This window comes from Myotis nattereri, assembly GCF_964212035.1.
Source record: "Myotis nattereri genome assembly, chromosome: 6".
NCBI lineage: Eukaryota > Metazoa > Chordata > Mammalia > Chiroptera > Vespertilionidae > Myotis > Myotis nattereri.
The window spans coordinates 79,572,993-79,694,888 of record NC_138081.1 but is presented as its reverse complement, the minus strand read 5'-3'; the positions used below and the strand labels follow the sequence as shown (position 1 = coordinate 79,694,888).

Sequence of the window (121,896 nt, the reverse complement as noted above, 5' to 3'; positions counted from 1 at the left end):
ACAAGCTGTGCCATAGAGCTTCATCCACAAGTGTGATAATAATCCAAGTTCACCACATGCCCAATGACAATGGCTACATGTGACACTCTCTGCTGTATTATTACTTATTTAATTTCCAGCTTTTCTTGTTGCTGTTATTTGCTGCAGCCTTAAGATATTGTCTATCTTTAAAACAAAGAAATCAAACTTCAGAAAATTTCTCTCCCACCTTCAGTCACAACCCTTTTTTATTTATTTATATTTTGTTTGTTTAATTTTATATCAAATCCCTTTCTCTAATCCTCAGACTCTTCAGGATTTGGAGTATAACCATTGTATCTGAGCACCTCACTAATATTTCTCCACCCTTTTCTCCATTGAGTCCTTGTCTTTTACTATTTGCCATTCATGTCTCCAACCTACAGATCTAGACTGTTTACTTCCCACTGCACAAATTGACATGATCTCAAGTCCATTTAAATTGTTTAACTCTGTTGCCAGTGGTCTGTCAGTTGACAAGGCACCACACTTGACCCTTTGCACTAGAGAAAGTATTCTTTGATGTCAATAGGACTTTTTAGCATATCAAGTTTGTTGACCAACTGGTAAACATTCAAAGGAAGAGATCCGAACATGAGAAGTCATTTTGTCATTATTTCTGTTTCATTTCCTTTATAATCTTACAGAAAAGTCTATAATCCTGTATTTGTTATGAGACTATAACCATGTAAATTACCGTACTTTGAAGTTATGACTTCAAAAAGGTTTTCAACATCATGAGGTCTAACAGGGCAGAGAAGACTTACTTTATTATAAGTCCTATTTAATCAGCAAAGAACTTTGATAATTTACAAAGTTTCTAAACAAAGTTATCTACACATCTGGAAGCTATTAAAGTACTGAGGAAGTTATGCCACAGTTACACTTAGAAAGGTATTTTTATTATAAATTCTTTAAAAGTAAGTCTGTGAAAAACAAAACTAAATTACCAAACCATTTTCATTCAGATTTCTCAATTTTTTAAATGTTGTGATTGAAATATAAGATTACTCTTTGGGAGAACAATGACTTAGTACTTACCATATGATAGATATACAAAGGCAGATTTTAATAATAATGTAAGATACTATTTATATATATTTTGTTATGTGTTAAACATATTAAAATATTACAGACAAGAAGTCAGAGTTAGCTTTAAATACCAGTTCCACCACTTACGAATTGCATGAACTTAGGCAAGATTCATCAACTCAGAGCCATGATGTTCTCTGTCTACAACAGAGATGCCCTTACAACAGACGATTAACTGGTGTTATACTTAGAAGTACCTGGCACAGCTCCTGGCATTGAGTATGTGCTCAATAAATGTTTCCTTCCTGCCTGGAAGGTGTGGGTCAGTGGTTGAGCATCGACCTATGAATGAGGAGGTCACGATTCAATTCCCAGTCAGGACTCAGGTTGTGGACTCGATCCCCAGTGGGAAATGTGCAAGAGGCAGCGGGTCAATGAGTCTCTCTTATCATTGATGTTTCTATCTCTCTCTCCCTCTCCCTTCTTCTCTGAAATAAATAAAAATATATTTTTAAAAAATAAATAAGTTTTTTAAAAAACAAATGTTTCCTTCCTTCTTTTTCTTCTCTTTCATTTCGCCTCCTCTTCCCTTTCACCACTGGTGTCAGTATGTTACACTGGCTTTCCACTTCAGGGTCTAAGAGGATGGTGAATAAAATTTTTTAAAAACGTCCCACATACTTTCTGTTTTTCCATTGATGCCAACTGTTTAAAACTAGAAATCCTCAAGAGGGCTATGTGTTTATTTCATGGTCGGGACTGTAGGGGGAAAGCTGTGAGAGTATATTTCCTTTGGCAGTAGGCCATAGATAAACAAAACTCATCTATTGAGCCTTATTCTGAGCCATACAATACCTTAAGATTTATAACATTTGCTCATTTTTATCCTAAAACTAGTCAGGTCTGCTTGACTCTACAGTTCATGTTGTTGCTCAAAATGTTGTAGTATGCCTTTATAGACGTGCTTGAGAAACAAATGATTTTGTATAGTGTTTGGAGGAAAATGCATGTTGAGTGTTAAACCACTGACTTACAAATAGAGGCAGAGGGCTAGAACAGATCTGGGTGGGGGGCTATTTAAAGACAAAAACTAAAAGGGGGGGAGCCAAGGCATGACAATTGTCTGCTTGCTTAACAATTATCTGTCCGTAGTTTTCCATGTCACTTGGAGAAGAACCAAAGTTTTGCAGTGTTCTACAAAGAATCACAGGATTTGGCCCACCTGTACTTCTCTGTCCTCATCCCCTGATGCTCTGTCATTTTCTTATTCCACTTCAGCCTCACTGGTCCTCTTACTCTTCCTGGAACATACATTCACAACTACTTCAGGTAGATCCTTCCACACTTGCTGAACCCTCAGATATATACAAGACTTGCTCTTTCTCTTCCTTCAGATCTTTATTCAGATGCTACCTCCTCAGACAGGTTTTCTCTCACTATTTTAATATTACTGGTATACCATCTCTCTCTTTCTCTCACCCATCTATTCCTTCTCTCCTTTATTTTTTCTCTCTTGGCTCTTATCACCATTATAAATTTTACTTGTTTATCTTTTTTTTTTAATTGTCCTGACTAGAATATGAGTTCCATAAACAGCAACTGTTACTGGTTTTATACCCCAGCCTGTTAGATGGTGCTTGCATATAGCAGTCACCTGATGAATAAATAAATATACGTTGAACCAACAAATGGATAATTGGGAAGCCATGGTGTGGCTCAGCCATACACCTATACTCATTATGACTATCAGACACACCTCTTTGGATGGCACTGCTTCTAGGTTGAAAACTCATTCTGATGTTTAACTCTAGCCAGTGGGAAAACACCTCCTCATATATTTGGGTGAAGATTCTTCAAGGCCCAAACCAAGTAGGGAAAGAAAGGGAAGCTTCTAGAAGTCCTCAGTCAAGTCAGAAGATAAGGATGAAATACAGGGTGCAAATTAAAAATGCAGGGTGCAGGCCCCACCCCCATACACAAACAGTGGTGCCACGCTTGGTAGGCAAAGGGTCAAAAATTAGGGAAAAGAGGCCCCTGATTTGGACAAAGCAAGCATTTTAGGATCAGGAAATTTCTTTCTGAATAGATAGACTGTCGCCATGGCCAGTTTGGCTCAGTGGATAGAGTGTCAGCCTGCAGACTGAAGGGTCCCAGGTTCGATTCTGGTCAAGGGCATGTACCTTGGTTGCGGGCACATCCCCAGGATGGGGTGTGCAGGAGGCAGCCGATCGATGTTTCTCTCTCATCGATGTTTCAAATTCTCTATCACTCTCCCTTCCTCTCTGTAAAAAATCGATAAAATATTTTTTTTTAAAAAAAGACTGTCAATCACACAAACCACTTAACTGAGACAAACTACCTTGATGTGGGAGAGAAATGTGGAAGGAAATTCCATCACCGGAGGACAGCAGGACTCCAAGATATTCTGTAAAAGTCATTATAAACCTGAATGTTTTAGACCATTTCTGTCTCTTCTCTTTATTCATTCATTTAACTCTAAAATTTTTACATAGCATAAAATCTGGTCTTCAGGGAGAGTTTAGTAAACAGCCTGGGGAAGAATGTTCCAATGTCCCAATTGTTTACATATACTCCACTGCCTTATACCACTGATCTGTAACTGAAGAGCTGTCTGCAAAGAAAACGTTGAAATCATGAGCTATTTTTTTTTCTCATGTACATTCAAAATAATTTTTGAGAAAGTGTTATCATGGAAAAAGATTTTTTGAGAGAGTGGCAGAAAGGTAGAGAGGGGGTGGGGAAAGAGAGAGATGGAGGCATAAGCAAGTGATTAATGAGGTTAATAGCAAGCACAGAAAGAGAGGCATTATCCAAATTTGAAAGGAGTAAGATTTTGGATAAGTTGACAGGAGGAAAAAGGAAGCTGATGACAGTTAATCTACAGGAAATTCTTTTGCCCTAGAATTATCTTACTACATGTACCGCTTACTGCTACTAAAAGAACTAATTATGTGATTTTCTTCAGTTTGAACAAATCCTTTTTTATACTCCTTATGGCAGAGGATAGCCTGAGTCAGAAATCCCCAGAGCATAATGATCTCCATCCTTTAAAGCACATACTCCAACATTATGCTAGCCATAGGTGGATAATCTTTAAAGCTGAGAACTACTTTTTACATCTAAAAAAATCTATAGTTATGATACCAAAGTAAGTTTATGATATCATCATCATTTTATTGTCAAGAATAAATTTTTATTCCAAATTTTCCAGAGAAATAAATTTTAAACAGAGAAAGCCTTAGTTTTCCTTTAAAAGGCTTGAACATGCTTACTGACATTGAAAAAAACTTAAAAATGTCCATTATAGACATCACCTTATAGTGACTTCAGGCTGCTGATACATTCTAAAAACCTTTGTTAAATGGGAGTTTTCTTTCACCAGTGCCAATCTACCTATCTACTACTGGTGGTATGGTTACCCTCACAACTACAGAGCAGCTTAAATCTTCATTCAGAAGCATCACACCGATAAAGAGGGGATTTTGTTTTGTTTTATTGTGGTAATTATACATCACATAAAGTTGACCATTGTCACCATTTTTAAGGGCACAATTCAGTGGCTTTACATATATTCTCAATGTTGTGCAACCATCACCACCATCCATTTCCAGAATTTTTCCATCATCCCTAACATAAACATTGTACCCATTAAGTACCAACTCCCCACTCCACCCTCCCACCCAGTACCTGGTAATCTCTAATCTGCTTTCTGTCTTTCTGAATTTGTCTATCCTAGGTACTTCGTAAAAGTGGAACCATACAATATATGATCTTTTGTAACTGGTGCCTTTCACTTAGCATGTTTTTGTGGTTCATCTATATTGTGGATGTATCAGTATTTTATTCGTTGGTAAGGCTGAATAATATTCTATTGTGTGTATATAGATACCAGAATCTGTTTAGCTATTCATCTGCTGATAGACTTGTGTCTACCTTTTGGCTATTGTGAAAAATGCTCTGAACACTGGTGTACATGTTTTGTTTTAAAATATGATGGTGTTTGTTACCTCCTGAGTAAGCTTTTCAAATTAACTCCTGCTTGGCCTGTTGGGAAATACAGCCCCACATTAAACCTTTAGTTAAGATTATTTAGTAAGTCCCTTTTGTAAGTCTCTGTTTATCAAGATAAAAAACTCACAGTGAACTGCAGGCAATTTTGCAGAGGCTCATGTAGGGCCGTAAGCGGTACCTCTGAGGCTGCATATTAGAATTTAAAAAATACTGAAGCTTCAATGCCTGCCCCAGAACCACCAAATGAAGCTCTGGAAGTAGGTTAAGGCATTGGTATTTTTCAATCACCCCCACCACCCCTCTTTTACCACCTCCGCTGTTTCTGTGATTCTGTTGTGCATCCAAGGTTGAGAATCTCTGATCTAGGGCAATCTGGTATCAATTGTCAGGGCTACAAGTCTAAATTAGTTCCCATTGGAGACCTCAGAGAACTAAGAGGGAATCTTGCTTTTTAAATTAAGAAATATATATATTTTTATTGATTTTAGAGAGGAAGGGAGTGAGAGGTAGAAATACCAATAATGAGAGAGAATCACTGATTGGCTGCCTCCTGCACGGCCCACACTGGGGATAGAGCTGCAACCTGGGCACGTGCCCTGACTAGGAATTGAAACCTGACCAGGAATCAAACCCTGACCTCCTGGGTCCATAGGTCGACGCTCAACCACCAAGCCACACCAGCCGGACGGGAATCTTATTTTATAGCCCATGTCCTCTACAACAGTATCACTCAGATCCTAAAAAATTGTCAATAAAGGGGATTTTTTCACTAATTATGACTGCCAATCCCAGGCTTGGACCAGAGCACTAGAGGATGAGTGTGGCCTCTGAGGCCAGGATAGTTGTGCCAACAAAAATGAGGCAGTGATTCCCAAGGGGAATGTGAATGTCTTGTCCTGTGTTATAAACTGAATATTTGTGTCCTCCTTAAATTCATATATTGAAGCCCTAACCTCCAGAGTACTGGTATCTGCTGATGGGGCCTTTGGGAGATAATTAGGGTTACATGAGGTTATGAGGATGGGACCCTAGTGGGAAAGGATCAATGCCCTTGTAAAAAAAAAAAACCCCGAGTAATCTCCAATCCCACTCTGCACACACATTTGGGAAAGGCCATGTGAGGACACAGCAAGAAGGTGACCATCTTAAGCCAGGAAGAGAGCTCACACCAGGAATTGATCCTACTAGACTTTGATCTGGGACTTCAGAACTATAAGAAAATAAATTATGCTGTTTAAATCACTCAGCCTATTATATTTTCTTATGGTAGCCCAAGCCAAATAAGACACTCTGAGTATCCTACCCATGCTCAAAGCAGACCCTGAATAAAAGAATAAAGGAGAGAAAGCCAATAAAAGCATACTACCTTGCCAAGACCTTACAAGGAGCCTCAGAGTTGCCCATTAAAGGAAGGAAGAGGGGAGCATTTTAACTCATTGGCTCCTGTCCCACATTAGCTAAAGCTGTCCCATGGGGCATTAATTTCTTCACACTTCCAGTATGTAGTTCCTTGAATGCCAGGTAGGTCCAGACAGAAGTCCCACCCCTATCTTGGAAGCCTCAGGGTAAAAATGGAAGTTAATGCAAGTGAAGCAAGATCCTGTCAGGCAATAACCGGGGAAACTATTTGCTACAGCAGATGGGAGTAAAAAATGAGCAAAAGAATGTGAGGCAGAAAACAAGAGATGTTCAGTGCAGGGAATTTCTGGAAACTCTAGCCAGGCCTGTGAGTTACAGCTCCCACCCCAAGGACCAGTCATAGCTTGAACTTGAAGATCTTCCCTCCATTCCAAGCCCTGGATGGCTAGAATTTGACTTTACTAAGAAACCTGATAGCTTTTCTTACAATACATCATTTATTTATTTCCTATCATACTATCCACAAATGACACATACTTTTGGAAATACTGATGTGATGGTTAATTTGATGTGTCAACTTGACAGGGCCACAAGATGCCCAGATATTTGATCAAACATTTCTGGGCATGCCCATGGTGGTGTTTCTGGATGAGATGAGCATTTGAATCAGGAGATTGAATAAAGCAGATTACCCTCCCCAATGCAGGTGGGTATCGTATCAGTCTGATGAAGGGCCTTATAAAGCAAAGGAAAGAATTTGCTTGTCTTGCCTGACTGTTGAGCCAGGACATCAGTCTTCTCTTACTCTCAGACTAAGACTTCTATCACTGGCACTCAGGTCTTCAAACATGGACTAAAACTGCACCATGAGCTTTCTCCAGCTTGACAACTTTAGATCAAGGGACTTCTCTGCTTCCATAATTGCATCAGCCAATTCCTTATTAAAAAATAGCATACACACATTATATATGTTTATATACATATAAATCTCATATACTTATCCTATATAATAAGAGGGTAATATGCAAATCAACCAAACGGTGGAATGGCCGGTCGCTATGACACGCACTGACCACCAGGGGGCAGATGCTCAATGTAGGATCTGTCCCCTGGTGGTCAGTGCACTCCCACAGGGGCAGTGCCGCTCAGCCACAAGCCGGCAGCGCTAAGGGTGTCTGACTGACAACTTAGGCCCGGCAGGGAGTGGGCCTAAGCCATCAGTTGGACATCCCCTGAGGCTCCTGGACTGTGCAGGCCGGGCTGAGGGGAACACCCCCACCCAGTGCATGAATGTCATGCACTGGGCCTCTAGTTTTATATATAAATCCATCCTATTTGTTCTGGTTTTCCAAAAACCCTGACTAATACACAAGGCCAATTATTTAAGACACAGAAAACAAAAATAGGAGCCAAGTACACAGAGTTGTATGGGAAGCAATTCAACCTCTAGACAACATAAGGCAAAGAACTGTGACAATACAAAGGTATTTAATCTTTGTTTTAACTCTTTTAGTATGCAGTCATTCACATTCCTTTTCTACCAATTGCTGAAATTACCCATCCAAGAAGAGCTAGTTCTGATCCATCCATATAACACTGTATCATCTTCCCAACTCTTGGTATGAAAATATTTTAAGTATTTATCATTTTGTTTTATATTTATTTTAATATTTTAATATCTTGCCTGAATCCGTCATGGCCATCTATAATATATTTTCTTTCATAGATGATAATTTCATTAATCAAGGATTGACAAGTTATAGTCTCCCACCTATTTTTGTATGGCCTATAAGCTAAGAGTGGTTTTTGCATTTTAAATGCCTTTTAGCAAATCAATAATATTTTGTGACACATTTATGTATTATCTATGGCTGTTTTTGCCAAATGATACAAAGTTAAGTAGCTGCAACAAAGAGCACATGACCCTACAAAGCCTAAAATATTCACAACAAAAACCATGTGGCCCTGCAAAGCCTAAAATATTTACAACCTGGCTGTTTACAGAAAATGTTTGCTGACCTCTGTCGTAGACGGCAAAAAGACGCTTGCTTAGTTTCCTATGTATATTATCTAGCCTTGCTGATGAAAATAATAATTCATTGGTTTTTAACCGGGCCACTCAAAATCTATTAGATAGATCCCTGGCCAGTGTTGCTTAGTTGGTTGAGCATCATCCCATGTACCAAGAGGTCACCAGTTTGATTCCTGGTCAGGGCACATGCCTGGGGCCTGCAAGAGGCAGCCTGACCTGCAGGAAGCAGCAGATCTATGTTTCTCTCTCTCACCTGATACGTCTCTATCTCTCTCCCCCTCCCTTCCTCTCTCTCTAAAAAAATCAATTAAAAAACATATTTTAAAAAATCTATTAGATAGCAAAAGGTTTTACTAATTTTTTATATTCTTCACAAATATCATACATGAGGTGTATATAATAAATATTTATCAGATAAATTATTAAGTGAATAACACTGGTGAATCCGATAGCATGTAGCCTTAGTAAGAAGCAAAAACATATCTATTACTGCTTCTTATTTGCAGAGAGCTTGATCACACATACTTCAGGAAGCATATCCATATCTGATATTATCAACTCTTTCCCTTCAGATTTATAGGATGTTAAAGTGTGTTGGTGTAGAAGACCCTGTAACTAGAGATAGTATCATAGAAAAATAGAACTAGAAGGGAAACATTTCCTATAGCTACTGACTTTAAGCAGTACTGTATTTGAATCATTCCCAAAAGATAAGTTTGCTCTTTAATAATAATTATCCATAGATACTTTATAAATTCCTGTGGTTAGATATTTCAGAATGTCACAACTAAATTCTTAAAAAGTACTTCCTGTTCATCTTAATTCTTTAAGCAGTAATATAAGCATATCTTAATGCCATTCATTCAATAACTATAAACAGCATTGACATTAAAGTTTTATAGTTGTGTTTCCTATCTCCTCCTGTCATCTTATTCTCAGTTTGGGGTCAGTGCTTGTTATATTTTTATGTGTTTAAGAGTTACCAATACCAGTACCAACCCCAGTACTCTCTATGAAGGGGATTAATAAATTGTGATAGTAAGAATATTGGACTTGGAGTCTACAAGGTGTGAGTTCTGGTTCTGGCTTATGATGGTGCCTACAGTATAGTGGATGCTTGGTGAATGTTCTCTTTGGTCCTTATCTCTGTGAAGCTGTATGTTTACTGATTTCTTCTGTGCCTCAGTCTCCTTATCTATGAAATGTGGGAAGAAAATATTTTCTGGATTGATATGGTGATCAAATGAGTTGTTTTTGAAAACACTCACTAATCCCATGAAGCATTATATAATTGCAAATTATTACGGGGTAATGAGAATTCAAAAATACAAGAAAAACTTCTGCAAGTGGCAGTATAAATTAAAAGGTCAGAGAATCAATATTGGCCATTGTGTTCTCCCCACTCACCATGAGATTTTGGAGCAAGAGAGAGAGAGTATATACTTAATAAACACAGACCTCTGGGTCTATACCAGTGATGGCGAACCTTTTGAGCTCGGCGTGTCAGCATTTTGAAAACCCTAACTTTGGTGCCGTGTCACATATAGAAATTTTTTGATATTTGCAACCATAGTAAAACCAAGACTTATATTTTTGATATTTATTTTATATATTTAAATGCCATTTAACAAAGAAAAATCAACCAAAAAAAATGAGTTCGCGTGTCACCTCTGACACGCATGTCATAGGTTCGCCATCACTGGTCTATACTATATGCCAATCTCTTCATTCAATGGCACTTGAGCAAGTGACTCCTAATGAATTCCAAATGACTTGGGCTAGATTTCTTTTTTTGGAACAGGCAAACCAAGAGTTTATTTTTTTAATGTGCTTCATTAGATGTAATAATGGATTGTCAATCAAATATTGTAAATTACTTTGCTCGATAGTATAGAGTACACATAGATTTTTCTAAACAGGCTTTTTTTTTTTTAAATCAGAAGTTGAGCGACATAAATAGCTCTGGTTATTTTATACTAGAATAAGAAGGTTGAAAGGGAAAATTTCACTTAAATAGGTATTGATTCAGTTTTCAAAGAAAAATATTTTTTTTAACTGGTATAAATGCATTTTAGTGTTTACTTTCATAAAGGGGCTATAGTTTTATTTTAGAAATAAGTGTAAAACTTTTAATTTCTATTTATCTTTAGTTTGAGAGCAATATTTTGGCTGGTCAGTAAGGTCTTTGTTCCAAATACTCAATTTGTGGTTATCATGTGAAAGCAGCCATAGACAATAAGTAAATGAATGGCCATGGCTGTGATTCCAAAAAAAACACTATATTTCCAAAACAAATGGCCATCCTACAAGCTCTAGTTTTCTGACTCTTGTTCTATAGTAATAAGTAAAGACCACCAGAAACAGCTTACTTTTACCCAGAAAAGTACGTAGTTCACAGGAGTCCTGTCCCATGGCTATATCCAACCCCCAGTTCTCTGTCATAATTTAGTCCACGTGAATTTTATAGTCTTGCCATCCCACAGGACTTCACATTGGTCCGTTAGGTCACACATTCTTGACATAATGACTGGACCAAGTGCAAAGAATTCACAAGTATGTTTCTTAAGACATGTGCCAGAGGGTGGAAGATACACTTCTAACAAACTTCAGGGCTTGCCAACTTGGTAAAGTGCCTAGGAGTCCAATATTCAAGACATGTCAAGTTATATTAGGGAAAGATTCAATTTCTGGGACTTGCATCCCATCATTAAGAAACAATCCCTAACTCATACTATATAAGTCTCAGAAATTACTTTACTAACCTTGAGAGTAATGAGTCATATATTATTTGTTGGTACTTAGCACTATTTCCATTACCTTTCATATTCTTCCTTTCATTGCAGGGGTTGTATGAATGAGAACTACATTTTCCATAGTCTCTTGCCAGAGGGTTCCAAATACAGTTTAGAGGCTGTCAATGAGATGTACATTGCGTGAAGTAGAAGGCAGAAGAGAGAAGTCATTTGGCTTTCTCCAGCAGTGGTGGTGGACACGTGAACTTAAGATACAACTTTGTGCAGCAATTTCTATTTCCTCTGCCAGCCTTTCACCCCAGGGATGCAGAACAACGTGATTATTGATTTCATATGTTACAGCTTCCTGACTTCTGCATGACAGCAAGAAGTTTCATATTCAGTTTTAGTGAATCTGAAAGCTGTTGGCAGCTCCCCTGACTTCTACTTCTCAAGCTCTTTTAAAAGTTTTTAAGTACCTACTTCTGTGTATTAAATGCCTTTAGCTTTAAATACTTAAATTGGTTGCTATTTTATATATATATATTGATTTCAGAGAGGAAAGGAGAGGGAGAGAGAGATAGAAACATCAATGATGAGAGAGAATCATTGACTGGCTGCAACACAGGCATGTGCCCTCCACCAGAATTGAATGGGGACCTTTCAGTCCACAGGCCAATGCTCTATCCACTGAGCCAAGTTGGATAGGGCGGTTTCTATTTTCTTGATTGAGTCTTGACTGCAGGCAGAAACAGGATATAATTCTTTTCTTTTTTTATATATATTTCAAATTCCAAGTTTTTATGTTGTTTCCCCTCTAATTTTCTTTTTTTTTTAAAAAAAGATGTTTTTACAGGATCTAATTCATTTTTGCATTTTCTATAATATTCAACAAATGTTTATTGATGGGATGTAGCAGAATGCTGTCTAGATCTTTGTATACCGTATTCTAATCATTTTATTTGTCATGAAGCTCTTTTGGCGTTGTTATATTTCTTATAATGGGGCAGATCATTATTGTCTATGTCTAAACCGCAAGCAAACTGGTCCTCCTAAGGGATTAGTACAGAGTATTATCACTCACTGCCATCTGGCTAACTGATGTAAAGAAATAAACAAGGTATAACCTGAGATAAAGAGTCCTTGCTGTTTTAACATTGTCCACAATTTGATCCTATGTTTTGGGGCCACTTGGGTACCATCTCTCAGTAAATAACCTCCAGAGATAGAATGTAGTAGAAGGCTGTAAAAGAATGAGAGTGATGTGTTTTGAATATTTCTCTTATATTTTATTAACAGGTTATGAGATAGAATTCACATGCCATACAATTTACCTACTTAAACTGTACAATTCAATGGTGTTCAGTTTATTTGTAGATCTGTGCAACCATAAACCACAATCTAATTTTAGAACATTTTCATAATTCAAAAAAGAAACCCTGTAACAGCGGTCAATCCACCCTCATGACTTCCACCCCTCCCACCAACCCCAGGTTGCCCAGCTGTAGGCCACCACTCATCAACTTTCTCTTTCTGTGTATATGCCTATTCTGGACATTTCTAATTTCTTCATAGCTTCACCAACATTTTTTTTATAGTCTGGTTTTTTTTATTACAGCCATCCTAGTAGGTGTGAAGTGGTATCTCATTGTGGTTTTGATTTGCATTTCTTTAATGTTAATGGTGTTGAGGATATTTTCATGAGGTATTCTTTGGTGAAATATCTATTCAAATCATTTATCTTTTAATTGGGTTATTTTTATTATTGAGTTATGGGAGTTTTTTTTTAATGTATTCTGGATATAAGCTCCTAGTCAAATATATGGCCTGCAAATATTTTGTCCTAATGTATGGGTTATATTTTCACTTTCTTTGTAATATCATTTGAAGCCTAAAACTTTGAAATTTTGATGCAGTTTATTTACCTTTTTCTTTTGTTACTTGTGCTTTTGGTATCATATTTAAGAAACCCTTAAAAGAAAGAAAGGAAGAAAGAAAGAAAGAAAGAAAGAAAGAAAGAAAGAAAGAAAGAGAAAGAAAGGAACCATTGCTGCTGCCCTGGGAGAATGGGGGAAAATATCCCCTGAGGCTTCATAGCCTCGAGCAAGTGCTTATGTGGGTTTGAAGCCCAATTTAAGCTACATGTAGGGTTGCCAGATTTAGCAAGTAAAAATAAGGATGCTCTGTTAAACTTGAATAATTTTTTAGTATATGCCCTAAATATTGCACTAAAATCATTCATTTTTTTAATCTAAAATTTAACTAGGTGTCCTGTATTTTATTTTGAAAACCCTACCTATGACATATAAAAAATTAAGTAGGGAATTTAAGTTGTTCCATGTTAATAGTGCCCCCTAGTGACATAGCAACAAGCCTACATCTTTTTTTTTTTGGAGTAATGTAACCAAATCAGTCTTCAAAGAATTTCCAATACAAGCTTACAATAAAAAACCATTTTTTTAAATCACAAAATATGTAAGAAATAAAGGAAATGTAAACATGAACCTGGAACAAAATCCAGAAAGTATAATCAAATCTACAAGGACTTTTGCTATTAGGATTATCAGATATGCAATATATAGTAATATGGTTAATATGTTTAAAAAAATAAAAAAGAGAGACTTAAAAACATGAGCAATAGACTAGAAGAAAATATAAGCAGATTTAAAAAAGAACCAAATAGAGGCTCATGAATTAATACAAAATATACCTGAAATTCAAAACTCAATGGCTGGGTAAACAGCATATTAGACAAAGCTGAAGGAAGGATTAGTGAACTGGATGAAACATTTGAAGAACTTATCCAAAATGAAACTCAGAGAGACCAAGAAATGAAGACTATAGAGTGGTTGAAAGAAACTGAGGACAAAGTAAGGATGTATATAGGCAATAACAAACAGACAAACAATGGTTGAGTATTTTCCTGAATTCTTGAGAGATACCAATTCTCAAATTCAGGAAGCCAAATGTTTCTTAGCAGGTAAGTAATATAAATTCATGCCTAGATTCATAAAAGTAAAACTATAGTGCTCCAAAGTATTCCTGTCGACTCTCCAGGAGAACCCCTTAAACAATCAACACAGAGAATGTCACTTCCATACCACTAGAGGGAGGTGGGGAGGAATGGAGTGGTTACAGGTTGTGGTGGTGGTGGTGGTGATGGGGTTCTCAGTAAATCCAATGTAAGGCTGTGCCACACCAGCAAGTCCAAGGGTAAACCTGAGGGAGGGTGGTGAAGGATTTAGAAAAGACAGACAAAGAGAATACAGCTGGGGCTGGGAGGATCTTCCATGCCTGGATGAGGACACAGAAAGAACCAGCCAGCAAGCTGAAGCTTTATTTTATAGGCAGAGAAAAACAAGGTAGTGGCCACCATAGTTACAACGTTCTGGTGAGTTTCACTTGTTTTGGCAGCACTTGCAGCACCTCCCTCAGCCCATTAGCTACCCAGATAAGATCTAGGGAGCTTCATAAGGTCAAGGTTAATTATGCTAAGCGGGCTGTGCCCTCTAAGCTGGGACTTGTTTGTGGCTTTGCCAACAGGCCAGTCCGAGGCTTAACCCTATAGCTGCACGCTACATAAGGCAAGTAAATTGGAGAGGGTTAACAAACAACTGAGGAGCCCAGTCATTGTAGAGGGTATGTGAGAGATGAGGACTGAAGAATATGAAACTCTAAGCGGTTCTCAACTTGTGGGTCGCGAACAATGAAAATACACCCTGCATATCAGATATTTACATTACGATTCATAACAGTAGCAAAATTACAGTTGTGAAGTAGCAACGAAAATAAATTTATGGTTGGGGGTCACCACAACATGAGGAACTGTATTAAAGGGTTGTAGGATTAAGAAGGTTGAGAACCACTGCATGAAGCTGCTGATAAATTTCTTCTGTCAGGATTAGCTCCAGGTCTTTGGGTCAAATAAATTGAGATACAACCTTGGAAATTATGGAAGTCAAATGTGTACCAAAAAATAAAACAAACACAAAGATTGATTTTTTAAAAAAGTATAGTAGCCCTAGCAGGTTTTGCTCAGTGGATAGGGTGTCATCCTGCAGACTGAAGGGTCCCAGGTTTGATTCCGGTCAAAGACATGCACCTTGGTTGCAGGCTTCTCCCTGGCCTGGACCCTGGTCAGGGCGCATGCAGGAGTCAACCAATCGATGTGGCAACCAATAGATGTGTTTCTCTCACCTTGATATTTCTCTCTGTCTTTCCCTCTGTCTTCCACTCTCTCTAAAAAATCAATGAAAAAATATTCTTGGATGAGGATTAAAAAAAAAAAGTTTAGCGACTCAGAGGCTATGATAAGGAAATTGCTATATCATCAATTTAAAAATATTATTTATAATTATTTGAAAGTTCCCTAGATTTTCCACCTTACTTACATAGCCTAGATGAGATGAGACCTTGGTTTGTCAGTCATTTCATCATTTATTTCAGAAAAAAAAATCAAGTCTGTCCTAAGTACTAAGCAGGATGCTAGGTTCCCTTAATACACCAACTAGCCAACAAAAGGATTACCTATAATAAAAGATAGAATATTTTAAATGCCCCAACAGAGGTAAAAGTAAAGCACAGGAGAATTTCAGAATAGAGAAGACTCCCATTTGGTTGGGGAAATCAGATAAAAAAGACATGTGAGATGAATAAAAAAAAAAAAGAACTGGATTTTTTTTCTACTGCTAATTAAGAAGACTTTAGGTAAAGTAAAACATCATACCTTAGAATATATCGGTTGGAAGTCTTCCAGGATGTTTAGGGAATAGCAAATTATTAGTTTGCTTCATGTATTTGAAAAGTGTTAGGAAATAATAACAATCCACTCCCTCTCACAAAAGAGTGTGTAGAATTGAATTTTGGGGGGCCTTAAATTCATAGCTGAAGAACTCATACTTAACTTGGTAAGCAATTTTAATTATCTGGGAGGCCTGTCTCTAAAGCTCATTACAGATGGCATTCTGGTTTTCAGAGTCCATGTTCTTAAGCACCCCACTATGCTGCCTATGGACAATGATGCCTATTTGTAAGACCAGTGAATTTTTGGCAATATTTTATGCACTTGATGGATATTTGACCAATAGAAAAATTTCAGCATTGCTGAGGATTTGAGAAGGACAACCATAGAGCTCTCAGTCAGACAGGCCTGGAGTAACATCACAATGGCTGCTCAAGGAGAGCCTCAAGTTCAGTTCAAACCTGTATTGCTTGGTGACAGTGGGACAGGAAAAACTACATTCATGAAACATCTGACTGGTGAATTTGAGAAGTATGTATCTACCTTGGCTGTTGAGGTCCATCCCCTGTGTTCCACACCAACAGAGGACCTATTAAGTTCAATACACGGGATACAGCTGGTCAGGAGAAATTTGGTGGACTGAGAGATGGCTATGACAGGCAAGCTATATGCTTTATAATGAACTAGAGGCCCGGTGCACAAAAATTTGTGCACTCGGGGCGAAAGGGGCGTCCCTCAGCCCGGCCTGTGCCCTCTCACAGTCTGGGACCCCTCAGGAGATAACGACCTGCTGGCTTAGGCCTGCTCCCGGGTGGCAGAGGGCAGGCCCAATCCCTAGGTGCAGCCCCTGGTCAGGCTCAGAGCAGGGCCGATTGGGGAGTTGGGGCACTGCCCCTGTCATGCACAGAGCAGGGCGGATCGGGAGGTTGCGATGCCACCCTCAGTCACGCTCAGGGTAGGGCCGATTGGGGGGTTGGGGCACCACCCCCTGTCACACTCAAGGCAGGGTCGATGGGCAGGTTGTGGCGCCACCCCTGTCACGCAGGGCCAATCGGGGTTGGGGCGCTGCCCCCTGTCACGCACAGAGCAGGGTCGATCTGGGGGTTGGGGAGCTCCCCCCTGTCACTCACAGAGTAGGGCCCATCGGGGAGTTGGGGCAACGCCCCCTGTCACACACAGAGCAGGGCGGATCAGGGGGTTGGGGTGCCGCACCCTGTCACACTCAGGGCAGGGCCGATGGAGAGGTTATGGCTCTACCCCATCACATACAGAGCAGGGCCCGTGGGGGGGTTGGGAGGGTTGGGGCGCCACACCCTGTCACACACAGAGCTGCAGGACAATCAGGAGGTTGGGGAGCTCCCCGCTATCAGGCACAGAGCAGGGCTGATCAGGGGGTTGGGGCGCCTTCCCCTGTCACGAACAGAACAGGGCAGATAGGGAGGTTGTGGCCCTGCCCCCTGTCACACACAGAGCCGAAGGGCGATCAGGGGCTTGGGCGCTGCCCCCTGTCACGCTGATCCCGGTGCTGGGAGGCATATTACCCTTTTACTATATAGAGGCCTGGTGCACGGGTGGTGGCCGGCTGGTTTGACCTGAAGGGTGTCCTGGATCAGGGTGGGAGTCCCCACTGGGGTGCCTGGCCTGTCTGGGTGAGGGGATGATGGCTGTTTGCATCTGGTCACACACCCTTCAGGGTGGGGGTCCCCACTGGGGTGCCTGGCCAGTCTGGGTGAGGGGCTGAGGGCTGTTTTCAGGCTGGCGGGTGACGGAAGCTTCCAACCGCTCCTTTTTTTTTTTTTTTTTTTTTTTTTTATTCTGGGCCAGCTTTAGCTCTGAGGCTCCAGCTCTTAGGCCTCTGCTGCTGAAAGCAGGTTTCTGGCCTTTGTTTACCTTCTGTATTTGAAACAATGTTGCAATCCTGCTGGCTGAAGCCCGGCGACTAAAGCAGGTTTCTGGGGTTTTGTTTAGCTTCTATATTTGTAACATAGTTGCTTAGAGTTGCAGCTCAGAGGCCGGCAGCAGGAGGCGGGGAAAGTTGGAGTCCTCCGTCACTGAAGCAAGCAAGCCTCATGTTAGTTTCAAGCTGCCTGGCTGCCGGCCGCCATCTTGGCTGGCAGTTAATTTGCGTATCGCCCTGATTAGCCAATGGGAAGGGTAGCGGTCATATGCTAATTACCATGTTTCTCTTTTATTAGATAGGATGATGTAACTTCTAGAGTTACTTACGAGAATGTGCCTAACTGGCATAGAGATCTGGTACGAGTGTGTGAAAACATCCCCATCATGTTGTGTGGCAACAAAGTGGATATTAAGAACAACAGGAAAGTTAAGGCAAAATCATTGTTTTCCATTGAAAGAAGAATCTTCAGCACTACAGCATCTCTGCCAAAATTAACTACACCTTTGGAAAGCCCTTCCTCTGGCTTGCTAGAAAACTAACTGGAGACCCTAACTGGGAGTTTGTTGCCATGCCTGCTCTTGCCCCATCTGAGGTTGCCATGGACCCAGCTTTGGCGGCAGAATATGAGCATGACTTGGAGGTTGCTTAGACCACTACTCTCTGGATGAGGATGATGACCTGTGAGAAAGGAAAGCTGGAGCCCAGCGTCAGAAGTCTAGTTTTATAGGTAATTGTCATATGATGTCAATGGTGCAGCTTTTTGGGTACTTTATTATATAGCTAAGCAGTACCTGTGCTTGATCTTTGGGATGTTGAAGGAGATGAATGGGTTTTGGAGTAAATATAGCAGTTAAAAAATATCTTCATTTTTTGGACCTCCATATTTAGCTGTTTTGGAATGCAGTTGTTTCCTTATTGAGGTTCAAATATAAAAATTCTGCAGTCACGTCACAATATTCAGTGCTGGAACCTTGTTTGTTACAGTCATGCCTATTCCTTTTCAATTAGAGTGAGAATAAAGTTTATTTCAAATATCTAAATTAAATAAATAAATAAGTGCAGCCATAAACAATTAGGAAGTACCAGGTGAATAATAAATCCAGTGTAGTGAGGGCTTTTTGGGAGCAGGTGCCTTTTACACTGTACATTTATTTTTCCTGTAGATCAATCTGGTATACTACTAAAAAAAGCCGTATTATAAAACAAGTTTCTCTTACCCTGGTAAATTTACTTTTGATGTTTGTGTCAAGAAAATAGTATAAAAGAAAGAATGAAAATCCAAAGATATTTGTAAGTATATTCAACTAAAAAGCCAAACATAACCAAAATTATCAGGATTTAGGAACTGCTTAAATAATGGTGGTATGATAAAACAAAACATATTAACATAGTGTAAATGATATCATATAGATAAATACCTATTTTCAATAGCTACTTGAAAAATATTAAATAAGAAGTAGCATAAACTATTATATATTGTTTATTTCTTGTAAAAATTATGTCTATAAAATGTGCTTGCTTTCTGTAGTGATAAAGATTGAAAGAATCAGAGGATCTTGGATAGTTGATACCTTATGGTGATGGAACTTTTGCAGTTTTTTAAAATTATAATTATTTTTTTATTTTTTTCATTGTATAACTAGACCAATAGACAATGAAAGATATTTTTTGAATGGATACTACACACTGTTAGGCAGTGAATGTATTCATAGATGACTATCTGTAAAGAAATCCTTTACTGTGTAAGGGAGAATAGACTCAGGTTTCCTTCAATTCTGATTCTATTTCTTTCCAGAAGTTTTAAAATTGTTCTATTTTTTTCATGCCTTATATTGTCAAATAAAACCTCATAATGTAGTAATATAGTAATATAAACTCTCAATTATACTCTGATTGGCATGCTAAATAAGGTTAGTCTTGCCTGTGAAGTCTCATGTGATATTGTTTGAAATAGAAATAAAAACAAGGAACCCTTAAGCCAAATACATAATAAAATTACTAAATTTGAAAAGATGTGAAATCTACTAACGCAGATATTAATACTTTATTAATATAAACTATGTGAATATCTCCCTGAAAGAATTATCACACACATTTAAAATGTACAATGAGAAATTTAAAGATAACCTGCACCAATACTTTCTAGCACATCAAAAGGACAATGAAACTGCCTGGCTGGCATGGCTCAGTGGTTGAGAGTGGACCTATGAACCAGGAGGTCACGGTTCTATTCCCGTTCAGGGCACATGCCCAGGTTGCAGGCTCCATCCCCAGTGTGAGGTGTGCAGGAGGCAGCCAATCAAATGATTCTCTCTCATCATTGATGTTTTTATGTCTCTCTCCATTCCTCTCTGAAATCAATAAAAATATATTTTTTTAAAAAGGACAATGAAACCAACAAATAACAATATACAGTCCTGATGACATAGTAAGTGGAATTTGACATAGCTCTTAAAACTTTCTTTTCAGTATTCAGAAAATCTTACTAGAGAGTAACAACAACACAACAAATCATTAATGTATAATTGTCTATTTGAAAATATAATCATGGTTTACATAATGTATAGGATACAGAAAATAACCAAGAAAACATATGGTTTTGAGCTTACAAATCTTGTCAGATAAACTCTCAAATGCAAAATTAATCCCCAGTACTAATCAAATTCAGAAAGCCTAATTAGAGCTGTGAAGCCTAATCTTCCAATTTGGCATTCGCCCAAAATGTGGTCAGGAACACTAACTACATTAGTGCATAAAAACAGAGATTATCCAAAAACAATATAAGAACATCATGATCTTCTGAGTAATGATACAAACTAGCATATACCTCATAAAAAGTTAATGGTCCCTTTTTCTTTGAAGAAAAAGAATCACATTTCTGATGAAAATGTTGTTATAGTAATTATTTTTCAGTCTTACCCAGAAGGGAAGAAATATAGTAAGTATGTATTAGTTCAGGCAGCTATGAAATGTATAAAAATAAAATTCAGATTGCTATCACAAAGAAGGTAAAAGTGTTCCATTCACAGTTGTCCTATTTTCTATCTCATTACACACTCCATAGGCGACCTCATCCAAATGCTTAATTTCAATGACTGCTTGTTCATCTATTAAACTTCAAAATTACCAAGTCTATGACTTCACTACCTATTTTCATCAAGAAAACTGCCACCTTTAGAAAGTAGCTCCCTTAATGAAGACCCCATGCAAATGCTTATCAGGCTCCACCTATTCTAACATGCTTCCTTCCTGTCTCTCCTAAGATTAATGCCTTCTTCTTGTCCTGACCCCCAATATTATTCAATCCGTTTTTCTCTTTCACTGTGCCTCTCTCTTTACTAATTCCTTTCCCTGGGCATTCAAATGGAATCCAATTAAATGCTGCTCCTGCCCCTCAATATCTAGCAAAACTGGCTCAAATTCTAATGGCATGTGAAAGTATAGCCCTCTCCCTAAGATTTCTGTGAATCCTTAGGTGCTTACAATCATAGGCCCCTCCTAGTCCTTTCTGTTCTACAGCCCTGTCTTTGGTTTCCACAACAAAATCACTCACACTTAAGATTGTTGAATTTAATTATTGACTTGTCTGAGAGACCAGGGAAAGGTCCTATTACCCAGCACACAATTTCTGCTGTCTTCCTCTTTCAACCTGTGTCTGTTTATCCTCTCACTTCGCATTCTCTTCATTCTGAATGGCTCTAGGAACAGCCAATTCACTTCACTTCTGATGTCTTGGTGCAGCCAACCCATTTTCTTTTCCTACACATTATCAATTGCTACGTTCCACCAACAGCTGTCTTGAAACCTCTTAAATCTATCACTTTTATTTATTTCTAGGCCAACACATTAGTTCAGCTTTCTGCCCCTCACACTTGGATCACTACAGTACAGTGAACTAACTAAACTCGGGCCTTCGACTCTGCCCTCTCCAATGAATCCGGTACAGACCTGAAAGATGTGTCTTTCTAAAGCCGTCCTTCCCCATGTCAGTTCTAAGGTCAGAATTCTTTAACAAACCCCAATTCTCATGTGATAAAGTCCAATTGCTCTGCCTGGCATTTAAGACCTTCCATAACCTGGTCCCAACCTAATTTTCCAGTCTTATCTTCCAGGCCTCTGCCACCTGAACCAGTCAGACAGTTTTTTGCATCTACTTGCATGGTTCTGCCTCCCCAAACCTGGAATGTGTTACCCCTATGCTCCTGCTCTCTTAATCCACTCATTTTCACATCTAGTCTCAAATATTATCTAATCTATCAAGGCTTTCCACAGAAATCTTTACCCTTTGGATACAATCTCATTTCTCTCGATCCCTATTAGGATAATAATCATCTCAGCTTGCCAGGGACTGAGGGGATTTCCCGGGTCATGGGACTTTCAGTGCTAAAACTTAACGGTTCCAGGCAAACTAGGCCAGTTGGTCACCTTATCTATAATATATGTGGTGACAGTCCTAGGGAAGGAAAAGAACGCAATATATTTTGTGGATGCCTACTGTGGAAATTCAGATGGCCACAAAAACTCTATGGAGGGGAAAGAAAGGTGAGGGAGTACACATGTTGGTCCCAAGGATAAGCCTGGGGCTGAGACCTTCAGATGAATGTGAACACACAGCTAAAGGCAGCCCACTTCTGCAGTTCCCTGCATTTTCCTCCCACTGCCGGCACCAAGGAATTAAGAAAAGCAAGGGCAATAAAAAAAAAAAATACATTTCAGGTAAGGGACTTTTCTTTTCTTTATTGATTAAGGTATTACATATGTGTCCTTATCCCCCCACTTCCCCCCTCCAGCCCCCCCCACCCCCCCGCTCGTGCCCTCCCCCCCCCCCAATGTCTGTGTCCATTGGTTATGCTTATCTGCATGCATACAAGTCCTTTGGTTGATCTCTCCCCCTTCCCTCACACCCTCCTCTGCCTTCCTTCTGAGGTTTGACGGTCTGATCAATGCTTCTCTGTCTCTGGGTCTGTTTTTGTTAATCAGTTTATGTTGTTCATTATATTCCCCAAATGAGTGAGCTCATGTGATATTTATCTTTCTCTGACTTATTTCGCTTAGCATAATGCTCTCCAGGTCCATCCATGCTATTGCAAATCAAGTAAAGGACTTTTAATAAGGAGCTAAGTGGGTGGCTAAAGTACAAATCTTAGAACCAAGAGGAAAATCTAGACAGGTAAACAACCGTTTCCTTTTATTGTTACATTGGAAACAATCAGAATCAAAGTTATTTGCCACTGGGAGAATTAAATGAAACCCACAAGTTTATGTCAAACTCTCTGGAGGTTTTCTAATGCCAAGTTGAAATCCAAGGTGAATTATAAAGGTTTGGTAAAATGGAAGCAGACAAACCAGTCAGAGATTGTGTTAGAAATTTATAACATCCTGAGTCACCAAGGGTCCCACTTGGCTTTCTACTGATATTTGACCATGTCATATAGAACTGTATGACTGCATCTTCCTTAATAACCATTTACATCTGTAGTTCATTTGGAGGACCAAAGAACCTCTGATAAAGTTAATTCGCATATCAAAGTGGAGGCCACTCCAGTGGCCCAACCCAAGTCACAAATCTAAAGCTAAGACAGCTTGCATGTATGGGAAATGCCTCAAGGAAACCTAACACCAATCACAATCCACCAACTCAGTTTTAGAGAATTTACCTTACCCTAGAAAATAGGTCCTTATAAGGAAATACTTGACCTCCAGCAAATCATGCCCTGTTATTGTTGTCTCTTCTAAAGTTCTATAAAACTCCCTCTTGCCCCAAACTCCTCAGGAAGCATTCTCCACTGCTTCTGAAACTCTGTACTTCCTCAATCTATGGACTGTTTTTCCTTGAACAAAGGACATAAACTGTGGAGAGCGGCTACAGCGTTTGGACAGTTTCAAGCCTCAGACTAATGAGAGGGCACAGTCCTCTTGTGGCAACGCCACGTGCAGGTCCCAGCTTGGAGGGCAAAGCCCTCCCAATACAATTATAGCCAAAGGCTATGGTTGTAAGGTTGACCTTATGGTCCGAATCTGTGGTCCCAGGTGGCTGAGTGATGTAGGCTGAGGGAGGTGCAGCAAGTGCTGCCAAAACAAAGCTTGATAGAGTTCTCAGGTGCATGTAATTAAGTAGATTGAAATTCATGAGAACATTGTAAACATCTTGACCATGTCCTTGCTTTGCCACGTGGGCTCTGACTATAAAATAAAGACTTGGCTTACAGGCTGTGGCACTGTCTCTCCATCTGACAACAGTGTCCCACCTAGCCCCAGCTATAGTCTCTTGTCTATTTTCTTTAATCCTTCACCACCTCCTCAGGTTAGCCAGTGACCATGCTGGACGTGGTTCAATAAACTCGTTGCTAAATTGTTTTAGCTTTGTCATTGACACTTTCTAGAACAAGCATCAGCTGTTTGGTAGGAATGCATGGGGACAGAACCCATCACAAGCGAGAAATGAGGGACTTGAGAGAACTCACCATAGAAAATGAAGTATGGCAGAATGAATGAGCCAATTTAGCAACAGGCCCTGAAGGTCAAGTACGGGGTATTGGATTTGAAGCAATGTGGTAGTTTGAACTTGAGCCCTTCTGCTAAAAACAAGACAACAGGTCCACAATGAAGTTTCTTCCAGACATGGAATCTTAAACCAATCAATCTACCTGGTAGACCCCTACCATCTCTTAGAGAAAAATGACCTTGCCATACCAATCTGCTTTTTTGCCTAGCATAACTTCTTCTTCTTTTTTTAATACTTTTTAAAAAATATATTTTATTGATTTTTTACAGAGAGGAAGGAAGAGGGAAAGAGAGTTAGAAACATAGATGAGAGAGAAACATCGATCAGCTGTCTCCTGCACATCTCTCACTGGGGATGTGCCTGCAACCAAGGTACATGCCCTTGACCGGAATCGAACCTGGGACCTTTCAGTCTGCAGGCTGACGCTCTATCCACTGAGCCAAACCGGTTAGGGCCTAGCATAACTTCTTTATTCCTGCTTCCTTCTACCTATGAAACTCTTTCATTTTGTTCAGTTCCTTGGAGCTCCTTTCAATAAGATCTTTAAAATGTCCTCAGTTGAATTTCGTTTTTTAAAACTTTCAATCCAGTTACCTTGGCAGTGTACATTGTCTTTTTTGGGAGAAAAAGTGCTGTTGTGTGTAAAGGAACATGCTATCCCAATGAATTCTATTGCTCTCCGAAGTCCGAATAATCTGTGACATCACCTACCCTGCCCTATCCCTTAAGCACAGTATAATTTATAGGGGAGCAAGAGACTGTCACTGCGGACTAAGAGGATGCACCATGGCTGGGTAAACCACCAGCCAGCTGATGTCTGAAGGGGACAGAGGGCTTCCTGGAGAGGAGACGGGACCAGGAGAGCCCAGTGAGGCAAGGACTGGGGCTAAGGGCAGCCTGGAATGATTAAGTAGTGATGTCAGGCATCGTTTGGAACCCCAGAAGCAGCATATTTTGGGGTGGCATATTCTGATCCCCTTCGATATTAGCATGGATTACTTTTCACTTTATTACTTATTGCAGTTACTTGTGTTTCTTTCTCTAGTAGGTAGGTGACCAACGTAAGAAAAAGACCTGTCTTATTCACCTGCTCAGCCTCAGGAGGGAGCTCAGCCATTAAGTATCGGGGGAACCTGTTGTATGTACCTTTCTAATCAGCCCACAATTTCTTTAGGTGTGCAAACCAAATACTCAACTTGCTAGAATTATCTTAATATGAGAGTAACAAGCTTTATGACTTAATTTGTATGATCTGTTGTTGTACTGAGGTCTTTGCTTCCATCCCCATTTTAGGATACATTCAAAATAAGCCAAGTGTTACTCGAAAAAGGCTAGATTAATTTGTTGAGAGATGTACTTAATTTTCTCAGTGCATGGTTTCATTATACTTAAAAGAAAAACTCATAATTCTGTACCAAGGCCAAAATAATTTTTAAATAATATTAAATTGCTCTTTCTTCCATTTTACTCACACCAGTGCTTTAACCTGCAATAACCCATAGCCAGTTCCCATTTAATTTGTAGGCATAAACCATTGTTAAAAAATCTGATACTTTGCCACAATTTGGCTTTTTAAAAAGCAAAATAAAATATCCGACACTACAGATGGTCAAGGCATCGTTCCTATACAGCTTGCTCTTTCCAAATATTTTGTAATCAGAGATCTGTTTTGAAAGCTCTTTGCAAAACTAAACACAGGGATCCTCAGGAGACCCTACGCCAGGAAATGCTTTCAGCCGGGTCCCAATGTCACCCCTCAAAGCGTGGGACGGGAAAGGCCGGGCCACGGGAAATGGCTGAGGGCAGCCCAAGGCTGCAGGGGCCCTCCCGCTCCGGGGGCGAAGGCGGGGACCGAGCCTCGTGGGGCCGAGAGGAGGCCCCGCTCCCCAGCCCCTCCCAACCCGCGCAGCCCGAATCCGGATACCACGGGCGCGTCGGGGCGGCCCCTTCCGCTCCTTCCGGGCGCCCGGCCTGGCCATGCATCTCCTTCGGGGCCTGCGGCTCGCGGGGCTCGGTGCCCACGCAGGCCAGCTCGCCGCGGCCCGAGCTCAGGCCGCCCACGGCGGCCCCCGCCCCGGCGCACCGCCCCCTGGGTCCCCGCCCCGCCCCGGCCCCGGCCTCGGCCTCCGCCTCCGCTGCGCGCCCAGCCCGGGGCCGCCGAGCCCGGCCACTACGGCTGCCGCCTGCAGGGACGCTAGACCGGCTCGCGCCGGCACCATGGAGCGCCCCGAAGCGGGTGAGCCGGGGCTGCCGAGCGGCTGAGGGGGGCGATCGGAGCCTGGGGGCGTGGGCCCCGCTCAGCGCTCGGCCTTGGGGAGGGCCCGCTTCGCCCCGCGACCCCACGCCCGCCCCGCGCGGATGCTCCTCTCCCTCCGCTTAGCTCGGAGGAGCCCAGAGCCGGCGGGATCCGTGCTGTTCCTCGCGAAGCGCTTTAGTGCATGCACTGTGGGTGCGACGGGGGCGATGGGACCACCCCAAGTTTCAGTTGCGTTTCCCGTCTGATCTTGTCACCCTAGTACCGACTTCACGGCAACACACACCCGCCGGTGTTTGAGCAGCACTACACCAGAGAAGCTCCTCTTTTATCCTGTCTCACACACGTGAGGCTGAGCAGGTGAATAAAGACCTGACCACAGAGTGTCGCTGAGGATTTTATCCTAAGTGTTTGGAAAGGACCTTTTTAAACTGGCGCCCAGTCAGTGGTAGGACGCAGCATCAATTCCCAGCTGAAGTGTGCATTCTCTGAGAACTTGGCATATAGAGCTCCCAATGAGAGAAAAGGTGCTCTTCTGTGAGCTCTTTGTAAAGGCGTACAGAGAGTAAAAAGCATTGCAATGCTAATTGTATTATATAATAGCTGTTAACTGGTGTGAGTACTTATGTTTACAATTGTCCTGGGAATAAAATGATTAAGGCCTTGTGGGTAGGTTCCGAGAGTTTGAGTTTTTGAGATAGCTTATCTGGGCTTTTCCATACTCATTTTAAAGTTTAAGATGTTTGTGGAGGTTACTGTTTCCTTACATTTCTCTTCAAATATTATTGTCTTATTTTGTCCATTTCTCTCTAGACACTGGACTGTACTTTTACTTTTATGATGAAGAAACCAAAGCATGGAGGTCAAGTGACTTGTTGATTGTCACATAGTTCTCAGCCTTTATCCAGATGAAAGATGTTACTATTTTTACTAGCTAAGCCAGGACTAGCATGGATGGCTTGCACCCTTTCCATTGGTTCTTGGGGGATATACCCAATGTGTATATCTAGCAGATAAAATAGAAGTCTGGCTTAATAAAGTCAGGCTTTATTATTTAAACTAGAGGCCTGGTGCATGAAATTCGTGCACAGGGGGTGGTGTCCCTCAGCCCGGCCTGCACCCTCTCCAATCTGGGACCCCTTTGGGGATGTCCTTGCTAGCCTGGTGGTCCCCAACTGCCCTCCCCTGCCGGCCTGATGGCCCCTAACCGCTTCCGCCTCTGTTCCCCACCACTGTGGCTTTGTCCAGAAGAAAAGTCGGATGTCCGGAAGATGGCCAGTCACCCGGTCTAATTAGCATAGTATCTGCATATTATCCTTTTATTAGTATAGATAGGAAGCTTGCATTTGTGTGACAAAGAGCAAACTGTGTGTCCCCCCTACCCCCCATCCCCAATTGGCCTGTCTATGATGAACTCATTTGCTGAAGTGCACATGTATTTGAATATTAGTCTATAGTTAATGTATGGTTTTATAATGTATTTTATGTGTATACATTATTTTCTTACAAAATTAATATTAATTATATTTAAAAACATTTGAATAGCAGGAAGTGGGAAAATACAAATACATTGAAGGCAACTATGTCAGCATTTAGATATTTATATCCTTTAGTCCTTTCTTACATAATTGTAATCATAGTATTATATTTGCTTTTTAAAAAGTCAGTATTTGGTATCAACTTTTTTTTTTTTTTTTTTTGGTTGTTGCAGTCTTCATAGCCATTACTCTTAGTTGTCATTAGCGTGAGTATGCTTGGTGTGACCATATTCATATTAGGCATTTAAGCGGTTCCACTTTTTCTTTTTTGTTTAAACAAAGCTGCGGGGAATCTATGGCAGAATACTGTATATGATAGATACCCAGATGTAGCAGTAAGAAGAACATTTTCATGGCTCCTGGTCTGTTGCCAGACTGCTTTCTGAAAGGATTACTTCAATTTACAGTGCTATAAACTGTGTCTATTAAGAGGCAGCGGTACATGTTGCTGGAAGGAGCAGGTTTGGCAGCAGAATGACTGGACTTAAATTCCAACCCCAGACCTGGCTGTAACCTTGGGCAAGTTACTTAATTGGCTAGTCTGTAAAAATCAGTAAAATAATAGTACCTCCCTGATAGCATGGTTCTGTGGATGAAAGGAGTTACTGTCTGTAAAGTGCTTCTGGCTGTGCTTGGCATATAGTACAGGCTCCATGTTAGCTGTTGTTAGTGGTAGTAGTTTGCCAGTTTGACCTCATCTTTGTGTTATTAGTGCACTTAGAAGCATTGCTTTTATTTGGACTTGCACAAAAGATGGAATTTTATTTTAAATATGGCTAGAACAAATTTTAAGTACTCAGAGCAATCAATTTATGGTTTAAGTGCTTTACTTAAGGGTCAGTTATTTTAAGGCAGTTTTCCAAAAGCAAAATATTTACACCTTCTGTAAAAGAAAGTGTAGTTATGATGGATGTGTTTAACTCATGTCTGCTAGCTTTTGCCTAACACTAAAGCTTAGAGAATTGGAGGAAGGCTTCTAGGTTGAGAAAAATTGCTCTATAAATGACCAGCAGTTCTTTCAAGAGTTACTTGGAAGTGGAATGGACTTTTTCCTGAGTTAATAATTCATATCTACAATATGGTTTCAAGTATTCTGTAATTTAATGGAATAAAGTTTATATTTCACATTCTAGACTTGTGTATTTTGACATAACATTGCATTCAAGAGTATGCATTGTTAATATGCTTTATTTAAAAAGATGTAGAATGGCCCTAGGCTGGTTTGGCTTAGTGGATAGAGCATCGACCTGTGGACTAAAGGGTCCTGTGTTTGATTCTGGTCAAGAGCACATATCTCGGTTGCAGGCTTGATCCCTGGCCCTGGTCAGGCTCCTTCCGGAGGCCACCAATTGATGTGGCTCTCCCACATTGATGTTTCTCTATCTGTCTCTCCTCCTCCCTTCCACTCTCTCTAAAAATCAGTGGAAAAAAGATGGAGAATGATGTTGAGCAAGTCATATTATGCTTCAATATTTTTATGTTGTATAGGATAGTAGTACCTTTCCTTCATTCACCCTGTGAAAATGAGAATCTGATGTGCTGGAGCTGCCCTTAAACACCAGGAGTTATTTCCTCATGGGCATTGAGATATCCATATTGCAGGGTATCTTGAGTAATTTATCACCCACTCCCAAATGTGTGCTTACCTTTATTTAGTCATTCAGTACAAACGTATTGATCATCTCCTGTGAGCTGAACACTGTTGTAGGCATTGAGGAATCATAGGAGAATAAGACAGGGCACTTAAGGAGCTTAGACACCCCATATTGATAGGGGTGTAATTATGAAAAGCTCCCCCGTTCACTTCCAAAAGTGTCTGGGTTTGGGTGGTAAGCTATATAGTCCCTTTAGCTTAGAGTCTAATGAGAAAGACAGACCTGTGGACATCTCAAACAGGATGTTTGTGCTGTGACAGGAGGAAGCACTAAGTACCTGGCAGGAGACTGGATTACCTGACTTGGTGCCGAGTTGGGGATCAGGAAAGTTTTCACTGATAGTAAACATCTGATTTGAGTTTTTACCTTTAAATGGTGCCGAGTTGGGGATCAGGAAAGTTTTCACCGATAGTAAACATCTGATTTGAGTTTTTACCTTTAAATGGATTGTTCTCAACTGTTAACACAGTCTCTTTAGTCTGAGGTGAAACAAAGAATTGAAGAGGTGAAGGGATTTTCTGGGGCAGTGTTTTTCAAACTTTCATTGCACATTAGACTCACCCTGCGAGGCTTTAAAAAAAAAACACTGGAAGCCAGCCTGATCCCCAGAGATTGTGAGTTAGTTGGCCTGGTGTGGGACCAGACGCTGGTAATTTAAAAAACTTCCTCAGGTAATTCTAATGGGCAGCCAGGATTTAGAATTTTCAACTAGGACAACTAGTTGTGCATATTCAGTTGCACAACTGCTACTCTTTGTTGCTTGCTTTGCAGCTGTACGCTACATGGTCAGTGATGATCCGTTATGTGTAGTTGTATGTGCCCAAAGGTAAAAGGTATTCATTTATCTACTAAAACTTTTGTATTGCTCTATTAAAACTTTTATGTAAGTATAAACTGTAGTGTTCAATGCAAGCATAAAAATAGAAAGGAAACTGTGACTGGTTTTTACATATTTCAAATAGTTGTGAGCTTATGATTAGGCACATAGTAAATTATAAGATCTTTTGCCTTTAAAAAAAAGAAATTTAGCCCAGCCAGCATGGCTCAGCAGTTGAGCATCGACCTATGAACCAGGAGGTCATGGTTCAATTCCCCATCAGGGCACATGCCTGAGTTGAGGGCTCAATCCCCAGTGGAGGTGTGTAGGAGGTAGCCAATCAATGATTATCTCTCATCACTGATGTTTCTATCCTCTCTTCCTCTCTGCAATCAATAAAAATATATTAAAACTAGAGGCCCGGTGCACGAAATTCATGCAGGGGGGTGGGGAGGGTGGCGTCTCCTCACCCCGGCCTGCACCCTTTCCAATCTGGGACTGCTGGCTCCTAACTGCTCACCTGCCTGCCTGCCTGCCTGATCATCCCTAACTGCACCCCCTGCTGGCCTGGTCGCCCCCAACTGCCCCCCCACACCCACTGGCCTGGTTGCCCCCAGCTGCCCCCCACACCCTGGCTGGCCTGGTCTCCCCACGCAGCCTGCTGTTCAGTCGTTTGGTCGTCCCTCACTAACCCCCCTGCTGGCCTGGTCACCCCACGCAGTCTGCTGCTTGGTCATTACTATTACTGTGATGGTGTCTGGGACAATTTGCATATTCTTCTATTATTAGTATAGATTATTTACTTATTTATTGAATTTAGAGAGAGGAAGGGAGAGAGAGAGTGTGAGAAAGACTGAGAGAGAAACATCGATTTGTTATTCCACTTATTTATGCAGTCACTGGTTGATTATTGTATGTGCTCTGAAAGGGGATGGAACCCGCAATCTTGGGGTATTTGGATGACACTCTAACTGAGCTACCAGGCCAGAGCAAGATCTTTTGCTTTTTAATCATTGAATTTCCAGGAAAGCATATTTAGAGTCAAATATTTTTTACTGAATTTCCAGTGTTAATATAATAATGGAGAGGAAAGATTTAAAAGTCTTTATTGAAGAAAAAAATAAAGGTCAGAACTTATACAAATGTGAATACATAGTGATAGTTGTTAAAAAGTAAACATGAAAAAGACTGACAAAACCTTGTTGGTTTGTTTTCAAAAGGTATGTGAAAAAGTATAGGTTTAGAATTAAGAAAATATAGCTATAAATGGTCTCGAGGATTATTGATTAACTAAGTCTTCATCTTACCCTTATTTGAATACAGTTCTATAGAAAATTATTAACGTTATTTAACATAAAAATGCATTTATAAAAAAATAGACTCTGGTACACATTATATAAGTAGTTTTACAATATATTTGGATACAAGTGGTATCATTTCTTTTTTTTATTATTGCTTAAAGTATTACAAAGAGTATTACATATGTCTCCTTTTTTTCCACCCCCCCGCCCTTGACATTCGGGGGAATGTCAAGGGTATCATTTCTTAACATGTTAATTTTTTATTTTTTTTTAGTTCCAGTGGGCTTTATTGAGATAAATTAACAAAAGTCAAGATTTTATCAACCATCTTTTATGAGTTTTATAACCTCAGCAGAGACTCTGGTCCATATGTGCACCTACAATGTAATACTCCCCAACAAAAAACGAAGCCCCATTGGAACATTTGCCAATTAACAGAAAGCCAATTGTCCCTTGCCCCAAATGTTTGCAAAATTTTGAGTCCCCACTGTTCATTTCTCAGTGGAACTGGCCCCTTGTGGCTAGGGACAATCAAATTATACCCATTTTCATTGAACAAAAATTTTCAGGTTTTAGTTTTGTTTCAAAAAGGGAACAGTGACTTGGTTTCCTCCAGGCACCCCTGCCCCACAACCACTGGTTAAAACACAGTAGCCTGTATCATCATAACCCACCCTCCCTTCCCTGCCCAGCATTATCTACAGAGAATTTAAATACACTCCCTGTTGGAATCTGTCAGCTGTGGACGGGCAGAGTCCAATGCCAGGCTGGCTCCCTCTGACCTCATGAACTGTTACAGCCTTTGGGCCCTTAATTCTTTACCCCAAAGATGAATTTTTAGATCAGGAGTAGACTTTCTCTGGGAGTTTAACATGTTAACTTTTATTGAATTTAGTTAGTTGAGTTGTTTTAGCTTAGCATATAAGTTTAAAATTAAATAACATGTTTTTTTTGTGGTATGCTAAAGAAGAAGTAAATTTCATTGAGTGTGAAAATATGGCAGGGAGAAAGAAAATGTCAGAAGATTTTGAAGCCAATACTATGGTAGATATGCCACTTGCTACTATAGATATTAAAGATGATTGTGGAAGTAAGTACTTTATTAAATAAATATTCAACTTAGTGATATATATTTTTTCCTTAATAAATTCACCTTATATACCTGTCATGTTTTTGAGTTTGGACTGTTAATTAATGGTTATCTAGATTTAAAAGCTTCAGTGGAGAGCCAATAGGTTAAGAGCTCTGATTTCCTAAGGTGTTTGACATCCAGGATGCTGTGGGAATACATGGGTGAGGATGTGTGTGGGGAGGCGTATAACCTGGATGTGGGCGTAAAGGGGGTCCTGGAAGGCTTCCCAGAGGTTTGGGAACAGTACAGGACGCCTGGCTGCTGAGTATGAACTATCCAGGGTTCTTTCCTCTATGCTGTCTCGATCTTAACTGATCATCAGAATTTTCTGTGGAGTGATATGAAATTACAGATTCCTCTTTCCCACCTCTGTGTCAGGTGGAGCCTCTTTGTTTCATTTGTAAACATCCCATGTGATTCTGAGGCTCAGCCCGTCTCAGAAGCACACTGTCAGAGTCTCTTCCCATACAGGAAACCTGGTTTACATTTGGGGGAGATACAAGGAGTAAGGGATGCTTAGAATGTATGAAATCTCTGGTACCTTATTAGTCAGTGTCTCCTATTCCATAATCCAAAGAAAGGGAAGGAGGAAGAGTTGTTTGCTCAGTCAGGACATGGGATTCCCGTCTGTTCCTTTACAGCCGGCCCGTAGGGAACAGCTTTTGTGTTTTCATGGCTGCCAGAGAAACCTTCATTTGAAGAATTAGTGTGTGTGCCTGGTAAGTAGGAGAAGATACCTTTTGGAAATGAGAGGCAAGAATTGCAATGACTTAATCATGTTTTCCTCTTAATTCCCTACTTTTTGAACAATAAAATGAATATATCTAAAAATTACAATCACTTCTTTCTGATTTCATTATTCTAAGTTAGATACACAATAAAGAAGAAAGCTCCCGAATAATCTGCCTACGTGCTGTGCCCGTCCACTCTTCTCCCTTCTTCTCCCCTCTGATCCCTGTTGCAGTCTCTGAATCACTCCCATCAAGTGCTCATAAGTTAGACTGGAACAAGAAGTGAAACTCGTTCACCATTTCAGCTATCAGTACTTCTTATACAGATCTAATCTATAGGAAACAAACGGCTTCTACTAGAGATTGAGAGTGATAGCTCCAGAATCCCAGAGAGCATCTAGTGTTTCTATAGCTCCACTATATTCTTTTTTTAAAAAAATATATATTTTTATTAATTTTAGGAAGGAAGAGGGAGAGAGAGATAGAAACATCAATGATGAGAGAGAATCATTGATTGACTGCCTCCTGCATGCTCCCCACTGGGGATCGAGCCCTCAACCCAGGCACGTGCCCTTGACTGGAATCGAACCTGGGACCCTTTAGTCCGCAGGTCAACACTCTATCCATTGAGCCAAACCGGCTAGGGCTCCACTGTATTCTTATATCTTCACCGGTGAGGAGAAACTGGCCACTCGGGGCAGAAAGAAGGAAAGAGATGTGTCAGCGATTCTGCAATGCATTCCTGCTCTGAGGTACAGCTGCTTCCTCAGAGGATGGGTATTGGGAAGATTGGCCAATGCTTCATCCGAATAGGGGTCTTTTATATATGGTGTATTTATTACCAAGGAAATGATCTCATCCATGTAAGTTAGGGTCACCCCGTGGACGTCCATTTTTAGGCATAGAGTATTATAGCCACTTTTTGATAGCTCAGACTTTGTGAGTTAAAAGTCTTTGTGGGTTAGTCTAGACCCGTGGTCGGCAAACTGCGGCTCGCGAGCCACATGCGGCTCTTTGGCCCCTTGAGTGTGGCTCTTCCTAAGCCTTAGGAGTACCCTAATTAATAACAATGTACCTACCTATATAGTTTAAGTTTAAAAAATTTGGCTCTCAAAAGAAATTTCAATCGTTGTACTGTTGATATTTGGCTCTGTTGACTAATGAGTTTGCCGACCACTGGGACCAGCGGTCGGCAAACTGCGGCTCGCGAGCCATATGCGGCTCTTTGGCCCCTTGACTGTGGCTCTTCCATAAAATACCACGTGCGGGCGCGCAGGTACAGTACGATTGAAACTTCGTGGCCCATGCGCAGAAGTCGGTTTTCGGCCTGGGCGAGTCTGTTTTGAAGAAATGGCGTTAGAAGAAGTGGGGGTACGTTCGCTGAGGTCGACCCCTCAGATTGAGGACGTTTTTAGCAAAGGCCAGCTTAGGTGTCCCCTAATTAAGTTAATAACAATGTACCTACCTATATAGTTTAAGTTCAAAAGAAATTTCAATCGTTGATATTTGGCTCTGTTGACTAATGAGTTTGCCGACCACTGGTCTAGACTCCAGACCACCAGGTATAATATTACTTTTGTGGGAAGATTGAGTTCAAACTCCCAACTTACACACAGTCAATGTGGTATAATGAGAGAGACAGAAAACTTGTGTTTTAGGTTTTGGTTATTTTATTTTCTACTTGCATGACATTGGGTACAATGTCCAGTTTGTGAGCTGGACTTCTTCAACTGTGAAATATAATTTTCGCTTGTTTACCTCACATGGTGTTGCTGTACAGATCAAAAGAGGTAATGTGTGGGAAAAGGCAATTAAAAATGTAAAACATGTGTAAATGCTACGTATCAAACCTTTGAGGCATATCCTTTATTTGTTTGCTCATTTTTATAATAGCATTTACTAAAACACTAAGGAACAAATAGTAAAATTCTTTGCAAACCAGAAACTAACTCGTTTTTGTGAAGAGATTTGTATAGAAATACATAAAAATTGGGATTTTTATTGTCAACCCTTAAACCTTAAGATAGATATAGTTACAGTGTTTGTGTCCAGACACAGAATAATTAGTTGGTAGCTTGAAATGATTTGGGGCTTTCTCTTACATTTAGTAACGTGGACATTGAATCAGTGGAATGGCTCCGTGGTAGACAACAACCTTAAAATTCTCAAGTAGCTGGTTGCTGCCTTTGGTTCATTCCTTTTCCTTTGGTGGGTGGAAAGTGTGAATTAACTGCCAAGAAATTCTTGCTGGTTGAAACCCTGGCAGAGCAGTGGGGAAAATAGTGCTACCAAGAACACCGTGGGAAGGCAAATCCTTGCCAGTAAGAAAACTCCTCCCCAAATGTTTGATCTGAGTGTCTCAGTTGTCAACTGCGTTACCTTCAGTGTGGGTGCAGTGTCACTAGGTGAAATGCAGCCTAGTTGGCCGAAATGAGTCTTCACTTCTTTTTTTAGTTTTGTTTTGGAGAAGAGACTATTTTACTAGGATTATATGTTAGAATATGAAATGTATTAGAATATTACGTTAGAATTAAATGTAAATATATTTGTTATACTTATTAGGATATAAGTATCTATTACAAATAAAATATTCAAATGTATATAGAAAAGAAAATTGTAGAAATATGTAGGAAGCCTTACAACCTGAGCCACACCTCTGGCCTTACAGGGTGGACATGTCCTGGGAGAAAATGCAGCATTAGTGAGTTGTTGGCCTGGGCCTGGATGGGTCTGTTTGCTTTACTGGGGGAGTGTCATTGATCAATAGGTTATACCCCCCCAGTAAACCACCCAGAAAATGGGGTTGCTGCTGCCCTGCTTCTGAAAGCTGAATGGGAGTATGCAAGGGAGAGTCATTCTGTTGCTGACAGGAATGGTGTAATGTGCTTCCCATAAAGTATAAATTTGTAGAGGCCTTTAGTTTATTGGACTCTATTCCCTTAAGAGAACTGCAGCCTTTAACTCTCAAGCCATATTTAATCAAGATTCAAGATAAAATATTTGAGTGAGGTTTTTTTTTTTTGTTTTTTTTTTGCAACATGTCTTTCCTCATTGTGGAATTTAGTTCTCATATTGAAATGATTACAGTCCTTATTTTACCTCACACAGAATTCAAACCTTGTAGTTATTAGAGATTTCAGAGATGTGAGAAATTATCATTGCATTACTTATTATCTAATACAGTTAAGTTGTATTTTTAAAAATACTTCAACTATTAAGTATTTTAATGTATCAGTTGAAACTTACTATATCTGAAAATATTTTTTATAGAAAAATGATGTATCAAATAAAGTTGAATTGCTATCCCGGTATTATCCTGAATCAGTTTTTTAAAAAGGTAAATTATGTTCTGTTTCCTTTCTGTAACTGATTGGGGAAGAATAGTCCAAATTTTATTTTGAAAGGCTTAAAGTAAATATTTGGCCCAAATGATACTAAGGATTTATGTCTTCCTCTCCCCCCTTAAAACACACACACACACACAAGAAAACAAAAATTAAAAAAGCTTAATAGATACATTAATTCATTGAACACATAATTATTGAATGCCTGCTATGTACCAGATACTATTATTGGTGCTGGGCAAAGGTTGTAGAAGACAAAGTTCAGTTAGTAGGCAAATGTATGGAGAGTTATTCAACTTCATAAGTATCAAAAGGTGCACATTAAAATATGATTATAACCTACCAGATGGGCAATTTCTTTTAAAAATAGTACCCAGTAATTTTAGTGTTGTATCTGCATTGTTTTCGACAATGTATTCTGGCCATACAAATAAACTTTATAGCAAAAAGACAAAGATGGACAAAGAGGAAAAAAAATAGATACTGGGTTCAGTAGGTAAATCAGCAGGACTCTCTGAATTAAAAATAAAACAGATATATTACAAGGTTAAATAAAGCCACTATAGCAAAAAACACTCATAGGATTTATCTCCTTTTTTACCCAGCTGTCATCAGATAATTTCAAATTTTGCCCTGGCTGTGATGCCTACCAAAAGAAAATTTTAGCTAATGCAGTTCAAATGAAAGTTAAGTAGTTATTGGTAAGATTATAGAAAACTAAGGGAATTTAGAGAAACATTGTACTTATTTTTACCGAGAATTGGGGTTTTTATGCTATGTCATTCTCATGATGCCAGAATTGTTAGAGTTGTGATACATTACAACTAAGAATATTACCTTCAGAGATTATGGTTTTTCTTCTCTGTATGTCTGCAAACTGGTCTTATGGAATGCTTGAAATGCAAAGATTGTTGCCATAGAGAGCAGGACAGTTTAGTTTTAAATAGATAAGGTATAAAACAATTTAAAATGCTGAAAGCTTCAGTGCCCTTTCAAATACCAAGTTATTAGGTCCATTTCCCTTCTTAGTATTGTTCATATTGAGTAAAATATAGCAAAAATGTTTCTGTGTCTTATGTTCATAATAAGAAATAAATATATTTTACATTTCTACCCAATACACATGTGTACGCAAAAAGCTCAAATTTCATGAAGTAATACTTAAACTTACCATAAGCAATGTACTGTCCTATAGTAATTCTATTGCATTACTTTCCATTCCATTTCAGTTTTTAAAAAGTGCCTTTTTATTATTTCCTAAGATGATTTCATAACCCATGAGTAGGTTTATACTTGGAATTTAAAAAAATAAAAACTAGACTATAGGTTTAGGATCCTCTTTCTACTATGTTAATTTTAGTTTGGACACCAGTCTTTATTTAACTTCACCACCAAATGTCCTAATTGGTACAGCTGTTAACAGTTAGTACCTTTATCACAGATCACAGAATTCTATAACTAACCCTAGATGGAGATTATCTGTCCCTCCCCTGCCTCTGGTGTGTGTGTGTGTGTGTGTGTGTGTGTGTGTGTACTTTTAAGTATAGTCAAAAGTAGAATATTATAATAAGTCTCATGTTCATTACTTCTTTCTCAGTGGGTTATTTTGAAATAAATTGAAGATATATAATTTTTATCTGTAAAAACTGTAGTGTGCATCTTTAAAGATATTCCTTTTTAAAAACTACCCAAAGCATCCTTTCCATACTAACAAATAACAGTAATTCCTTAAGTCATCAAATGTCAGCATTCACATTTCTTTGACATAATTTTTTAAAAACTGGTTTAAATTAGGAACCAAAGTCTATGATTATATTTGATTGACACATCTCTTTTATCTCTTTTCATCTATAGGTCTTTGTGTGTGTGTGTGTGTGAGTGTGTGTGTTTATTGGCGAAGAAGTCAGGTTGTGTAGAAGTACCCTATTATGGTCATTTAACATCTTTCTCTGTCCTTTATATTTACAGTTAACTAGTAGTTATATTAGGAGGCTTTTCAAGTTTTGGAATAAAAATGCTGCAAAAATGTTTTGATTTTACTATTGTGTGACATCAGGAGACACATAATGCTTGGTTGTCTTGCCTTTTTGTGATGCTAGAATTGATCAGTGGCTTTCTATCTTGTCATCTGATGTATCCATTATGAAAGTTTCCATCAGCTTTCTATCTAATGGATTGTTCATTGATGAACTTTGGGTTGATCCCATTGCTCTATTATGTTTTTCAAAATGGTGATATTTTAACTCTATTGTTTTGCATTTATGAGCTGAAAATTTCTATAAAGAAGGACTTTACCTTAATTAACTTACTTCTTTTATAACTCTTTGGTCATAAAGAGAGACTGGATAAATGTGTGATTTATTTTTCCCCTTTATCATCAGATTTTTAGAATAACGGTTCTTTAGACTCCTCCAAAGGTGACCTGTAAGTTTTTGGTTTTAATTTTTCTTTTGTTTATTATCTTGAACTGATGGTTTTAAACTTATTTGATGTTTAAATAACATCATTGAAGTTATTATTCTATTTGATGCTCAATTTGTTTAATCTTTGGCCAATGTCGGCAACTTTCAAATATGCTCCAGAGACTTCTGACATGGTCTAGGAGTCTTTGATTTCCAGGCTGCTCTGATCCATTTTGTGCCCCAGACCTAGAATCAGCTATATCTCCCAGGACAGGCCAGACTTTCTGGTTCTCAGATAAAGAATTGAAGTGACTTGATAGGAAGATGCTTGTTGGAAGACGAGTTTTGTGTGTAATAGTAACTACTTAGGCAGAACTGCAATGGAGAAGTAGTTTGATCCAATATAAAATATTCTAGGAGACTTGAGGTCTAGATACCAGAATCAACTCTGTGATACTGAGCAGTTTTTATTTTTATTTTTAAAATATACTTTATTGATTTTTTTACAGAGAGGAAGGGAGAGAGATAGTTAGAAACATCGATGAGAGAGAAACATCGATCAGCTGCCTCCTGCACATCTCCTACTGGGGATGTGCCCACAACCCAGGTACATGCCCTTGACCAGAATCGAACCTGGAACCCTTCAGTCCGCAGGCCGATGCTCTCCACTGAGCCAAACCGGTTTCGGCCTGAGCAGTTTTTAAATGATTTTCTGCTATTGTTTCACCATATGTGAAATGAGAGGCTTAGTAAGATCCGGGTTGTGTAGACACATGGGGATTATGCTATTGGGTCAGCTCAGACTTTTGCCAGTCTTTCTCAAGGCATTGGGTGCAGGTGGTCACTGTGGTCTATTAGAATTGATCCAAAGATGAAACCAACCCGTGAGATTAAATGTAATTAGGTGGTTCTTTTCTCTCACTCCTTTCCAAAAGCATACCTTAGGAAATAAATTGGTATTTTTACAAAGTCTCTATGAGACACTCCAGTTTGAACAGTAAGCTACTGTTCAGGAAGACACAGCCTGAAAACTCAATTAATGGTAGTTTTGCATACATATAGAAGCCCCAGGCAGAATCTGTAAAAAAAAAAAAAAAAAAAGACAATTTCATACTGATTTGGTGATTATTTCTGGAGGCATAGCTTCATAATTAGAATTGTTGAATGTTATAAATGAGTCTTTCGAATATGACTTTAAAAAGAAGTGCGTTAAGTGCTTCTGAAATTATCTACAGTCAAGGACCAGTTTTGTTTTGTTTGTAATTCCTATTTGTTGCCCACTGATACTTTTGTAAAAGGCAATAAAAATGAATTATTAGAAAAATGTTTTAAAAATGACAAACAGAATAGAAACCAAAATTCAATAGACAAAATTCCTTCGCCTAAGTGCTATGAGTGTTTCTAAAGTAGTCTCTTAATTTTTACAACAAATAGCTTGTAGTGTGACATTGGCTGCAAACCAAACTTTGAGTGGCACTGCTACAAGTAGTCACACATATTGAGTCACACAGGATTGATGAAAAAATAATGTTTTCTGGGGTCATGAATTTTGTGGCACAGAGGTGAGAATGGTGGTTGGCCATGTGTTAGATCAGAGGTTAGTACACTGTGACCCAGTGGCTGGCTGGTTTGTGAAAGTTTTACTGGAACACAGCTATACCTATTCATCTGTGTTTTGTTTACAACAGACGTGGGTAGTTTTGACTGAGACCATATGATATGCAAAGTCTAAAATACTTACTCTGAGGTCCTTTGTGGGAGAGTTTGCCAGCTCCTGCTTTAGATTTGAAAATGACAGTTGTGAATGATTGATACTTACATAGTTTTTGTTTCCTATATTAACTTTGTTTTAATACATTAGGTATATTATTGTTTGATTTTTGTCTTCTAGTCACTGATGTACCTCAAGTAAATTTGGAAAGAAGTGAAGAAAATGAATATAAAGATCAAATAAAGAAGAAGAAAAAAAAGTACAAGGACTATCAACCAAACTATTTCCTGTCCATTCCAATCACCAACAAAGAGGTGCTATATTTTTACAAACTATTTTTACTATAAAGTTATAAATCATACTTAAAGCACACTAAATAATTACTTGTAAGTCCATTTTCTCTCAGTTTGTAGGAGTCTTTGGTGGCATGTTAGCTGGGCCTTATAGGGAATATTTGTATTTAAATGAAGTATATTTAAAAAATAATTTTGAAAAATATTATTTCAACCATCGTATTTAAACAATTTTGCAAAAGCCACTTGAGAAAGTATTGCCAGATGGCATGTCATGGTCCTTTCTAAGCATTTGTTCACCACAACAGAGGAAACTTTCAGGAGCTGAGAGCAGTGACCAGGTAGAAGGAGAGGAATTCTGAAATCTTTGCTGGGAAAGTAAACTGGGCTTTCTTGCCGCTTAGTCCTGTATATGGTAATGATGATTGCAGCATAATTTCTTTTTTTTTAAAAAAAAATATGTTTTATTGATTTTTTACAGAGAGGAAGGGAGAGGGATAGAGAATCAGAAACATCGATGAAAGAGAAGCATTGATCAGCCGCCTCCCGCACACCCCCTACTGGGAATGTGCCCGCAACCAAAGCACACACCCCTGACTGGAATCGAACCTGGGACTCCTCAGTCCCCAGGCCGACACTCTATCCACTGAGCCAAACCAGCCAGGGCTGCAGCATAATTTCTTTAAAAATTACTCGCTGTCATATCAACTTAATATTACATGACAGACTTGGTAGAAATCTATTAAAAATCTGAAAAATTAATGTGGTATGAATAATAGGAAATCAGATCAGCTAATTAGCCCACATTAAGAAACTCTTCTATATGTGGCTGAGAAAGCAAACTACAGTAGCTAATTAAAACTGCTAGAGTAGTGGGCTAGAAGAGATTGTGGGGGCAAAAGAGGACCTATGTAATACTTTCAACAATAAATATTTTAAGTTAAAAAAAATGCAACTGCTAGAGCAGTGATGTAGGAATTGAAATGCCGTACAAAACAATGCCTGACTTGGAAGACTGACTGCATTTACATATTGACCCAATTTAAGAGCCAGAACTGAATTTCTCTTTGTGGGTTTTAATCTCTTTTTACTGGGCACTTTCAGGTTGCTTCTCCCCTTACTTAACTAAAATGTTTCTAGGGAATGCTAATGAATCTTTAAAAATAAACAAAATTGAGATCAAAGAAATAAATATCATAAGAAAAAAATTCTCTTGGGACATTCTAGGAAATATCTAGTCTTTTAGATAAGCTTTAGCCGGGGAAAGAAGACAAATGAAAAGATAAATTGTATTCCTAACAGTACAAGATCGTAGAATCATATTCTGATTTCACTGGTACATACTGGGGGATTAATAGTAAAATAGTTCTTAAAAGTATTTAGTTATATATTACTAGAGGCCTGATCCATGAAATCCGTGCAAGAGTAGGTCTTCCTTCCCCTGTCTGCAGGCACCGGCTTCCTTCTGGCACCCGGGACCCAGGCTTCCCTTGCAGCCCGGGCTTCATCCAGAAGGTTGTCTGGAAGGACATCTGGTCTAATTAGCATATTATGCTTTTATTATTATAGATTTTAAAATACTGCCTGGCTGGTGTGACTGGGTGGTTGAGCATTGACTTATGAACACAGGAGTCGGGGCACTGCCTGTGTTGTGGGTTTGATACTGAGTGGGGGCATGTAGGAGGAGCCCTTCCATGATTCTCTCTCATCACTGATGTTTCTGTATCTCTCTCCCTCTTCCTTCCTCTCTGAAATCAATAAAAAAAAAATTTAAAAATAAAATACTTATGAGTTATTTGGAAAAGTTTTCTTTGAAATAAAGGATCATGTGTACATATGGGAATTAGAGGAGAGTAGGATGTCAAAGGCGTTGCTGCTAACGGAGCAGTCAGACCCAAGCCAGGTCCTCAAGAAACTGATTGTGAAATAGAAGGGTCTTCCCAAGGACCTGCGATTTATGATTGGGAGAGACTTCAGTTTCCTTATTTTGCTTTGTTGGTTAGAGAGTGTTCCACTGCAGAGTCAATTAGTATAAAAATTGTTGAAAACTTCATACATTACTTTCATTAGGCCCTTCATTTTATCTTTCTCCACCCCTCTTGGCTTTCATGGTGGTCTGAATAGCAGTTCTGTATCATCCTTCACTCATGCCTTCCCCCTGACCCTAATCCTAACCCTGGTCCTGACCCTAACCCTACTAATTCTGGGTTCTCACCTCTTCCAGCCAAGATGGGTGGGGTGATGTGGTGGGGAAAGGTGGATGGGGAAGGGAACTGAGGGGAAAGCTGGTAGAGAAAGTCTTTCCTTCACCTCTTAGTGCAGGTGACGGGAGGAAAGGGGATGAGAGAACTGTCTGCCAACCTTGGTTTTCACTGAGCAGCCTTTGTTTCTGCTTCTCAGCCTCTGGGATGTTGTACAGAAAATGACAGAAGTCCAAGCTTCGGAGTCTGACAGACCTTGTTCAAATACCAGCTGGGTCACAAGCTACTGTGGATGTGGGTCAGGCTACTGAATTTCCGTAGTTTCAGTTTCTTCAGGTGCCAAATGGAGTTGATTATGATTATTTTTAAACCCAAATCTGGACATATGACCTCCCTGTCTATCCACTTCAGTATTTTCCCAGTGACCTCAGGATAAAGACAAAGTCTTTATCACAGTCTATAAGATTCTGCATAGTCTGACCTCCACGTCAGCCCTCTGGCCTTCTGTGAACTTGCCGGGGTCCCTCTGCCCTTCTCTGGTGGGGAGTTTTCTTTCCTCTCTGGGTTTGTTAAAGCCAAAAATCTCAGCTCAAGCCTCTCCACTGTGACCCCCCCCTGACGAGGTCAATCTTCCCCTTCCCCCAAAAGACTTGAAAGTCTTTCCTTTTGTCATTTGTCATCCTTGCAATTTGACACTTGTTAGTCTTCTTACAGAGTTTTTCAGCCCATTCCCAGTACCTACAAGAGTGCTTGGCCAAGAGCAAACACAAAATAATGTCATTTCAGGGGCAAAAGATGTGTTTCCGGCATACTAAGTTACAACCAGAACATTACAAATAATAAATACAGTGTTATAAATGTCGATTTTATAATATAGGCTCAACAGTAGTTGTTTGTCTTTGAGGGGCTAGGGAAACTTTTAATAGTGGGGAATACAGACTTCAAGTGACCTCAAAACCAAATATTTTAATAATGTAATAAGTCTCTCAAGAGACTTATTTGTAGGCAACAGAAAGCTTACATATTAAATATGGGGTTTAGAGGTAAGAATGGGACTTTAGGAGGTACATTTTCTATCTTTTGTATGGGCACCTTTTTTGTTTGTTTGTTTTCAAGTATCTAATGTTAATTTTCTTTTTAAACTACTTATGAGCTTTTGTGGGAAGGCCTGGGAAAAGGAGCAGCATTTATAACATTGTTTCAATGGGAGACTGTACTCCAAATTTCAATGAAGCGACCTGCAAACAAGCTTTGGGAAGCTAGCACATTCACAATGAGCTGCTCTGCTTTTGGCCTCTACTTGTTGGCATCTAGTTTTAGAGAAAAAAGTTTTCAGACTTACATGGATCTTTGATTTTTAAACATGTTCTTAGATGTTTTTAATTCTTTATTAGTGGAAAATAATGATTTCATATTTTTAAGTAATGGAATTGGAAAATGAATTAGAACGACTGCATCAAAATATCCTAATTTTATGTATATGAAAGTATGTATTTCTCTATTACCGGCAATTACTTAGCTCAAATATAAAAAGAAAAAAATTTAATGGAGCTATAATAAATCTTCAGTGTTTCTTAACTGACTAGATTTTATATGCTGTCTTATCAGAAGTAGTAATTTAAGGAAAATCAGCATTGAAAATGTAAGGGAACAATCAGAAGTTGATTGAAATTAGGAGTGTATTAATTTCTTTGTAAGACAGTTTTTCTATAACAGTAGAGAAGTATGATTTTTTAGAGGCTTAAAAAGGCATTTGTTACATTTAATTCTGTATTTCATCACTTTGGTCAGGAGAATATGCAAGTAGATTTGCACATTCAGTTTCTGGGAAATGTAATTGCGAAAGTATTTGATATGATCATGTATGTGAAGCACTTGATAGATATTAAAAATTCTCCTATTTGAGGATAATTTCTTAGTTTTACTTCAGTTATTACTAAATCATCAACTTTTGAGTTGTTTTTCATGGTTGTAGACAAGCAAGAAAAATGAGAGTATTTAGCTTTGAAGAAAAGCTATGTAGCAATGTAACATGCGCACACGCCCTCTTGCACACTAACTTTAAGGCCTTTTCTTTGAACTCATAATAGACTTTGATTCAATTAGAAAGCTTAAAAGATATAAAAATTAATTTCCTCATTGTGTTGTTTTCAATGCAATATAGCTTAGCGGTGAGGTTTAGCAGATGGGTGTCTGATTTATTCTCTAAACAACCAGAAATTACTCAGTGAGTGAAATATTTAAGAATTTAGCCCTGGCTGGTTTGGCTCAGTGGATAGAGCATCAGCCTGCAGACTGAAGGGTCCCAGGTTCGATCCCCAGTAGGGGGCGTGCAGAAGGCAGCCAGTCAATGCTTCTCTCTCATCATTGATGTTTCTGTCTCTCTCTCCCTCTCCCTTTCTCCCTGAAATCAATAAAAATATATTAAAAGAAAAAAGAATTTAATAAAGCTGTTTATTTTAAAAGGTTTCTTTCAATGTCACATTTAAATATGACTCTGTAGTACTACATCATTAATATGTGCATTGTGCAGTATTGCCAATGGCTGCAGGTTATGGTAAAAGATAAGCTTTAATGAATTTATGAATTTTAAACAATAAGTATAAAAATTAATTTCCTTTGGTCTTTAATGACATTAGAACTTGTTTTAATAGCATATAGACAAGACTTCAGAGTCTTGAAGTATTTTTCCTTTTTATCTTTCAAGAATGTAATTAGGAATAGAATGTATTTTAAAAACTGTTAAGATGATATCAAGGAATATATAAATTAATCTGTCCCATCAAAGAATAATCAGACATATGTAACTTGATTAGATTAACTTTAGAATTTTCATAGGTTTGATGTTAATCCTGCATTGTAAGTACTGTGTGACTTCGGAGAAATAGTCTTCAAAGTGTTGTACAGTTTTTAATTAGTGACTTTACAACCTACTGGATTATTCAAAGATATGAATGGTTTAAAACTATTTTACCATGTACAGTATTGCACTACAATGTAGAATATACAAATGAATGGAATTTGAGTATTGTCCTGAATTTATATATAATTGGTATTTGAGCTTAGAATGAAAACTAAGTTTTTAAGACTAAGAAAATACAAATAATGTACTCACTGGATGCAAGTAGCAAACCTTCAGTTGTGACAATCAAAGTGTGGCCAGGCATTGCCAAATGTCCCCTGGGAGGCAAAATTGCCTAAGGAAGAGAACCACTGATTTTAATAACATTGCAATGTTGCAAACCTTAGGTTAGGCAAGTGATATAGAGTTTACAAAGTAGTTCATCTACTATGTAGCTTATCTACTGTGATCTTTAACATACTTTGTAAGTTTGGCAATACACATTTTATTATTCCCATTTTGCCAGGGGAGAAACCAAGACTTAGTGAAACTAGGTGACTTGTATGGGGTTACAGCTGTGGCAGGCCTGGGGTTAAAATCCAGGACTTTTGAGCCATGTCCAGCACCCCTCACTTACATCTCTCTGTATTACATAGCAAAGTTCTCATCCTAAATCACCTTTTTGTTATCAGTTAAGCCAGAATTACCTATTGTATCAGCTAAGATTAGAAGATGTAACGATATTGTTTTGAGATCTGACATTGTTGAGCACCTATTTAGGCCCCTTCCATATGAACCTGGACCTTCTTGAGCTGCTTCATTATTCCCAAAAGCCAATTTCAGCACTTCATTGCACCGGGGAAGAACTCTCAAAATTCAAATTTAATATAAACGTACACTAAAAGCTTTGTTTTGAGAGGGATAGTGTGTTGTTCCATTACACAGTATCCAATAAGATTTCCCAAAACCTTCCTTTAAAAGTCTTTTTCCCCTCAGGGTTTCATTTCTTAAGTCAGTGCCCACATCTCTGAACCTCTCCTTGCCTTCTTGAAAACTCTTACTCCATTGCTCTCAGCTACATCTCCTCCTCCACACCCTTTCTGGTCTTTCCTGCAGGTGCCTCCCTCATCTTTTCCCACGCACTGCAATTTACCATTTTCTCAAGTTCTTGTGCTGTCTTGGGTATATGATTGTAAAGGGATTTTAAAAAAAGACAAAAAAAACTTCTGTGGTTCAAATTCTTTTAGTAGAAATGATACCAGTGTGTGCCTCATAGGATTGTAGAAAGGCTTCAGTGAACTAGTATGTGTAAAGAGCTTACTATACTGTCTAGATACAGGGGTCCTCAAACTTTCTAAACAGGGGGCCAGTTCACTGTCCCTCAGACCATTGGAAGGCCGGACTATAGTTTAAAAAAAAACTATGAACAAATTCCTATGCACACTGCACATATCTTATTTTGAAGTAAAAAAACAAAATGGGAACAAATACAATATTTGTATTTGCATGTGGCCCGCGGGCCGTAGTTTGAGGACCCCTGGTAGAACCTCGTGGCCACACAGTACAGGTTAGTGACTGGTGTCATTGGCTAAATGTTTTTGTTATTATTGCCAGGCACTGTGGTAAGGTAGTGGGTAGAAGAAATAGGTATTGCCCTGGAGGAGTTTATAATTTAGTTTTATCCGTGTCGTGTAGCGGAAACTGTGGCTTTCTATAAGATCTTTGTGTACGGTTACATTATGTTATTAACAGGCCATCAATATTCTTTTACTGGGTGTCACACAAGTGACATCTTGCATAGAAAAATATCATGTTAGGTGTTACTGTGTAAATTCCTACCAGGGAAGCGCTGTTTGCTGTGTTTCGGTCCTCCAGATTGCAAGGAATAGAGAAATGCTGAGGTTCTTTCAGGTGGCGTGCATTTATTGTAAAGATACCCGAGCAGTCACATCCCAGGACACATCCCAGGATTTGCCCAGTCACATTCCTCAGATAATGGGAGCATTGTTCAGGATAAAACAGCTCGTCTGGTATCAAGGACAGTCTGCTGTGCTCCTGATTCAGTGTTTTCTTATCTCTGCTGCCTTTTTCCTGACTCTGCTCCTGTTGCCAGCCCTTCTCTCCCCTTCGCCTTTTCTCTCTGACTAATTCTGCTGCCTCAGGGCTTCTGTGTGCTCTATTTTCTCAGGGCCGGGCTCAGTTTGCCGTTTTCTATGTGAACTGTTTTCCAGTACACTCACATTTAGAAGTTGACTAGAGTTGGATCTAACTGGAAAGGATGAGGGTAGGTAGTGAGAGGGGAAGGCTGGTAAAGGACCTGGGGTTTTGTCTGGATGCAAATTGTAAGTAAGGGCTTTTCTAATATACGTGTTTGGACGTCTTTGCCACTCTCCCTTCTCACATGTCTGGAAAAATGACACTAGTCATCCCTATTGAAATTGTTGCTGTTTTAAAAATCTTAAAGCCATGAAGAATGGGTTTTTAGACACGTTCACTAGGGCAGTGGCCGGCAAACTGCGGCTCGGCAAACCGCGGCTTGCTAGCCACATGAGGCTCTTTGGCCCCTTCAGTGTGGCTCTTCCACAAAATACCAACTTCTGCGCATGGGCCACGAAGTTTCAATCACACTGTACGTGCGTGCCCGCATGTGGTATTTTGTGGAAGAGCCACACTGAAGGGGCCAAAGAGCCGCATGTGGCTTGTGAGCCACGCACTAGGGGATTAATAAATATGACTTCCAACAGAAATGGACTGTTGTATGAAGGCTTGATCATTCTGTGCAAAAATAAAACTTTTTAAAGGAAAGATCCTAATTATAGTGAACCATACTGTATATTCAAGGACAAGTTTCTGAAGAGATGCATGGCCATTGAAAGATTTTCTGCTCATTTTAGTGACCCGATTTGTAAAATAACGGTGTTGGGCTTGATGTTCTTAAGATGGATAAGCATTGTATGATTTGACAAACTTATGCATCCCATTAAGCTATCCAAATCAGCTATTAGAATATTTGAGAATTCAAATTCAGTAGAAAATTCAGTTTTGTTTGGTTGAAGAATCTTGACGTTTCTAATTTTGGTGGTTGCTTATGTTTCTTCCTGATTTACACTTTGCCATAAGGAAATTTGGCTTACCTAATCTCTATTCTATGTCTGTATGTGGATTAGGTTACAAAAGGAATTAAGATCCTGCAGAATGCAGTAATACAACAAGATAAGCGCCTGGCCAAGGCAATGGCCGGTGATGGTTCCTTTCATATTACCCTGTTGGTGATGAAGTTAAATGACGATGAAGTAAACATGTGAGTAATATGTCTTTCTTGAAGATTGTTTATCAAATTATTACTTTAATATGAATAAACATAGCAGAACCCAAAAGGCATTTACATTCTAAAGAAGTATTCTTTAATTTATTCCAACCAGTAGTCAATGTACTGAATTAGCTGTGTAAATATTCTTTAAAGTCTAATGTAGACTTTAAAACTCTGTTTTTGTTATCTACTGGTAGCCCTTGACAATGCAGTTTTTTTGCCCATGTTAATTATATAAGCCCTCTGGAGTCTGACTATTTAGGTTAGGATTCTAGATAAAGACTCTGGAACACACTATGGCACAAACACCTCTTAAAAGATGTCTGATTTTGGAAAAAGAAATTTACTTTTTAAGTAAACGGAGGAAATAATAGTTCCAATACATGTAAGAGTTCTTAGTATAGGGCCTGATACCTAGTAGGCACTCAATATTATTATCTGTTAGAGCTGCCATTCTGCTTGGTCAGTGTACAAGCACTTCTCCCACTCCCAATTCCAGAGTAGTGCCATGCGGCTGAGAATAAGTCACTGACTGTTGCTTTCCACTCTGGAGTGGAGCAGCCTTGCTCTTCCCTTTCCTGTTACCTCCTGTATGCCCTCTGGAATAAGCTCAGGCTTAAGCTCTGTGGAAAACCAGTGCCAGGATGGGTGAAGGGTTACTTCTTTTTTCTACCCTGACATAGAGTCTCCTGAGGGAATGAAGAACAAAGCTTGAATGGGAAGGGAATGGGGTAAAGGGAAAGTAAAGGGAGAAAACAATAAATTAGTAACTGAAAATATACAGCTACACTATGATTCTTGTAGTTATATCTTTTAGACCAGGGGTGGGCAAACTTTTTGACTCGAGGGCCACAATGGGTTCTTAAACTGGACGGGAGGGCTGGAACAAAAGCACGGATGGAGTGTTTGTGTGAACTAATATAAATTCAAAGTAAACATCATTACATAAAAGGGTACGGTCTTTTTTTTTTTTTTAGTTTTATTCATTTCAAACGGGCCAGATCCAGCCCGCGGGCCGTAGTTTGCCCACGGCTGCTTTAGACAATAGAACCTCATGTCTTTAGAAATCAGTCTTCTTATTTACCCCAACCTGATCTATCCAAGAGCAAATATTGAGCACCCTGCAATGGCAGAGAGGACTTGGAGATTTTACTTGACTCACTTTAGCTGTTCACTTTGCCAGTCAGAAGGAAAAAACCAAAATCTGATACTCTTATAAGAAAAGAAGCAAAAGATGTGGCACAACAAGACAAAAGCCCTGTGTGTGTTAGAGTGGTGTATAAGTCAGCATTCGCTAGAGAAACAGAACCAATAGGATGTATATCTATATGGATATCTAGATATATTGATATACCTCTATCTCTATCTCTAATCTGTATACCTATATCTAGATTTATTTTTAAAATTTAGCTCACATAATTAGCTCCCTGGCAAGTCCAAAATCTGTAGGACAGGCTAGCAGGCTGGAGACCCAGGGAAGAGCTGATGTTGCAGTCTTGAGTTCAATGGCAGGATTCCTTCTTCCTTGGACAATAGCTGTCCTGTTTTAACTTCAAATACAATCTTTGGGTCTGAACTCCCGGTCCAGAATTCTGTTTCCTATATGTGTATACGTTTTACTAATATTACCATGTAGAAGTCTTTTCATAAACTGCTCTTGAAAAGTTGTTATTTAAAAAAATTTGAAAGTTAGTGATACCATAGATACTATGACTCCTTCTCACTCTGTGATTGATGACATCTCATTAGAACACATTTATTGATTTATGCAACTAGGGACTGAAAATTTGAACTGAGTTTAAATCATCTATATTTATTTAAAGAAAAATGGGATATGTAATTCAGTGTCTCTGAAAAGCCCTAACCTTCAGCATGGTTTGCTTTCATATATAGTTATATTTAAAATGTGTATCTTGAATTCCCTTCATGTATGATAGATGAGCCAGAAGTGGCTGTTCTGTTTTTGAATAGCACACTCTGTCTTTTTGGATGAACATAAATATAGTTGGGAAAGATTGGATTTAGGATGTAGATTTGGAGGTGTAATGAGAAAATGTTGACATTTCCAGAGCTATTTTAAGTGTATATTATGTTATGACAGAAATGAGTCTCAGTATGGAAACTACAGATGAAAGTTAAAAAGTTTATATGAAAACTAATTTAGAGATATGAAAGACCTAGAAAAATACCTAAATTTTGTTAGTATTCACCAAAAGGATGTTTTAAAGCCCTCTTCAACAATGTAAGAATGTACTTATTTCTTTTTTGAGTAATTGCTGCCCTCTAGTGAGATTTTAATTTTTTTCTCATAATAAAGTACCTGTACCAAAATCCTCTTCAAAGTGGAAATAATTGATCCTAATTTATAAAATATTCTAAGCCTAATAATGTCTAATTCACTAATATAGTAAATATTTATTTTTATTAGGAAAAATCAAGGACTTGAAATAAAATATCCCTATAATGACATAGGTGAAACAGATGTAACAAACTTGTATAGTTGCATTTGGTGAATATAAACTTACATTTTTGTTAAATGCAAGTACAATAAATTGTTTTATTATGGAGACTTATATTTTAAGAGATAATGTATATTAAGTTTCAGTAGAGTGCCTTGCAAAGAATATTAGTACTTTAAAAAAGAATCTAGAACTTTCCACACAATCTAATGTAAGCTCTCAAAAGTATTAAGTTTCTTGCAATATATTATCAGTAATTCTTTTCTGAAATTTGCATGCAGTATTTCCTATGTTAAAAAATTCCTGATGAACTATAAAATAATATTTCCTTTCATGTCTTTAATATAATACAAATTATAATTAGGTAAAGACTTAATTCACTTCTTCCATAGTTTTTGCTTAAAAATTAACCTTAGTTTTATTTTAAACAGATAGATTAGATTTTGAAGGTATTTTGTGCTTTAAAACAACTAGTACAAGCATCAAAATTAATTTATCTTTCTAAATCTGATTACTTTGTTTCTTGTTTAGTTTTGTATATTTGATCACTTAGTATGTTACTGAAAAATATATTATCTCTTGCCAGTGGTATTGATGCTCTTTTGGAATTAAAACCATTCATAGAAGAAATCCTTCAAGGAAAACACTTGATTTTGCCCTTTGAAGGGGTTGACACATTTGGAAATCAGGTTGGATTTGTGAAGCTGGCAGAAGGAGATCACATGAACCCACTTTTGGAAATTGCAGGTAAAACAAGCAGCAACAAACTCATATGAAATGTCATCTGTTGAAGAAGCAATTTTCCCCCCTCAATTCTGGTAATAGAGCTTTGACATCTTTTAACTTTGGGAGGCCAATTTAACCTTACTTGACAAGTGAGCTTCTTCACCATTTTCTTGTGTGGGCAAGAAGCTAACTAAAAGGCCTGAAGAGTTATCTTGATTCTTTGACCTGAGGAATATGTTGATTCTGGAGCTGGATTCAGGTATTTGTTAAGCGTGTCCTATCTTAAATCTGAAGGATCTCAGCATGACACCTGACATGTAGCCGGCATTTAATAAGTATTGAAATGAATGAATAAGAATCACCAGTTGCCTATTCAGAGGCTTTTGGTGACTGCCAGACCTAATCCAGAGAGTCAGTAGATGACTCAACAGCATTTTCCTCTGTGCTACTTTTTTCTCTCCTGTGTAGATACCACTCCTTGCGCAGAAGGTCTATTGGTGATGGTACAAGGTCTCACATCCATTGGAGAACATGTTACTTTGTGCAGCACAATTGAAAATTGTTAGGGAAATAGAAGCAGAAAATTACACAACCTGGATGAGTGACTTTTGAGTTGATTCAGAGATCGTAGGTTGTGTGTTAGTATACAAACGGTAAACCATTTTTATTTTCATTTTCATTTCCTTTCATATCATGTCAAGTCATTTTATGTCATCTCATTTCAGGTTCAATAATCCTTGGCTCACAACACACTCTCACCATTGGTCTATGCTTAGTCTACTTTCACCTATCTATCTATGTATCTATGTATCTATCTATCTATCTATCTATCTTAAATTAATATCATAATCACCTGGGAATCCCCAACCCAAAATGAAAGCTATGTAGTAATCTATGATGTTGTTATTGGTAGAAATCTAACCTTATTGTTTTTTTCATTAATCCGTCTCTTAGCCTTCTCTCATTTAAGCTCACTGTTGTCCTGAAATTGGTGTTTATTTCCTTGTATTCTTCCAAAGTACATGTATTTTTAGTTGATCTTAATCTTATAAAAAAGGTGTCATGTTGTATGTGATCTTTTGAGACATACTTTTTTTACTTAATATTATATTATCTTTAAGCAGTTTTATAGTTATCCATTCAAAGGTGCATCTCTTTTTGGGGTGAGGTGAGCATGAAGATCAGGTTTCATTTCATTGTTGGTTAAGTTCTTTTTTTATGGAGCAATATCTATCATCTATCTATGTATCTATGTATCTATGTATCTATGTATCTATGTATGTATCTATCTATCTATCTATCTATCATCTATCATCTACCTACCTACCTACCTACCTACCTACCTACCTACGTACCTACTAGAGGCCCAATGCACGAAATTCATGCAAGAATAGGCCTTCGCAGCCCCGGTACCTGTGGGTGCCTTGATCCCTCACAGCCCCTGCTTCATCCAGATGGTCGTCTGCTATTCGGCCGTTTGGTCGATTTGCATATTACACTTTTATTATTATGGATATACAAACAAACATGCAAACAATTAAATAATATTTATTAGTCAAATAGGACTTAACATCATTAGTTGGACAAGGAGAAAGCAACTCCAACAGTTCCCCCCCCCTCTTACTGGGGTGACACTGGTTAGCAAAATTATACGGGTTTCAGATGCATAATTCTACAACACATCATCTGTACACTGTATAGTGTGTTCAGCACCCCGACTCTCACAGTTTTGATGGTAAAGCATTTGGACCCATGCCCACAGTTAACAAACTCAATCTATCCTTCCTGACTGCTCTGGAGAAAATGCTAGATGTAGGTCTTTTCTTTTGTAATTTAAGTATCTCTGAACTCAAGAAACATTTTAAATTAGTCTTTCATTTATTGACCTTTTAAATAATTAAATGGGTGCTTGCAACATTGAGAATGCCATCCATTCTTAACAAATATTCTCACAAAGGCAGTTTCCATTATTGATAAAAGATTGATTGTGTGCTAAGGAATGTGAAATCTCTTCGGCTTAGTATGACTATGAACCCAACAGTTTTGATTTGTCATTTTAGGACAGGCCACTGCCCCTGTAATTCCTTTTTTGATGCCAGAAACTGCTGCTTAAAAATATATATACTTTTCCATAAATTTAAACAAAATATTACCCAAATTGGGAAATAGAGGGCATGTGCCCTGACTGGGAATGGAACCAGCCGCCTCCTGGTGCATGGGACAACACTCAACCAATTGAGCCACACTAGCCGGGCTATATCAGTGGTTTTTCATTTGGCCATGTATTTGAACCACGTCTGAAGATGTTAAAATAAATTGCCTGGGCTCTATCTCAAGTCTACTTAATTAAAATCTCACGGATCTCTATTTTGGAAGGTTTATAGCTAATTCTGATATGCAGTCAAGATGGAGAAGTACCTATATACCTATATATATAAGAGGTACTTATATAATCACTGTTTGTTTTACTTGTTTTAAATCTTCTATGTATATATTGTACTGTTTCTTTTGATTATTGATTTGTACTGTTGATTTTATGGAGTTTTATAAGAAATAAAAGTATTTGAGTATATATATATATATAAATTTTTCATTGAAGTCTATTTGGAGCCTCCATTTGTACAGTATTCAAGTAGTCAGAATGTTCAATACACAGACTTTTTGTTAGTATTTTACTTCATTAGATTTATTTTTCAAAGACTACCTCAGATTTAGTATTGCTCTAGTTCAACAGTATCAGTAAAATAATGTCATTTTGTTTTTTTGTGTCATACTTTATAAACTATTCAAATGATATAGTCCAAATTTTGACCATGGTACAAAACTTTGTAATAAACTATGTATATGTATATGCCTATACAGGGATATTAAAATCTTATTTGTTCAAAATAATGGTGGCGGAGCTAGTTTGACTTAATGAAAAAGCAAGATAATTTCTAAAGAAAACAAATTTAATTATTAAAGTATTGATAAATAACTTAAGTTTAAATACATATTAAGAAGTAAAACTAACTTGAATAGTTGAAAATTATAATTCATGAGTAGTCTCATTTGTCTGATTTTCTTAGAGTTTTAAAATTTACAAGTTAGAAGAAGCAAATTCTTAAAATATGACCTAGTTGTTTTGAAAAAAGGACTGAATTTCAGACACTAGTATTTAAACTCATTACTGAAAATTTGCATGATAATGAGTAACAGAATTTTTTGTGTGTGTGTGTTTGGGAAATGAACTTTATATAAAAATTAAGACATTCATTTTCATATAATAAGTACATGTTTATGCACAATGTAATATATGGCGGTACTTCTCCATCTTGACTGCATATCAGAATTAGCTATAAACCTTCCAAAATAGAGATCCGTGAGATTTTAATTAAGTAGACTTGAGATAGAGCCCAGGCAATTTATTTTAACATCTTCAGACGTGGTTCAAATACATGGCAAATGAAAAACCACTGATATAGCCCGGCTAGTGTGGCTCAATTGGTTGAGTGTTGTCCCATGCACCAGGAGGCGGCTGGTTCCATTCCCAGTCAGGGCACATGCCCAGGTTGTGGGCTCGACCCCCAGTAGGGGGCGTGCAGGAGGCAGCCCATAGATGATTCTCATCGTTCATGTTTCGCTCCCTCCCTCCCTCTCTCTTCCTCCCTGAAATCCTTAAAAATATTTTTTTTTTAAAAAAAGAGAGAGATCAGGAAGCATTCTAAAGTGACATTTCCAGTGTGCCACAGCTTAGTTTGAAAGAGTTTAAAAGGCAATATGATATTGTGGCAAAAGTAAAGGACTACATTTAGATTACTTAAAATATAGTTTTAAACCAATATTTAGTCATTTGCTAATAGTGTGCCTTTGAGCAAGCCAAGACTGCTATGATCCGCAGACTCCTAACTCTTGTAAAATGGGAACACCTCTCTCACAGGACTGTTGTAAAGACTGAACCAACACAGCAGGGCAAGATGTTAGCCTTTTCCCGATGCTGCGGTAAATCCTACAGGCCGCTGAGGGCTCCAGGGAGAAGTTGGCTTTGCCTGAGAGGAGTTTGGGAGTGGATGCAAGCAAAGACTTCAGAGTGGGAGAAGGGGGGATTCTTCGGTGGAGTCCTGAAAGCTGAGTCGGTGCTTGGTACCTGTCTGTGTCGAGGGCGTAAAAACAAACTCCTGGAACTTGAAGGCTGGCAGTAACCCGCTCAAGGTCACAGGAAGGAGCTGAAGTCACAAGGGAAGATCAATGAGGCATCGGTGTACTGTCGGCTCCTGCTTTCTCCTGACAAAGTTGAGAGAGCCCAAACACACAGAAGGCAAAAGTAAAGACTTTTCTCAGGCCCTAACTGGCTTGGCTCAGTGGATAGAGCGTTGGTCTGTGGACTGAAGGGTCCCAGGTTCGATTCTGGTCAAGGGCATGTTCGATTCTGGTTGCGGGCACATCCCCATAGAGGGTGTGCAGGAAGTAGCTGATCCATGTTTCTAACTCTCCATCCCTCTCTTCCTCTCTTCCGCCCTCGCTCGGCTGGACTCGGCTCCTCCTCCTCCTCCTCCTCCTCCTCCTCCTCCTCCTCCTCCTCCTCCAGCCGGGGAGTAACAGAAATTTTAATGTATGAGATTGAAGAAAATTATCATACATTTTGAACTAATAGAATCTGAATTCATGAACTTTTACATCAATACTTGAATTATGCATCCAGATATGCTGCTAATAACTTATTTTTGGTAGATGCTGGTGGGAGGAGACCAAGCTCATCTTTGATCCTGTTTTTCCATGGAAGGGGGGCAGGGGCTGGGTGAAGGTGGGCAAAGTGGGAGGTGGGGAAAGGGAGATATCTGTAATAGTGTCAACAATAAAAATAAAGTTAAAAGAAACAAAGCATCATCTTCTCTTTTCTTAGCATTACACAGTAGCTCATAGAGTTAATGAGATATTGAAAATTATGCATTTATATGGCATTTCTTCATATTTTACAATGATGAAGTTGCTCTGAAAAGCATTTGGCATAGAAATGAATATGTGATTTCATTCATTGTTTTTAGTGAACTGTAATTTTATTCAGAAGTATATTACATTAAGGAATTGCTAAAAATTTACCCTATTGTATATAGTAGTCATTGCAATTTTTTTTAATGAGAAAAGTGTGCTTGGTTTAGCATGATAAAAGATTCCAAGTGCACTTATCTCCTAAAAGGAAAAATAAAAGGTTTTAGGATATTCATTTGAACATTATACTTTGTCTTATTTTGACTGTCATTTTCCTTCAAAAGATGGAGAGAATATGCCCTGTGTTTCTGCCCTTTATGAAGAATCTGTTTGGTTACTGGTATCTTTGGGCATTTCTAGGCTGCTCTATCAATTAAATTATATTTAAAAATATTTGAGTGTAGTTTATTAGCTTAATATTTATAAATCTTATGGTAAGTTGTATATTTGAAAGCATTCAGAGCTTCTAATATCACTTATTTAAATGTAACGTATTTCTTTTTTCCCCACCTTTAATTTTTTACTTTTTAATTTTTTTAAACATTTTCCAGAAGTTTTAAAATTTAGTCCAATTTATCTGTTTTAACTTTTGTTACCTGTGGTTTTGGTGTCATATATAAAAACTTGTTGTTAAATCCAGTACAATGAAGTTTTCTTCTATGAGTTTTATAGTGTAGCTCTCATGTTTAATTTAGTCTTTGATCAATTTTGAGTTAATTTTTGTATATGGTAAAAGGTAAGGGTCTAACTTCATTATTTTGCATGTGAAAATCCAGTTTCTCCAACACTGTTTTTTTTAAAAGACTGTAACTTTCCCTATTTGGTAGTCTGGCGCCCCTTTCTTCCACTTGCCTATATGTTTGTCTTCATGCCAGTACCATACCATTATGATTATTTAGCTTTGTAGTAAATTTTGAAATCGGGAAACGTTAGATATTCAACTTTTTCTTGATTATAAAGAATTTTTGGCTACTCATGGTCCCTTGAGATTCCAAATGAGTTTTAGGATGATTTTTTTATTTCTGCTAAACACTATTGGAATTTTGATAGAGATTTGCCTTAAATCTATAGATTGCTTTGGGTAGTAATGTTGACATCTTAACAGTATTAAGTCTTCCAGTCCACAAGCGTGAGGTGTCTTTCCATTTATTTGTGTTTTCTTTTTTATTTCTTTCAGTACCATTTTTAGTTTTTAGTGTATAAATATTTTGCCTCCTTGTTAAAGTTTAGTTCTAAGTATTTTATTATTTTTGGTAATATTTTATTTATTTGGTAATATTTTAAAGTAATTGTTTTCTTAATTTTTTATGTATTGTATCATTGATATTTTATAAGACTCATGTCAAGTTTTACTTCTAAGATAAAGGCTTGTTTTGGTTCTTCAAAATAGAAATGACCATCTTCTCCTCTAATCCCCCCATACCCTATAGATGGATATCTACTGTAGAAACTGTAACACCACATGGCATTTGGTTATTTAGAAATTTAACTTTCTCAATTAGAGTGAAAACTCTTTAAGAGAATTTTCCAATTTTGTGCCCCTAGAGACTACTACAAAATAGAGGTTTAATTAATATGTATTTTAACAGATATTTAAGCCAAGGAAAATTTTAGATATAAACATAAAAGTCTAATTGAAAGAACACTTAACCTTGGATAGTCTCTCTTCCCTCAATGACATTCATGTATAAATCTTTGCATCAGAATCAAACCCAGTCTTGGTGTCTAGAAACCCTTCCAAATGTTGTACCAGAGCTCTCTGACAGTTCACTTAGATTAGCTGGTTGTTAGGATAAGAAGGGACCAGACAGAAGGGACCTCATCACTTTTACTCTTAAGTTTAAATGGCCTGTCCAAGAACAAAGCTGAATAATAGGAAAACTGGGCCAATGTTATTGGGATGCTCAAGCTGGTTTTTTTTTTTTTTTTTGTCAATTGCAATAGAATGAATGTGATTCCTCTGGCATCAAGGTATAATTTTTAAGAGTTGCTTGTAATGTTTTAAAGTTCTATTTGACATTTTTACACAGCAATCAATTGGACATATCTATTTTAAATGATGAATATAAAATATTTAATTGAAGTTGGTTTCAACATTATGTCAGCCTTTATGTTGAAGCATATAGTTCAAATGACTCACTAAAACCATTTAAAATGAAACAGTTTAAGCAGCATATGGAGATAAAAATCCTTTAAATAGTAATAAAATTGGAATGACAAGAACAGTTGTATGGTTTTTATTTCTTTAAAATTTTAGATAGCTAAAATAATTATTCTAAAATATTATTGAGCCCTGGCTGGTTTGGCTCCGTGGATAGAGCGCCGGCCTGCAGACTGAAGGGTCCCGGGTTCAGTTCCGGTCAAGGGCATGTACCTTGGTTGTGGCACTTCCCCAGTGGGAGGTGTGCAGGAGGCAGCTGATCGATGTTTCTCTCTCATCGATGTTTCTGACTCTCTATCCCTCTCTGTTCCTCTCTCTAAAAAATCAATGAAATATATATTTAAAAAAAATAAAAAAATAAAAAAAATATTATTGAGGTTTTAAATATTATATGTGACATAACTTTACTGTATCTTACAATGATATTAGAAAGTATCTCCCAATTGGAAAGCATGGAAAGAACTTACCATCTTTAATGTATGGTGTATTGTTTAATCACAAATCAGTCTTTTTAAAACTAAAATCTAACATAGTACTTCTGTTGTATCCACATACTGACACACAGTATATATAGTTAAGAATGTATTAGGACCATCCCGGCCAGTGTGGCTCTGTTGGTTGGAGCAGCATCCCGTGCATGGGAAGGTTGTGGGTTCCAGCCCTGGTCGGGGTGTGTGCTGGAGGCAACCAATGGATGTATTTCTCTCACATTGATGTCTCTCTCTCTCTCTCCCTCTCTCTCCCCCCTTTCCCCTTCCTTCCTCTCTAAAAAAAATTTTAAAAATAAAGAAAAAAAGAACTAGGCCCACCTAATTTACATTAGTATTTTAGACTATTCTAATTAATAAATCTCTTTGTATACCTCAATAAAAATAAACCTCTTTGTGATTATTCTCAAGTTATTCATCATGCTATCATATAAACACCCTCAAAATTTTTTAAAAAGGGGAGATAATGACAAAAGGGGGAAAAAGGAGAAAAAATATTTACTTTGCAAGAAAGTGTATATAATTAAAAATACATTATTGTATTAAAATTGATATGTTATAGTTTACTTTGAGACAATATCTAGCAATTTATTTGCATGTAAGGTATAAATTTATAGTTGCTACGTATTTAAAAGAGTTTACCTGAATAAATTTCCTATCTACCTATCTACCTACCTACCTATCTTAAAAAACAGATAAACTTCCCAGTATCGGGCATGCTCAATAAATATTTGTTGAATAGATGAAAAAAACAAACAAAAAAACAACAAAAAACACACACTCAAAAAACCACCTAGATAAAACGAAACTGTTAGGATAACAAAAGTATTGTTTCTTTATAAATTATTTATTGCAGTGTTCATTTATATAGTGAAGTCTATTACTATTAAAATATATTTTTAAATGTATTTTATTGATTTTTTACAGAGAGGAAGGGAGAGGGATAGAGAGTTAGAAACACCGTTGAGAGAGAAACATCGATCAGCTGCCTCCTGTACACTTCCTACTGGGGATGGGCCTGCAACCAAGGTACATGCCCTTGACCGGAATTGAACCTGGGACCTTTCAGTCTGCAGGCCGACGCTCTATCCACTGAGCCAAGCTGGTTAGGGCTTAAAATATATTTTAAGAAATTGGTCTTCAGACAATTTTTATCTTTAGCTATCAGGTAAATTGTATTATTTAGGAAGTATTCTTAGCTGACTTGTGAAGGATATCTAGGATATCTGATGTGTTTGCACTGTGATTTTCTATTTAGTGCTTGAAGGAATGTCTGTGGTACTAGAAGGAATTGAACAATCTCTTAAATTATTCATAAGCTTCTCTTCCAGAATATGCTAACATAGATGAAGAATGACATGTGGTGTTCACACTAGCAAAAACTCTTCCTATCTCAAGAATAGTATTTCTATAACTACCCAGTGCTCTGGCTGAGCAATAGATTATACTGTTATTAGGAATATAAAATCAATACTAAGGTGTACTTTTCCAAAAGCAGGCGTCCTTTTTTTCTCTTTCCCTATTCCTATGTACCTAGAGCATATGCTGTACAGAGAAAAACACATTAATAAAAATTAAATGTGCTTTGTGACAATATTTTTTAAAACAGCATTATGAATAGATATCCATCATCCATGATTTCAGTCAATAATGAAAACTCTTGAGTCAACATTTGACCAGTAGATTGAAAAATGCTGTTTCTTTGGAATCAAATAATATGTAAAACTAATGTAGATAGTAATAAATGATACAGATGCCTACTATTTTACTTTCTGTTGAAAAAACTACTTTCATGATATCTCTTGTATGTTTTTGTTGTTGTTAATCCTCACCAGAGTATATTTTTTCCACTGATTTTTTTTAGTGAGAGTGGAAGGGAGGGCAGGATGAGGGAGAAAGAGAGAGAGAAACATTGATGTGATACACATCAATTGGTTGCCTCCCAAATGTGCCCTAGCTGGGGCTAGGGATCAAACCTCCAACCCAGGTACATGCCCTTGACCAGGAATCTAACCTTCGACCCTTTGGTGTATGTAGGACAATCCTTTAATCACTGAACAACATCAGCCAGAGCTCTTGCATGTTTTGACAATTCTGAATATTGTTAAGTCCTCCTCTTCATTGGGCTGAAATCTGTCCTGTGAGACTACAAGCTCCATGAAAGCAGGGATGTGCTTGCTGACTTTAACAGATAATGTGCCGGGCATATATAGGAAGTGCTCAGAACATAATTGAATAAATGAATTTTTGCTTTTATATCTTCATGCTTTTTCTGGGTTGCTATGAACATATTGGTAAATTCTATCAGAAACTCATCTATGTTATAATTCCTCAAATACTTGAAGCTTGGAAAATGTGCCCTAATTCCTTCACTCAGATGTTAGTAACTTAATAAGTTGGTTTACCATGGTATATGTTAAGCCATCAGACATTGCCAATGTTTGACTGTTTTTTGACTCATAAAAAAGACAATTTTGTATGAATCAGCCTAATATTTTCACTCTGTGTCTATTTAAAACAGTTGAGAATATGCCAAAATAATTGAGGAAAGATATACCTGCTTGTAATTTATATGAGCTAAAAGTTGATAAGTTAATTATAATAGTACTTGTCCTGAATATACTTCTTATTGTTTTAAAACACATGTATGCCTAGACTGTTGACTTTTTTTTTTTGGCTGTTCAATATCTAAACTCTTTCCCAGCATCTCCATGTCAGGTACATTATTTCATAGATTCTTTTGGTGCCAGGAAGATGATCTTGCTTTGACTCAGACTTTGAATCAGAAGCTAGTAACTTGACAAAAAAGAACCGTGCAGAATCCATTCTCGAGATGGGCTGTGTCATCAGCGGTAGCTACCATCAGTCTGAGGCTGATGGCAGCATTTCTAGCCCTTGGCTGTGCCTGGTTTCAGTGGTGCCCGATGGAAGACCTCGTGGTGTCACTGGACCTGTTCTCCTTTGTACTTTGGGCATCTTGACGTCATAGCCTTCCAGCCTGGTACTCTAATCCTCCATGTTCCATGAGGTCTGTTGCTGCTTAACTCGGCAAAACTGTCTACAACTGAGAACCAGTGTTTTCTTGGCATTTTAACAGTCTCTTGCTTAACCTTCTCTATTGCCATAGAAGAGAGAAGAAAAATCGTTTGGCGGCAGTGATTTGCAATGAAGGGTGTTTTAGGACGTGCCCCCCATAGTTTGCTCACATGTATGTGCTGGTATCGATGCTCAGCTAAATACTCAAGGGGGACCCTTTGCAGATCTCTGGAGTTTTCACTTTGTGTAAGTCTCACTTCTCCAGTTTGCTCTGGGAGCTCCAGATGCCTACTCTCAGCTCTTTTTCCTGAACCAATGAGGTGACCAGGCTCTATTCTCCTTGCACGAAGGCCTAGACACTCAAGGATGTAAGCTGGGCAGTCGGGCTCATCTTGTTTGCTTCTCATCTCTCAGAGGCCACTGCCCTTTATTTCTTGATGGATATAGTGTCTTGCAAACCTTTGTTTCATATACGTTGTCCTTTTATTGGTTGTTTCAGATGGGAGAGCAAATCTAATTCCTGTTTTTCCATCTTGGTCAAAGCAGAAATTTTAGATGAAGGGCACAGATCAGCTAGTCCTTTTTTATACCTTTGGACACTACTGGTATAATCAGTGAGTTAGCATCTTATCAGTCAGTTACTTTATTAAATGTTTCTCTTTCAAATTATTGCTTTTGTGTGTTTTACCCAATGTTTGAAATTATTGCAGATTTAACTGTCATAGATATGTTTATCATGTACATTGTTTTTCTCTCTTTTTTTTTTTTTAAAAAAATATCATAGCCCTGGCTGGTTTGGCTCAGTGGATAGAGCGTTGGCTTATGGACTGAAGGGTCCTGGGTTTAATTTTGGTCAAGGGCATATGCCTCGGTTGCAGGCTCAATCCCCAGTAGGAGGCGTGCAGGGAGCAGCCAATCAATGATTCTCATCATTGATGTTTCTATCTCTCTCTCTCCCTCTCTCTTCCTTTCTGAAATCAATAAAAAATATTTTAAAAATCATAGATATATAAAATAATCTTTATTATAAAATATTTTGCTATTTTTTTACTTGCCATTTTTATAAAGAAAGCCATGTGTTACAGTAACATTTTTGTGTTTCTTTTTATTTACTTCAGAGGCTGCAAAAAGGACATTTCAAGAAAAAGGCATCTTGGCAGGAGAAAGCAGAAGTTTTAAGCCTCATTTGACCTTCATGAAATTGTCCCAAGTACCATGGCTCCGGAAGGTGGTGAGTGGCCATTTGTATTGCAAACCTTGTTTTACTGGCTACACCAGCATTAAGCATGGTCAGCAGCATGAATGACATCTGTGGTGGGTTTTGACACCCTACTTACTATTATTGCTCCTGGGTCTACTTCCTGGGGATGCTAAGTTGGCTCATGAGCCTCCATGGAGGCTGTTCTACGTGTTCCCTCCTTTGACAGCGTGGCTCTTGGCTGTATACTGTGACCAACACTCACTGCTTCTTTGTCTATTGCCACGCCTGCTTCATCCCTCAAAGGGCCTTGAGGTAGTGCCAAGGTTTTATTTTCTGCTTTCTTTGCTAATTGTTGTTTTCAGCCTGCTGCTATCAAAGCTTCCTCCACTGACCTGCATACACTGGTGCTACTCACTGCAACTGGGTTTTTCAAGAGGACAAGCTTTTTAACCCAGTCTACAGAGCTCTTCTAAAGTTTCCAATAGCTGTCTCCATGGAGGGCTTGGAGCAAGTGCTCCTGGGACGGGGCAAGAGAGGAACTGTGGGAAACCTCGTACTTAAAAGTACTTCTCCCTGAAGATGGTCAACAGTGACGCAAGCCAAGGGACATGTGTCTTGACTTCCCCTGTCTCAGGGTGACTTTCTGCCTTCCCAGGCCACTCCCTCTCCTTCAGAGGTCGGGGTAATTGTTGACTTTCTTCTGGATTCATGAGCATTTCTCCTGGAATCTGAAGGGCACCCTTCATTGTTTTCCCATTGCAGCCTAGGGAGTTGCTCATGCACATTAAGACATCTGCTCACCTGCTCTGATATACCAGAGTTGTGGAGGTGGCCATGCAGATTAGTATTCACTCCTGCTTTTCATGACCCTTGGCTGCAGTTAAGACTGATTTGCAGCTCTATAAATGAAGGGCATGTTTATTAGTAAGTGGATCTTTTTTTCTAAATGTGGCACATTTTGTATTTATTGTCTCTGTGCTCAGAAAGTCTCTTTGGTCCTTTAAAACATGTGTTTAAGTGATTGACCATCCTGTGGTTATGAGTTTTCTATAAACTATTGTAGAATTCTTCTCAAAAAGAAATCTTGCATGTTTGTTTTGTTGGGTTTTTTTTTCTAACTATGCCCCACATTTAATATTATCTATATTAGGTGCCATTCTAGACTATTTTGGTAAAAATAGTTGTGTAAATAATAGATTTTGAAATTTGGAATGATAACAACTGACACAACTTATAGACTGACAGTTTACTTTTTTACTTGTTATCTTTCCTTTTTTGCTTTCAAATGGATTACCCTCTTCCCAGTGGTTTCAAACTTAATCACAGAATGACAAATCAGTGGTGAAGGTAATAATCCACATTTCAAAGTGTTTCTGTCTTTACAATATTAACTTTGAAATGATAGCACCCAAGCACATTTATCAGAGGAATATTTAGACTCCTCTAGAATCTCAATTTCAATATTTCAGACTGAATTGAAATGATTCTTTGGCAGTTAATTTCACGGGATCTGCTCCTTTCCTTTACAGAAAGGAAACGGGACTTAGAAAGGTTAAGTGGCAGAAATGAGATCATATTCTCCTTAGTTGCAGAGCCCTGTGTAGAATCCATCGTATCTCATTCTCAGCCTCATTTTCGTCCCTCCCACTGGCCATACCCATTTTATCCAAATTAATTTATATATGTGAGGAGCAATCTGGTCCAAATCATATTAACTTAACAGATCTTTATTGAGGGCTTACTATCTGCCAGATACTGGGTGCTGGGCTGAGTTATGATCCAAATAGAAGCAGTCCTTGCTTATGTGGTATATAAACTCTAAATTAGGTTGGATTTTGTTTCGGTTAGAATGCTTCATCTTTAGAAAATAAAGTATGTATGACCTTACTGTTTTTTTCAGAAAGCCAAATAAGAATATTTTCTTCTAATCTATGAAATGATTGCTTTCCGGTTACTACTATGATGTTCAGTGTTTCTGAATGCTTAAGAAAGTTCTATCTTAAACGGTGGGATTCATGAGTCACCTGGGATGCTTGGTGAAGCTGCAGATTTCCACCCTCTTACTTCAGATCGGGAGTTAGATGGACCGGGTGGGAAAAGATCAGCCAAAGAAGTTGTTTGAATATATGCATAACCCATGGACATAGGCCAAAGTGTGGTGAAGGCCTGGGGCAGGGTGTGTGTATGTGTGTGTTTGTGTGTGTGTGTGTGTGTGTGTGTGTGCAGGCTAGAAGGGGTCAGTGGGAATGAAAAGTGGGCATCTGCAATACTTTCAACAATAAAGATAAATAAAATAAAAAAAAGACCTTGACTTTTGATGTTTAGTAAGTGCCATGGGTGATTCTGATCCAGAGGATCTGTGTGTAATACAATAAGTCCTCACTGAACATCAGCAATAGGTTCTTGGAACTTCGGCGAAACGAGGTGTAATGAAACCAGTTTTACCCTAACTGATATAAACAAGAGTTAAGTTCCTGTGGCATCTCATGGACATTATTCCAAAATGATATTATTTGAGGGCATCCTGTATACTCTTGAGACTTGCAGTCTTAAATAAATATCAAGCATTTTCTCTATGTAGCAAATCATTGGTTCCGCTGTAAAAGTGAAAAGCAATATGAAAAGGTGGCATACACATAAAAGTGGATTTTTATTATGCTCTGTCATTTGCAATGCAGATTATTTGAAAATGTGACTGTTTGGTCTTTCTTAACTTTTGTGCATTTCCCACTGTCTGTTCCCATCTCTCAGCACTAATGGTCTTCTGGGATTTTATCCTGGTCTACTCATTTACAAGGGAGTGGCCATTGATAAAGTCAGTGATGGGATGTATCGCTAGTATTCAGTGTTGTTTAGGTTTAGAATGAAATAAAAGGAGAGAGAAAGTGTGTGAAAAAATAGGTTTATTTTCACTCAAATATTAGGAAGTTTGTCTCATTTCAAGTACTCTTTTCACATTGCAAGCTATTTTAGTTTTAAAAATATTAGGTGAATATATGCTCACTGTAAACAATCAAATGCAACAAACCTATAGAGTGAAAGATATAATTTTTTCCTCTTCACTGCCTTGCCATCCCCTTTCTCCCAATATAATTTTTCTCTGTAGGTTACCACTACTAGTCTATCCTCCTTACCTCTTCCTATTCATTGCATATACATGCGTATTGGTCCTTTAAAACAGAAATAAATGTACCATTGACCCCTGAACAATACAGGTTTGTACTATGTGGATCCATTTATACACAGATTTTTTTTTCAAATAATACTGTAAGTATATTTCTCTTCCTTATGATATTCTTAACACTTTCTTTTCTTTAGCTTACTTTATTGTCAAAATACTGTATATAGTAATATAACATGCAAAATATGTGTTAATCAACTGTTTATGTTATTGATAAAACTTCTGGTCAAGAGTAGGCTAATAGAAGTTAAAAGTTTTGGGGATTTCAAAGTTATATGTGGATTTTGACTGTGCAAGGTATGTGGGGGGGTATAGTAAGATAGATGATCCATTCATTATTATATACAGGAGGTATAATTATGTTGTAGTAGTACTTCATTTGATTTTTTTCACCATCTAATGTGCCATTTTTAATGACCTAAAAAGCCGGTATCCATGCTGATATACAAAAAAGGATTCCAAGTTGGAGCCATAATTGGTTTGTTCCTGAAGGTCAAACATCTCATTGACTTAAAAGATGTGGACAGTGTCTGGTGCAGGGATGGGTGTTCACCACCCCTGGGCTGGTCATAAAGATTAGTGTGAGAATTTCCTGGTGGTGGTCAGTGTTGGCTGCAGAAGTCCCTGGGCTTCTGGGATACTGTTCACTTGTAGGCACCTATCATCAGACCATTCAGTAGAAGCAAGCAAAAGCCCAGTGGGTTAATCAAAAGTTCTATAGATTGTGTTCAGAATTTTGAAAATATAGAAACTCTGCTTTAGTTCTCCTGATAAGGAACCACTGTTACACATGGTATTTTGGTTACCAAGCTAGAGCATTGAGTTCTAACCCAGATCCTGGGAAACATAAGACTTTTCTTGGCAATTATGTATTTTTCTAACACCAGGAGGCATTTACTTAATGTGTTGTTTTTGCATATTATTAGTTTCATAAAATGTCAGTGGGTATATCACATAAGAGTATTGAAAGTTGTGTATTTTAAAGCTGTTTTGATTATCACTGTGCTTTCAAAGTTACAGGGTTTTTTCATCAAATTAATGAAGCCTCAAAAATCTTATTAAATTATGTTGTCTCTGATATAGTAACAGTTATTTGTCTACTGTCCTTAGAGTATATATATTTTTCACATGGTTAGTTTACTACTTGTTCAGCCCCATGCTGAACAAGTGCATTCTTTTGGGCTTATTTTTCTCATTGAGTGACCCTCTCTTTCTGTGATTTAAACGTTGCAGAAACTGGTTGCTAACACTTGGTGGCAGAAGAAGACCAGTTTCAAATGAAACAAGCGTCTTAATGCAGATCTAGATTCCTTAAGAAATAAATGGGATCTTTTCAAGGAGAGATTAGGATTTTGTTTAAAAGCATAAATTATTTTCTGTGCTTCTTAGATGTCTTTTCTGATTTATGATTCTTTCAAGTTACTAACCTTGCACTTAAATGATCACAGTTGAAGTTTATGAATTGGCACTTCCTTGTAGCAGCTTTTCAGAGTCAGACAATTAGAGAACTTTAGACTGAAAGAAATGCTTTTTTTGTTTTGAAATTTCTACTGTTGGCTACTATTGTCACGTAGAGTGGTTTGTTTTGAGTACACAATTTGTTACACACAAAGCAAGGGCAGAAGGGTGGTTATTGGACCATCTGATGATGAGGTTGAGAGGAAGTAGGGAAGAGATTATAGGGCAGTTATCAGTAGAAATAGCAATGGGGAGTGGGAAAGGAGAGTGTCTGGATGAATCTGGATGAAAATTTTGTTCTGAAGGTACAATTAAGGGGCAAACTCAGTCCCTGAATAGTTTGGTGACTGAGTATACAGGACCAAGAGAGGAATGAAATTCTACAGTAGGGTTGGCTGAATCCCAGCTTTTTACATCCTTCACCAGCCAGGACCCTCTACTGTCTCTTCCCTTTCCTACTACCCTTATTTACTCCATATCTCTATCAGGTAGCACATTTTCTCAGGAACTTGTTAACTGGCCTGGAATAATTTGGCTGCTCCTCACTTTCCTGGGGCTGCATGATAATGGGCCTTTTTAAACCATTTCAAAATTCAGGAGTGCTAAACTGTTCTTTCTTGAAGGAGTCTGTAATAAATTTGAAGGAGCATGAGTCTTCTTGTTTTAGCTCCATTGTTTAGCCCTGGGCAAATCTCATAACCTGTCTTAACCTATGTTTACTCATAGTGCATGTGATCTTACTGACTCTTGACTCCTGTGCTATTCTGAAATGTCTATAAGGTAAGCATTTTAACTAAATAGGCTAATTTGGCTTCACATTGAGAATTAAAAAAAATTTTTTTTATTGTTTAAAGTATTACAAATAGTAGTACATATGTCTCCTTTTTTTCCCAATTGACCTTCCCCCAGCCTCTCCTACCCCCTGGCACATGCCCTCACCCCCATCCCAGTGTCTTGTGTTCATTGGAGAATTTTTTTAGAATGCAGACTGACTTTCTTATATGCATGGAAAGAGAATGACAAAAGGAGAAAGGTCTTTGCGTACTGGTAAGATGATGGTGGCTATTTGAATCTTCTATCTCTTCTTCTGAAAACCCTACAAAGCAATACAGACATTGGGGAAAACATCACAAAACTCTAGTGAAACTAGGAGATAGAGAAATCTGTAAATAGCAAATGATCAGTAAGTGTGTCCAGAAGCAACTGCAACCAGCAAAACTTGCATGTATATTTGTTTCACTCCCCAAGGGTGAGGGCTCCTCTGTAAGAGGCACAGAAAGTGTGGCAGGAGGCCTGGAGGAGAAGAATCTCAGGAAGCACCACCTTCGGAAGGGGAGGGAATAGCTCAGGTGCAGTGAAGGAGCTCAGGGCTGCTGATAGAGAGGCAGAGCAGGTAGGCTTTCACAGGGACCCATATTGTTAAGAAGAGTCAGTCCAGCCCTGGCTGGTGAGGCTCAGTTGGTTGAGTGTCATCCTGTGCACCAAAAGGTCACTGGTTCGCTTCCAGGTCAGGTTTTAGGTTAAGGGGCCTGGTCAGAGTGCATACAGGAGGCAATGAATCCATGTTTCTCTCTCACATTGATGTTTCTCTTTACCTCTCCCCCTCCCCCTCTCTAAAACCAATTATTCTATCTAATAATAGACAAACATGGTAATTAACCATACCTCTGCTACGCTTCCCATTGGCTAATCAGCAGGATATGCAAATTAACTGCCAACAAAGATGGCGGCCAGCAGCTACGCAGCTGAAGTGAACATGAGGCTTGCTTGCTCCAGTGATGGAGGAAGCCAAGGTTCCCCACCTGTGGCCCAGCTCTGAGATCCGGATGCAACAATGTTGCAATTATAGAAGCTAAACAAACCCAGATACCTGCTTTCAACCAGCCGGGGCCTCAGAGCTTAGAGCGCCAGTGATGGCAACAGAGTTTCAATTATAGAAGCTAAACAAACCCAGATACCAGCTTTTAGCCAGTCACAGCCTCAGAGCTGGAGCTGGGCCTCAGAGCTGGAGCTGGCTCTCAGCTCCAGTGACAGCTATAGAAGGTAAATAATTCCCAGAATAAAAAAAAAAAGAAAAAGAAAGAGGCTGGGAGCTTCAGTTGCCCGCCAGCCTGAAAACAGCCCTCAGCCCCTCACCCAGACTGGCCAGGCACCCCAGTGGGGACCCCCACCCTGAAGGGGGTGTGACCAGCTGGAAATAGCCATCAGCCTGTCATCCAGGCTGGTCAGGCACCCAAGCGGGACCCCCACCCTGATCTGGGACACCCTTCAGGGCAAACCAGCCGGCCCCCACCCATGCACCAGGCCTCTATCCTATATAGTAAAAGGGTAATATGCAAATTGACCCTAACAGCAGAACAACTGGGAATGACTGGTCACTATGACACACACTGACCACCAGGGGGCAGATGCTCAATGCAGGAGCTGCCCTCTGGTGGTCAGTGAGCTCTCACAGGGGGGAGCTCTGCTCAGCCACAAGCCAGGCTGATGGCTGCCAGTACAGCAGTGGTAGTGGGACCCCCTCCTGCCTCCTCAGCAGAGCTAAGGATGTCTGACTACAGCTTAGGTCTGCTCCCCGCTGGCAAGTGGACATCCTCTGAGGGCTGCCGGGCTGCCAGAGGGATGTCTGATTGCCATCTTAGGCCCAATCCCCCGGGGAGCGGGCCTAAGCCATCAAGTGGTCACCACCGAGGGGTCCCAGACTGCGAAAGGGCACAGGCCGGGCTGAGGGACCCCCTACCCCCGAGTGCACAAATTTTTGTGCACCGGGTCTCTAATATATATATATATATATTAGTGATGTCAGTCCATCACAGTAGCAAAAGAGGAGCAAGCCTTGAGTAGAGAAGTCTGGAAGTCTGCTCTGCCACTTTCTTAAGCCCATCCTTGAAGGAATTAAGTGAGGGGAGTAGTCACCTGGGAATAAGCTGAATGGATAGGGAAATCATATGAAACACACTTTTCAACAGGTTATAACTTTCTATCACACATATCCCCACTGGCATTTGTCTAAATTGTCCAAAGTGTGGATGGGGTGGATATGAGAGGGTGGTGTCAGGTTTGGCTGGTCTCGCTTTCCTGTGGCCTTGCCCACTATGATAGCACATACCAGGTACAGCAAAAGAGAAATACACCAGTGTATATAATATTTTTGTATACTATCATCCTAAAGTACAGATTCCTTGTTTCTTAAATTTTTTATAAAAAAAAATTTTTTTGCCTACCAAATCCACTGCTTATTTTATTAGCCTATAGGTGCTTCTTTAAATTTTGCAAAGATCTTTTGTGTTTAAAATCTCTAAAAGAGAATGCTGTGTGAAAGTCACTGGTTGATCTGATAAATTTTTTACTGTACTTTTTAAAAGGAAATATGTAATCAAATATTCATATATTATACTGAGTCTAAATCTGTTAGAAAAACTATGTAATCCTTACAATTCTGTATTTTAAGAATATACCAGGGGAGATTTCACAATTAAATGTTTAAGTTTGAAATGCAGACAAAAGAAAGATTCCAATTGCTTGTTATACATAAAGTTATATTACATAGCCATGTGTATCATATTAAAAAAGAAAATCTTTGGATACTTTTTTTCTCTCTACTTGGAGAAAAACATTTATTTTGAAACTGGTTTGAGTGGTACACCTGATTCTTTAGTCATATGTGTAATGACTGTTCCATATTCAACTATTGTTTGGTTTTTTTTCTACAAAACCCTCTTTTATCTAATATGTTACCCAGGGAATGTTTCTAACCAAATCGAATGAAAAGGCTTGTATCATTGAGCACCTTTCCTCCTTGTACCATTTCCTAACCTATAGCACACTTAATGTAAATCTTAGTGTTATTTCTCTCCTACTCCCTCACTCAGTTCTGGCGACATTTCCTTGTTGGGACACCTTCCTTTGTTAGGTAAGGGCTTCTGTCCAAAGTGGTGTGTAGGGAAAATGCCTGGGGAGTTGAAAGAGGGTGAATTAGGTGAGGTGAGGTGTTCTGTTAAGATGGGGGTTGGGAGGGAGAGGAGGGAAGAATGTTGGGAGGAGAGTCAAGGAATTTGTTAATGAGAAAGTGGGAAATGAAGCACGTACTAGATGCATAGGAGCAGTATGAGCTATAAGAACTCTCCAGGAGTCTAAGTCTTTCTTGCTTAACATCACAAGACTGCAATTAGTGATGTCTATGAATGAATTTAAAATATTTTGCCCATGCACAGTCCCTTCCACACTGTCTAGGTGTTCAGCTCTTTTTTGGGGATGATATCTGAAACTGTAGTTTTGTCTGTAAATAATCTGACCAATTTAGGTACATGGTTCCACATTTTTTACCTTGAGGGTATAAAAGCAGAATACATTCGACCACAATATAAGTATGTTGCGGTATAGAGGTTAGTGTTATGGAACAAGTTTAAATTACTTTTTAAGATTTTTCTATGAACTTATTTCTGAATGATCTTCGCTACAGAACAGCTTCATTGTCCTATTTCATTGTTGAGATCCCAAGAATGTTTTACACCAGTGGTTTTATGGCATTTCTTAATGTTGGGAAATATTGATTTAAGAGGGAAGCTACTGCATCGAAGGAGGAAAACATCTTCGATTAAGTTGTAAGTGTATAAGATCCAGAGACATAGAAGCATGGAATAGACTGACAAATCTCAGAGGGAAGATGGGGGGTGTAGGGTGGAAAGAGATTAACCAAATAATTTATATGCATATTTGCATAACCCATGGACACAGACAGTAGTGTGGTGAAGGCCTGGTGGGGGGTGAGTGTGGAATGGAGGGGGGTCAATGGGGAAAAATGGGACATCTGTAATACTTTCAACAATAAAGATAATTTTTTTAAAAGTAGCTGTTTTTTATACTTAAAAAAGTTGTGAGTATAGCCCTAGCCGGTTTGGCTCAGTGGATAGAGCATCAACCTATGGATTGAAGGGTCCCAGGTTTGATTCCAGTCAAGGGCACATACCTAGGTTGCAGGCTCCATCCCTGGCCCTAGTCGGGGTGCATGCAGGAGGCAACCAATTGATGTGTCTCACTCATCATTGATGTTTCTATCTCTCTCTCCCTCTCTGACATCAATAAATATGTGTGTATATATTTATATATGTGTGTGTGTATCCTATCTAATAATAGACAAACATGGTAATTGACCGTACCTTTGCTACGCCCCATTGGCTAATCGGTGTGATATGCAAATTAACTTCCAACAAAGATGGTGGCTAATTTGCATACTGCAGGCAGGGCGGGCCAGCACGAGCCGCCATCAGGGCCCCCGTGTGCCGCCTAAGCCCTGCCCCCTGCCGGGACCCCCGTGTGTGGCCCTGGGCGGGCGGGTCCCCCGTCTGCAGCCCTGGGCAGAGGGGTTTGGCGGTGCAAACAGGCCGCCTAAGCCCCACTCCCAGCCGGGACCCCTGTGTGCAGCCCTGGGCGGAGGGGCTTGGTGGCGCAGTTGGCCCGAGGAAGCCCTATTCTTGCAGGAATCCTCCTGCAACGGGCTTCTAGTATATATATGAAGTTGTAAGTGTATAGATCATATTTGGTGAGGAATTTTGAGGTGGGGGATATTTTGTGTTTATAGAACACATATTCTTTAGTTTACACAATTAAATGTTAAGTTGGTGAGTTTAGGAGAATATGTCATTATTTGTTCCAAAGAACAAAATATTAGAAAAACAGATGTGATAGGGAGGAGTAGGCTGCAGCTTGTTTACGTTTGAGTGACCACAAGACTGTGGTGAGCCAAGAATACAGCTGGAGTTTGATCCAGGGGAGTTGAGAGCCCAGTTGAGATTGAGCTCTATGAAAGCATCCTTGGATGCCTTGTTAGGAGACTCCTCTTTCATCTCATTGTGATGAGAAAAGCCACATGCAAACATAATAACTTACCTGGCCAAACAGCATGTGATCTGCCATGCTGCACCTGAGAAGGCTTGACAGGGGATTGAGAAGAGTTTTGCTAGGTAGACAATGAGCGTCTATGGGAACAGCTTGTGCTGTAAATAAAGGTGTAGTGTTCAGTGAGCTTGCAGCCTTGAGGACTTCTTGGGTACCATCGACCTCTTATCTCTCTGGTTCACATGTTGTTAGTCAGTATAAATGAGCTAAATGTTTTTGAACCGAAGCCATGTTCTTCCTCTGTTCTGTTTGATGGAAAAAAGCTCCAGGTCCAGGAAGCAAGACAGCACCTTTGGTTGGTGGCTTTTGTGAAGTGGTCTGGCTAGTAGAAGTTGCATATCACCTGCCCTCTGCTTTCCTTTCACTTGATGCCACCAAGGAGCACCAGCTCCTCTCAGCCTGTGAGTATAGGTAGAAGGAGGTGTCAACAGTAGGTTTAAAACATGCTTCTGAAACCGGACACAAAACAGGTCTGGGCTGCCCGTCACTACTTGAGCCAAATGAAGCAGAGACAAGGCTGAATCATATATGAGTGTTTATTCCAATAATGCTGGCAGTATGGGAGAGCAGCAGGTCACCCTGTAAATTCTGCTTTAACCTCCCCTGATATACAGCTGATTATGGTATATATGGATGAGGAAGAAAGGATACATGCAAAGGGAGGTGAGCAGGATAAGCACTGCAGGGTCCAGGGTCTGTGTGTCTCCTTCTAAGATCTTGAAGTCTGATAACAAGGTAGTTAATTTTCTATGATGTTAAAAACAGTTCCACCCCTTCTGGAGGGGATCAGGGTCCAGGCACAGCAACCAAATCAAAGCATCTCCTGTCCTCTGTCTGTTCTCACAATGCATTTTCTTTTCTGAGTAATGGACCCATCTGGGCTCTGAGGCATCTATTATCTGTTTATAGCCCTAATTTCTCTTTGCAATACACCCTCCGGTTTCCCAGGGTCTGTAAGAAAACCTCTTATCTATAGTTAGTAAGGTGAATAATCATTAACAAGAGTGGTCCTATTCTTATAGTGTGCCCTTCCTCCTTACATTTCTACCTATTATTTTCTGAAAGATGTAATATTGTAAATGTTAGATATGATGCTAGGATAAAGAGTTTCCACTTTTTCTTTCCCCAAAACTTCAAGCACAAACAAGGCAGTAGGGCTGAAAGCAAGTTGAAAATAGAGGGACCAAGAAGATGGAAACAGCTGGTTTAGAAAGCATGGAGAGTCTCTGCCAGTATTTTACTTCATTATTTGTGTACTAGAGGCCTGGTGCACGAATTTGTGCAACAATGGGGTACCTCAGCCTGGCCTGTGGGATCGGGCTGAAACCAACTCTTCGACATCCCCCGAGGGGTCCCAGATTGCGAGAGGGCGCAGGCCAGACCAAGGGACCCCACTGGTGCACGATCAGGGTCAGGGAGGGACACGGGAGGTTGGCCAGCTGGGGAGGGGCTTCAGGAGGGCTCCAGGGCATGTCTGGGCCATTTCTCAGTCCTGATCAGCTGGACCCCAGCAGCAACCTAATCTACTGGTTGGAATGTCTGCCCCCTGGTGGTCAGTGCATATCATAGTGAGTGGTTGAGTGGCCTTAGCATATCATTAGCATATTATACTTTGGTTGAACGGATGACCGGTTGACTGGACACTTAGCATATTAGGCTTTTATTATATAGGATTAGAAGTATAAGAAGAGATCTTTTTACAGGATGGATTATTTGGATAATTTTTTCTATGTTTAAGTAGCATCTATGAATTAATTCTCATCTTCCTCTATTAAATTCATTTACCATGGACATGTAATTATCACTTGATTTATTAATATTAATGACAGCTCCCAAAGTAATTTTTACATTAGTTTTAGAAATATGATAATGTATGTGATTATATCTTAAATATGATTAATTTTCTTAGAATTTTAATATTTTAAAGTAAATAATGAAAAGCTTGAATACTGTCATTTTAATCTTGTCAATTTATCTGTGTTCTCTACTTATTCTGAATCGGAATCCAAACTCTACCTCTTACTCATTGTGTGTCCTTTGGTAAGTGACCTAATTTCTCTCTCCTTCAATTTCTGGGGGACATAATGGTACCAGTCTCATAGGATTATTGTGATTAAATTATGTATTAATAAAAGTCCTTAGAGTAGTGTCTGTTCATTGTAAATGTTACATATTTTCTATTATTGTTGTTATACAGGTGACTGAAAGCCTTATTTATTTTTTCCAGATTGGGTTAAAGCCAAAGTACTATTGTCTTGTCAATTTTCATCACTCCTTACTTTTTTTTTTTAATCTCTAAACTTACTGACAAGCACTAGATAGAGTGCTTGTCAGGGCCAGATGGAAATGGGCATGGTAGACCGGGGGCCAGGCAGACCCCAGCCCCATAAGCTGGCCCAGAATGGCGGGAAGAAGAGTTGGGAAAACTGCAAGGCAGCCCTCATGGGTGGTGCTGGACACTGATCTGAAAGCATCTCGCTATGTGGGCCCGTTGGCTGGTGTGGTGAAGACGCCTCTTTCCATCCCTGTCCGGAGCAGGTGTGGGTGGAACCGAGCCTCGGTGGGAAGGGCCTGTGTTATCCCTACTGGGAGGCTGAGGGGACTGCAGCTGACAGGGAGGCAGTCACGGGGTCCGAATCAGGAGGAAGATGGAAATGAAGCACTGCAGGTAATAGCAAAAATGTAGTTACGCCAAAAGATGAAGGTTATTAAGACATGTAAAGGAGCAGCTTCTTGGTTGGTGAACCCAGAGAGCGTGTGTGTGTGTGTGTGTGTGTGTGTGTGTGTGTGTGTGTGTGTGGCGGGGGAGCCGTGTGCCTGAAGAGGAAGTGGAAGCTGTCCCTGAATATCCTTTTATAATAAGCCAGTAATCTAGCCCTTGCTTTGTTCCCCAGAGCCAGGAGGGAATTGGCAAACACCTGCAAGTGAGCGAGAGGAAATTCTCTCATTGTCTCTGAGACAAAGTATATGTCCCTATCCAAGAGACAAAGGGGATGACTTAGAGGAGTGTTACAGACAATGTTTGTTACAGAAACATCCTCGGGTGGTAGGCACGTTGAGAATGGCTGCCTAGTTCACAACAACCCTTTTAACTGCTCCCCTCCCTAACGAGAGTATGCTGGTAGGAGCTACTTCTGAAGTACACGGTCTGCCATCCAGGATAGATATTCAGCTGCTACCAGGACAGTTGCGTTAGTGGTTAAAATAATTGAAAATCTGTACCTGATGGTTAGCAGCCACTGCACTGAGCCCCTGAGTGCCCCTGTCCTAGTCCTCTCAGGGCCCAGCAGGCGAAGGAGGTTAACTCCAGGCCCTGCAAGGGGCTGTAGGGTCCCTCCACTACAGCTGATTGCTGGGCTCTTGCCCACAGTGGATAAAAAGTGTCTCTATCACCCTGGTCCCAATCCCTTTCCTATCGTTCGTTAAATCATGGATGGACATCAGAGTAGAGCTAGCCCTTTAGGTGTTCTCTCCTAGGAGCTGGAATAAGAGAAACAGTCATTCTCTCTGAACAAATCTGGAGCAAGTAAATCAAAAGCCTGTAGAAGAGCCTCTTAACTAACAGTGGACCAGGGAGAGAAATCCCATGATCCCAGGCAGGAGAGGGAGAGGGAGAGGGAGAGAGGGAGAGGGAGAGAGAGAGAGAGAGAGAGAGAGAGAGAGAGAGAGAGAGAGAGAGAGAGAGAGAATAGAGCATTGTGAATGTGTTACAATCACCCATTCCTGAAGGATATATGACTGCATGTTATGGACTGAATTGTGTGCCTCCCCCAACCAAATTCATAGGTTAAAACCTCCAATGTTACTTTTTTGGAGTCAGGGTCTTTACAGTGGTAATTAAGGTTAAATGAGGTCATAAGGGCAGTGTCCTAATCCAACATGTCTGGTATCAATGAGAAGTAGAAAAGACATGAGGGAAAGGCCATGTGAGCATTCAGCAAGAAGGTGGCAAAGAGAGAGGCCTCTGGAGAAAGCAAACTGGCTGGCACCTTGGTTGCAGACGTCCAGCCTCCTGAACTGTGAGAAAATAAATTTCAGTTGTTAAAAAAAAAAAAAAAGAATTGTAAAGTAAGATTTGCTTCAGAGAAGCCCCATGCCAATATATAATCTTATCATAATTTTGAATCACTAAAACATAAATTTTCATTAGGAGCAGTGATCATTTAAAATGATTTTAGTTTTTAACCAATATAGGTAACCTTTTTCCACTCATGAAAACAAGTGTAAAAAAATGACCATTCCTCTTTAACCAGCTGATGCCCAAAATGACAAGGCAGTTTGGTTTGGCTCTTAATTTACCTTCTGAATTTTGGTTTCAAGACATCATCACAGAAAATGCACACATTTCTTTTTTAGTCCCTGCATGACAGGGACAACCTACTGGAAAACACAGTGAAGCTTTAGGTATGCCAAGCTTACCATCAGTGGGACTCATAATTTCTTTGTCTGATATGCAGCCTGATTGTATTTTCATCATGGAAGCTGTGATTATTATAAAGTCACTATAAGGAATTACCTTCTATTATAAAAAAGTCTTAACCTTCTTAATAACACTGACATGTCATCATTCCTGTGATCACAATAACTTGCTCATCGAAATTAAAGATGAATAATAGTAGTTTATCTTTAAGCACCTTAAATGAATTATTTTTACACTCAGATTGTTAACTAATGTGAATTTTCATATTTCATGGTGCTTTACTTCCTATATTGAAAATAGAGTTGGTTGCAGAGTAATATAAGTCTGAGCCCTCTTTTGTACATATTAAATTATACACATCATTGAGCTAAGCGTAAATGATATGGTGAGTGCTTTCTGAGCGAATGATTTCCATTACTTGTCAGATGCAGCCATTAGATGATTCTAAAAATACTCATCATGCTCTCAATGGCATTTTTCCTGTATTGGCTGTTCGGGTGCCAAGTTATCATCAACAGTGAGGTTCCTTGGGGCTTCATGGTACATTGTATCAAAGGTTATCAACTGCTTTGAATATCACTGATAATTTTCCCTCAACTGTGACTAAAACTAGGCTAAAGAGAAATAAAACTTCAGTCATTTCTAATGATTAATTAAGAAAGTCTTGAAAAGCATTTTTGTTTGATGTTTCTTACCACTAGTTTATTGTTTCAAAGTCTAATATCCTGTATTTAACTTCCAATTTTCTCTTTTAATGTTATGTTGTATAATTGATATGTCAGTTACATTGGGTACAATTATAAGTGTGAAAAACATATCTTGTCCATGTTAGGTCCAAGGCAAAATAATTTTCAAACAGACTACCAGGCATTCATTCAATCAAGCATCTTCAGAATTCCAGGATTGAAGCACTCTTAGTATGGTTTCATTGAAAATATCCTACATATTGTTTCTCTACATTCGAAATAACCCTGACTCTCTTAGCCTTTGTGTAAGTCAAATTTTCCTACCTTTAACCATTTTTTGTGATTTTCTTTGAGTTCTCCTAACATGCACCTCAATCGATCTTTAAATGACAAGGTGCCTTGAAAAGGGTCTGGCCTATGAAGAAGGGAAGCAGAGGATATTTTGGGGGCTGAAAACCTTCCATCATCCACCTTTTGAGTTTTAAAATATAACCTTGCAGGGTGATGTTTTGGGGACTATTTTGGCAACACAATGATCTATTCAGAAAATAGGAGACTTCTTACCCTTATTCTAAATGACATCCAATTTTGATGTACTCATTTATATTCTTAGAATGCTAGTCCTTTCTTTTATTATGAAAGAGAAATACCACCTGCTAGAGCTGGATGGCGAGACTAATTCAGATAGATTTTACTAGAAAAGAAATATATTGACATGGGACAAAGAGCCTGAAAATAAAACTTAATATATTGCCAAACAAAAAACTCCCTGGAGAATAAAGAGCATATTAATATTATACATGAGATAAAGCAGGTTATCTGTTTCTATATACTTTATTATTGAAGATGTTTTCTGATAAGTGCTTGTAATTCAGTGTCTCCTAGGACTCATGCCTCTTTGAACCACAGCTCTCTCTGTAAATTGAGTTAAATAATTAATTCCATTGTACTCGCTAGTAAAAATTAACACCTTAAGGTTCATGTTGGGAGTTATCTGTGAACAATTCTTGCAAAATAGTTGCTACTTCCTTTTTGCTAAAATTAAATTAATTCACCCAGTAGGTTAGAAGAGGAATGTTTTCCTTATTTCTTACCTTAAAAAATGATACAAAACTCAAATGGAGATTACAGTGGCTAGTCAATGCTGCGGCATCGGTATCTGAAGGTTCTTCTTTTTCTGCTAAGTTGTCACTTGTTTTCTGTCTGGTCTAAGGGTCTGAACCCCCTGCCTCTCACATTTCCCACTGTCCCGCAACACACACGCACTGACATTTACTATATTTCACTGGTATAAGCACGTTCATAAATTCACTTATTTAGTCCATGTAACACTTCGAGGTAGGTACTGATGTTAACCTCATTTTACAGTTGAGAAAACTGAAGGGAAGCCACAGGGCTGAAAAATGGCAGAGCCTGGAGTTGAACTCATGTATTCTGACTGCTCCTCAGCATAATGGTCTGCTGTGGCATTCTATTCACCAAAGCAAAAGGAATCCATTTCCTTTCATTCTTATTGAACCCAAAATGAATAGAATTTGATATTGTCAACAATCCTCCTTTGCGTTTGTGACAATTGTTTATTGAGCACATCTCCAGATCAAGCCCTGTTCTAGGCACTGGGGATATTTTAGTGACTGAAACTCAGACAAAAATTCTTTTCTATATGGAGCTTACATTCTAATGGGGAGGGATACAGAATGACAGAAAATGAAAAATAAGCATAATAAAGTCTTTTAAATAGTTTTTATGGTACAATCATAGTATGTTATATAATGGTAACATAGACGGTAAATGCTGTGGGAAAATATACATAAATCTATATAAAGAGAGACAGGTAGAGAGGATTTAGAAGTACAAATTAAATGGATGGTCAGACGAGGCTCTTCTAAGGAAGGAATTAAAGGAGTTGGGAGATGGTCCCTGAGGATATCTGGGAGAAGAACATTCCAGGAAGAGGGAACAGGCAGTACATAGGCTTTGAGGTGGGCTTGTGCCTGGCATGTTCATGGAAGAGCAAGGAGGCCAGGGAGGCTGGGGAGACACAGGGGAGAGCAGTCGGAGACCAGGCCTGAGAGGTTCAGAGACGGCACAGCAAGACCTCGTAGGCTGTTCTGAGAATTTGTCTCTTTGAGAGAACGAGGGACTCTTTGGAGAATTATCAAAATAGCTGGTTATTAAATAGTTTTCATGGTACAATCATATTCCTATAAAAATAATAAATACTTTATTTTGCAGAGAAAAATAAAATACATGATATAATTATAGTAGCCATTTTGGGTAATTTAATCATAAAATTTTTGTTTTTATATCTATTATATTTTTTAAAATTAATTTTTATGACTAAAAAGAGCAAATATGTATTCTAAGTATGTTTTGTAGTAAGATTTGTATAAATATATTCTGAAAACAATATATATATGTATAGAAAAGGCTTGAAGGATATGCACTCCAGTGTTAATAATGTATCTGTATATATAAAAGCCTAAGCGACCAGCTGACTGGCTGACCGGCCAGTAGCTATGATGCGCAATGACCACCAGGGGGCAGATGCTCAACGCAGGAGCTGCTGAGCGACAGCAACTTTGCAGAGTGCCCTCTCGCACTCTGGGACCCCTCAGGGGATGACGGACTGCCAATTTTGACCCAATCCCCGTAGGCCAGGCCGAGGGACCCCACCTGCCAGAGGGACCCCCCACACACACTGCTCATTCCACAGACACCCTTCTGTGCAGCCTGCCAGTGAGGGATCCCGGGAGGTGGCTCCAAGGTGTGTCCAGCCCATCTCACCTAGTCCTGCCCCGTTGGCCACCTTCTAATTAATTTCCTGTGCATGAATTTGTACACCAGGCCTCTAGTTTTATATAAATATGATTGTGAATGATTTTTCCTTCTTTCTTTCTAGTTTCTTCATATTTTCTAATTTTTAACCCTTGACAAATATTGCCAAGGTAATATTTTAAAAATTATAAATGAAAAGGAAAAGTTCATACGTGATCAGCCAGTAAACGTGCCCTGTATAGTATTGTACCTTCATCTTACAGACTGTGTTTTGGACTGAGACTGGGTGCAGGACCATTTGTATAGTAAGGGGAAGAGTATCTGTCTGGGGAAACTACAGAGGTATCAAGGGCACCGCACTATAATTTTTCACCAGCCCTCTTTCTGCTATGAAAGCCACTAAGAATAAGGAGGGTCAGGTAGAGAAGAACTTGGAAGTGCTTCAAACTGATGCCCTCCCCCAACTCAAATAAACTTAAACGATCGTTGACATGATCCTTACATAAGGAGTTTAAAAAGTGCATCCATCTTATTAAAACTGTTGTACACTATAAAATGTTATGGTCCATATCACTTTTCAAAATTCATTTCTTCATTGTTGTTGGAGATAATTACTCTTTTCTTCATCTCAAATTTCAACTTGATATACTTTATTATTTCTGAAGCTTAACATATATGAAGTTTTGAATGTTGCCAGATTTAAACATAACACTCTTTAATGATTTTTTTTTATATAGCTCATCCTAGACAGGAGACTTTAAAAACAGCTTTCCAACAATTTTGTGATATCCATTTTCAAATTCTTGAAGCTAGTACTGTGTACCAGAATGTAATGTCAGATTCTAAGAAAGTGATATAAATATGTTCACACTGGCTACCTGACTGAAATGATCGATTGATGTGATTTTGTTTTGTCATTTCAAGGGAGTGAAAAAAATAGACCCCAAATTCTATGAAAAATTTATCAGTCACAGATTTGGAGAAGAAATGCTACACCGCATTGATCTTTGCTCCATGCTGAAGAAAAAGCAAAGTAATGGTTATTATCACTGTGAGTCTTCAATTGTGATTGGTGAGTGCCTTTTGAAAAGTATTTACTTAATTTTCACTTCTTTAGCATTTTTACTTTTGATTTCTTTAGCCTTATTTTGGCAAATATTTAGGACCAATTTGTATATGTTTTTCTCAAGGACATATTTTTCTAAATATGTGGTTTGGAAATACTACATTGAAAATTTTGTTGAACATATTTGGTATTTGTATGTATCAGTCCAGATTTTAGTATACATAGTTTTTCTCCTTTTGTGCCTTAAATATAATTATAACGCAGTCTTAAAATGTTGATTTAAAATGTACTTCAGTTTAATTTTATTTCATGAATAAGAAGAAAGTATTTTCTCCAGTGAAGGCTTATATGACCACACCATTCTACACTAGGCATTTTCATGTTTGCTGCCTTTAATTAGGAATAGAATGTTCCAGCACATAAAGGTTCACTTTAGAAAGCCTTTGTAGGTGCCCTGCAAAGACTGAAAACTCATCCTTTGATTTCTTCCCTAAAGGAAACATGTTTTGAGGGGAAACAAATACTCATACATAAATGCTCTAGCATCTCTCAGGGAGAAGGCATGTGATGAGATAGGCTCATACACACTCATGTTTCCGCGTGGAAAACGTGCACACTAAAGGGAGATTCTTAGAAAACTGGAACAAGACTTCCCCCATTGTCTGCAACGTGAGTGTATTTCAAGGGAGGCTGATCTGTTGTGATCCAAATTTACTACTTCAAACCAGGCACGATTCTTATAAAATCGTGGACATCAAGATAACCTCACATGAGAATACTCAAAGAAGATAAATACATGATTCTAAATATTTCAAGGTCTTCAACCAAGATAATTTCTCTACACTTCAGCTTGAAAAAACAACAACAAAAAACTATGGAAAGATATGCCCTGAAAGGATCTTAATACTGCAGCTTATTAAAGCACTTTAAAAAATGTTCAAGAGACACAATTGTATTTCCTAATTCTCACTAGAAATCTTCAAAGAAGTCATCATTTTACTTCCAAAGATTTTAACTACCTTAGAAGATACCTAGCATGTCATTTGAATTTAATGCTCTAAAATATTTCAAATCAGTTGTAAGGAATATTTTTTGTTTGTTTCAGAATTTTTTCATGTTTTCAGAGTTGTCTTCCACTGACGTTCTGATGAGGACCAAACTTTTCTGTTTAGGTTCATTGTAAAAGGAAAATTCAAATCCTTCTTGTGGAATACAGATTTTGGCTAGTTTTCCACGTCTTCTCTGTAATTACTTTAGGCCAGCCTTTAAATAGAACTATGTACTTCATGGCCCCTTCTATTCCCACTCTCGTTTTAAAAAACAAACTAAAAAAAGCAATATGTGGATTTTACAGAAGATATCATGGGACTGCCTTATACAGTTGATCGCATGCTTCACCTGTGTTGCCATTAAACAGCTCTGCTCAGTTCACCCCAAATCACTACGTTTAGCCACTGAATTTTTCTTTGCTTGCTCTTATCCAGCTCAGTTTCTAAAATCCCCCCTATTATAGGCAATTTCTGTAGATTATTTTTCCCTTAGGCTTCTTTATATCTCACCCTTTTCTAATTCAGAGCAATTTATCTTCTTTCAAACTCCACCAATTTGATATCCCAATACCGATTATTTAACATTATTTTTTTAAATGTTTTTTTCCCAATGCAAAGATTCTTTTTTTACTCATATTTAAAAATAGTATCTATATCACCCTAGCTGGTTTGGCTTAGTGGATAGAGCGTCAGCCTGTGAATTGAAGGGTCCCGGGTTTGATTCTATTCAAGGGCACATACCCAGGTTGTGGCCTACATCCTCAGTGGGGGGCGTGCAGGAGGCAGCCAATCAATGATTCTCTCTCATCACTGGTGTTTCAATCTCTTTCTTCCTCTCTGAAATCAGTAAAAATATATATTTTTTTAAAAGACAATTAACCCCTTGCCATATTGGCTTCAGATATTTTCAGATTTTATTGCATTTAGTTTTGGTCACAAGTTTTTTCACCATATATTTTTAAAAATTTCCTGTGATTTTTAAAATTATAGTGTGCCTAGAGTCATCTCTTAACCAAAAATTTGATATGTTGATGTAAGAAATTTTTGAAGACATTTTTATAAGTTTATTTGAGCCAAACTTATGACACTTTCTGGGAAGCAGAATCTCAATGGATTAAGAAAATGCAGTGGAGAATAGCAGTTTTGCAGCGTATTTTGTACATCAGAATCAAAGGAAGAGACCTAAGGAGGGTTATTTGAAATCCATTGGTGATAGATTAAGGAGGTGGGAGAAAGCAAAGCGGGAAATCTCTGAGATAGAAAGTAAAATAGCTACACATACTTTTTTTACGTTGGGAGTACAGGATAGTTACTGCTTAACATTTACAGCATTTAGATGGTATGTGGGAAACAATGAGGGGTTCTGTGATCTTTACTCAGTGTGGCTGTGCCCTGAGGGGTCTGGAAAAAGATTACTCTGACAGTTCAAAGGTATGTTATCTTAGATGCAAAAAGACAATAGACAGGCTCACTTAAGGTAAAGTTTGACCTTTGTCCAGGAAGCTGCAGGCCTAAGACGTGACTATCCACCATGACTATCCAACATGACTCGCTTTTAGTTTGGAATTTTATGTTCAGACCATCCTATATGGTTACTTTAGGTGTCTGTGTCTGTAGGGCCTGCCATACTGGCCTCCCCTGTGTGTGTCAGGTTTAGTATGTGGCCCCTTTTTTGTCCACAGATATCTATCTATCTATCTATCTATCTATCTATCTATCTATCTATCTATCTATTTATCTATCTAGATATCTAGATATCTATATTCTAATTTTTTTCATTTGCGCTTTTAATCTGTGTTATGATTATTAATGTAAGTATTCAGCACAGATGATTAACACAGAAATCCAGTTACTAAAAGTGGGTGTGAAATAGGGATTTGGTTTTAGGAATATAATTTTATAATTTTTTTATACCACTCCAACCTTAGTCTGTCTTCCAAAGATGACAAATTAGCAACCTTTCACGTTGTACTTGATTGGAACAGGGTTGTTTTTGTTTGTTTGTTTGTTTTTCTTTACTTCTCTCTAATTTGAATAACTTGCCAATATTCGGTGACTTCACGTAAAAAATCTGGGTTTCTGCCACTTTCTGAACAATTTGGTCCCACCATTCTTGCATGGTAGGGATTTCCTGGATGCAGTAGCGGGCACATTGACCTTGAAAGTAGCTGCCTTTTATCATTCCCCCTAACTCTACTGATTTTCTTATAAAGTTTGCTTAACTGTTCATACTGCCTGCTTGGCTCCTGAAGGCACTGGAGTTTGGACCCCCTGCCAGCTGTTGCTGGTCCCTGTGTCTACTTTACATTTACAAGCTGGGCATTATCTCCATCTTCTGCCATCTATACCTGTATATGGAGAGTTAGGGGAGTTTGCTAGGATGTGGAAGTAATATTTATATTTTCAGATACAAGGAATTGTACTACATTTTTATTCTCTCATAATTAAAACTGGGTGACATCATGCCTATTTAGCATTGGGCTACAAATCTTTAAAAACCTAACTGCACTAGCCAGTTATAATTCAAATCCTCCATCTACCCACTCCCCAAAAAGGGAAGAAAACCAATAATGAAATATGGTTCAGATCTCCTAGGATGATGAAAGCTGTTCTCTGTGAGCTACTTACTGGAGTTGAGTGAATTAATTTTTCTCAGGCAGCTATGTTCCACTTATATTTCCTTAGGGAGGGTCATTGACTAAATGACATCCTTTGCAAGACTGATGAGCAATTTAGTGCTTGCAAAGACTAGTTTACTTTCAACTATCAGACATATCTTATAGGGGGCAGTAGGGAATTTGGAAAGGTCTAGAAGGTATTTCTTTTGCAGGCTAGTGCGTTTCTTGATAATTTCTGCAAGCAGAGGTGGGAACAATGATTTTCTGGGAATGCCAACCTTTTTTGTTTAATAATTCATCATTAATTTAATATTATTGAACATATACAATGTGTGTACCCCTCTCTTGGGTATCATGAAATATAGAGGACTGTAAGATATTCTCCTTAAGAGTGATATGAGTCAGTGGGCAGCTAGGATTACACCTGAGAAATGGAGAAGGAAGAGGAGTAGATGGATAGGGCTTTGTCAATAATGGGCTTTGGTAAAGCACACAGTGGAAGACGCTTATAATTTTACCTTCTGGAAGAATGTGGTGTTAGTGAATGCCAGAGTTTGGATAAATAAGATGAGATCGAGGAGTAGCCAGATGGAATGTAGAGAAAGGGTTTTATTCTAGGAGCATTAGGTGTGGCTTACAGGGGTGGAGAACAATGGACTGGAGGCAGGGTAGGGGCAGTATTAGTGGTAGGGAGCATACTACAAAGACTGTAGTTATGGAGTCTACTGTTGCCGGGAGCTGGTCCATCCTTGCTGTTTCAAAGGACCTGGCATATATGGCATACTGTGCTTAAAATGTTTGCTCACCTTCTAGGCACTATGTGTTTTAACCAAGGTCTCTGAGAAAGGTTGTTTCCCCAGGTAGGGATTTTCCCCTGAAGTTAGGGAGGGAATAAAACCTCTTAACTAAGTGCCAGGTGGGTAATTAATCACTTTAACTACGAACAATCATGCTTAAGCTACATAATCTTTACTCCCTGGAATGGAGATAAGAAACGCCCTAACCTTTGAAATAGAGATTGATAGGATTGGAATCAACTGGTATAAATACAGATGTAAGAAGAGAGAACGCAGAGAGACAGAACCTAGGCACAGAACCTACACAGAACGTTCTCTAGAGACAGAAGAACTTCGCTGGAGAGAACATGGCAAAAGATCCTGGACAGAAACTGCCCTCAGAACCTAGAGACAGAACCTAGCGAGAGAACATGGCAAAAGATCCTGGACTGAACCTGACTACAGAAATTGGCAAGAGAACCTGACTAGAACCTGGTGACTGAACCTGGCTGGAGAACCTGGAGAACCTAGCAAGAGAACATGGACACAGAACCTGGCTGGAGATCCTAACCAGAACTTCGCTGGAGATCCAGAGCAGAACCTCTCTGGAGATCTAGACCAGAACTTGGCTAGAGAACCTCGCTATGATGATCATCTGAACGCCCTCTCCGTGTCATTCCTTCTTCGCCGACTCTGTCCACACCTTTGGGGATCCCTGGACCTGCTGGGGTTGGACCCCAGCATACTGTCTAGTTAGCAGAGGAAGCCACACAGGAGGAGGTTGCTTGGTTTGTGTGTTTGAGGAGTTGGTGAGGGAGGTCGGAAAGGAGATGGGCACAGTCACACCTACAGAGGCAGTGAATATGCAATAAAGGAGACTGAGTAGATAGATGTGGCTAAAAAGATGGTGAAGTTTACTACTCAACATAATGACACAGGATTGGACCTTAAAGATAAGACCTTCAAGACTGTAGCACAGATGCAGTCTTGAAGAGGGTAGGGTTGTGCCAACTGTAGGCTCAAATAGAAGCAAACAGGCCTGCACAGATATGTTGAAAGCAGAGGAAAAGGATCATACATAGTCAGGTAAGTTAGAATCATCACAGCTATAGTCCATTCAGTCTGTATCCAAAGCCAAACAGATCAGACCAAAATATCAGACTTTATGGGCTGAAACTCTATGGAGAATTCTGAGTTGAGTCAATGAATTTATTCTATCCAGATGTCCCTGCTTTTGGAGAATCTCCCTTAAGAGACCTGAACAGCTTAGACCAATCCAGTGACTACCAGTAGCTACATCCAGGTGGTGGATCAGCCAAAAGAAAAGGACTTTTGGGGTTGCATCTGGGGAGATCCTCAGCTCTGACTTTGGTGTCCTAATCTTCAGTCCCCCTTTACCCTTAGGGGCCAGGGCATAAACATCAGTTCTTATTGAAGAGGGAGATTGTCAGTAATTTTTAAGAGTATAAAGAGCCCTAAGATCAAAACATTTAAGAATTGCTGCTTTAGTTCATGGTTCAGTAAACCATGAAATAATTCAGTCCTCAGACAACTCTCCAAAATTAATTTTGATCAATATATCCAATCATTTCTTCCAACAGATTAATTTGATGACTACTCAGCTATCTCTCTATAAAATGTAAACTGGTTTGATAATTTCCGTTCAAACATTCATTCTTTCTGTGGTAAAAATGTAACAAGTGCAAAAATTCCCCAGACTGACAGTGCATATATGTATGAAATGTCTTATTTAAAAAACATTATTACATGAAATTGACATTTTATACAAATATCTCTTTGTGGTGGGTAGTACCAAAATTTTTTCTTTTTTTTTCTTTTTCTTTTTTTTTTGTGTGTGTAAGCTGTCAGGGAGATGATTAAGAAAATTTTATCTCTACTTAGACCAGTGATTTCCAACCTTTTTCATCTCATGGCACACTAAACTAATTACTAAAATTCTATGGCACACCAAAAAATATATTTTGGGCTGATCTGACCAAAATAGATGTAATTTTGATTTATTTATACTAGACGGCTATTGTGTTGGCTGTTGTCATTTTTTTATTTGACAATCTAAGGGAAAAGAAATCAGTGCTTCTGACTAAATAATCCGGTATTGCATGTTTTAAAAATTCTTACGGCACACCAGTTGAAAATCTCTGACTTAGAATACTCTTAAGATGAATCTATTTCAGGCATGTTAGAAGAGGGAACTAGTTTATCATCTGAGGAAACTAGACATTTCTTTTCACTTGAAAACTTTAGCAGTTGAAAATGTTCTCTGTTCAAAATTATCAAGTAATTTAAGAACTCCATAGAGGATGTTTTATTATTTACTTTATGACACAGAAATTGAGTGGCCATATAATTTATCATTCAAATGGTATAGATGTGCTATGCTGGGGTAAAAGAAGCAAACCAAAACTATCCTAGTTTAACTGGTACTGATGTCATCCTTCCTAGAAAGCATAATGCTCTTTAAAAAACAGAGCTTTTGACATGTTAAAATGCACTATTTCAGATGCCAATCTGGCTCCTTTTTGTAATCTACTTATCCTCTTCTGAAATGTTTGCTTTTGATGAAACATGTCTTGTAAGAAGAAAGTGTTTGGAATTTCACTGTTATATGCCCCTATAAAAATGGAAGGCAATTCATAATTGGAACCCTCATCTTATTTCTTATATCTGTCTGAGTTAGAGGAAGCTTCAGATTAAGTAACTGAGAAAATTAATCTTAGGGATGGCTCACTGTGTTTTAACTGGTGTACCAGCTATTAATCTGGATGTGAACACGAAGTGGCAGCTGTGGCTCAGGCTATTTTGAAAATTCAACCATCTGTTGGCCTGGTTTCAAACCTTGTGCTTTATATTAGCTGCCTTAGGATCCCTACATATTAAAGGGGCAGTGCATTGTGGTAAATTTAACTATCAGGCAAATTAGAATAATGCAGTAATAATTTGTTATTTTATGATTTATTTGTAGAGCCTTCAATTTTAAGTGTATTTTGGAAAACATGAAAATAGATTTTTCCCATGTGTATGCTTATTTTATTTTTTAAATTATTTTTCAATTACAGTTGACATACAATATTGCATTAGTTTTAGGTGAACAACATAGTGGTTAGACATTTATCTACCTTACAAAGTGATTACTCCGATAAGTCTAGTACCCATCTGACACCATCCAGTTATTACAATATTATTGACTATATAGTCAATATTGAATTCCAGATTTAAAAAAATGAACTACATGAATGAAATGATTGGAGTGCAGAGTCTGTGGTCAAACAAAGCCACCAAGATACAGCTAATAAGTGTTAGGAGACCCTTCCAGTTGCCCAAGTTGTGGCTAACTAGCCCATCATATTGAATACATTTTCACCACACTAAAAATGCTTATTAATTTTTTAAAAGTTCCAAGCACAGTGCCTGACAAATAATGTTATAAAATGTTAGTTATTAATATTAATAGCAGTAAAAGTTGTATTAGAATACTTATTACAGCAGTATTCTTACTTTTCTAACAGCAAAATACCATTTCAGGTTATATAGATTTACATTATTCTTAATGTTTTCCTTAAATTGGCATGTGATTAACATTGGTGCATTTTCAAAATAAAAAAAAAATATCTCTGTGTGTATATACTACTACATATGGGCAAAAGAAGGTTTATAGTTGTGAGTACATGAAACACTTTATTCTTGTATTATTAATTAGTTATTGTATTATTTTCCATACAAACAATTGTAAACCTACTTTTGTCCCACCATATATATGATTTATGTATGTAAATACACTGTTGAAGATAAAAACTTGACTTTTGGGAGGAAAACAATAAATTTGGTATATCTATTTAATGTAGTGTTTAATCTAAAGAATTAATTTGCTAATGTGGTGAAATCACAAGAGACAAACATATGAAATGGGTTAAATTCTTCTTCATCTTAGTGAAGCGTGGAGGAGTTGGAAAGGATGCAGAATAGAGTGTAATAGAGAGAGAAAAACAGTGACCCAGAAGTTCCTAGAGTGAGACAGACCTGGTCTAATGGCCACTGCCACTTCCTAACGAGGCAGCCTTAATGACCCCAAGCCCATAAGATAGGACTAATAATGGTGGTTACCTCATCAAAATGGGAGAAAGGAATGAGATAATGCCCGAACGGCATTTGGCATCATGCCTGACACGTAGGCAGTATTCACTTACTAGTGCCTATTATTGTTGCTGTTCTTTTTTCCAATTGTATGTAGAATTCTTCAGACCAGGACAGAGAAGGCCAAAGACTGACTTAAGGAAGGGTTAGTATTTCTAAAAAGTCAATTTCTTCTTAGTCTTTACAAGTAGCACACTGTTCTAGGAATTAGGAAAAACTTTAGACTCTGAAAGATTGTTAACACTGGAACAATGTGTTAAGGGATTGTGAAATGTCTTTTCTTTTAAGGGGGAAGAGAGTGTAACATTTATGAGGTCATCTAACCTGGAGGTCTGAGTAACCTCATGAAGTTTCTTCCATCATTATAATTCATGAGTTCTCTATTTTCTGTTGTTGTATTTTAGCTTTTGCCAAAGCTAGACTTTCTGATTAACTGGAAGAGAAGTAATAAAACTCTCACTGGCCAGCCCTGTCTGAAATTCCGACCCACTGTGTTCTTCTTTGTTATATATTTACTCTTAAAATAGGAATTGGAAGGGAGAGTGTAACTGTAGTGAGTAAATGGCTCTTGGCTATCGCACCCTGGCAGAGTGAGCTTGGGCTTCATCGATTTGCCTGATCTATCAGTTCATTCCTAGCTCCCTCGGGGCATTTGAAGAGCTGCTGGCTGCTCACATAAAGACTCCTCCTTCACTGTAAAACTGCTTTAGTCTCTTTATGTTGTTATAATTTATTGAACTCACCAAGTGCCAGGTATTATGCTGTCTGTATATCGAAGATCGAAGATGTAGTGAACTTAATGGGAACCAAGTGAGGGTACTTCTAGTTTGGCTGGGGTTTGAGCTGAAAATGAGAATGTGGGGAGGGAGACAGGGGAAAGGGAAGTGTTTTCCAGTTGAATAGCTACTCAGAGGAGTGTAAGTAATTCATTCTGCACATGAATTACTTGTGATTTAGGTCTTATCTTAATTCAGATCTTATTTTGTAGGGAATGGGGGCCATCAAAATTTTGGAGTTTAAAATGTCACAATCTGATTTGTGCTTTAGAAAGGTCACTCCACCAGTAGTATAAACCATGGTGGTTGAGAGGGAACAGGACACTGAATCAGCAAGATGAGTAAGAAGGCTGAGCGCTAGTCTAGGCAGGTTCTGATGATGGCCTGCAGGTAGCATTTGCAGAGGAGGTGAGAAGGAGCAATGCATTGCAGATCTAGGTAGGCAGGAGAATCAGTGTTTTCAGGTACAGGCTGGATAGCGAAAGAGGGCAGAATTCTAGGATAGCTGCCAGGTGGGAAGTTTAGACAGCTAGTAGATGGTAATGCCCTACACCAGTGTAAAAGATTAAAAAAAACCACAGATTTTGGTGACAAGAAGATGATGAGTTCGTCTTTAGATATAATACAGCACCTGTGGCCCAATCAAGGGACAGGTCCCGGAGGGAGGCCTGGGACACAGGTGATATATCCGAGAGATGGATATGGGATTCAGTGGCGTTAAGTGAGTAGTTAAAGCTGTGGGTATGAATGAAGTAGCTGAGTACCTGGGCAACCTGGGACTTCAGACTAGTTTTGCAGCTAGTTACCTGAGATAACTATTGTAGAGGAAGGAAGGAGACCTTAAACAAAGGGGCTAGGATAGAGATAAAAGGTTTTGGAACTTATTTAAGTCAATATGACATCCATTTATTGTTTCTTGTTGGTCTATGCGATCTGGACAGCAATGACATGAAAATTCCCTTTTACTATTCAAGTTTACTTCATCTATTCTACAAAGAAACTTGTTCTGATAAAACCAGGGTTAATGAAACATGGAGTGTACGTTACTTCTCTTTATGGAGTTCAAATTCCGTCTTTTTCCATTAACCTGTAAATATCTTTTGGTATTTTGTCTGACTTTACTATGTTTGATAGAAAATGCCTCAAGCACTAATTGTAGCTAACTGAGAAAACAACATTTTGTCACTTCATGAATTGTGGTTTTATTTGATCTGCTGTTGACTAGAATATTCAGGTGAATATTTTGTTTTGATTCTGGCTGTGAGTAAAGGACTGCATTAGATCTTCACAAGGTTTATGTTTCAGACCAGAGAACCATAGCTGCCAAATATACTTTCATTGCTAACAGCTAGACAAAATACTATCAACAATAAAAGTGATATATATATATAAATTTTAAAAAGCAAAAGCTTTTGCTTAAGAAGTCAGTCTTAACATAAGAAGCTTTAGAGAGGCAGTTCAGTTTTGCTGCTTGTTCTCCAGCTATGCATTTAGCAAGAAAGATGTTTATAAGTGTGGCATACATTTATTCGTGTATGATAGGGTTTTTTTGTTTTTGTTTTTTTTTGTTATTTTTAATTAGCATGACAGTCTTTTTCAATGATTTACCGTTTAGGGCTTTTTCTTTGTTGCTATACAAAATTACTTATAGACCCTTTCAATCACTTGCCTAATTTTAATTGACCAAACAGTGGATTCACATTTTTATCGAAAGAAAGGTAAATACAGAACTCTAGTGGACTCTAGTGTTTTGCCTGTTCTGAGTCCATTTTCTTCCCTTTCTTCCCTGTTGGCAGCCTCCCCCCGCCCCCCTTCCCTGTGAGGTGCTGGGCTTCAGGGCATGTGGGCCTTCACTTTCGCCAGCAGGGGAGTGGGTCCATCCTTCTTGCCCGTTATTAGGAAGTGGCATGTGACCCCTTTGGATCTGTGAGAAGTCTGTGTGAGCCTCAGAGAACAGTTTTCTGGCTGATGCATAGAAATTAGAGAGAAGAGAATGTCCTTTTTAGTTGGAAATCGTTGAGTGTACATGTGTGCCTGGACTTAGCAGCCACCACGGGGGACACCAGGTGAGCACATGTGCTGAGCACAGGAAACGAAAATGGTGAATCTTGATGATCTTGTTAAACTACTGAATTAACCAACCCTGGAGCCATTCTACCCTCAGGTTACAGAGATGGCATTATTTTTTAATGTCAGAAACGCTTTTCAGATGTGAAATAAGAAATGTGCTAACAGAAAATAGACTCAGTGCTTCGGTTTTGTGGGTATTTAAACAACAGTCTGACAGTTGCCAGATGTTGTTAGAAGTATCCGCAACAGAATGAATACTGACATAGTGTATCAGAAGACTGTCAGCCTGGGTCATGGCGGATCATGACAGAATCGAAGACCTGCCAAAGCCAATCTTGATTTAACTGCTTTTCATTCAGTATAAGTAAATTTTCTTTTTATTATCTTGGGGATTTACTTTTACTTCCTTATCCCTTTAAGAATTATTGGGGGGGGGGTAAAGCTTTAATAATAACGCATTGAGTTATTAAAGCACCTTTTATTTGAAGTCTTCAAATCCTTTCCATAGCAGGAAATGTAACTTGTTTTTGTCCAAGGTCAAATAGCGGACCACTTTCAGAGCTAAAGATATATTGAGGATATTATTCCACATAAAGAATAATTAGGATCCTTGAAAACCCCCAGTAAATGAGACCCAAATTCTATGTTGTTTATATTGTGAAACGAAAAGTGAAATCTGCTCGTTGGGTCCCATTGGCTTTTCTGAAGTGTTATTTTTTCTTTCTGGGAAGGATGTTGCTTTCTCTAAAAGGCTGAGCTCTGAAGGGATTAAAGGCACTTGAATAAGAAAGCAGCCATTTCAGGTAATACAAACACTGGCCAGCAGATTAGTGTATTCTTGGCAGTGTGTGTGTTTTTAAAAAGTAGTTTTTAACATCCAAATGTTTAACTTGTCCTTCAGTAAGTAACTCATGTCAGTTGTTGTGATTTTATTGTTAATGCTTGAAAAGGACAGACCGTAAAAAGCAGGGCTGAGCGGTATGTAGAAGACGACTGTTACTGGCCTTTGTTCTCGGGTTTCTGCATGGCCTTTATAAAACTGTCCCGCGGGATTTACCACGGTGCGAACGCTGAGCGAATGCGCTTGTATCTCCAGGGGCCTGCCTCCACGTACCCGCCTCCTCCCTCCTTCGGCCCTGTCTTTCTCACCTCCCCTGCTGGACATCGCCACTCGAGAATTAACTTCACCCCACAAGCTGATTTAATTATCACATAGGCCCGTATAAGTGTTTACTAAATTGTTCTTTGAATCATATTGGATGATAAAATGGCATCACATAAATTCGAGCTGTCCAAACACACAGTGAAACTTGTCAGCCCTTCTTCTTCCAGCCTTCTACCTCTGGAGCGCTACTGCTTTCCGTTCTCCAAGCAGGGGCATACATTCTTCTCCCTAATTTATCTCTCACCAATTCTGGAATGTCTTCAGCTCCAACATTGGTTAAGATTGATCCACACATAGGACAGAACTGACTGGATCATAAGCATGGAGGAGGCATTTGAAAATTGGTGCCAAGCAGGAATGCATCAGCAGATTTAGGAGTGGCCACTGTGGGTGGGTAAAGGACTTCTTTTGGAGCTTGGATTATCTGCTTGTTTCATCCCCCTTTCTAATATATATGTTTTATTTCTAAACTGAATAATATAGGCACATAATTCTACAGTTATTTTGAGTTGAAAATTTATTTATTTATTTAAATGATGCTAATTATTTGCACAATTAAAAGCCAGGTTTAAAAAAAATCTTTATTGTTGAAAGTGTTACAAAGGTCCTCCTTTCCTCCATTAACCTCTTCCAGCTGGCTCCCTTCCCCTGCCCCAGGTCTTCACCACCCCATTATATGTGTCCATGGGTTATGCATATATGCATATAAGTTCATTGGTTGGTCTCTTCCCACCTACCCTCCCTTGCCTTCCCTCTGAGGTTCAACAATCTGTTCTTGCTTCTGTGTCTCTGGGTCTAGTTCAGTGATGGCGAACCTTTTGAGCTCGGCGTGTCAGCATTTTGAAAAACCCTAACTTAACTCTGGTGCCGTGTCACATATAGAATTTTTTTCATATTTGCAACCATAGTAAAACAAAGATTTATATTTTTGATATTTATTTTATATATTTAAATGCCATTTAACAAAGAAAAATCAACCAAAACAATGAGTTCGCATGTCACCTCTGACACGTGTGTCATAGGTTCGCCATCACTGGTCTAGTTTATCTATACTAATAAAAGGGTAATATACTAATTAGACCAGACATCTTCTGGATATCCTTCTGGACAATGCCACAGTGGCAGGGGCCAATGCAGAGGTGGTTAGGGGCGATCAGGCTGGTAGGGGAGGGCAGTTAGGGGTGATCAGGCCAGCAGGGGGAAACAGTTAGGGGGCGATCAGGCTGGCAGAAGGGAGCAGTTAGGGGGCGATCAGGCCGGCAGGCAGAGGTGGTTAGGGGCGATCAGGCAGGCAGGCAGGTGTGCGGTTAGGAGCCAGCAGTCCCGGATTGTGAGGGGGATGTTCGACTGCCAGTTTAGGCTCGATCCCTCAGTTTAAGCCCGATTCCTGTGGGATCGGGCCTAAACCGGCAGTCGGACATCCCCCGAGGAGTCCCAGATTGGAGAGGGTGCAGGCCGGGCTGAGGGACTGCCCCTCTGTGCATGATTTTCATGCACTGGGCCTCTAGTTGGTTCATAAGATTCCACATATGAGTGAGATCATGTGATAGTTATCTTTCTCTGACTGGCTTATTTCACTTAGCAAAATACTCTCCAGGTCCATCCATGCTATGCAAATGGTAAGAGTTCTTTCTTTTTTATCGCCATGTAGTATTCCATTGTATACATGTACCACAGTTTTTTATCCACTCAACTGCTGATGGGCACTTAGGCTGTTGCCAAATCTTAGCTATTGTAAATTGAGCTGCTATGAACACAGGGGTGCATATATTCTAAAAGCCAGTTTTAAAAATTCTGTCTTTAATTTCTCAATTGTTTTATAATCTTTTATTATAGTTAATTCACATTTAATAGTTATGAAAAAACTCTTTAACATTAAATAGCCCCCCCCACCCCACCCCCCCGCTTAGATTGCAGAATATCCTGAGGTAGATACTGTTACTTAATGACACATTTTCTGTATTTTGTTCTTAATTGCACATTTTCAGAAGTAGTGCCAACAAGGGCTAATTAATAAAGTTGGTAGGTTTTATCACAGAATGGTATCTCCTGGGCACTGCATTTGGGTGAGAGCCTTTCTTGCTTGGAGGTGGGTCACTTATGTAGTAGAAGCAGTAACTCAGCATGGCAGCCAGCAGGGCAGGAAATTAGAAGAGGAGGAGACAAGATTGCTAGCTGGGGCTGGAAACCCGGAGGTGCATGGGGACACAGTATTCAGACCATCTGTCCCAGTCTCTCCCCCTCCTCCCAAGCACTTCCTACTTTGCAACAACAAACTAAAACTTTATAATGAATTTACATGATTTACAGATGAAGATATCAAAACTCTGGCAAAGAGGTCACAGTTTCATAACTGACAGGTTTGGGGATTTGGGAATTAAACCTCTGGCTTTCTAATTCTAACGACTGTATACTGCACCAATGTTGGTGACTGGGGAATGCCAGGAGTTACTCATTTTCTTCAATGAAGAGTATTTACTGCAAATATTTCTTTCTTTGACACAAAAAGTAATGTTTAGGATTTTTAAAAATGACAATTTTTATTCTTTTAGACTGTGCACTCTTTTTGTTCAGGTGAGTATGAAAGTAGACATATTGCATTCAGAAGTTGGAAGTTTTCATTATCACCTATGTCCTCTCCTTCCAACTCCTTCCTGGTAAATAGGTGTGTGTGCCTAGACAGGAAGTAGAGGAGTAAAGGAAGAATTTGGATGACACTTCTCACACTCAGAACAGTCTTTCACCTCTACAGTCATAGAGTAAGGCTGTGCTCTATACTGATACAGATTTTGAACAATTGCATGAGATAATGATCTCATGTCATGAAGCTCAAAATATGTCATGTCTTGAAGTTAGTTGTTTTGCTGCCCCTGAATTTGCTTAACCAACTTGTCATTTAAATTAGAAACATGCTCTTATTCCTGATCTTTTTCTCTTTTTCGTCTCCATTTGAGGAATTTTCTGGGCTATTGACATAGTTGATGCTATCATTTCAGAATTCATAATATTGATTAATGCTGTAATAGGGGAACAAAGCAGTGAATCAGAACGCAGGCATTTAACTTTAAAAGGTATGCTGTAAAGTGCAGACAACAATCCACACTCCCCTTCCTCCCAGTTTCCCTGTCATTTCTCCTGTTTGTGAAGTAGTTAATGGTACTTCATACAAGTTGTGTTGTCAGTGTTCTGCAATGTCAAGTTCCCTATTCATAAAACAAACAAACTCAAATCTCCTGGGGGAAAAAAGAAAGCTCTTCCTCTTTAAGCGGCAGGCAGAAAATGTTTCCCTTTGACTTTCCCTGTGTGGTACTGTATTTGTGTGTGGCAGGACTCATGGTGGTCTGTTCTTCCTTCCCTTTCTTACAGACCCCTCTAGAGGTCCGCACGGCACAGGTAGCGCTTGCCGGAGGCCAGAGCTCCCAGCTCTGTGAGGCGTCGTCAAGCATAAGGCCACTTCTTTCCCTGCATGCCGCCCTGGAGCAGCGGAGCAGCACGTTGGGCTGGAGGACGGGAGGTGGAGCCTTTTTGCTCACTGCAGCAAGTTCCCCTCTCCCTCCCGGCTGTGCATTGGCTCTGCACGCCCGCTCGCTCCGTGCACAGCTCCTCCGAGTGGAATAGGCAGGGTGTGCTCCCAGCCCCGGTGTAAACTGCATTTTCTATTTGGGGTGCCCGGGGGGAAGAGCACCAGGAATGGGCCAGCTCTGCTGCTTTCCTTTCTCCAGGAATGAGGAAAAAATCCGTAAGTGTGGTTTGTGCTGTGCAGAATCCTAAGTGCTTGGCGATTTTGTGTGGCTGTCTTCTAGGGAGAGTTTTGGTTATTTCTTGTGTGAAAGAGAGAATAATCAGCTGTGATCTTTCATGTGCTTTTCTTAAAAGGATCGGAGGGTGTGTAGTTAATAATTAACTGTAAAAGTACACTGACTCAAGAAATGGGCTAGGTGAAATGTAGAATACTGAAAACTCGTTTTTGATATTCATGTGTTAGTAATCTTACAGCTCATTTTGATCACGTTGTCTAGAGTCAGAGCTTAGTTTTGAGATTCTTTACATCACTATCTACCATAGGATGTATTGTACAAGCCAGGCTTCATTTTGCCATCTGAAATTGGGATTTTTTGCAGGGCAGTGATCAAGGATAACATATAGAGAAGTAAACTGGCTCTAAAGTGACATCCATTATCCACTTGCAGACGTTTTCCTGTACCCCCTGCTTTTTCACGTGTAACTGTGAGACCGCTCCAAACAAGTGATGCCCTTTGCTTCCAGCAAAACCCTCAATGAGTATTTTTAAATGAATGTCAGGCAGATTTCCACATTTGCTTATGGCCCAGAAACAGAACTTAAAGTGGTAACATTTGCACTGAAATTTTTCTCCTCACTGGCTTATGTTACTCACTTACATGTTAGCTTTGTTAAATACAGTACTGGCATTTTAATTGGTGTGCCGGATAGAATTTGCCTTACACTAGTTGCCCCAAAATATTGCACTTTTGCTTCTCTTTCAATAAAATGTTTACAGCCGTACTTACTAAATCTGCAGCCACATCTCTGTCACATCAGTGCTTTATTTGAATACATTTAAATAGGTCTCCAGAACCTCGTGACATCTGGTTCAGGTGCTCCGAGTCCACATCTGGCTTAAATTTCCTGCTGCTTGTTCCTCAGGAAGCTAACCAGGGATAGGTATACCTAGTCACCTGGGAAATAAACCAGTTTTTGCCAGAAATCTTCTGGGAGTGCTCAGAATATATTTTGTAGACTTTGGAGCGTCTGATTATTAGCAAGAGCCAATAGCTGTGCTCTGAATTTTGCTTGTGAAAATGACACTATTCAGTACATGATGACCCTGATCTTAAAACCCGAGATGACTTTATAAGAAGATGGCTCATTTCCTAACAGTGAGCATCGGCATTTGTTTGGCAGCCTGAAACTTCTCAGAGATTTGTCAGAATGATTTACTTACAGATCCTGAGGGTATGGGCTGACTGAGTCCTTCCTTAGGGGATATGTCTACCTGAAAGCCTGGGGATGGGCAGCTGTAGGACAGTGAGTTCTTTCCGACCCTTCTCCACTTCCTGTTCACTGCTCCGGGTTTCCACTGGGAACTTCTGCTTTCCTCCTATTGTTCCTCTTCTCCGCTGTCAGCAGTCTTCTTGGCTCGAACTGAAATCAGGTTTCTCCTCAATGAGGCATGTGCTCTTTTCTGTCTTCTTTGGGATCACAGGAGTGCAGTCTGGAGTTTTACACACAGTGCTTCTTACTGCTGGTTGACAGGAAGTGGTGTCTACTGCTTTTCGGGTTTGCTTTCTCAAGTTCCAAATTCTAAAAAGAAAATGAAGACAGGAAACTGTGTCTGAAGTGAAGTTCTAGTCCAGAAGTGCAAATTATGGTTAGAAATCAATGCGTTTGGACTCCCTTTCCTGTCATTCACCCCATTGGCCCCCGATCTTCCCCGTTCTCTTTCTGTCATCTGTCACTGATTTTTGTCATTGCTTTACCATCTTCCTCCTCCTAATCTGCTCCACACCCCATCCACACACTCCACCAGCTGTTTTCTGATGCTGTGTTTTATTTCTCTGCTATAGGACGGCCTAAAGAGAGGCTTCTCTGCCAGGCACTGCCATGTTACTGGTCATGCAGGTCTAAAAGTACTTACAAAGGGGACTTGAAAAAAAGTGGCAGAGGATTCATTAGCCAGCATGTCTCAAGAAACATGTAAATTAGCATAACGGTAGATACCCAGTCCATCAGTTGTGTTGATGACAGGTACAAGAATCCGTAGACATTTGGGAGGGCCCAGCATGTTTCTGATCTTACTACTGGATGTACAGTAACCTCTTGGGCCTTATTCATCTTTGTGTCCCCACCTAGTAGCCTCATTAGCCTGCTCTGAGCCACATGCTCAGTCAGGACCTACTAGGGATGGAGCACAAAAATGCCAATGGATATACCCTTCTAATTCTGCTGGAAAGGGTCATGGGCCCTCAACTTATAGAGAATTAAATGAGTTTGTGGTGAAAGTTTAAATTTGTGGATGTCATTCTCAAAACACAGGCGAGTCCTCCACAGTCCTGCAGAGCTACAAAAGGGATGTGCCCAGCTGGCCAAGTGGTAAGGATCAAGTGAACCCTCTCCCTGCCTCCCCTCCCACTGCTGTTTTATTCTGTTGTGGCCCTTGGTGGTGGTAGATAGAAATCATTTGATTGATTCATCAATCAAATCAATCATTTGATTCATTACTGCTACTATTTTAATCTATTAATAATAAACAAAATGATTTTTAATCAACTAGTTGTATAGGGGCCTAAATTCATGTGGAAAGTTAATGGTATGCACAGCCAGAAATCTTGATAATGGGGAGAGTAATCAAATACAGCAGAACTCATCATGGCTTACTTTTCAGTTCATGCAGCACAAAACAGCTAGACCCTTTTTGTTTAAATCCAGTTGAACATTTTTCTCAAACTGTACTCTTTTTGGCCATACTATGTTGACTACCCTGATAATAAATATATGTTTCTTGAAGATTAAGCTCTATATTGATATACAGGAACATACTTAACATCAAATATTACTGTACATATTGTAGGATTCACAAATGTTGTAGATCATCTGCAGTGTAAGTTTTTGCTGAGTTCTTTTATAGCACTTGTTTCTTTAAATTACCTAATTTCCCACGGTGTACTTCCTGAAGGAACTGACCCTGAGCAGGAATGTTGTTGCACAGGCTTACTGACCACGGCAGCTTATCAATCTTATTAAGTACACCTCCAAAGAGAACTTAATCACTAAAGAGACATCTCTATAACTAATTAGCAAACATTTTGCTTGCTCTTTTCCTGTTGCAAATGCTCTCATTTTGAAGTACCTTGCTTTTATGTCGGATGAAATAGGTGAATGTCTGAATGTGAACCATATTGCCTCTCGAGGCAGCTTCCAGCCACTGGACGTATCCAAGCATAGTGCGAGAAGTCACTCTTAGAGTTGTCAGGAAGAAGGTAACAACTAGTGAATGAACACATTGACAGCTCAGTTACTCCGTAGCCTGCTATTCTGTGATGCTGAAAATAAAATGGGAACAGTATGTATTTTAATGACACATTTTAATTTGATAACTATGTGTTTTACCAATACATACATATTTTATGTTTACATATGAAATATATTCCAATATAGTCTTTTTATGTGGCATATATCCAGGATCATTCATAGCATCCAGCTCATAAATAAATCAAATCTCAAGGTGGTTTGTTTCTGATGATTTGCAATTTGATGGTATAACACAAACAGATAAATTGAGGTTAGCAGTGTTAATTTCGTGTCTGGTGAATACTTTAATTTTTGAACCTTAATTACCATGTTCAGTTATACTCAAGGAACTCTGTGTTTAGGTTTTCCAACTCTCCAGAAGGCTTCCTATAAGTCCACAGCCTTATACTTTGCTCTTCTGATTTGCACTTACAAACACTGACTTTGCAGCCCTGGCTGGGTAGCTCAGTTGGTTAGAGCATCCTCCCAATATGCTAAGGTTGCAGGCTCGATCTCTGGTCAGGTCATATACAAGAAGCAACCAATGAATGCATAAATAAGTGGAACAACAAATTGATTGTTTCTCTCTCCCCCTCCCCACTTCCTCTCTAAAATCAAAGAACTTCGGTTACTGAATGTACCAGAGACACATTTTAACAGGCTCTCACTTAGACACTACTGCACAGGCCCCAGGAAAATGTGTGATAGGGAGCCTCCCATCAGTGGACACCATTCATTTCCTCCTTGTCTGTAGAAATGTGTTTGTACACAGGGGATGCAGCATGACTCCAGCTCTGCTGCTGCCTGTCAAAACCATATGGTGCATCCCTCGGCATGCAGTTTTTACTCGGGGCAGACAAACTGGGAGTTCCGAGACCTGGATGACAAACCCAGCCCGCTCTCATATCCTATCTACACTGGGCAAGTGGCTAACACCGCTAGGTTCAGTTCCTCATATTTAAGAAGTGGTGGTCAAACTACCGTGATCTTAAAAGTTTATTCATTTCCCCCCATCTTCCCTGTAGAGTTAAGAGTCTAGCACATAAATATAGGCATGGTGCAAGTTTTTCTTCTTTCTATTGCTCTTTTTTTTTATTAATTTAAAAGAAGAAAGGAAGAGGGAGAGATAGAAACATCACTGATGAGAGAGAATTATTGATCGGCTACCTCCTGCATGCCCCACACTGAGGACTGAGCCCATAACCCAGGCATATGCCCTGATGGGGAATCGAACCATGACCTCCTGGTTCATAGATCGACGCTCAGCCACTGACCCACACTGGCCAGGCTTCTTTCTATTGCTCTTCCTTCTCCACTTCCTCCCCCAGGATGGCCCGAAGACCTCCCCCTCTTACTTTAAATTTACTGAATCCTTACTGTGTGCCAGGTGCAATGCCAGAATCGTTGGGGAAAATGTTGCCCCCAATATCCCATTTAAGAGGGGAAGTGGCTGAAAGCTAGTAGTTTGGGGCAGTTGTCAGTTACAGTCCTCCAGGGGTGCAGTGGGGCCCTGAGCTGGCAGGAGGCTGGAACCAGGCCACTCACTATGTGCTGCTCCCTTTCTGAAGGCTCAAAGCCTCGGCACTGTTTAACTTGTGGCTGCATGTGCATCCGATTTCTGTGGGTAACACTGTGGTAGCAGCAGTAATGTTGTGCGATGAAACATTTAACCATAGTCACTGAAGATTAGGCTTTTCCTTTATTAAATAATGTACATAATTCTAAAATTAACTATAGGAACATTAGAGCAAATGCTCATGGTTACTATTCTATCTTACCTCTCTAATTCCTTTTATTTCTTCATAGGCTTCATGGTAACTGTATTTCCTTTTGTTATTGTTCTCCGATCTTAGAGTTTGCCTGGATTCGGTGATCAAATACCGAGTAATTTTCACTGGGAGCACGAAGGTCGTAGACTTTTTCCCAGCCCCTAGTGTAGTCACTGACTGCTGTGAGCTCTACCCTGACACCCTGCCAAGCAATGTGATGTGACCTGTTCTTTGTCTTATTTCTGGGGACCAAGTAAAAAAAGGAGAGGGAAATCATGTGTATAAAAGTTTGGGTTAATATTTAAAAATTCATATATTACCCTTTCTGAGGCATTTGGCTTTTAACAAGACTGAATTAGCCCATGTGCTCTTAGGAAGTATTTGTAGTAAAATAAATTAATCAATGATAATGACTTAGCCCAAAATAATCTCTGAGGGAGGAATTTCAGGCAAAGAGTAAAACTCTTACCGGGCATCTGATAAATCACTTCCTGTAGATAATTGCTTTCTGCTTAATTAAGTTGGTCCTGCCTAATATGTAGGTTTTTGAACTCTTATCCATAAACTTCTGATATTTTCAGTAAAGAAACTAAAAAGAGTCCCAAATTCTCAGTGCTAAAAGCAAGGGGTTCTGGGGTTGTTGTTTTTTTGGTTCTAATATTTACTTTGTAGCTTCTTGAAGCTTCTCTGCCTTCATCTTAAATATCTATTTATTGTGAAAGTGAAATAAGCTAATGCCTGACACTGTGGTAGTCATATGATAGGTCCAGTAAATATAAATTCTCTGTAATGAGTGTATTGTAAAGCTAATAGTCGCCTTGGAAGTCAGCTAAACTCTAGTTTGTTTTCCATCATGCACAGGAAGGGAAAAGGGGCACTTAGAATTTCAGACCTTGAATTGTTGAGTAGACTCTAACATTTATTTGTATAACATCCTTTCCTTTGGGGGACTCCCTCCCCTTCTCCTTGGGTTTCTGTCCATCATGATGCCTTGCTTCCCGGCCCTAGAAGAGACATGTGGCCCAAGCAGAGTCAGCCAAAGTTTTCCCTAAGATTTGATAGAGGGTCTGCCTTTCTTTTGGGTTGTGAGTGGAAAGGATGTAAGCATAAGATTGATCGTTGGTAGGGAGCGAGTATGAAGCCAGCACAGAAGAAAGAGGCTAGGGGAGAGACAGTCCTGATGATAGTTTTGAGCCTCTGATTTCAGCTATGAATATTTCACCTTCTCCATTACATGAAGCATTTTTTGTGCTTAAACTTGCTTTAATTTTTTTTTGGTCACCTGCAACCAAAAGACTTCAGATACTATTTCAGAGGACACTCAGTGTACCTAAGAGTAGATCCATCTAGAACAATTATTTCCAAACCTAGTGAAGAAGTTAAAACTCTCTGATTTCTTCTGAGCCTTCATGTGCCAATTTAGTGGCAATGAAATTTAGCCCTAAGTGAGAGCTGTTATTGTTGATCACGTCACGTTGAAAAATCTGAGCCAGGTGCTATGGAGGATACAACGAAGATACATGGTCCCTATTGTTGGAAGACTCCTTTTCAACTTACATGACTTTTTAAAAAGAGAAGAATTAGGCCCCATGTTTATTCTGCTCCAAACAGAAAAGCCATGACAAAGGATCCTGATGCTCTTGTCTAAGAAGCGAAGCCTCACCTCGTCCATTCCAGGCAAGTGACTTAGCTGAGTCAGCCAAGTCCAGTGAGAGGGAGTTATTACCACCAAGAGTGGAACTTAACTCAAGCTCCTAGCATAGGCACCAGTTACCATTTTATGTGTGCAAACACAGTTTCTACCACACACATCTTAGCAAATAAAGTTTCCTATATCAAACATTTATAATGTCAAAGTACAAGTTAACAGACTTTGGAACTATTAAAACCAACTTTTTTATTGTATAGTAAAGTTCTTTATCCTTAGCAAATAGTCATAGACAGGAATGGAACTATGGGATGAAAATATAAAGAGTAAGTATAGCTTGTTTTGTTTTTTTCCCCTCACCCAAGGATATTTCCATTGATTTTCAGAGAGGAAGGGAAGGAGAGAGAGAAACATGGATCAGTTGCCTTCCATACATGTCCCGACTGGGAAGCAAACCCTGCAACCTGGATATGTGCCCTGACCAAGAATTGAACCCACGACCCTTCGATGCACAGGATGATGCTCCAACCAATTAGCCACAGTGGCCAGGACAAGAATAAGTATAGTTTTAACTCAAAGTCTACTTTAACTAGGATATAAATGACAATTTTACTGAAGGCTAAGTCAAAAATATTTGAGAAAAATACAATTTTCTGTTTCTACAAGCTGCTCCCAAAACTTATAAATATAGTCAAGGGCATTTGGAAGAAGGAATCTGATAGAAAAGGGTGGTTCATTATTTTTTTTTACATGTCTCAGTAGCCCCTCCCCGCTCACCTCTCCTCTAACTTTGTGGTTAGATAGTTGGTGTTGGTATTTGCCATGTAAATCACATCAAATTTATTTTTTTCTAGGTATGTAGCTTCTTTTTCTTAATATATATATTTTTATTGATTTCAGAGAAGAAGGGAGAGGGAGAGAGAGACAGAAACATCAATGATGGGAGAGACTCATTGATCAGCTGCCTCCCGCATGCCCCCTACTGGGAAACAAGCCCGAAACCCGGCCATGTACCCTTGACTGGAATGGAACCCAGGACCTTTCAGTCCACAGGCCAACGCTCTATCCACTGAGCCAAACCAGCTAAGGCTCAAATTTCAATTTCATGTCTTGTATCTGACTGTTAGAGCAAAAATAAAATTCACACTTCCTAAGCATGTAAAATATTCAGCTAAAGTTAGCTGTGAAGCTCAGCTTTTTCAGAGTTTGGATTGATGTATTGATAGCTAATAAACTGGCAAGCAGATGATCTGTTAATTTAAGACTTTCTGTCTAGATCTATAGCAGTCAGTCCTATTTAGAATTCTGACAAGAGCACGTGTCTTGAGGAGGGAGGTCAGGATGGCGAGGAGCCTGGAAACCACATCATAGGAGGAAGGCTGAAGTACTCTGGCTGCTCAGCTGGGAGAGGAGACAGATGGGCTAGTTGTCTTAAAATACTTGGAGGATTCTTTACCGTGGAAGGGAAAGAAGAGCAACTCTGTATGGCTCCAATGTGCAGAATTAGGACAGTGGGTGTTCATTTTAACACATTTTCTTTTGGTGATTTTAGAAGCCAAGTGGTAAAGTTAAGTTAAAACCAGTAGTAATCTAATTATGTTTGCAATAACTCTTGTTTTAAATAATGAATATCCTGAAATGGAATCCTGAAACACAGAGAAGTTATCATAGTCAAATTTTTGTATTAAAAATTCTCAATACATTGCCTAAAAGAAGATATTTTAAGACAGAGTTTTCAAGTTTTTTAAGTCACTAAACTCTTTCTTTAAGAAAATAAAATTTTAGGTGACCAAAATTTTTATAAAAAGAATATATACTTTTTTATCACTTTCAAGATCATAGTTTATTTATTTCTTCCAATAAAAAGATAGTATACATATTAGGGAATCCATCTAGTAGTTATGCATTGAATGTTAATCAAAAAAAAAATCTCTAGACGCCTGAAAACCTCACTAAGGAATATATATTTTTTGTTATTTATTTCATAATAGCTATTAAATGACTATTTTAAATTACTAACTTCAAGACCAGCAAACTTGCCCTGATCATTTTAACAAACTTAAAAAGAACAAATTATTTTAAAACTAATTCATAGTTTATGAAAATTCTTTAAAAAGTAAGTATGTGTTCTTTTCAAGTTTGTTAAGCTTATGTTCTACAATCTTATGATTTTTTTAGTAAATATTTCTATTTTTTCAGTTTTATTGAGATATAATTGACATAATGTGGGTGAATACAGGAAATCGGTATTTTTCAATGCCTCACATTTTAGTTTGGTGCATCTAGAAACCTAAAACCATCTGTATCTCACTGTTTTAGCTACAGTCTGTTCATATGTCTGTTGAAAAAGCCTTTTGCAAGATTAATTAGCGGTAGCTTTTCTCTACCTATGAAGGAACATTATTTAGTTGCAAGTAAATATAAATTCAAGCTATAGAGAACAACGCATAACATTCTTGTTTGTAGTTATGTCAGCGTTGTTTCAAGGAACATATTTTCAAGTGAATAGGTTGCCCCTATCTTATTTGCTTACTGTGACTTCTAGCAGGAAAATCATAAACAAATAGCCTTGTAACCTTATATATTGAAAAAGGTCACAGTATCCCTTGCATTTAAATCAAAACAGTAATAGCTAATTTTGAATACTTACCGTAAGCAGAGCACTGTGCTAAGTGCTCTGGAAAATTCAGAAAGTTGGTTTAGGTGGTTTGAATGGCACCTTGTTCTTTACTGTGAACCAACAAAATATATGGAGGATTAACAGGAGCCTCGGGGCAGTTGCTGAGCCTGCCTGCCCGCTGTGTCTGGGGGTGTGTGTTAATTCTCTTAACCCCAAATAAAATCTCGCCATCATGTTTAAACTTCTCCATGTTCTGCCATTTGAAATTCTTTTCTCTTGACAACGCAAAAGAACTTGTTTTCACCAGTAACATTAGATCATTAAGAAAATAAAAGTATTTGCTAAATTATTTTCTTTAGTTATTTCCCTCTGAAGTTAAAGCAATACTGGTACATTTATGGGTTCACCATGGTTCAGTTTTTTAAAAGTGCTCAGTTTTGCCCTAAGTGGTTTGGCTCAGTGGATAGAGCGTTGGCCTGCGGACTGAAGGGTCCTGGGTTAGATTCCAGTCGGGGGCATGTACCTTGGTTGTGGGCACATCCCCAGTAGGGGATGTGCAAAAGGCAGCTGGTCGATGTTTCTCTCTCGTCGATGTTTCTAACTCTATCCCTCTCCTTTCCTCTCTGTAAAAAATCAGTAAAATATATAAAAAATAAAAATAAAAGTGCTCAGGTTCTTTATTCATTTTTATTAGATGCCTGGAAGAATGGCCATGGATGACTTTATTTTTTAAATTTTCTTTTTCTTTTTTATTTTATTTTATTTTTATTTTTTCGAGGAGCTTTTACCCCTCGGGCTCGGGCCACCACCAGCCCAGAGAGCGCCGAGTGTCAGGCCGTCAACCATCCAGGTGCCCACGGCCAGGACGCTGGGCGTAGGCGAGCCTCTCTGCTCTCTGCCGCCTAATGACGCAGGCGCAACACGAAATTTTATTTTTCAATTGCAGTTTATAGTCATGGCCATGGATGATTTTATATTTTCAGTCTTCCCTTGATTTCATTTTAATGATTAGTTGTCTTCAAGTTTTCTTTAGCTTTACACACTCTTTGTGTGAGCCATTAGCATGGCTTTTAGAATACCCTGTAGATTGGTCCACAGATTGCTCAGTATTTACAAGGAAAATACACTGACCAAATACTTCTGTGCACCTGGATTTTCATGGTCAGACTTTAAAAATTAGGTTTTGGAAGCCATCAAAGAAAATGAACTGTGGCAGTTTAACCAATTTTAGGTGTTGGCTAGTTGAATAAATAGAGTGAAGTTTATGTGGTATAAAATACCCTCTGCATGCATGTCCGAAAATGTTTGGTTTAGGATTAGGCAGCTGAGTTAAAGAGAGCTACATTTTGAATAATTTTTGAAAATACAGTTTCTTCCATCCCACGATATTTAAAGTTTTGTGATGCTCTTGATTACACTGTAGTTATGCTTGTATTTTAGTGTCTCTCACTAAGCTTAATGACTGGTTATTTGTATCGAACCTAAAAATGAAGCAAAATCACTGGTTAGTGGCGTGTCTGATGTTTTCCTAAAAAATAATAGCAATGTTCTGAGACTCAAGCTTACATTTTAAAATATTCGCTGTGTTCTGAAAATATAATTTTCTTTAACATTATATGAAATGGGTTGAAATAAGTCGTTCCTTGAAGACAAGCCTTAATAATTTGTGTATCTCTCAGAATCTAGAAGTGCGCTTTGATCATAGTAGGTGCGCTAAGTAAATAAATAAATGATGTGCAGACTCCTTAGTATGTTCCGCAGTGGAACCTTCATAGTCTCCCCCCTGCGTACAATTCCAGCCTCATCATTTTCCTTCCCTCTCACCTCATCAGTCACTTCATACTACACTGAATTCTGCAGTCACCCAGACAAGCCCTTCCTAAAATTGCAGGCTTCCTGAAGGCTGGGCCCATGTGGGGTTCATTTCTGTATTCATTGCAAGAATACCACAAATAGAGGGCACTCAGTGGATGTGTGTAGAAGGAGAGATGGATGGAAGATGGAAGAAAAGGATTGTACTACATTAATCAATATCCATTTAGTATAAAAATTTCAACCTGAGAATGAAACCTTCTGAATTTTTCTGTTTTCCAATTAACCAATCATTAAATTATGTGGTGTTTCTCACATGGATACCTCATTTCCCCAGGGTAAGGGCGCAGCAGAGAGTTGTGGAGTATCCGCTTGGGGGTGGGTGTCCTGGTTGAACTAATTTCCCTGATTTTGAGTGAGAGCTACCGATTCCCCTCACTTTACTCTGTGATCTTAGACAATTTATTAACCTCTTGTGTTTCATTGTTCTGACTTGTTATATGGGAAGAAGAGCACTTATTTTGCTTCATAAGGTTTCTTTGAGGGTCAAATGAGAGAAGGTTTTGAAAGCACTTTGAAAAGTGTGAAGTGTTGTCTAAAAGAATGGAAGGAAGTATTTCTCTTCCTGCTATTAGTGGCCTAGAACCATGGGGATTTCCTGAGCCTGTGGAACCTTCTGATCTGAGTGTGTGTGTCCTTATGCTTATGAAAGCGGTATAGTGATATCTACAATTATGATTGATTTAACCAGGTTAGATTGCTGACAACATTTATGCCACTGTTCTGTCTTGGTGAACATTGCCTTCAGAACAGGAAAGTGACCTTTATTTCTGCTTGAATCAGCTCCTACCATGGAATATCAGCCTAGAAAAAAAGTATATGTTATCACGAGTAAGAGTGTTGGCCAAACAAGTGAATACTAATTCCAGCTAGTAATGCTTTTTTAAGTTTTATGTAAAAATATCTCAATAGATTATAATAAATTACATGAACAAATAATTTTAAAATTCAAAACAATGCTCATTTTTTAGCCTTGCTTTTCTACCAAAGAACACGATCATTCAAAAATTTATGGTTTTGACATCTTTGTCATAAGAATGCTTTTCCAATGATAGCTATACTTCTGTTGATACTCCTTTGTACCAGACTTGTGTTTGGAATGTTTGCTTCTTTTGTCACTGTTCAAATTGCACCTCTGAATCCATTTTGCACAAAATGACATATAGTGGTTCTGAGCAAATAGTCAGGGAAATAGATTTCAACAACAGAGTGGCACTTAATAAAGTGAGTAAATGAATGATTGGCCTTTAGTAGGTATTGAGCACATTCTTCTTAATCATAACAAATATAAAATCGAATAAAATAACTACTAAAGCCTACTGTGTTCCAGACACAATGTGAGGCACTTTTTATAACTTATCTCTAATGCTTACAACAGTAGTGCAGGGTATATTATCATCTTTTGTGGCCCATTGAAGGAATATTTAGTTTTGGAGAGATTGTGAACTAGGTTGTGCAGATAGAAAATAGCCCTAGCCAGGTTTGCTCAGTGGGTAGAGTATTGGCCTGTGGACCAAAGGTTCCTGAGTTCAGTTCTGGTCAAGGGAACGTATCTTGGTTGCAGGCTCCTCCCTGGCTTGGGCCCTGGTCAGAGCTTGTGCAGGAGGCAACCAATTGATATATTTCTCTCACATTGATATTTCTCTCTGTCTTTCCCTCTCTCTTCCACTCTCTCTAAAAATCAATGGAAAATTATCCTCAGGTGAGGATTAAAAAAGAAGAAGAAAGAAAATAGCAGAATTGGATTTTAAGCTCATATGTGTATCATACATTTCTTTCCTTACACACATATTAGTTCTGTCATATCACCATCAGTAATTCTATTACATAACCAAGGTTTCCAATAAGAAATGACAGCATTACGGTAGAAATTGTGTAGGGAACAATGTGGATCATTGTTCAGACTAAGAGAAATTATATTACAGACGGAAAAAGAGAAGTCGTAAAGATAATTGATAAGCCAACAGAAACACTTCGTAATGATTCAAAGTCCATAGTTTACATTATCATTCACTCTTGGTATTTTATCTTCTGTGGGTTTGAAAAAATGTATAATGCCATGTATCCATCATTATGGGACCATACAGAATATTTTCACTGTCCTAAAAATTCTCTGTGCTCTGCTTATTCCGCTACCACCTCCCCTCAACCCGTGCTGACCACTTATCTTTTTACTGTCTCTATGGTTTGCCTTTCTAGAATGTCGCACAGTTGGAATAATAGAGTATGTAGCCTTTTCAGATTAGTTTCTTTCACTTAGCATAATACCCTCTAGGTCAGTGGTTCTCAACCTTCTGGCCCTTTAAATACAGTTCCTCATGTTGTGACCCAACCATAAAATTATTTTCGTTGCTACTTCATAACTGTAATGTTGCTATTGTTATGAATCGTAATGTAAATATCTGATATGCAGGATGGTCTTAGGCGACCCTTGTGAAAGTGTCGTTTGACCACCAAAGGGGTCGCGACCCACAGGTTGAGAACCGCTGTTCTAGGTCTATCCATGCAAAAGCTAATATTTCACTTTTTGGTTTTTTTACGGCTCAGCAGTATTCCATTGTGTAAATATAACCCGGTCTTTTTTATCTACTCATTGGGCACTTGGGTTGCTTCCATGTCTTGGCTATTGTAAATAATGCTGCAGTGAACATGTGGGTGCATATATTCTTTCAAATTTGTGTTTTTTGTTTCTTCAGATACATACCCAGAAGTTGAATTGCTGGGTCATAGACAGTTTTATTTTTAATTTACTGCGGAACCTTCATACTGTTTTCCATAGTGGCTGTACCAATTTGTAATCCTATCAATAGTGCACTAGGATTCCTTTTCCTCCACATCTTCACCAACACTTCTTGTTTGTTGACTTATTGATGATAGTCATTCTGACAGATGTGAGGTGGTATCTCAGTGGTTTTTATTTCATTTTTTTGGTAATTAATGATGTTGAACAACTTTTCATATGTCTATTGGCCAACTGCATATCCTCTTTGGACAAGTATCTATTCAGGTCTTCTGCCCACCTTTTAATTGGGTTGTTTGATTTTTCTGGTGTTGAGTTGTCTGAGTTTTTTATGAACATTGGATATTAACCCCTTTTCAGATGTATCATGGGCAAATATCTTCTTCGCCATTTAATAGGCTGTCTTTTTGTTTTGTTGATGGTTTCCTTTGGTGCGCAAAAACTTTTTAGTTTGATGTAAGCACATTTGTTTATTTTTTGTTGTTGTTTCCCTTGCCCGAGGAGATATTTGAGAAAAAAAAAACATTGCTAAGAGAAGTGTCTGAGATTTTACTGCCTATGTTTTCTTTTAAGAGCTATATGGTTTCAGGTCTAATCCATTTTGAGTTTATATGTGTTATAAGAAGGTGGTTTAGTTTCATTTATTTGCATGTATCTGTCCAATGGTCTCAACATCATTTATTGAATAGACTGTCTTTATCCCATTCTATGTTCTTGCCTCCTTTGTCATAAATTAATTACCCTAGAGATGTGGGTTTATTTCTGGGCTCTCTATTCTGGTTCATTGAAGATCTTGGCCTATTTTTTAACCATTTTTTTTTTGTTTTCTCATCGTTGAATTTTAAGAGTTCTCTGCATATTTTGAATAATAGTTCTTTATCACATATGTCTTTTGCCAATATTCCGTCTGCACTTGAGAAGAATGTATTTTGGTGCTGTTGGATGGAACGTTCGTATATGTCTGTTAGGTCCATTTGGTCTAAAGTATTGTTCAAGTCCAGTGTTGGTTTTCTGTCTGGATGATCTAGCCATTGTTGAAAGTGGAGTATCAAAGTTCCCTACTATTATTGTATTGCTTTCTATAACTTCCCTGAGATCTGTTAGTATTTGCTCAATATATTTAGGAGCTTAAATATCTTTGCCTCCAGTCATCAGCCTTCCTGAGTCCACAGCTCAATGGAAGGTGATGAGGTACTGAATGAACATGAGTGACTGAGCTCCCTTGTGCTTTACCTTTTACAGTAAAATGAAAGAAAGAATAATTAAACCTTGATCATCACGAGCGGGGAAGGAAAATGGCCATAAAAGATTAACATCTAGTAGTTTACCATCATAAGCCTAACTCTTCCCTGAAGAGTTTTCTCCTTTTTTTTTTTTTAATCTTCACCCAAGGGTATTTTTTCATTGATTTTTACAGAGAGTAGATGAGAGAGGGAAAGACAGAGAGAAATATCAATGTGAGAGAAACATATCGATTGGTTGCCTCCTCCATGAGCCCCACCAGGATCCCGGGCCAGAGAGGAGCCTGCAACCAAGGTATATGCCCTTGACCAAAATCGAACTCGGGACCCTTTGGTCCACAGGCTGATGCTCTATCCACTGAGCAAAACTGGCTAGGGCGAGAGTTTTCTACTTTTTAAATTCCAATGATAACAGTGAGATTAAAAAGAATATTAGCTTTACAAGCTTATTTTATAGCAGTAGTAACTGCCTTTGTCTTCCTAGGAGTGCTAAGAGTTTATTAACAACCAACCTGTAGGACAAACATTTTAAAATTACTGATCTTAAGTAGTTAGCTGATAGGCAAATTTTGATTACTTGGCATTTGGCAGTAGAGAAGGAGAAACAGAAATAGGTCTAATTGGTGAATTCATGTCTGAGGATCCAGGTGGGCACATGAACTTCAGTAATAACAACTGGCCTTGAATAAGAGAAAAACAAAAATTCCATGCAGAAATGAGGAAATTTCAGCATTATAGGTAGAGTATTTTCAGATCGGGGCTTATGAACTACTTTATGTCCTGAAGGCTTTAGGAATAGGCAGTCTGTTTCTGCAAATACCAAATGAAAAGCCAACTCCGTATTCTTGGATTTATAGATTGAGTTGACCAGATTGAAGGACACTTGCTCTTTTTCACTATCTGCACTAGCCGGCCCCTGCATGCTGAGTTTCTATGGCAATATGATCTCAGTGACCTCTCTTCTCTGTTGTGGAATGTAGGTGATAAGAATGGAGGTGAGCCTGATGATGCTGAACTGGTAAAGCTCAGTAAGAGGCTGGTGGAGAACGCAGTGCTCAAGGCTGTCCAGCAGTATCTGGAAGAAACACAGAACAAACACAAGCCAGGGGATGGGAGCACTGTGAAAACTGAAGAGGCTGATAGGAATGGCACTGACAATGACAACAGGAAATGAGACTCAAATGCAGGCAGGCCCCTCTGCTCCGTGAGAAGCATCCCTGCTCCCCTCTGCTGAGTCAGTGGACTGATTTGCAATGTGCTATTTGAGTGTCTCTTGTCCAATCTGTGGAGGTTGCCTAATGCTTTCATGATCAGTGTGTTTGCATTTCTGAAACACAACAAAAGAAATATGGAGCGCTGGGACTAGCAGAGGAAATTAATTTATGAACGAAGAATGGCCCAAGTTTCACTTGCCCTGGGCCATGGCCAAGGGAGAGGGGACTTTGGGTTATGCCTCATGGACTCAAAGGCTGTGGAAGGGGCCTTGCCATAACTGGAATACTGCCATTTATATTGTGTAGCAGGGCATTTGACTACCTTAACTGAGGCCAAAATATACACACAGCTAACAAGTGCTAAGTTTCAAATAATCACTGTTGAAATGATTATTCACACTCCATAATGTTTTGTTTGTCCTATGTATGCGGTCGCTATGGAGTGAACTTTATTTACAGTCAATTTGTTTCAGGTAAATAATATATTTTTGGCAAAATGCAACCTTTTCTATAAGATGTGGGCCACATTTTAAAGGTTTCTTGTTAACCCTTTTTTGATCAGTTGGTGTGCCACATTTAATGTTTTTCATTGGCATTTGTATGTAAAATGTATTGTAAATTTTTTTTTTCTGTAGGCAAGAGACCTATTGGAATCCGAGACTTAATTAATGAAGCTTTGCAGAGAGAAAGGATGGTTCTGAAGTCCAAAGTGAAACAGATAAAAGAACTTTTATTCCAGCCTGAGACTCAGGCCAAAATTAGAAGGGAGCTTTTTGAAGGAAGATCCATTAACAACAATAATCAAGAAAACGATGTTGATTTCAGTGCAACTTTAACATGAGTTCTACATTACTATCATGGTACCATAGTTTATGAAGCCCTTTCAGCTGACTGAATGGCTCTTTGGTAAATACCAAAGAAGTGTTCTGATAGTGTCTTTACTATGCACACCAACATTTGGTAAGGAATTAACAACTTCTTGCCAAAGAAAACCGATTCTGCCCTGTTTTTATTTTTAAAGCTACACTTGTGTTTGGTATTGTTTATTTCTATAATATCAAAAGTTATTTTATGAAAAGGACTTTCTTAATTAGCTGTTGTAAAATGTCTTCGGGTCTTCACAGATAAAATATGCAGACTGTGAAAAATCATTTATAGAAAAAAAAGACAATATTTTAAGGGTCACTTGCTTCCTGTTGACATAAATTTTGTTGTAGTAGTAGATCAAAAGAAGTACTGTCCACATGTGACTATATCTAGTGTTACTTTTAGTGGGAATTTGAATGTTTATTGAATACTGCCACTAGTACTTGAATGAACATTTAAAAATGTAATTATTGCAATCACTGGTTAAGAACGTGTTATAATATCCATATGCATTATTTTTCAATGATCAAAATGTAGTATGCCTTTTCATTCCTTAATGAATAAATGTTTGGGATTTTTATTTTCTACTTTTCTGAAGATAAGCCCAGGTCTTACATATCTGTTAGAATTTGAATTTGTTTGCACTGATTTATTTTTAAAGAAAATTCTTGAAAAATTTCCCCTTGTATGATAATCATTGGTAACAGCTTTTTCTATGGTCATTGTAAAATTGCTGCTACTAAGAGAGCATGATGGAGGGGGAAATCATTGGAGATCAAATATGTAATCATTTCAAATATAAAATCCAGTTGACTCCTGGATTTTAGCTATTTTTTCACTGGGTAAATTATACTACATTTATTTATAAATGAGTTTTTGCATTTTCATGCTTCTTAATAAATGTACTGTTTTCCCTTGTTGCCTTTCCTCATTTTCTCTCTCTTGGAACTTGTTGGGTCTGGGTCGGTGTAACGAAGTCACAGACTTCGTTAGTCTCTTATAGTCTCAGTGCATCTTCACCTGGATGTTCTTATCCCTCATGCCAAGACTGCACAGTTGTCAGAGTTCCTTCAACTTTAGACTTTTAATCACTTCAAATCAGTCAGCTTCACATAGAATCAACCACACAACATTCAGTGCAAAGAAAATCTGAATAGCATCTCATAAACTGCTAAGAACGTGTCACTGAAGTGACATTAGTAGCAAAGATGAAAGCAGGTCCATCCAGATGCAAGGACCTGGGAGTTGCTTATCATGACCCCTCTTTCAATGAAAGAGGGCTTTACTGTCTGTAAGCAGAGATATTTGGGGAGTTGCCTTGATTTTCAAATGAGGAAACAAACTCAAGGAGATTGAGTGCCTTATCCAAGCCACCTGGTATAGAGGAACTGGACCTGAATACAACCCAGGACTCCATCTCAGAGTTCTAGAGCTATGTTCACTGTCCCATAATGTAAGTTAACAGCATTTCAGAGAGAGCACTTCTCAGTATATATATATATATTTAGAGAGAGAGAGAGAGAGAGAGAGAGAGAGAGAGAGAGAGAGAGAGAGAGATGCTAATTAACCGGGACGCCGTAATGGGTCTACCGGACAGGAGGAGGTTGCGCACAGCATCGGGGACGGGGCGTCTGGGGTTTCCGTGTGCCTACGCTGGGGGAGAGCCTGATCAGCAGCGGCCACGGCTGCTTCAAGGTACAGAGAGGGAGGCAGGGCCAGACCTGCGACTCCAAGGTGGGCGGTGCCTCGCAATTTCGAATCGTGCGCTGGGCTCCTAGTATATCTATAAGTATATTTATCCTCAAGGAGCTATTCCAACATTTCAAACAATTTGAAAGGCTAAGGAAGTGTTTTTTTCCAATCTAGGTTTACATGTCTTACTGTTACCTTAGTTAAGAATCATAGCGTCCAGGTGTGCCAGGTGAGTTAGGCATATTACTACCTTCCTTCCCTTGAGTGACCATGTTATTAGCAAGTTACTGTACTGTTTTCCAGATAGGAAACTAAGAAACGTAGACTCGAAATAGTTAAGTGGCTATAAAGCTAAATGGCTATTTATAAAGCTAATAAAAGGTAGGTCTAAATTTAAACTTGGATCTGTTCTACTTCAAAGTCATACTCTTCCCACAATGCACTTCCTTTCTCTACCAGGTACAATACATCTCACAACTTTAGGATGTGTAACAAAGGGAAAGTCATTTTCTTTGGACTAAGCCAGCTCCCTGGTAACTCTGCAGCTCTATGAACATATTTGAGAGCAGTCAGTTGATAAGATAGAATTGAAAAAACAAAAACCCAGATATCTAATTTAGGGATTAAAGATTCTAATCCTTATCAATCAAATCTTCATTTAAGCAGGCTTACACAGATAATGGAAAATACACAATAAAACAAATTTTGTTCATGGTTCTGTTTAAAAAAATGAATAAGACATTAACTTCTCAAAATCGAAGTTTGGGATCTGAAATAGTCAAAATGGCCTTTCCCCATTAATCAGAGTCTTAGAATAATTGCTTGTGGAGTCACATAGTTAGAATATATTGCCCTGAATTGGCACTGTATGCTAAAGCCTTGTTTTCTTACAGGGAGACTTCATGGTTGAGGAAAGAACATTGGTTTGGTCCAGGAGGCAGACTGGCTTCTAGGCCTGGGTCTACCTCTGACAAGTGATATTGAACAAACCAATTTACTTTTTTAAAAAAATATATATATTTTATTGATTTCAGAGAGGAAGGGAGAGGGAGAGGGAGAGAAAGATAGAAACATCAATGATGAGAGAGAATCATTGATCAGCTGCCTCCTGCATGCCCTCACTGGGCATGTGCCCTGACCGGGAATCCAACCATGGCCTCCTGGTTCAACCTCTGATCTTCACCGGCTGGGCCCAATTTACTTTTTTGAGCTTCAGTTCCCAATCTAATATTTGAAACAGTAGGACCGGGTGATTTCCAAGGATCCTGGACTCTGTGACTATGCCAGGGTGCTACTTGTGCTGATGCCACCGTCTCAGCTAGCTAGCCAGGTGTGAGGCCTTCTTGACTGGACCACTCCAAGGCATCTGTTGTCAATGACAGGGTAGGAATTCTAGAAGACTTTACATTGTTTCACTTGTGTTGGTTGTCACCTTCATGTAAGGAAACCCCAGTGGCATGTATTCACATTTATAACCAGATCCCAACATTTTTAGTCACTAGAAAAATAGTAGATCTTAGATGAATATTTTAAGAGATATCAAAAAATATTTTCAACAGAACAAGATTCTGTCAGTCAGCTTTTAACTTGGTCCTACTTTATTGAGTTTTAGGTTATTATTGTATGAATCTATTTCTCAGTCTAAACAACTATAGGCCTTTGAGATATACTGGATTTATATCTAGAGCATTCTTAAGATTCAAACTATTCGCTCCAAACAGCAATGTGCCAGTCATCCCAGCAGCAAGATGTTCCCATAAGGAGGTAATTAAAGCAGTTTGACTTCATATTCTAAATGTCATTTCAGACATATGACCAATAAGATATGTTTGCTTCTCTGCACTCCATCCCAGATGTATAAACCAGCTATGGCATTATGTAACAAATGAATTTATTTCATTTTATAATTAAAGACAACAACTTATAGTATCTACAAACATAAATTGATGAATGGGTAATCTATCAGCATGCATGGTTTTCATCCCTTTCAGATCTCATCTCTAATAAATTTATCTTGAACAAATTATAGATGCATTCCTGAATTCCAATTTTTTTTTTTGCAGGTAGAGAGAATTCATATATATAAAAAAATAAATCCAGTGTACTTAAAAATAGTTTCTAAGTCCCTATGTGAATTTGATAGCAGTGCACATTGCTAACAAGAGAAACTCTTGGATTATTTCATTCATA

General features: G+C 38.9%; 1 protein-coding gene and 1 pseudogene across 4 annotated transcripts; both read left to right on the top strand.

The window, feature by feature from the left end:
* Positions 1 to 16,370: 16,370 nt before the first annotated feature.
* On the top strand, positions 16,371 to 18,530 carry LOC308521291 (GTP-binding nuclear protein Ran-like; annotated as a pseudogene). Its single transcript has 2 exons — positions 16,371 to 16,621; positions 18,146 to 18,530. The product of its transcript is annotated as a GTP-binding nuclear protein Ran-like (transcript).
* A 7,704-nt stretch (positions 18,531 to 26,234) lies between these two features.
* On the top strand, positions 26,235 to 118,933 carry AKAP7 (A-kinase anchoring protein 7; the record flags this gene model as incomplete). Of its 3 annotated transcripts, XM_081094428.1 has the most annotated exons (7): positions 26,235 to 26,587; positions 41,417 to 41,550; positions 49,740 to 49,873; positions 52,928 to 53,088; positions 64,839 to 64,951; positions 84,267 to 84,414; positions 116,914 to 118,933. In XM_081094428.1, 7 exons carry the CDS (start codon positions 26,329 to 26,331, stop codon positions 117,105 to 117,107), a joined length of 1,143 nt encoding a protein of 380 aa, XP_080950554.1. In that variant the 3' UTR covers positions 117,108 to 118,933. The 3 variants fall into 3 exon arrangements, with proteins under 3 accessions (XP_080950554.1, XP_080950555.1, XP_080950556.1); XM_081094429.1 differs by lacking the exons at positions 26,235 to 26,587; positions 41,417 to 41,550; positions 49,740 to 49,873; ... (1 more) ...; positions 64,839 to 64,951; positions 84,267 to 84,414 and adding an exon at positions 100,646 to 100,753 and having other exon boundaries at positions 117,783 to 118,933; XM_081094430.1 differs by lacking the exons at positions 26,235 to 26,587; positions 41,417 to 41,550; positions 49,740 to 49,873; ... (1 more) ...; positions 64,839 to 64,951; positions 84,267 to 84,414 and adding an exon at positions 100,705 to 100,753.
* Between the last annotated feature and the right edge of the window lie 2,963 nt (positions 118,934 to 121,896).